Source organism: Rhipicephalus microplus, chromosome 3 (assembly GCF_043290135.1).
Source record: "Rhipicephalus microplus isolate Deutch F79 chromosome 3, USDA_Rmic, whole genome shotgun sequence".
Classification (NCBI taxonomy): domain Eukaryota; kingdom Metazoa; phylum Arthropoda; class Arachnida; order Ixodida; family Ixodidae; genus Rhipicephalus; species Rhipicephalus microplus.
Genome location: NC_134702.1, coordinates 24,170,708 through 24,313,405, shown reverse-complemented (window position 1 = coordinate 24,313,405; position 142,698 = coordinate 24,170,708). Strand labels below are relative to the sequence as shown.

Below are 142,698 nucleotides of genomic sequence, written 5' to 3'. Positions count from 1 at the left end.
CGTCCTGCTTCGTCGCAAAATGGGAAATCGAAGTCTGCGTCTCAACAACAACGAGACGCCACAGCGGGCCACCATTCCCCAGCCTTGCAAGGAACGCCGGCGCGCCATCCCTCCGGCGGTGTGCCTACCTCTGCTCCGTCCCATGACCTACTACACTCCTGACCTGTTCAGATAGCGGGGTTCCTATGGGAGCGCGTGTCCCCGCTCTCGTTCAATCGCTCGCCGTAGGTGGCGCTACCTATAACCTGTTCGTCTGCTACTGTGCGGCCGGCAGGAGGGCGACGGACTGATACCATGCGTCTGCTTCTGTGACAAACTGCCTATACGTGTGATTGTTTTTTGCTGAAAAGGCTAACGTGTGCTATGTGTTACATTTTAGTAGTTAGGCTATACTGGTTGATTGACTTCTAAAGCTGTATATTTGCGTAGAAATGTCTTGCTGCATGGTTGTTTTTGCCATTCCAGCCTAAAAAAACTTCAATTTAGTATTCATAAAGCTTTTGACTAATAATGTACTCATTGGTAATAGAATATCAAACTGATTTTAGGTTGTTTAGGACGCGTCAGGTGAAACGCAGTGCCCCTGTTGAGCACTTACCTTGGACACTCGCCCTGGACAGGTGTTACACTTGTAGTCAATTGATAGAAGAGAATAATGCACATACGCCCACGGACGCATATCAAGGAGAGACACAGGAATTGAAGCTTTAACTCTTACTGTGACCTACACAACAAAAATTGTGCGTCAAATTTCGCTACGGGAGTTTGTCTGCTGGAACGGGGAGCGCTGGCCGATGCGCGTTTCTATGATTTTATATGTCCGTGCGATGAGACGATATGGTAAAGGCAGTGATGTGCCTATCGAGGGCAACACATTGCGACCCCAATAAAGTTTTTATCGTCATCATTATCATCATCTTGTCGAGCATAGTTAATAATAATAATAATAATAATAATAATAATAATAATAATAATAATAATAATAATAATAATAATAATAATAATAATAATAATGTTTTATTTTTCATCAATAGTTTGATGAAGGACAGCGGCAGGTAAAAGCTGCTCTTCGAAAGAGGCAGCTTGACATAGGCCCACAGACGCCTTTAGCACGACAGCACTGGCAAACAGTTAGCAATGTTATCTAAGCAACAATTACAAAAATATCAAGTTCAAATTCTAAAAATAAAAATAGCAACCATGATAACAATGTAGCAACTGCAAAGAAATCTTGAAAACTATACATGTGTATATCGTGCAATTGAGTTCGGGTACAGAGTAAGAAATCTATGCCAGCTTTCACATATTTATCAATTAACGTAGAAACTGTGTAGAACAACCTATCTGTGGAGTAGTTTGTTCTCGAAGTTTTTATTTTCCATGTTTCTTTATGTCATGTTTCGAACAAATTATTTGGCTGCAGTTTCGAGAGGTCGTACAAATAATGTCGACTTTCTTGAAATTGACGCCTGACCACCAATGCTAACTTAAAATCGTAGAGACGATGTAGGGGTGGTATTCCAGCCTGTTGAAACAATTCACTTCTGCGAGCATCATACGACCAGTAAAAAATTATTCTAATATACGTCTTTTGCATCAGGTACAGTTTTTGTAAGCGCGTGTTAGTCGTAGTCCTTCATACCAAGAAACAATAAGCAAGATGCCAACAGAACAGTCATTTATAAAGTAAGAATTTTACCTTGTATAGTAGAACAGTTTTGCCACTGTACACCGTGCCCTCTACGCGAGATAACTGACCCAGCACACTGTAAATGCGATCGTTTCAAAGCATATTGCTCGAAAATGTAACTCCAAGAATTTTTATACAATTTACTAACTCAATAATAGTATCGCCATACTTGAAATGTATGTTTTCATTAACAGACTTATTTTTAGGGCGGAATAGTACCGCCTTTGTTGTACTAGTGGTTATGTTTGATTGATAGCGCCCAAGGGCGACACCCGCAGTTGGGGCGCGTACACATGCTGAAAATGTGCCATTATACTCGTTTGTCAATGAAAAGCAGATCCCTCAAAGTGATATCAAGGTTTCTGCTAAAAGAATTTGGCGAGTGTATGCGTGTGATTCGAGCAATGTTACAGCACTTCAAAATGAAACAAAACACATTTGTCGCTTTACTTATGCGTGCCACAATATGCCAGTTAAAGCTGATGTTTCAAACAAAGTTTCTGCACTTTCGAAGAATATCCTACTTGCTGGCACACAGTGACGGCTTGTGTCTGCAATAAAGAAAAACATATGTACGCGTACAGAGCTGCGTGCATTTGGGTCATAGTTCAATAAAATGTGCTAGCAAGGTTCTGGGCGCGTACATGATACAATGGAGGCATGCAACTAAACTTTTAAAATCTTGCGAGATTTTGGCTTTTCGGCTATTCTCTTTCTCTTTCCTTCTTTGGCTGTTTTGTCCCGCACGTAGTTTGAGAAGAAAGGACGGCTAAATTTTTGCAACACTAGCCGCGCCATGGCTTCTCGGTGCTCGCTAGTAGCGCCTTTATGGCTGAAAAGAGGGTTCAAGGCCACTGCAGGTAGCACAGTTTGCACAAAAAGTGCCATCGGCCTCTTTTTGGAAATGGCCAATGGCGCAAATGCTTCCGCGGCCCTTTCTAGAGTGCTCACAAAGGAAAGAAATGAGATCGTTGGGTATGAAAGCCCTCCCCTGTCTAAATTAAATATCACAGCAGTAGCTGGTCCAGATGAGCTGGGAGCCTTGATTTTGCCGATGCAGTCGTCGCAAGTAATGCAATCCTCAGCTGCTTTCACCAGGAAGCCCGCTATAAGGCCAAGCGTGCTGGCCCTTATGCCTGGCTGTGGGGCACCTGTGGGAAGGTAGAAATGAAAAGTGTGCAAGAATTTTATCAGTATATAGATAAGCATGCATGATTAAACCGACACGTGTCCGTATACAAAATATGAGAAATATATATATATATATATATATATATATATATATATATATATATATATATATATATATATATATATATATATATATATATATATATATATATATATATATATATATATATATATATATATATATGGATGTTAATGCGCTTTCAGATAACAACTGTTGCCCCACCGCGGTGGTCTAGTGGCTAAGGTACTCGGCTGCTGACCCGCAGGTCGCGGGACCGAATCCCGGCTTCGGCGGCTGCACTTTCGATGGAGGTGAAAATGCCGTAGGCCCGCGTTCTCAGATTTGGGCGCACGTTAAAGAACCCCAGGTGGTCGAAATTTCTGGAGCCCTTCACTACGGTGTCTCTCATAATAATATGGTGGTTTTGGAACGTTAAACCCCACATATCATCAAGATAACTGTTCATTCAGCCGACGTTTGCGTCGGGAGAGCCCCGTCTTTTTCAAGGTATAATAATATTTACACATTTTCCGCGTCGATTTATAGCTTGTCACGACAGGAGGGAAGAAGTCCGGAGAATAGTATAAACAACAACATAAAAAAAACTGAGGGAGAAACGTTTAAAAATAAAAAAAAATCTAGGAGAAGAAGCAAGAGAAAGACGACGGGATTAGGAAGGGACAGCATCTCAAGAGAGTAAGGCGAACGCAAACGAGCCATGCCATCATCTGTGTGCCAGTTATGACAGCGATTCAAAACCGCCGAAAATTTCTTCCCCGATTGCGGGAAAGGGACGTCGGTTAGTCGAGTTGTGTGGGCGCCTGGTGAAAGCATGTTATATTTTTAAATGTAAGCCATAGTACCTGCTTGTACCATGGACTTATCGTTACATACATACACAGTATAACTGATTGAGAAGCATGTTTTCATCTACATCGTGCACTGACGCAAACGCTGCCTCACGCGGCTTGCATGTAACACAGTAAGCAGCGCAGAGTTTATAATATATGCATAATATCGTATAGTGGGGAATTGTTGGACGGTGTGTAATAATTTTTAAATAATGTAAATCATTCCATTACACGGAATCAACGAGATATGAAAAGCGCACCACGGCAAGTCTGCAGGGCTTCTAGATGTGGCCGCATCGTCTGGGTTATAGTAGCAGATGTCGATGCCGCGCACTCGCCTGACGACCCTTGATTCTGGTTTACTAGCGAGTGCATTTCCAGAGGTTGTCCGGCTTGCTTTACTGCTGTGGAGCACGACGCCTGCCTTGCACTGGGCGATCCAAGAGGAGACGTTGTTTGCTCTGTACTGCCGCTTGGTGATGAGTGCATCATTCCCATCACGAGGACTTTCTGCAGTGATGAAAGCGCAGCACGGGCGTCTGTCTGATCGTTGCTTCCTTGAAGCTGTCTGATGGTGGAAAAAAGTGCTTCGACAGGGTCACTGGAGAATTTGGCAGTCAACACGTATAGGAAACCTGAACGGATGAGAAATTGTGTGCACTGTACTGTGGACATTGTGGTCAGTTGGAGAGCTTCGTATGTTTCAAGAGATATGAATGCCCTCTTATGTGGTGCCGCGGCTTTCCATGCTGCGAAAAAGGGCAGAAATTCCTGCTCCAGCCATATCAACCTGAAAATAAAGCAGTTTATTGTAGAAAATATGAAACCTAGCGGGATAAATGGAATGTACCTGTCATCATCTGGGGAACTGAACGGCATCCTGTTTTGGTCCCGGCTTACTACGTGGAAGGTTGTATTTCTTATGTTGTGTATGGTGAACCATTTAAATATCATTTCCATCAGCTCGATGGTTGGCAGGCAGTCTTCAAACCCGAAAATGCCAAATCTGCGGCCGTATTGTAAGAGGTATCGTAAGGCCGATGTCACCTAGAAACCAAGGAGACGCGACATATTAAAAATGATCGGAATTATTTAGAGAGAGGTTTCTAAGCTTGGACGTTCGTATACAGCAAGTGAGACGAGTTACAAGTGGCACTGCAGTCATCAATAACGTGCACTTTTAAGTGAGTTTGTGTTAGTGAACATATATTTATAGAAGCTCTAATGATACGTAATTATTGTGTGGTAAGCAATACGCGCAGGTACATTCGTTAAGAAAGGGAAATTGTATGTTCAGATAACCATGCGCTGTTAGCAGCAGCAGTAGCAGCAGCTCATGTGCATGTTTTTATGTGACCATACTGATAAATATGTTAGCAGTTATATACGTATTGAATTACATTTTCACCATTTGCTTCCGTTTGGGTTCTACAAACAAATAAACCAGAAACTAACATGAATATTCACGTATCGTTTGCGGTGAATTACTATTAAAAGGCAGTTTTTGTACTGCTTCATTTGAACGAAAAGCTGCAAAATTTTTTCTGCTTCTGCATGAACATTCACTTGACGTAATATGATGTAAAATGAGTTGTGGCGTAATATTAGCGCATAAAAGTTTGCCCGAGCGCGCCAAAGAATTTGAGAAGTATAAACGTCACTACTGATAGAAAACTGCGAGCATGATTCTAGCTCAATTAGATGTATTTTTTTGTGTAATACAGGTTGCAGGAAGCATACATAATTTACAGCTAACGAAAAGGCATTTCCTGCATGACCTGTGTGCGTCACGCATTGTGATGTCTACAAGGAATACAGAGAATCTGGGAGTGTGTGACACTAACGCTAAATGGGTTTACACCTTTTCTTATACATGCCTGTGGAGAGAACACTTCAACGGCCCTCTTCACGCTTAATTTCTCGAAGTTCGTCGGGTAAACGTGCTTCTGCGTAAGGTTCCGAACAAGCTTGAACGACGACTGTTTTTCTGTTATGTCCAGCAACTTTCTCAAATACGTGGGGCTGTAGTAATGCCCATTGTTGAACAGAACGCGTTTGGTGGACAACATCTGGTTGCGGAGATTTTTCAGGATGTGGCAGTGGTCAAAAGAAAGGAAGAGCCTCCGATTCATATCCATTGGATGTCTGCAACAACAACAAAAAAAAATGAATAAATAAATTGGAGAAAGGCGGCGTTTGCGGTGTGAATAATTAGTTGCATATACGGTTTTCTGTTTTTTACCAAAGTAATGTAAATGTTAGCCATTCGAAGGACGTGTGCGTTGTTAATTATTACCTTATTATAAAATTTCTCCACTCATGCCATGATCCTGCAGGTCTGTGTGTGTGTTTTATTGAGATTACCTACACCTTAAATCTTCCGAAACTTTAAGTATACTCACCCATTCATACAGTCGCATGCAGGTGCGCATACATTACGCAAACGCGTAACGTCAATTGATTTGTAAAGACGGGCTATTTACAGCGATTGTACTGTTGATAGCAATCTTGTTATGGACACGGCTTTCTTATATGGCAGCGCTGATTAAAAAAAAAGAAGGGGGGGGGGGGGGCTCTGATGCTGATACAGGCTTTTTTTTTTGTGCGACCAAGTCTTTTGTTTTTTTTTTCACTCAAACACGGCATGCATGCGCGTGCATACATTGATTGATAGATATGTGGGGTTTAACGTCCCAAAACCACCATATGATTTTGAGAGACGCCGTAGTGGAGGGCTCCGGAAATTTCGACCACCTGGGGTTCTTTAACGTGCACCCAAATCTGAGAACGCGGGCCTACAACATTTCCGCCTCCATCGGAAAAGCAGCAGCCGCAGCTGGGATTCGATCCATGCATACATTGAGGGCACACTGCGAATACATATAAAAAAATATTTACACTAGGCATTGCGCACAGCTTAATGCGAGCTGAGAGCAAAAATATATACTTAGCAACTTACGGCACAACTGGCATCATACGACCATTCCCTAACATGGTGAACATCTTTTTGTTCGAAGCGTGGTTGTCAGCTACAAGTCGGACCACTTGGAATCCTGCTTCTTCGATGGACTTAATTACTTCAAGTGTTAGTTGATGCAGGTGGTCTCCTTTTACTGACTGCGTGAAATAATATCCCACGGGTAGCCTGAAAAAGATAAAAATTAGCAGTATTCTGTAGCGTCGGTGTCAGCTGGGCTTAAAATCTCACTCCGTTGGAGAGAGGAGGAGAGCCAATTGCTCATCTCGAGTGCTTGTCAAATAAGTGCACAATGCTAAAGTTGACTTGCCGGGGGAAAGGGGGGGGGGGAGCCCTCCTTAAAAAATAGAAGACGACTCCCCCTGCCCCTCCCCAGACTTTCAGCCCTGGTCGCGGAATAGCACATCATTGGTTAATTAAAGACAACGTTTTCTTTTTATATCTATAGGTGGGGTTAGTCTTTCAGTCACAGCGAAACGTATAGTGATAGACAAAGTGATGATTCACTTACGTGTAGTGCGTTGATAAGCCTACAAATACAAAGGCGAGAAGGTGTGTGGCCAGCTCGTTCTGAATGCCCACTTCTTTTTCTAGGCCTCCCATTTCGACTAGGCCATGGACTTTGTCTCCTTTTTTTTCGTACGTCAGTGCTTGCTTTAAAGACATTTCATCCACAATCAAAGAGCCCATTTTTTCCTAACAAAAAAAATGGGGGGGGGGGGGGAATTCACTGTTAACAGACATGCGTTATATATCGGCGGAGACAGTTAATTATATAAATAACCTTCTTTGTTGTTCCGTACATGACCCATAATTTAACAGAAATGATTAGGGTTTAGAGCAAACATAGCGCACTGCCGTATACTCTTAAACAATACATCTTACGTTCGAGTAATCCTTGCCACAGGTCTGGTCCCTGTTTATTCACTTTAAATCACTTTTCATTCGGCTATACTAGCATGTATTTTGATCAGTCAAACACTGCCGCGTGCGCTGCTTCCTTCGTTATTCGCGTGCATATTGTAAATAATTCTGATCGAAGTAACGTACCCGTTCGGACAAGTGTGTGCTTTCCGTGTGCAGCCTTTGCTTCATTAGCGACGAAACAACTGCTCCAGTACAGTAGCCAATGTAACGCTTCAGTGTCATGCGACTTGGAAGGGTGAGGCACCCAGACCTCCGCAACATTTCGTACCCGCAGGGTGATTTAGCTTGCCACATTATGGCCTGCCTGATGGTCACCTCTTTCCAACGGTGATTTTTCTCACGCAGGCATTGCAATTGCTCCTTCAAAAATTCAGCCTTCTTGTCGTTCTCGTCCAGCATTTCCTGATGATGAAAGGGCAGTTGAAATGCGTAAATCACGCGCAAGATAACATACTGGAAGAAAGCGGAAGTGCAGGGGAGAATGGAAGCTTGACCCGCTGAAACATCGTAGAGCAGGGAATGCCGGCGCATCCAACAATTCGACATTTACGTACTGGACTTGCCCTTGTCAAGACAAGTTTAGATGTTGTGGGAGAGTGAGCAAACGTTCACACACACGCTACTAAAGGAGGCTGTTGCTGTCCTGACAAAGAATAGTGCACCTGATTGTCGAAACCTTGCATTTGGCATCATTCCTTATTCAACAATTCATAATCGCGAGAAAAGATATGCGTTTACTCTTAAGACAATAATAGATGTTTCATGTCACCACGTGGACATTCAATTGCAGCTATGCTACATTAATGAATTGCGCAACTTCAGACTTGCGTCATGTTCAGTAACCGGCCACCGACTCACACATACGGACTAGCGGAAACTGTTCACTTACACTTTCCAAACCATTCCTTCCTTTTTGAATGCAATGCTGCTCGCTCAAGTTTATAAGGCAGACATCACATGTGCGTCAAGCGTGGCTTCCTGTACGAGCATAAACCGATCGGCCCATAGCACCAACACAACACAGCTTGCAAATTACTGTCTTTCCAGTTGTCAGTCCAATGTCCCTAATTGTTTGCGACGACAGAAATTTGAACTCGTTGTTCGCAGGATAAAGGAATAAACTCGGGGTGCGCCAATCACGCAAGGGGGTACACACCGACCTTCGTATCTTAAACACTTGCTCATGTGCGCGCTTACCCACCAACCTTCTTTTATTCCGTGTCCTTATGTCAGGCCTACACCTTCGTATGACCAGAAAGATTGCCAGCATCGGCGTACACTAAAATGTCACGTAAATTTATATGAAGAAGAAAATCTATAAACAGAGTTTCTCTCGAGCAGACATCATGACAGCGGACTTGTCATCCTTAAGGCTATAATTGTATTTCAGTCTTTCAGAAAACAAGCCTGCTTGTCGAAACGCCGCCTCGAAACAACTTTGCTAAAACTACTGATTAAGCGAGTTGGTTCATGATTATTTTCAGTGTTTGTGTGTGTGTAAACAGCGATTAAAGAATGGGAACAACCCCTGTTCACAGGTTTTTTACTGCAAGCTTCCATCCTCCCCTTTCTGACGTTTCTTACAAAAAAGTATAGGGACACTAAGTTAATAGACTGATAAATGAGTACCTGATAATTCTCTATCGTTCCTGTTCCGATCATACGACTATTAGAACAGAAAAAATTAAGACTAGGTTTAATGTTCTGAGTTTGGCGAATAATCTTCGACACGTGCACGTCGCTTTATGTTGCGTCGCTCCTTGTGTACTTGGCCGCATTGGCTGAGAACATTTCTTTGAAACTTGCTACTTCAGACCTTGCATCTACTAACACAGCAGTCTTAGACATTACCTGAGGCCGTCAAAGTATGACGTCACTGCTAGCCGATGCGCGAGAACTTAAGGGTAGCATCGCCACCTTTACAATCTCTTATAGTTTCGAGAATTCCTTCGCTCACCGGACGTCCTCTCGTAGTACGGGTGATGTTGATAGAATTGACTTACTCCTAAATTGTTATTATGTTCAGAGTCATTTAAAATTAAGTGCGAATATAAAAGGATTAATATAACATTCGTCCACTGACGTAACTGCGTACCTGCAGCGTTAGAGCGCCATTCGCCTCGGCGAGGGCTTTCATCTCGAAAAAATCTTTCTTTAGCTTCTCTAGCTGTGAATGCAAATTACTGTTCATTTCTTTCAGCCTGCTGCACTTCCGCCGCAACGTCTTAGTTGCCGCGACCAGGGAGCGCATCTTCTTCAAACCGATCGACGTTTGCGACGTCATGGAGCGCCGCACTGGCCTCTTCTGGTGTTCCCCTTGTATAACTGAACTACAGTCCTCCATGTTGTCCTGACTTGATGGAAAATGCAACCACTCGGCCTCTTGTGCAGTTTCAATTGGGTTTTCAGAACTATATACTTCCCCAGGCTCCGCTGATGCTCGCTCTTCTTGAGAAGAATCTGCGTTGGACGTTCCCCTGTTAAGCCGAAAAAATAGCGAAGCATGACAGATATATTGTCCCGCTAAACGCATAAGGGAATACTGCTAACATTATTCTTATCCGTTGTTGTGTTAGACTTCAAGTTTTACTTACAGTATTTTTACTTGTATGGGTGCCAGCGTTGTTTCCCCCTGCGTTCGTTTTAGCCGCTTTTTCCGCGGCATTGGATCTTGCCCACGTGGATCAGGAGAAGCGGGAAATAAGGAAGGCACGGCTGTGGGCTTCAACATCTTCCTTTTCGTCACTGTTCTGTAATCTTCAGCGGTAAAATGCAGGCTGCATACCTTCGACCGGTCGCTGGGCTCCCAGCGATGCTTTCCTGAACCTTCATCAAAGGTAAAGGCGTATACGCATGGCTAGCAAGATTGCAAAATAACAGTCCATAACACCTTTTTTGTAATTAATTTTTCCAAAATGTAACAAGCCAAATGGGGAGGTTAAGAAAAAGCATAGCCACGATTTTATTCTGGGGAAGTACCTGTATACCCATTTAGTGCATTTTCATATTTTCTCGCAGCCTTTGTAAATGTCTTTTTAGATGACTACATTCGTCGATTGATGTTTAGTGATGGTACGTGGTCGAGTCCAGTGGCATACTTGAAGCCCTTTATTCGAAGAGCTCATTGGCTATACAAGGTTTCATAACAAAGCTGAATTTCCTAATGGCTGCTCAGTAACGAAGCGCGACCCAATACGACAGAGCCGAAACCGAGGCGCACTTGAGCGCCTTGGTCTTGGTTTAGAGCGCAAACCTCTAACCTGTACAATGACTCCGCCGTTGACGACGATGACTTCAGTGGTTTTTGTTCTTTTGCATTCTCCAAAACGAATCTTTGTCATGCATGATGTAATCTCAGATGCAGCACGCACATAAATAGAGTATCTGTCGCTGATTATTCCAGGTTCCTCATTTCGGTTTCACCGGCTGGGTCTCTTAACCCTCACAGAGCCGATGGGCTCATTGCACGAAGGACTTCAATTATGTCATTATACCCGACCGCCTGCCAGCCCTATATAGAGTGAACAGTTAATCGCCACATTTCGTTACCGGCGTAACGTTTCTAATTACCTTAAGTAAGCTTATACAGAAACGAACAAAGCTGTATGGGAAGATAGAGGTTTGAGATGAGAAATACATTTGACCAAATTCGGTCGCTAACTTCAGTGACACCCAGTGTTCAAGAGTTGTCCATCGCTAAACACACACACACACACACACACACACACACACACACACACACACACACACACACACACACACACACACACACACACACACACACACACAGAGAGACAAACTGTGGAGGCAGCACGTAAATATTTCATATCATTAATTTTTTTATGGATTTCGGCGGCATTTGTTGAGGCAGCCTTCGGGAAGGGTGCTCGAACCCCTCGCAACCCACCGCTACGCATTTTTACATAATTTACAGATTTCGTATATTTACTTTTTTCTTGTGTGCTATATTTAAATTTCTTGGCACTATTTGTGGAGCCTGCCATATTAGCCGCGGTACTTTAAAAAAGCTTTCATGTTTTTTAGCTCAGTGAATTAGCATAACACACGGAAATAAAGTTTACTAAAGCACCCTGGTGCTTCTTGCTAGCTTGCAACTCGTTCTGAATTGAAACGACTCTCAAAAACACAAGACTCACCTTTTCTTCCAATTGCCTCGATCCATTCTTCCCGTATGTCTGTGGCAGGAAACTCGTGAAAACTTACTTTACTTTGTTTGCCTTGTTCCGATTTGCAATATGGCACGCAGCAATACACCATACTTACATTTGAGGTGTCAGCTCATCTAAAAAAAAAAAACTGCACGCGGCCACTATTAGAGCTGACTACTGCAGCTATCTGCCGTCTGCAAGTTTCTGCACACGACCTACTGTGTTTCTGCGTATCTTCTGCAATTTGTGTATGCGTATCGTCTGGAACCATCGTGATTCAGTGTGAACAATGAATGCCTAACAATAGTTTTTTTATCTCGTTGGACTACGTTTTCATTCAAGAAATATTTTCATAATAAATTTTCCTTCATTTGTAGAAAAGTTCCCGTCTGCTTGCCACTGTGACCCTTTGTGTGCTTTTTTTACGGTTCTATTTCTGCTTCAAACGTCCACACGAATGCAGCCAACTCTGACGAGGAATCATATCGCTTTATTTGCCATATTTTACACATTCATACACAATTCATGCACAATAAGAACGATTTGCACTGCCACAGCGATGGCTGAAGCAGACGACAGCGAACAGGTGCTGCCTAGCGCCACGCCGCTCGTAGGTGACGGCCCTAGCGGCAGAAGGTATGAACTAGAACGTGGGCGCTGGAAGAGGTGCTCTCTGGGCAGGTCAGGAGTGTAGTAGGTCATGCTCCGTCCTCGCAGCCAGCGAAGCAACGCAAGTGGCGTCCGCGTCAAACTCCTCGCCTCTCTCGCGACGACTACATCGTAGTGCTGAAACCTCGCGTTCCCTGCGAGCTACGCACATTCGTCCCGGCCGATCGCGTGGGCGACGCCATCCGCAGCTACCTCGGCGACCGGACTACCACGCAAATTCAAGTGTGGCCGATCTGGGAACAAAACATCTTGGTCTGTAGCACCACCATTTTGCCTATGGCACAGCGACTCCTCGTGGGCTTCCAGCTGCAAGTGGGGGATCAGCAGCTGCCCGTTCGGGGCCACGCCAAGGCACCAGGGGATACATGCAAGGGCGTCATCACCATAAACCCTGCTGAAAGCCCGGAGAAGATAAAGTCAGAACTGCATTGGCCTCGAGGTACTATCCTCGCGGTCCGCTAACTCGGAGATTCCGCGGCGGCGGTGGTGACTTTGAGGGCACGAAGTTACCCCGCTTCCTCTTCTACCACTGCGTGGCGACGTATATCCGCGCCTACAAGAAGACGGTCCCTGTTTGCACCAAGTGCGGTACCATCGGTCATCGACCACCTCAGTGTCCTCACCCCGCTCCAACCCAGTGTGCCAAATGTGGAACCCCCGCACCTGCAGGTCTCAATACCCACGACTGCCATCCCAAGCGCCTCCTCTGCCACAGCGCCCATGAGACTGGGACCAGTGGCTGCACGTCAAAATATCGAAAATATTCGAAACGCAAGCAGCCCTCAACATCTCCTCGAGGGACCACCTCATGTTCGTCACAGCCAGACAGCAGCACCAACCTGCATCATTCGGCTCCAGCACTCCACGCCGACACTTAAGCATTCCCACCGCTCGAAGCACCAGCGGCGGTACCTCAGGTGAGCAGTTGGGCAGGGAATGCTGCTTCTAAGCCTCTCTTAAATAAGCGACTCTTAAATAAACTCTTAAATAAGCGACTTCAACCCCAACAACAGTGTATTGCAAGGCCATCCGATATTGCCTCCTCTGTCCAGGCGGCTACGCCAGCTACGTCCAAGCTTAGTCCTCGTGCTAAGTCCACTCCCATTAAACCGCCGGTTCAAGCAGCCATGTGTACTCCAGCACTCGGAACCGGTGCCGCATCTACTCCAGAAGCTCTTGAGGCTCCTGGGGCACCTCAGGTTCTCTTGCCCGCTAACCAAACTCTCCCTAGTGAAGAGCGCGCCCCGCGCATAGAGGAACGCCTCACGCGCGTCGAAGCTTCGATTAATCACCTCCTCACCAGCTTCTCGGTCCAATGCATAGTAGTAAAGGTTACCCAGGCTATTCAAGCCTGGGCAGTCACCTAGTTTCAACCCAAGGCATCGCGTTCCCGCTCCTGCTCGGTGAGCAGTGAGTGTACAGCTCCATGGCGTCGTCGTAAGGTGGCTACCACCACCCCGCCGTCGGACAATCCGGCCTCCGTGCCCCTCCCTGCCTCTGAGAATTTCGAGCGGGACATGGAGGACCAAATATAAAACCTAAGATAGTCACGATGGCTACCAATCGTACGTCCTGTTCAAACGTTGCGTCTAAATTCGAGATCATACAGTGGAACCCTGGAGGCTTCGAGAACAGGCGAAAGCGTTCACATCTTTCCCTTTTCCTCAGCTCACTTGGCTCTCAGCCGGCCGTCTTGGCACTCCAAGAATCTGGCCCTGCTCCATTCCTTTCTGGATACTGCTCCTATGTAGGCAGCACCACCACATGCCTCCTCGTATATAAAGCTTACACGGCGATACAGATTGACCTCGATCTGGATCTTCCTTACGACTACTGCATGATATCAGTGCTGTCTCAGCGGAGGGGCCAACCATCAATACATATCTTAAACGTGTACTGTCCCCCTCGCCTTGCGAGGGCTTCATTTGCGCATCTCTTCCATCGGGCGCTGCGTATAGCGGCCCTACAACCACTGGTGATTGTTGGGGACTTTAATGCCCCCAGCCCTCACTGGGGTTAGCACTACGAGAAGGCCCGGGGCAGAGAGCTCAAGGAGCTCATTTCTTCGCTGAGCCTGACGCTTCTTACCGATCCAGCACAACCCACACGTTCCGACAACTCGGTCACGCGAGACACATGCCACGACCTCTCCCTCACCCGTCACATCCGCGATGCTACATGGGAAAATATAGCCGAAACCCTAGGCAGCGATCACTTTTTACTCCGCATTTCGTTCACACTGCGGCAGAAAATGCGCCAACACTGGGGCCAAGCCTGTCTCACCGATTGGACTCAGTTCAGAATGCAACCATTCCCCGCCGTCCTCTCCTCGACCGAATATGCAGCGTGGGCATCATACGCCCTCCATATGAAACAAGCGAACACTCGCACCCTTGCAACCTCTAATTTGACTCCTGCAATCGATCCACACCTCCTACATCTTTGGCACGCTCGCAACGGGCTCGTAAGGCGCTGGAAACGCGACAAACTTAATCGGAAACTTCGTGCTCGCATTGAGGCGCTCACTGCAGAGGCGGCCGCATACTCTGCGCAACTTTCCAATGCTAACTGGGCAGACACCTGTTCGAAGGCTGCAAACCAGATGAGCTCTAAGAGTGTGTGGCGACTCTAGAAGCCTTCTCGATCCCTCCACCACCAGGGGAGAAACGCAACGCCAGCTCCACCGTGCTCTGCATGCCTTTCAGGGCACTACGGATGAACTCGCACGAGAACTTTGTGACCGCTACATCTGCCGCACAATTGATCCCGCAGGCCCAGCATATACGTATTCCGGCGCCCCTAACACCGACCTCGACGCCCCATACATGCTTTCCGATTTACGATTTGCACTCACGAAAATGCGACGGGGCACGGCCCCTGGACGCGACGGAATCACAGTATCGCTTCTGGCAAATCTTCCCGACCAAGCACACCTCTCGCTACTCCACCTTATAAATTCGATATGGGACGGCTCTCCGCTTCCAACGGAATGGACCACATCGGTCGTGACATTCATACCCAAATCGGCAAAGTCCGTTAGTATTGAGGCACTGAGACCCATCTCACTTACGTCTTGCGCAGGCAAACTCATGGAAACCATGGTTCGCGAACGCCTTTCCGCCTACTTGGAGGCCAGGAGTACCTTTGCCGACACGATGTTTGGCTTTCGCCCGCATCTGTCGGCGCAGGACGTCCTGCTCCAGCTTCAACACGATATCATAGAGCCGACTACTATGCGCCATGACGATAAAGTCGTGCTCGCTCTCGATCTCCGCAGGGCGTTCGACAACGTCAAACACAGCACTATACTCACTAACCTGTCTACCACAAACTGCGGGCAGAAGACTTTCAACTACATTCGCGCCTTTCTATCACATCGCACTGCCTTCATTCGCCTTAATTCTACCGCCGTACTTATTAGGCACGCGGGGTACACCTCAAAGGGCAATCCTGTCTCCTCTGCTTTTTAACCTGGTGATGATGAACCTCCCCTCTTTTCTAAGCGAGGTCGAGGGAATACAACACGCACTATATGCGGACGATATCACAATCTGGACCAACACCGGCTCTCTAGCGCAAATCAAAGAACGCCTTCAAAAGGCTGCCCTTCTGGTGGACACCTACGCTGGTTCATGCGGCCTCGAGTGCTCTCCAGCTAAATCGGCTCTTCTTTCAGTCTCTCCGCTACCGCAGCCTCAAATTTTTCTTCCGTCCGGGCCCGTCCCGTCAGTGCAAAATATTCGGGTTCTTGGCCTTCACCTCACATCGTCCTTGGATCCAAAGGAAGGGCACAATAGCAGGCCTCAGACGCACCAGCCGAACATGTGAGCCGCATGATACGGCGAGTTTCTACCAAGCGCGTCGGCCTCCGCGCTGAAGAGGTTGCCATAGCTTTGGCCGCCTCTCACCCTGCCTCACGCACCATCCTGACGCACTCGCGCTCGGCCTGTTCTCAGTACCTTCAGGGTTCCATTGCCCCGCTGGCGGCTAGCCTACTACAGGCAGCCTCTTGGCGCTTTAACCCTCATCCCATTCGTATAGTCTGGACCCCAGGCCACTCGGGCCTGCCCGGCAACGAGGCGGCAATTGCTGCTGCCCGCGCTTCTCCTGTCCGGGCCGTTGCCCCTCCATGTCCCGAGACGGAATCTGGCAATACCAACCTGACGCGCTTTCGCGAAATTTTGGCTTATTACCGGTCTTCGCGCCGCCTCTACCCGGACCCCGCACGCGGTTTGGAGAAAGCGGATGAACGACTGCTACGCCGCCTGCAGACGAACACCTTTATCAGTCCGGCGGTCGCCAGGCACTTTTTGCCGGAAATCAATGGCACCTGCTCGACCTGTCATGTCCTCGCCGACACATATCACGTCGTAGCATCGTGCCCAGTTAATCCCGTCCCTTTCTCATCCCCTTTTCCTATCCCAACTAGAGAGGCTTGGGAGGAGCACCTGCTCAGCTGCTCTACCTTGGCTGCACAACGCTTTTTGGTGGAGCGCGCACGGGCAGCTTCCAGCTCCACTGGCGTTCTGGAATAGGGTCTTGCCACTCTAGCACGCCGATGGGCCAAGTCGGCACTCTCTAGTAGACTTTTTCTGAAATAAATGTTTTTTATCACCACCACCGTAATACGCTTATTTCTACATTTAATAATTATCTGATGTGTATGAAGCTTGTAAATGCTTCTTAATTTTTTTATTGCTATTCACTTAATGCTCACTTGCAAGGTGCTGCGATCGACATCATCAAGTCAAATGTCATTCACTTTGGACGTGTAGCAGTACCGCCGAAAAAAATGTCATTCGGGAACTGAATGCCTTCGCCACCGAATGTCATTTTCTGTGCCCGTGTGGCATGGGTAATATATAAGAGGCCAAAAAACTGACCTATGTCCGCTCCTGTGACGTCAACCTCCTCCCCCTTTTGGAGTGCGTATCTTGCAGTTAGTTCACCACTGAACCAAGATACTCCGGAGAAATAAATTTGCTGAGCAGCATAAATGGGCTCATGTTTGCAAGCTCAGGAAATGCCTCTAGCAACAACTGAGGACTCTCGCTGGGAAGTGTTTTGTCAAACGTGGCATGGTGACCCCATACTGGTGTATGGGAGCGCTTTGGAGTATTTGTTTTCCGAGCGTTCATTGAAGCTTTGCATCCTTTTTGAGCAGTGAATTGCCGCCCCGCTGGTTTCTTTCGCCGTGGCTCAGGGCTCGAACATGCAGAAGGCGATTAAAGTCTTCATCGCTGCACTGCATAACTTCAACGTGCCCACAAACATCATCGGGAACATCTTCAGAAAAGTCGTTTTCGTTCACGTGCTCCTCGTCGGTAATATTGCCATCTTCAACAGGCGGCAATTGGCATGCAGACGCACCTTCGCGTTCGTCATCGGGAAGGTCAATTGCTGCCTCTAAAGTGAGGAAGCGTTGTGCCATGACCTACAAAGAAAGTTATTGTGGTGTGAAGCGCAGTACTACAACAATAAAACCAGCCGCAAGGTAGTTTTCTACTTACATTCACAGGGATTGATGCGGCTAGGCACTGTAGTTCAATGCTGCTCTTTCCACGTGTTTGGCAAACTCAAAATGACGCCCAGGAAAGCTTATGTTGGATGTATGGATGGATGAATGTGGCTGTACCCTTTAAATAGGGCGGCAGCTAACGCCAACTAGCCGTAATATTTAGTGAACTAACCATTAGATTTATCTTTTTTTTCCTTTAAAAAGTGAGGTTGAGCATTCGTACTTTGCAGTGAAGGGTTTAATTTTCACTCGTCCCTTGACTTTAGCCACCAATCAGATAACCTGCTTCTAGTTAAGTCTACCTGCTTAAAGTCTATTTTGCCCTCCCTGTCCCTAAACCCCAGTGCTTTGAAAAACTCTACGCCGTCATTTTGAACTATAGGGTGAAGCCCTTTACAGAACATTATCAAGTGTTCGGCAGTTTCTTCTTCCTCTCCACACGCACTGCATACTGTGCCTACCCCTTCGTATTTGGCTCGATATGTCTTGGTTCGCAGTACTCCCGTCCTTGCCTCAAACAGTAGAGAACTACCCCGAGTATTATCATAGATCCTTTCCTTGGCAATTTCCTGCTTAAAAGTTCGATAGATATATAGTGCGGACTTCTTAATCATGCCAATTCTCCACATGTCAGTCTCCGTTTCCTTCACTTTCTTCTTAACCGATAGTTCTTTTTGGTTTGGCCACGTGCTGTTTTCTAAGTATTTACCAGTCAATTTCCTGGTTCGCTTCCTCCATTTTGTATCGACATTCTTCATGTACAAGTAGCTGAAAGCCTTCCTAGCCCAATGCTCCTCCCCCATTTCTCTCAATCGCTTCTCAAATTTTATCTTGCTGCTAGCTTCCCTGCCCTCAAATGATGTCCATCCCATATCACCTTGTACTCCCTGATTTGGTGTATTCCCGTGAGCTCCTAAAGAAAACCTACCTATTCCACGTTGCTTAATTTCTAATCTTGCTTGAACTTCTGATCTCATGCACAAGACCGCATTGCCGAACGTCAGCCCAGGAACCATTACTCCTTTCCAGATTCCTCTCACAACATCATACCTGTTGTAATTCCACAGTGCCCTATTTTTCATCCCAGCTGCATTCCTGTTACATTTAGTTGTCACATATATTTCCTGTTCCCTTAGGTACTCGGTCCCATTGCTTATTCATACACCCAGATATTTGTATTTATCTGTTATCTTTAGCGTGATCTCCTGTATTCTAAGCTCACTACCTTCGTTATTATTAAAAATCATGACTGCTGATTTTTCCTTACTGAACCTAAAATCCAACCTATCTCCCTCATTACCGCAGATGTCCATCAATCTTTGCAAATCTTCCTTGTTGTCGGACATTAGCACTATATCATCTGCGTACATCAATTCTGGTAGTGCCTGATCAATATGTTTTCATTGTTTGACTAAAGAGAGGTTGAAGCCCAGCCCACTTCCCTCTAATTTTGCCTCTAATCCTTGTAGGTACATCATGAATAATAAGGGTGACAGGGGGCACCCCTGCCTAAGCCCCCGTTTTACCTCTGCAGGCTTGGATACCTGTTTTTCCCACTTTATAACTACCTTGTTACCTCTATAGATACCCTTTAAAAGATTAGTGACTACATGTTCCACGCCTAGTGTGTGCAGTATTCCCCACAATTCCTCTTGAACCACGCTATCGTACGCTCCCTTGATATCCAAGAATGCTAGCCACAGGGACCTGTGTTCCTTTTCTGCTATTTCGATGCACTGCGTCAGTGAGAACAGGTTGTCTTCCAACCTCCTGTGTTTCCGAAACCCATTCTGCAGTCCCCCCAGCAACCCCTCATCCTCTATCCATGCCTGCAGTCTTTCCTTTATAATCTGCATCGCCAGCCTGTAGACCACTGATGTCTCTGTTATATGACGGTAATTGTTTATGTCATCTTTGTCCCCCTTTCCTTTATAGATCATGCTCATCCTGCTAAGTTTCCATCCACCAGGGACTTCACCATCGATTATAGTTCTGCTCACTGCCTCTCTCAAAGTCTGTTTAGAGTTCTGACCCAATGTTTTTATCAGCATTATTGGAATGCCACCTGGGCCTGTTGATGTACTACTTGGAACCCTCTATTAAGAAGTCGAGACCAGGGACTGATGATGATGATGATGATGACGACGACGACGACGATGATGATGATGATGATGAATCTTCAGCTTTGTTGGCACTCGCCCACAAAGGGGGATCGGCCAAGGACCGGGCGGCAGGATCATCAAGTGTGCTAAGTCAGGCATTCAGGTAGTCTCGTAGCCATAAATAATAACAATAGATTAACAAAATAACCTCTTTGTTGCCATTATGTACTTGCACACAGCAGAGAAAACCTTTCTGTGGCTATAACCTAATGTAATCCCTCCGAAGGATAAAATTACTTCCACGTATATTTTTAAACCTAGCTTTTCAATTGGTTCGACCAGGTATCTTTTCCTTTGATAAGAATATCGTTGACAGGATAAAAAGAAATGATCTATTGATTCTGATTCCTTGCAAAAGAGACACAACGGAGATACTGTTAGTCCAGCTTTATGTAGGCAGTAATTCAGATGCGGAATTCTGCATCGTAATCTGGCGATAGTAATCTATAACTGCCGAGATACACTCCACTGTTTGTTCCAGCAACATCTTAGATGTACGAAGTCTCTGACTTTATCCAATGATAATTTTTCTATTTCTTTGTGCAAACAAGCATTTCTATCTGTGAGTGCTGTTACGTAGGCAAAATCAGGTAAAATAGGTAAGAGTGGTCCGCTTAAAGATGCTTTGGCTAACGAGTCTGCCATCTCATTTGGATAAATCCCGCAGTGGTCGGGTATCCATAGCAAGTGAAATTTTTCAGGTTTTCTGGTAATAAACTGCTAATCATACTCAATAATGTCAAATTTTTTGCTGTAGATAGTGCAGTGCGTACTGAGAGAGAATCGGTAAGTATGACCGCTTCTGATTCGCTTGCAGGAAGTTTACGAAGTGCTAGCAAATAATTCAGTGATAGTGATAGCAAATAATTCAGCGATGAATATAGGCGTGTAATCTGGTAATCGAACTGAGAAAGACCAACCGGGATAAGTACAAAAGATGCCTATTCCAGCCTTTTCGTTCAATACGGATGCATCCGTCGCAATAATGTTGTTTATGGACAGATGAGTCAAGTGATCTTTTAACCGAATATTTAAATATTGAAGGGGCAGTTGTTTCGCATTAGAGGGGAAAATATCATCAAATTTATTTTCAAGTTTTGAATTAGGTGTCTTCGTTATGCAAATCTGATAAATATTTACATTGAGAGGCTCTAGCGACGCTTGGACGAACCTAATCTGAGGGGAGTGTAGTCTAGACCATTGTGTTCCAACGAATGTGGTTGGTTCTTGAATAAAAACGTATGAAGCTTGTCACAGAGGCGAATTGTATATTTTTAAGAAAGTTTGAACGGTAAGTATTCTAAACAGAGTTAACAAAGGTGGAAGGCGCGCTTCCACATACAAAACATTATTTGCTACAAATTTTGGGAGTCCAAGACACAAGCACAAAGCTTTTCTTTCTAATAATATTAATTGTCTCATCTTGTAAGCCGCACTGCCTGAAAATAATACACACCCAAATTCCATAATAGGCCGCACATACATCTTGTAAATCATTATCAATGAACTCCTACGCAATCCTATTTTTCTGTTTCCCAATTTGCATAACCACCCCAAGGCACGTGACGCTTTACAACCAACCTCGTCTATATGGCTTTTCTAATTTAGCGTCCTATTATATACGATGCCTAGGTATTTCAGGAAATCGACCTGGGGAATGAGCTCGGTACGATACATCAGGGAAATGTTGACACGATCCTTAAAAGAGAATGGCAAAAGCGCACTTTTTCTGACGTTTAATGATATATGGATATTGTCAAGCCATCCTTCTAGCATGTTCATGTAATTCTGTAATGCCTGATAACATGAGTGCAGATAACTGTTTGTTGCAAAAAAAGCAGTATCATCTGCATACACGTAACTTTGGATATCCTGATGGGTTGGAATGGAACTTAGTAATATGTTGAATAACACCGGGGATAATACTGAGCCCTAGGGTACACCTCGTGTCTGCTTATATCTTTTAGAAGAGCATCCATCCAAGAAGCAATAAAATTCTCTGTCTTTCACAAACTCTGTAATCCATGCTGTTATATATTTTGGAAAGCAATAGTCTTGCATCTGCTGGATTAGGATAGGATACTCCACTTTGTCGTACGCTTTGGCTAAGTCTAGAGTGACTAGTGCACAGTATTTGCGGCAATGCCGGCGAGCCACCTGTATGCGACTTTCCAAATCAACATGTGCACACCAAATGGTGTATCCCGATCTAAAGCCGATTTGTCTGGGGTTTAATATTGTATGTTCATTGATATAGTTTATTATACGGGCATTTAAGACTCTTTCTACAAGCTTGACCAGGTTAGATGTCAATGAAATAGGCCTTATGTTATCCAGAGTAAACTCCATTCCCTGTTTTTTAAGTATCGAAATTATTTTGGAAAGCTTCCAATCTGCCGGAATCCAAGAATTTTTCAGTGAATAATTAACTATATTACGGATTTCATGTGGGGATATTTCATATAGCACTTTAATCATTGTAGAGGTCACCCCATCAGGTCCAGGAGCAGCGGGCGGTAAGCTCTTCACCACATCCGCCAGTTCAGCTAATGATACCTCCTGGAAATCACAATCCACCCTTAATTTCACCATGGACTTTGGCATAATTGTCATAAACTTGGTTTGCAAGCCTTTGACAATATTTTCTAAGAAATGAGAGAGTTCGCGAGGAGACATAATGGTGGAATGAATGCTTTCTGTCTGTGGAATCATTTTTCTCGCACGCAAAAACCTGAAAAGCATTTTCTTATGTTTAGACTTAAACAGATAATTAAATTTATTCATATGATAGTCTTCTTTTGCTTTGCGCACTAGACGCTTAAAATCAGCGGCCATGAACTTATAATCACTCCAATTTTTGGGGCATTGGTTAATTAACAGCCTTTTCCAAGCCACTTTTCGCTTTCTATACCCCCTGACACATTCTAGATTTCACCACGGGCTAAAAGATCCCGCTGTGTTCGAGTTTACAGTAAACGTTGAATTTTTTAATGATCGTTTCAACACCGCACATAGATTCATAGCCCTGAGGTCTTCCTGCATTTCCTCGTGAAAAGTTAACGTAGATTTTAAGTCTTTTTGTAATTTAGCATAATTTACGAATGAGCCAACTTTCCCTGCCAAACTAAACCTCGGGAACTTAATTTCAAAAGTAATGGGAAGGTGGTCACTGTTTGTAGCACAATCTAATATATTCCATTAGGATATACTTAAAGTGGAGCTGGAAAATGTTAAATCAATAGTGGATTTAGAGTTACCTCTTACAAATGTAGCAACGTGTGTGTTCAAGCAGGAAAAGTTATTATCAAGCGTCCATTCCCACAAACGTCTTCCGCATACATCAGATTTGGAGCCCCAAGACACATGGTGTGAATTGAAATCACCACACAGTACTATTTCTTTTTTGCATGAAGCTACCATAATATCGAGGCATCTCGTGTATTGAACTCCTGCAGAAAAGTATACATTTGCAAAAGAGAAAGGCGAGCAGTCTGGTAGTGTTATGTCTAACACCAGAATTTCGTAATTCGTATCCATACACTGATAAGATATCTTGGCTCTGTGACTAAATTTCGTTGATATTAAGAAAGCCAGACTGCCACCTCTACTCGGCCGATCCAGCCACATTAATCAATAATTTTTCATGTAAAATTTTTTACCGTTAGCAAGCCAGGTTTTCTGAATGGCAATTTGTCGGGAGAAATTTGGGAAGAAAGATATTGTAAATCTGTAGTTGCCGACCAAATAGACCGGCAGTTCCACTGCAAAATTTTTATGGAACCTATTTTGATGCTATACCGGCAGAAGAAACTGCCTGATCCAGAATATCTTTTTTCAAGAAATCATTTTTTGAAAGGTTCTCAAAGAAGTCTTTCTTTGACAAGTATTTCTTGGATTTCGGGTTCTGAGAAGACTTTTTAGAAGGGGGAGATCTGTTACGTTTCAAAGTTCTTAGAGATTCTGTGTCCATATCTGTAAAGCCTCCTGAATCATCTGTCACAGGTTCTCACTCAGCCTGAACTCTATTTTTTGAAGGTCCTGCTTTCGGAGAGATAGATCTATGATTGACTGTCTGATTTTCCTCCTCTGTACCCCTTGAAATCAACAGAGCGTGCGAATCCCGATTTTGCACAGAAACTGTACCAATTATTTGTGTCAGCTATTGTGTTAACATATCAGCCAAGGTTTCAAAAAGAGTAGCTGTCAGACGCTGCATTGCCTTTTCAGTGGACTTTTCAATAGTCTCAGTTATCGACTTTGCGAGTGATGCATCCATTGCCGCTGTATGCCGGGATGTTATGCCTGCGTAACCTTTCGATCATTCATGCATTTCTGCTACCGCCTCCCTCCTAGAGCAACGCCTGCATTCTATGGTTTTTAGAACACCAATTTCTCTTTCTTTTGCACCACATACAGCAGAGTCTGCAGGGTGCGCTCCATTACACAAGCAGCACTTCTGGTCATCGGATTTGCAATCGCAGCTGTCATGACTCTCTCCGCACAGATGACATCTAGCCTGTGATATGCATCATTTCATGCTGTGGCCGAATCGCCAACATTTTGAGCCCTGCAAAGGTTTCGGGGAAAGTGGTTTTACTTTGTAGATTAGTGGCCATGCCTTAATATCTGTTGGCCTAACTCTTCCCGCAAAAGTTACTATAACTGATTCAGTAGGCGATTTTGTTTTATCGGTCGTTCGGGTGCATCGATAGACTGAAACTGCCCCAGCTACAGCAAATAAGTCAAGAATTTCTTGAGGTGCCAGACTCATATCCACCCCACGGACTATGCCCGTCGTACATGCAAGATGAGCTGGAATAAACGGGATCACCGGCTGTGCAGCAAATTCAGAGCAATTCAGAAGCTCTCGGACGCAATCCTGGTCTGCAGAGCAGCACAGGATACCCCCTTGGCCGAACTGGCGGACCTCCATAATCTTCTGGAAAAGCGACGATGCTTTTTGAAGCTCCACTTGTATCACCTTCGGATTCTTCATTGGAATGGAACCCCCATTTGTAGGAACCAGAGCCACAGGGACGTAGCTATCTCCACTGCATAGCAAGGTATCGAGCGGCCAATCCTTGACCGGTAGTGAGGCCATCCAAGAGGAGTGCCCTTGGCGGGGTGATGAGAAAGACATCAGAATATTCTGACTTGCCTGACCTCCGAAGGGCTGCAACAACGTTTCAGTTGAGACAAACTAACAAGAAATACGAGGAATGAAAAGCAAACCAAATCTTAGCTACAAGGATCCTGCCGCTCGACGATGGCGACGTGTCCCGACGAGGGACTGCTTCGAACGAATACGGTTTATTAGAAGAAGTGAAGTAGCACGCGCTCGCTCCAGACAGCAGTCTTCTTTCTTCTTCTTCTGGCGTTTGATGATTATATTTTATAGGCTCCCGCCCGCCCAAGTTGAAATGTGATAAGCTCTCACGGGCTATTTGAAACCACCTTCCATAGGGTATATGTGGTTCACCGATCTTCTTAGAAGCTCTTTTTTGCATGTGCAAAGGAGACAAGCTCTTGTTATTCCGTCTCGCCCAGGGTAGAGTTTTTCAATCCGGCACATTTTCCAAAATGTTCTTGCAGCCTCGTCCTCAACCAACACAATGTCACCCTCCGAGAGTGGTTTTGCTTGCCGCGTCTTGGCTTTGACCGTAGTTCCTATTTCCTTGATGTATTCTTGATGCCATCTTTTCCACCAAGCGCGCACAAGTTTGCATCTCCTTCGCCATGCTTCTTCAATGTCACTGTTGTACAGTCTTGTTTGTCCGTCTTGAAGCTGTCGCTGTCTACCTATGATGTCTGCCGGCGTTAGTGGCATTGGCTTGTCAGGTTCTCCATATACGTAAGTCGATTGTTGAGTGTTCCTTCAACTTCTGCTACAATAGTGCGTAGCTCCTCTACCGAAGCTGTGCTTTTCGATATTATTTTTAGCGTCAACGTCTTCAAGCTTCTTATGAGGCGCTCGTAAAATCCTCCCCATCATGGCGCGCACTCGGCTATCGTTTTCCACTGAATTTGTTGGCCACTGCAGTAATTCTTTAAAACCTCGTTTTTAATTATTTCGAGCATTCTGTTGATTTCCTTTCCAGCTTTTATAAATGCTTTGGCGTTGTCCGAGTAGATTACTGCTGGCATTCCCCGTCGAGCTGTAAATCGTCAAAATGCTTGTAGAAAACTTGACGATGACAAATCGTTGGTAACTTCCAAGTGTACTCCTCTTGTTACCGCGCAGGTGAATATCAGTACATATTGCTTCACAATCTGGTACTTGTCCTTTGCGTAAAGAGGTCCTGTGAAGTCAACTCCCGTAACTTTGAATGGCTCTGCTTCAGTGACTCTGTCTGCCGGAAGTGGAGGTATGTCTTGAGTCGCCGGTCTTGAGTTATGCCTCTTGCAGACAACACATCTGTTCAGAACTCTTTTTACCTCTTGTCTATCCTGCAATATCGAGAACTTCGTTCGAAGTTGCGCTAGCGTCACTTGAACTCCTCTGTGTGATACCATTTTATGCACGTGACGTATTAGCAGTTCCGTGATATGCTCATCCTTTGGAATTACTATAACGTGCTTGTTGAATTCTTGGCTGCACTGCAATCGTCCCTTCTGTCTGATGATTCCATCGTTATCAAGGTAGACTTCGTGTCCATTAATTTCAAATGATTGAGTGTTTGAATATACCTAACCCTTTGTTCGTCTCAGTGATATTTGTGTCTGTCTTATCCAGTATTTCTCTGCATTTGTTACCTGTTTTCCTGTCAAAGGCCCTTTGTGATTTTCCGTTCTTGTGTTGTCTATGAATCTGAACACCCGTGCTGTCACTCTTATAAGCCGTCCGTATCATGAATACCTTTCGATTTCCAAGATTGGCTCGATTTCGGCTCTTCCCATGCATTACTGACTGTGTTTTATGCTGGTCTTCCACGTCTGTATTTGAGCCAATTATGCTTACTAAGTTCTTTTCCAGCGATGTTATCCATTCGGGACCGTTCCACCATAACTTTGACGTTACCAATGTATTTGCGCTTATTCCTCATGTATAGTATCCTGGTTCACGGCACCATTATTAAGACGATTGAGAACAGGGACTGCTTCGAACGAATACGGTTTATTAGAAGAAGTGAAGTCTTCTTTCTTCTTCTTCCGGCGTTTGATGATTATATTTTATATCCTCTTCTCAGCAATTTCCCACATCTCGTTGTGAAAATGGAGCAATTGTGCCACTTGATCCATCCCTGTCTATTGTGGTGCATAAGGCACTTCTTTGTTGAAATTTGTCTGTCGCCCTTGTTCTTATATATTCAATAGCTTCGTCCCCTTCTAGCCTAGCACCTTGAGCTGTAGTTATAAACATCTGCTCTAGGTTTGTTTCATTTCTTAGGGAGTTTAGATGGTTCCAAAATTTCGCAGCAGCCTTTCTGTCCTTTTTATGTACTTTTGCCAGCCACTGAGTACCCTTTCTTCTAATTTTTTCATTGATCAGGAGGGACGCTTTTCTTCTAGAGCTTAGAAAGATTTCCCATTTTCGTTCAACATCATCTGTCGGTTCACCCCGTTGCTTAGCATGTCTGTGTTCCCTAGAGGCTTCCTGACGCTTTGCTATGGCTCTCTTAACTTCCTCATCCTACCAACTCTTGGGCTTATGTCTTCTTTTCCGGGGTGACTTGTCACGTGCCTTAGCAAGCTCTAGCCCAAATAGTCTAATTAGATTTGTGTATGTCCACACAGTTTTATTATCCTCAGTGATTACTTTCTCAATTTGTTTAGTAGCGATTTCTATTTGCCTTTCTGAATGAAAATTTTTCTGTAGTTGCTCATCTTGTCTCCTTCCCACTTTCGCTTCTCTTCCAAAACTTAGCTTGATACGTTTGTAATCACTACCCAGACTCCTGGAGCCACCTTCATCTATGTGCATTCCCCTGAGCTTATCATACATCCTATGTGACATCAGTACGTAATCTATCGTTGACTGCAGCCTTTCTACCTCCCATGTTATTTGCCCTTCAGCCTTCTCGGTACTGTTGCAAATGATCAAATCATGCCTTTCACACATATCCTTGATCATTTTGCCTGTTGAGTCAGTATATCCATCTATATTTTCTATGTGCGCATTCATATCTCTTAGTATAATTATCTCGCACTCTCCTCATAATTCCTCAATGTCCTTTGATATACACTCCACCATTGCCTGGTTTTCCTCTTTGGCCTTTGCTCCCGTCCACAAGTACACCAAACCAAGGTGTGTCATCTGCCCAGCTACTTTCCCTCTTAACCATAAATGTTCCATGCAGCCCTGCTTGACTCTTTGCCAACTCATGCTCTTATGTATAAATGCACCAATTCCACCCCCCTTTTTGCTGCCTTCTGTTCTACTGCAATATTCCCATACATAGTCCGGATTGCAGGGTGGTTGCTCCATGTCCCGAAGATGTGTCTCCACAACCCCCTATACCATCAGCTCCTCCTGCCTCAACTGCTCTTCTATCTCTTCCCACTTTAACCTATTCCGGCCACCCTGCATGTTAATATAGCCTACGTCTGACTAAGCTCGGCCCTTCTGCTTACGTCGATTTCTTCTCCCACGGACTCCGTGTGACTTGAATATTTGTGCCCTTTTAGAACCGTCTTTGGCTACACTGTTGGCCTCAGGGCTCTGTATCCCCCTAAAAAAAGCTATGGCTTGGCGACCCATCCTGTTACCAACCCTCCTGCTTATCGCACCACTGTAGTGAATGCCATCCTGCGCAAAGGGGAGAGCGCCGGGCTCGTACACGTCTTGTTCATGTTTTTGCCAAGCGCCACACAGAGGGCGCTATCGACAAGCCAAAAGAAGAACGAGGCGAAACGCTCGCGCGCGTCTATGCTGCGTTTGACACTGTGAAACGCCAATGTTCAAAAAAAGGAACATCCGCACAAAACTCTCAAGCTGAAAACTAGATTGCCTTTGTTATTTTTTTATTGTTTTGCCGCGTAATCCTGAACTATTTGCCGATGTTTTAGTTTTGCTTTGCTCACTGCAACATTACTTTTTCCTGTGGAATAATGCAACAAACATCTGGTGGTCAAGGAGTGCAAAATATGCCTGTTTTTAAAAATTTATTAGGTTCATAATAGAAATTAAAATTGCTACGTTTTTCACAAGCGTCAATGAGTACGCATAAACAAAAAATTTTAATATGCAATATATTGGAGAGGAAACAAAAAATTAGGTTTCGTATGTTCCAATTTTGGAACATTGGCATGTAAAAGGAGAATGTCTGCGCTCGCTATAATGCTATTCATCAGGCATCTAGTAGAGGAGACGGATTTGGCCCGATGTTTTAGCATGTTCCTCTAGGCAGTGTGCCTTCTTGACCAATGAAAGTGAACGGCAGCACCGCTCTTGTACTTAAGCAATCACAGTGCTTCAATAATGCCCCTTAAAGGGACACTAAAGGTCAACGTTGATTGTTGAAATATCGGTCCAGGAACCTCGTAGTTTTACTTTTGTGCCAAGGAAGGGTCTATTTTGAAATAAAATCACGTTTTAGTAATCCGCATAGGGTTAGCGCACTTCAAATTACCCGTCTCAAGAAGCAGACTGACCAGACCAACTCGCGTCACTGTTGCCGTGAAAAACGTTGCCCTGCTTCACTGCCCTAGTAGCAGCAGACAGAAAGCAGCGGGAGCCACAGCAGCCACAACGGCCATCGATCAATTTGTTGCCATCAGCTCCAAAATTGCAGACGTTTTTTGGTTCAACTGCGCCCTGCTAGATAGCACCACCTGTTCTGTGTCTCTACACGAAAATTGAATTTTTGAACTACTCGCGTCATTCTCCATAGTAACGTCCGGCGGTTTTTCTTTCTATGATATAACAGAAACGAACAAGCAGCATTTTATTGCGTCTTTTGATGCACGGAAGGTTCTTTATTTAGTGCAGCTAGTTCGATTACTAGTCATTATTTGTACGCCGTCCATCTGATGTTATCGGGATCATTTTGAGAATGTCCTACTGCGGCGCATGTGTTTTTGTTTTCTTAATTTCTCAGTAAGCAGAGCACTGTTGTGATAATATTGCTGTTTTAGATATTGTCATACATCGAGCTTTCACTAATTGACGTAAATTGTTATTTGACTTTAGTGTCTCTTTAACAATCCTTGAGAGGGAAGTATGCGACTAGAATTTATACATCGTAGAGTTTGCTCCCACACTGTTTCAGCTAATGCTAATTGATAAATTGTCCTGCCGTCCATTTTTCAGATAATTCTATTGATAAACCTGTGTATGAAGGAACGAAACTGGTGCGGTATTTTTAGATTATCTTGGACTCCACTTAGATGTGTGATAATTGAAGGTGACTGTCTCGAGCACTCACCATCAAATCACCATCACCTGTCTCGAGCACTCACCATCAAATTAGTTGCCCCCATAAAACTTATTCTTTCAGCAGAGGTTGGAATCGCCTAACAGCTTTAAGCCAAGGCCTATTCAAGAACACCAGCCTAAAATATATTGTTGCGAAAAAAAAGATGATATACATTATAAAGTGTAGCAGGATATCACAACCGAATGAAACAACTCTCACTCAGTGCATTGTGAACTATTACTAATAAACTCCCAACGAAAACAATAACTCTCACAAAAATGTGGAACATACATGAAAAAAAAAAATGACAGCATATCCACGGGGTGAATGATGGAGAGTGGGGCGAAGCATCTGTCCATCCGTGCGTCCGCACGTCCATCCATGCGTCTGCCCCTGCGTTCGTCCATGCATTCGCCCCTGCGTCCATCCATCCGTGCGTCTGTCCATGCATCTGTCTGTGTGCCCGTTTGTCCATCTAGTCAACACTCCAAGTACCATCATCTCGCATCTTTTCATCATATATTCCGCATATAGAAGCACCGCCATCCAGCGAACATTCCAAGGACTAAACGAGAGGTGGCACACGCACACTTTCTTACGGCTTGCGCTTCGTGTCTACTTCCCACCTTTAGCCCCCTCGAGTTCATGGTATATACTAGTTCACTGTATTCATGGCACTGCGGCCCAACGCTCGCTAAACCTTTCTAAAACCAAGGAGGTTACGCCCAGCGAGTACAACGTAGCATCTCTTTCTTGTCAGATGGTGCTCAATGTACATGCTGATAGCTGCTGATGGTGAATGAGAGACAGGAGAATTCAGCTTTTAGTTAATGTGCACGCTGCGAATGTTTTATTGTTCAACAACGCACAGGAGAAATCTCCCACCGGCACCACCTTTCAGGTCAAAGCGTAAGACATGTTACGTGCTATGACTAGGGATGAATGGCTGCCACTTTAAGAAGCTTCGCCCCTAAAAAAAGCAATAAAAGCAGTCTCACTGCGAGAGATATATATATAGTATGTTCTTGCACTTCCGAATTCGCTAAAATTGTGTATAAACTGCTCTAGCCCAATAGACGCAATAAGAGGGCACTTTTTTGCCCGACACATCATAACTGACAGATGAAAATAAGAACATTGCATGACTTGACTGAATAAGTTTTGCACAAAGGACACAGCAAGCAAATCACAGAACTTCGTAGCTGCACAGTTCGGTCAGCTCCTCGTGATCCAGGACAAAGCTGTAGGCCAGGGGATCAGTGACGTAGCTCTGTTTGACCCACTCCGATATGACTATTCCAGTCTGCAAAGACAGAAATGACAAAGCGTGCCATTGCGGTCAGTTTTTGGCAAGTTTATGCATGAAGAAACTGGCAATGCTATCTCACCGACTGTGCAAGGAAAAGATCAACAATTTAAGATTGTGTTTTACAAGTAACAAAGCTCCAGCATAGTGGCGTATACAGTACCTGGGAGGGGATACTGCTTTTGTGAAATCATACAGTTGACGGTTAAAAAAAAAATCGCGGCATATCCACAAAGCGAATGATGATAAGGGAGCGAAGCAGTAGGATCGTTCGGTATTACTGTAAATCACCTGTCATATTTACCACTCACGCATGTAAAGTGCAGGAGTTTATGTGTGATAACCATAATACGATTATGAAGTAAGGCTAAACGGCAAACAGTGGACTAATTTGGATCACTTGTGGTTTTAGAACTTGCATTTAACATGCACTAATGTTTTGAATTTGGTTCCTAAAAACCTTATGTGAAATTGATGCCATCTGTTGGTAGCTTGATGAAGCTATCGATGCGGCGCCATGATGAAGACTTCTGTACGAGTCGTACCGCGGTCACTGCTGTAGCTGCTTGCTAGCAGTACTTTCTTTCTAAGAACAGCAAACAATAACAAGGTGTTAGCCATAAGCAGTAGCTGGAGCACGGGAATACTGAGCTCCTTATTGTCAGCATTGAGCAAATATAACATTGAGGTTACTTTCCTGCAAACTTTCTTTTTGTGCCCAGATTTTCGCTAGCTGTGCAACACATCGCACGAAAATGTCCTATCACTCCCCAAACAGCGATAAGTATGTTCCTTGCGGACACATGTGGAGCATGCTTAGCCTTCAACACGGCATAAATGTACAGAGCAGCCACCAGATCACGACATAATTTGTATAATGTCTTCTGAAATACAGCCACTATCACTCGGAATCAAACAGCATTGTACATAGTAATGCAACAGCTGTGGGATCTAGACGTGGCAAGCGCCACCACGCTCTTGGAGTGAACGGACACAGAAGGCGCGGTCGGTACAAACCAAACAACAACATACATTTATTTAACTAATTTTAGAACGACGATATCGTCAGCCAAATTATTACACAACCAATCATGATCAACACGCCAAGACGTCCTTACACAATATTAAACAACACGACAAAACATGACAAACACAATGACACACCTAAGGCTGTGTCGCCAACGCTTGACTTACCACGAGGGCCCCCAACGCGCAGCCCACGGTGCCACGCACCGGGGACCCACGCTAAAGACAACCGTTCGCGACAATCGCCACGCGCAAAAAAAACCAGCTTATTTCTCGCTCGCTGCTACCAAGGCTTTTCGCCGCCGCCGCTATACCACGACGATGATGATAGTGGTGATCAACGCTTGCGAACACAACGCCACTTACTACCACTCGGTAGTTGTACCCCGAAATGCTTTTGGGCGAGACACATGCACCATGCAACGCAAACAACTTTACAGGGGGGTGTCAGCACCCTACACAAGTTTAGCTGCTAAGTCACCAAGGCAAGTGTGTCCCGGCAGCTCACAACTTTGTAGTTTTCTTCAATGCCCTCGCCTGTGCAGCTTCATTTCGCTATGGAGGTGCATACCGTTTCTTTGCCACAACAAAGTCCAGCGATGATTCTTCTGGATAGCGGCCCAACTGCCGAGTCACAATCCGATTCAGTAAACGTCAGCCCGTTGTACAAGGCGTTACTATTTTAAAAATGTGCTATTAATTAGTCAGAATTAATCTCAAAAGCATGAACTGCAAGACGATGTTGACCGAATCACAAGTACCTTTTGTCCCCAGTGTTTCCACTCAACGCCACTTCGTGCACTTATTTTTTTTTTATGTCTGTCAACTACACAGAGTTTATTTAAACACACAATTTTTTAACAGTTTTATAGGCTTTCTTTTAGAATTTGTTTTGCTACTACTCACGAATAAACCACACGTGTGTAACAACACAAATTATTTTTTTTTGTCACGGCAAAAAATTTTAGACAGTCTTTTAGTCTTTTTCTTAAACGTGTTTGTCTGCAGAATTTAATTCAGTAATAAAAAAAAATGTGCCATTTTGAGATGTATTTTGCAAAAAAAGAAAAAAAAAAATCTGCCCTCAACTGGTTAAGTAAAACTGCTGCTTAAATAGAACATTTTTTTTTAATATGATTGGTTTCATGCTTGCATTCAGCACCCCTGTTTATCTCCCCGTAAACAGAACGCCTGTTAAATGGAGCATATTTATAGTATGGCGTTTCAGGTAAAGCCACGAAAGAGCAGAAATCGCTTTTAGTCATAGAAACTGCTTCCTAATGTTTTGCAAATGACCGTATGCACAGTTCTCAAGGATGCGGCAACCAACTGCTTAGAAGGCGACTATTGACAGAAAAGCTGCCGTACTAACAATACCAATCAGCAGTTACCAGTGATATGATCAGTATGGCAACGCGGCTATAAACACGGCAAGCTGGTTTTAAATTTCCGGCTAGGGTACGAGATGACTGCGAGGAGCCACCAGTGTTTCATGCAAAAACGCATTGTGATGTCTGGTGCACGCTGACCTGGAGATTCTTGAGAGAGTCCTCGAGGCTAGGAACGGTGACGAGGATGGCTCCCTTCTTGATGGTGCGCCTCAGAAACTGCCACAGGGCCACCTGTTCTTGCTCGGGCGTGAAGAACTCAAACACATTGTTGAGGATGACGACGTCTGAGCTGGCGACAAGGTCAGGTACGGCAAGCACGTTTGCATTGATGACCTGCATGGAAAAAACGGACGATGTAACCTGTGCACACTTAGTACAGCGAAAGCTCTTATGAAATCACAATGAGGGCTGCGTGCCCTGCAGTTGTCCGTAATCCCTATTGTGCTAATTACCTCTTTCGTTACCCCCACCTGTTCGAATCGATCGCGGGTCATCGACGCTTCTGGGTCATTGATTTTGGCATATTAAATTTTTTTCTCGTGCACCCAGAACTTTCTAGTAGTTAGTTCAGCCACTCAACTTTCAGAATTTTTTGAATTTGCCGACTTGGGTAACATAGATTTTACAGACTTTTGCACGAACCAATGTGCGTGTGTAGTTGGAAAAATGCACTAGGTTGGCGAATTTGACAGAAGTGCGTGCCCCTCATAATTATGCTACAGTAACATCGAAGTTCTGTAATGAAAAGCAACTTTGCAAGGCAAATATTGAATTGATGTGTTCGCTTCGAATTGAGCAGTAATAGTTGTCAGAAATTTATGCCAGCTAAATAATCAATAGAAAGCTGTCCGGGAAAATCAATCCTATAAAAAATATTTCCCAAGGTCCACCGCATGTATAAAGTGTGCAGGTGGCTCTCACGGCCAGTTTCCAGCCACTTTGGTTTTGCTTGTATCATTATATCATACATAGGGTCACATCCAGTGCCACTAGTCGCTCCTATTACGCAGTTGTCACGCGCGCATGCGTGCGCATCAGCGCTGCAAAACACATGCGCTGCTTGAAACTGTCGTGCGACTCCACCTGAATTGAGTGAGAACGAGCTGAGATTTTGTGGATGACAGCACCTCAGCATCAAGTTTTATGCAGATGATGTTTTGCGTCAGCCTGAGACACCCGTAGCCGTTCATGGGTTTGTTTTGTTTACATCCTCAAGTTATCTCATCCGCAGCAAGTGCATGTAGCTTCTGACCTTCGTGCATAATCTTATAGCTACATAGGTTACGTGCGTGGTCCACACTTCGCAAGGGTGCAGTGTGGTGGCGCTGGCTGCAGTATGCGCAAAGATGCAAAGATATGCTTAGATCCATATATTTGAATGCCAACCTATGCGGAGTCAGGCGACTCATTGAAAGAGGCAACGCTAGATGAAATAGCGAAGTTCATTGGACATCTTGTTTATAAAGGGATTGTTCACATCACTGGTATTCATAAATATTGGAATACCTCAAGACTGTTATCGCAAGGCAATAAAAGTTCAATGAGAAGAGTGTACGTGTACACTTGTGTCTCACCTCGGTTCTGATTTTCTTTGTCTATGTGAAGAGAACCATATTGTACATCATTAATTATTTTTACACTGTTGCTGCGTCATTTATGTACTAAATGTATATTCTGCATTTTCTTAGTTTTAAATATTTTTGCATATATAGTGTTTTTTTACTCCACTGTTTACCAGCTGGTTACGCCTCGCCGCGGTGGTCTAGTGGCTAAGGTACTCGGCTGCTGACCCGCAGTTCGCGAGATCAAATCCCAGCTGCGGGGACTGCATTTCCGATGGAGGTGGAAATGTCGTAGGCCCGTGTGCTCAGATTCGAGTGCACGTTAAGAACTCCAGGTGGTCGAAATTTCCGGAGCCCTCCATTACGGCGTCTCTCATAATCATATGGTGGTTTTGGGATGTTAAACTCCACATATAAATCAATACCAGCTGGTGACAAAAAATTTTACTTTCCACATTTTCATTCATTCTAAAATATTTTTGCTGCTATACAATCTATATTTTTTGAAAAGAGCATTTTATTCTACAAAGTTTGATATGCTGCAATGTGTGCTGGTGGCATTTTTAAAACTGGCAAAAACGATCTTCCCGAGACGTATGAAAAACAACCATTCTCATGCGATAATGAAAGAGTTAAGAAAAAAACTTAGTAAATAAAAAGCACCAAGGACACAACGAGATTCGAACCCGTGTCCCCTGCGTGCCAGCACAGTGTTCTACAACAAAGCCACACCAGTTCTTGAAACTTCATTGCAAACTGTCATTAGGCAGGCTTGACGTCGGGAAAGGAATCGCATTAATACGAGTAATAAAGTGTTTTAGAACAGCAAAGCAACAACCAGGCATCACACAATGTTAATTGCATAACGGGTGGGTCGACCACAACTCCCACCCCACTCCAAAAGCTTCAGGCATAATTTTTCGCCATCAGCCAGAGCATAAAAGAAATTGCACGGGGTACTACTCTTCTCCTAAGAATGACGAAGGATGGCATAGTGAATGCTTCCATACTACGCAAAAATTATGGCACAGTGGGTGCCCTGCAAGTGTGCCTGTAGCAGTTACCCTAAGAATGTTTAAAAAAGGTCACTCTTCAATCTTTCACTGTGACTATGCTGTGCATTCCACGCAGGCCAAGTGATTTTTTAGTCATCCAAATCATTAAAAAAAGAACAATTCTTAACATTATTTAGTGGAAGAATCAAAGATTAAGTGGCTCACTCATTACCACCATGCAAGCAAAAATGGAGTGTTGTCAAGCAAATAGTAAGTGAAGCCAATGATGTTATTTTAAATTGAAATGTAGAAATATTCACAGGAGGAGAATCAGTAAAATGAACAATAATATAATATGTGGGGTTCGCTATATCGAAACTGTGCGAGAGATCAGTTACGTAGGGCAGAGATGTGCTCAACCCTCCATTGCCTCCCCTATTTGAGAGAGGTTCGGAAGGATGGGGTGCATACCTCTACAGCCCCAATTACTGTCTGTAGTTGGTTAAAAACATGTAGTACACTGCTTTAATAAGCATTGTGAAAATTTTCATCACTACTGTGATTGACTTATATTGCATTAATGTGCAGTTAGTTTGACTGTTTGAGTAGGTACTATATGGCTTTCATAAGTGTTGTGCCTTTCTCTCACACACAAACACACACAGAACGAATACAGTAAAACAATTACATGGACTCGGTTTAGCTGACACTCGCCTTGATCCTGTCTTCCATGTGGAAATGCTTGATGGCAGTTTCCTGAATTTGGCACAGGTCAGGATTCATCTCGACACCAATAATCGGATTTGCTGGCGTGAATGCATGGGCCTGGAAGTACAGCACAGCACCAGTACGTGAATGTGCTCAAGTCGTAAGTGCAGCTGAACGTACAGGGTCTGTCAAAAGCTCCCAGGACACGCTGCAGAAATGCAAGGAATAGTAGCTTGGGAATTTTTCGCAGACTATGCACACGTATAAATGCATATACATGCACACCACTTACTCCCAAGACAAGAAATAAAGCTAGTTAGTAGGAACACCTTTACGAAAAGCACATATTTAAGTTGTGGAGAACCTACCAGAAGCATCTTGCAGAGAAACAGACGACACTTCACAAGTATCACGGTTTTGAAAGATTTGTAAGATATTTTGATTTGAAACCAATGTTAGTTTGCACATGTAAATTTGGTGTTATCATCTAAATGCGATATCACGGAGCAAAATTCAAATTTATGGAAAATATGATGACCATCCCCCCTCAACCTCGACAAATGAAGAAATAAAGAAAAACTGAAGTAAGGTTAATGTTTTTTCCACCTGCTGTTGCCTTTGGCAGCTGTAGCATAAATGAAGCTAGCCGTTGTGCGTATAAAAGTTTTAAAAAGCCTTTTCAGCAATAAAAGTGAGGTCATAGATTTCAAACTTCCTGTGCTTAGTTGTGAACATCTGTCGGCAATGTGGCATGACGGCAGCCGAGCAGGGTAGTGCGATGGCTGCTATAAATATGACGAGGAAGCATTGTAATACTGTTTGCAGACCTTTGCTACAGGTTGCGACAGAAAGCGATGAGGTATTTTTTAAAAAGAACATTGTTCTATTAATTTATTAACCGAACAGAGGCACCCCAAGCATTCCGAATTTCTTAAAATAGTATGAACTTTCTTCCCAGCTTGTCCTGCAAGTCTCGCATTTACATCACATATATTTTTTTTTCCTCTGGACATTCACAACAAGGACCTAGTACAAAGTTTGGACTCCCTATGCATCAACATTTTCTCCATGAGAAATAAGAACTTGGGCTTTATTATGGTGCTGTTAGGTTGTCACTATCACCAGTGAATGTTAAAGCAGATAGAGAAAAAAAGATATAAAATAAAGGTGCACAGAGTGAAATAGTACTGCAGTTCCACACGACACTTACAGCGTAGAGCATAACACCCAGCCTGGAGCCCACATCAAGTACAGATTTGTCCTTCAGGTAAGGCACCATCTCCCTGAAAATGAACTCCGCTCTGCGAGCCGACGCAGAGTGCGAAATAAACGCTGCAACAGACAAAAACAGGGCAATACATATGTTTTTCTACTTCACACTAACTTGCACTTTTACATAGACAGTCCCCTGATTAGCAGTCTACTTTAAAAAGTCCAGACTTTTGAAAAATCCATTAGATGGAAAAAAAAAGTGCCTCCATATCCACGAAGTGAATGATGATGAGTGGGCGAAGCTCTGGAGGTAAATCTGGCAAACCATGAATCCTCCGTACATTTTGCCTACTCGATTTTATTACAACGCTCCCCCTAGCGTACGTCGCCGCACTAAATCGAACGATTGCCTTCCACCAATGACACGCGCCATATGTGACATCATTCCTATTTTATAACATCTTGCATCTTTCATCATCAACTACAAATACCGCCGTCTAGTTTATAACATCTTGCATCTTTTCATCATCAGCTACAGGTACCGCCATATAATGAACACTGCAAGAACTAAACGAGATGTAGCTACATACAGGGGTCGCACAGCCCATGCCTTAAGGAGCTTCGCCCCTAAAAGACCACGCAGCATACATGGCCATACATCCATAGATGTGAGCACAGAGGGGGATGGGCAGGGCCCTCCCAACCATCTGAAAGAGGTGCCGATTCCATTCCATATATTTTCTCAGTCAGACTTCATGCCATTTTGCACAGGGTTATGACTATGCATGTTTTCAGACGGTAATAGTGTGACGATGACGACCAAGGACCCACGATGCTGCATTCAAGGAACTGTTCACTTCTTGCTTTTACCCTGGAAATCCGGCCACCAATGGCAGGCCTTTGTCAGATAAGCACATCGTCGCAATTTTTTCATACATTGTGGAGCTCATTTTTTGTTGTACTTGACCAACCAGGGCAGGAGGTGGGGGGATGCGGTTAAAGTTGCCCCCCCCCCCCCATAATGGAGAAGGCTGTGCATTCCTATGGTCTTCTGTATTACAATTGGAAGTTATTTTTGGTCCAGACTGCACAATCAATGCAGGTAAAAAACAAAAAGCACACAACATATGTGACCACGTATCGATTCATCACTCACTGTTACATCACTTACTCAGGGGGGCCGTGTCGTGAGAACCACAAGCTTTGCAGTAGCTCCGGCTCAGTCTTCCTTGCTCAACCAACTCGTCAATGGCTTCGTCATCGTAAAGGAATGCATCAACATGAACTGTCGTTGCTGGATCACAGTCTGCATTCTAGAAGATAAAAGATATGTGGTGCAAGTTGTGTAAAGTCGAAAGTTAGTTTTTTTGTGGGATTAACTCGAACTGCACTTGTGAACTCCCATATACAGCTTTCATTTCAATAGCCAATAGATTGTGAACACAACTTGGCAAGCCATAAAACACACAGTAATTAGAGATGAATAAAAACAGTGCTTTGAAACCATGGGATGTCATTTTGATAGCACCCCAACTTGAAAGCTCAACAAGAATAACAGAGAGAGGCATACAACACAAGTGCATAAATCTGTCCTTTTGGTTTTGTTTCTGTAATCTGTGTTGTTTATCTGAGTCATTATAATATTAAACATAGGCCACTTACTCGTGATGTCAGCATGTGTCATATGTCAGTGAAGTAAGTGTGCAGGAAAAAACACAGGTATTCATTTCCCATAAACGAAGACAATTTAATCTGACAGCCTCAGTGAAATTTTTCTTTCATAACTAAGAACTGGGGGCTCTTGAGAATAATTCAAATTCCGAGATACCACATCGAACACACATGGGCGGCACCAGGATTTTTGTTTTCTGGGGGGAGGGGGAGGGGGGGAGGCACTGATGAAAATTGCATACCTTCGTGGGGGCAGAGAGGCACCGAACTTATACGTTGTGTTTTAACTATGCTTGCTCTTGAGAGGGCAAGGGGGGGGGGGGCAAGCAATTCTGCGTGCAAAAGCTCCAGCCCACCAGTGCCCCCCTCCCCCCTTGGCGCCGCTCCTGAATAATACATTCGGCCATTTGGGAGGAAGAAAAGGGAAAAAAAAAGGAACAAGAATGAAAATATTTACATTTATGCGTCACAAGCGAAGAATAGAATTCAAGCATAAGAACTGCTACAGAATGCACCCTCATAATGTTTTTACCATATGACCACAGTTTCCTCCTGTGGTCGTATCATCATGTACTTTTTCTTCTCACAGGCTTTTCGGCACGCGTTTCATAACTTCAGATACTGGTATTCAATCTTGTCTTCATGTAATATTGCACCACATCAGAACAAACTCCGATGGGGGAAGTTCATGCCCGGTATTGTCACGCTTTACAAGTTTGCACAAGTGCCCTAGCAGCAAGAATCATGAAACGTCAACCTGGCTTCATCTACAGACCTTCCAAATTCCATTATGCTTGATACACCCACGTAACAGGTGGGGCTGAGCCAAGTGAAATTGATGGTGCTGCATATGAGAGGCCAAGATATGTGCATAATGCACATTCCACAAAAAAAGGAAAAAGAAATCATACATATTGCTTTACCTCTCCCTGCTTTGGCACAAGTATGCTTTCTGAAGGAAAAACTGCATTTACAGGCACCATGGGTCTGAGGTACTCGGCAATCTGTCTCATCTTGTGGTGGGCTTCGGCGACTTGGTGGCCTGCACAGTCTGTAAATCGAACAAGCAAAATTAACTTCCACAGAAACAAGCGAATCTGAACACATTAACAAGTACATCGAAAGAATACGGGTACGTAGGGTACGTTAGGCCCTTACGGTCGTGATACAGTTAATATAATGAAAACTGTGGAGGCTTGCAAGTTTGGCGCCGGCAGCAAACGCCACATTACTGCCAAAACCTTCAGCAGATTCCTTCATGAAATGTTAATTATCATCTGCAGCGCCTCCTAGATTAATACGAAGTGGGACCGATTGCTAAAGCACCGAGTGACGCCCGTGTACAACGCGCCTCTTTCACCTGTCTACAGCATAAAACATATGCTTGGCCGGCCTACCTATTACACAAAGCGAATTTTTAGAAATAGAAGCCAGCAAAAACAGTTTGCTCGGATGAAATTCGCGGCAGTACGCCGAACATTATGGGCGCAATAAGCGTGGAGCGCTCTAGTTATCCTGACAACACACACTTCAGTTCCACTTTCGTTAAGACATTAGCGTAACATTCCATTCTGACGACTCACTTGCCATCAGATACCTTCTCTGTATCCAAAGTATGAACTCTGCCGATTTCGCAGGGTCGATTTGCTGGAGCAGCTTCTCGAACTCGTCTTTCGCCTGCTCGATATCCATCTTGCCTGCCGGTCAAGGATGTCCCGCCCAACACGACACGAGTCGGTGAATAACAAATGGCAGGCAAGTCACGTTGGCTTATGTTTCCTGTGATCAACTATCTGTGCTGGTGATCTCAGATGGTACCGTAGCTCAATAAGCAAACACGATATTCACAAAAGTTCGACGGTGAGGCACGCGTTTTATGTACGGTTCGTTCTCTGACCTCGTTGCTAACTATAAATTACCGCTTCTCTATTACTAAATGGGCTGCCTGGATCAATGATTAATTTCAGCAGTAATGATAGTGTGGTAACATGCGCTAGGAAGCAAACAAAAACCGTTTGCATGTTTAACCTAGCGGAGATCAATGGCGTTACTAGCATCATAGCTCCACAACATGTAAGTTGTAGTCACGTGATACAGCCGGTGGTTCTGGTGGGTTTTAGTGATCGCTAGTAGCGGCTTGCATGTGGCGGGCTTCTGCTTTTTTCTTTATCGCGATTATAGTGTAGATTTGGGCCGCGCTGCCTGGATGCTGTGTATTCGGTGAAATGTTTCGACGCGTGGTCACAGGTGTGAGCATTTTCGGCGGTGGCGTGGCAGCTTTTGTGGTCTGCAGTGAGCAAGCGAAGAAGCGTACCGTGCAAGCATCGTGGACTACGAACTTCGAGCCCACCGTTCAGTGGGACAGTAACTGGGACAAGTAAGCGCGGCCTTGCCAAAGGCGGTGGTTCGCTTGAACTCTCACTTGCGCTTCATTGCGTTTCGTGCTTTGTTACATTTCTTATACTTTGCAAATGCCGTGGAAAAGTGATGTCTTGTGTAATCGAACGTAACCCTCGAAATGTTAATTTACCGCAGACGTGGGCCTATTGTTTAAATGGACTGATTGGCTGATCTACTTACGCGACAAGCTTGCCGTGCTACTGGAAGCATGGAGTTACACTGGAATGAATCTCTGCGCACGTCTATACTTGATTCAAGATTCGCTTGTAATTGTTTCTGCCCATTTTTGCGATGATGAAGTTTGTAGCGAACATTCATCGGCCAGCGCTGTCGGACAATCGACAATTACTCATGTGGAGACAAGCTGTCATCCTCCTTCATTCAAGTTTCGTCGACCATTGTTGAACGTGTAGCTGTTTTTCTTTTTTTCTTCTTCCCGCGCGAATGAGGCTGTCGCGCATGCGCGAGGGATATGTCAATCAAGAAGAAGCAACTCCAAGCCGTCAGTTGTGCATTACGTTTAGCAATTGGTGAAAACGGTTTGAAAGCGCCAAGTAACGATGCATGTACGCTGTTCATCGGTGAAAGTGACGGTCCACCCAAATGGTTGAGATGCGTGATTAACAGAACGAGGATCAACACACTTCATGTTTTTTTTACATGGCAAGGAATGACAAAATGAAGTTCGTACAAGTCGTGAATTGTTTTTCACGACAAACATGCTGCATGATGGAGAAATGACTATTTCTGTGGAGTACTGAACAGTAACACCATATTGACTTAGTTTTTTGTTTTTCTCTTTCCAGGAGGGAGCCCGAGTGTTGCACGAAACCTCCCAAAAATTCATCGGAGAAAGAGCAGAACCGCTACAACGAGGAACTGCAGAAAGCAAAGCCGACAGCAACACGATACCTTTACATAATTCGACATGGCCAATACAATATGCGAGGAGAGTCGGACAAAGACTTCACTTTGACAGAATTGGGTAAGTGACATTATTTTGGTGTTCTTGTCATGTTTTCGTAAACATTGAACGAGACAGATGTTTGAAAGAAACATTTCGTATGCAACATGAACTTGCATGGCTTGTCGATGAATTGTGAAAACTAGTTGCACAAAATGAGCACTACTGGGAAATAATGCGTGGGACGATAGCTAAGTTATACATGGTAAGGTAAGGTAAACACTGCTAAGAAAAGTATGTGTCGAAAGCCAAATCTTTACGTTGAAACCTGATTTCAGCTAGAGAGATTTTGATGGTCACCATTTTTTAACTTTAACCTCATGAAGCCACAATACGATGAAAACAGTGAACACCCTTCAGCACTTGACTTTACTTCAAAAGGAAATTCACATGTATGAAAAGGTTACTTGACTACAATGAAAGCCAAACCTACTCGTTAAGTATTACACACACAATTTTTTTAGCATTAAATTGCAGTGGCAGCCATTCTCCTCTTTGTGTATACCTTAAAAAAGCACTGCTTGTTAGCAGAGTTGATACATTGTTATTCTAAAAAGATAATGCCAGAAAAATTTAGAGATATGTGAAAAAAGAAGAGGCAGAAAATAGTGATACAGAGGTGGTTACAAAAAATGATGTTTAATATCGAAAACAGAAACAAAAAACCCTCCTCACAATTTCGTAACGAACATGCATATGTCCAAGTCTGTCCTTTGACTGAACAGCCGTGCTCATGCCTGTCACCATTGTTCAAGAAACTGACATTCTCTCTTGATGGAAAACACAGAAGGAGCATGCGTGAATCTGCTAGATTTAGCTCTAGGAATATTTTCCAGTGCCCCTCATGGCTTCATTGGTGGATGTGAAAATTTTTTTCAGGTTCCACATAGTACTATGTAAACTTGTACCTTCATTTTTTTCCTAACTTTCTTTTCCTTGACGCTCTGTTGCAGGCCGTAAGCAAGCAGATGCGACAGGTCAACGGTTGAAGGAGTTGGGAGTCCCTTTCTCGCGACTTGTTCACTCGACCATGACACGGGCTATCGAAACAGCCGAGATAATTCATAAGCACCTGCAACCTCTTCCGATTGACTCTTGCGAGCTGATTCGGGAAGGGGCACCTATTCCTCCCGAACCGCCTTACGGAACCTGGAGACCAGAAGCCAAGGTGGTTGCAGGTGTTCTCAGCATGCATTTGTATGAGCTTATTCAATGTGATGCAAATGGTTGTGCCCTAAATTGTTGATTAATTACTGTACAGTTATAAATGCTGACTTGAAGAAATATAGCCCCGCCGTGGTGGTCTAGTGGCTAAGGTACTCGGCTGCTGACCCGCAGGTCGCGGGTTCGAATCCCGGCTGCATTTCTGATGGAGGCGGAAATGTTGTAGGCCCGTGTGCTCAGATTTGGGTGCACGTTAAAGAACCCTAGGTGGTCGAAATTTCCGGAGCCCTCCACTACGGCGCCTCTCATAATCATATGGTGGTTTTGGGACATCAAACTCCACATATCAATCAAATCAATTGAAGAGATATAAACTTTCTACAGTATGGACTTTGCGAAAAGCTCCACTTTTATCAAATTTATTCGCAGTTCACTGTAACTGAAGGGACCATGGTGCGTGTTGGTCATGGCGCACTTTGTGTAGGGTATGTTTTTCTGCATTAGTGCAATCTTTTATCGCACCTCGACTTTACTTGGTGCCCTCGCCTCTTTTCAGCCCTGTCTGCCTCATCTATTTAGGTGCATGTTTCAGCAGAGGGAACTGACTAAGGGGCCGACCTGGGTCGCTAGTTTTTTACAGATGGCGCGAGGATAGAAGCCGGTTTTCGCAAGTACTTCTACCGTGCATCTCCTAGTCAAAAGGAAGACTCCCACGAGATCATCGTTTGCCATGCCAACGTCATTCGATACTGGATATGCAGGTGTGTATGTGTTCCCTTAGACGGCTAGTCTAACACACGGCGAGATGCGCCCTCCGAACGATGGAGACGGACCAGCTCATTTGCTCTCTGCTTGAGCAGCGCTTGTCGTCCTCGCTTGCCCGCTTTTACACATGGGTAGAACGTACGATGCGCGGGGATGGTATCAACTTAGACTTTGCATGAAACATGACGGTGATGGCAAAAACCCGCAGTGTGTGTCCTTGCAAATGCTATCTTAATAAAAATATTTTCCGTGCCATCGCCCAGTAACGGTGCGGCGGCGAGCACATTGCTGATCTATTTTCCTCGCGGTTCTCTTGTTGGCTGTGGTGCTTGCATGACTGGATCATAAGTTTTTAAAATTCATTTGTGTCGTGTCTTACTGGGTTTGAAATGGTCATTTTTGTTAGCTTTTTTCCAGTTTTCAGTTGCTGTTCATGTGAGATGCTATGCTTTGTTGACATTTTTAATATTTGAACATTTTAATAGCAATATCTTACATTCGTCTGAGGTCTAGTAACTATCCAAAGCACCGCCTATGTCTTGTTTCTTTGAGTTGCTGCACTTTCAGCTTTGATGTTTTAATGTTTAGTATGCACACATGCGCACGCATGCACGCGCGCACACACACACACACTATTTTGTGGTAAGTCAGGTCGCTTCGTTAGTATTGAATGTTTATTGAAAGCCACTGCAATTTTTTGTGAACAAGAAGGAAAAATATTTAGTGATGAATAACTCTTGAAATCTGTTCCAAAACTAACTGCATTGCTCCAAAATACACCTATTGATGCTTCAAAGCTGCTCCTAAACTTCCTTTTGTACCGCTCCAGAGCTGCTCTAAAATCGCATTGTTCCTGCTTCTTACGCTGCTCCAAAAAAAAAGGAAGCCCGCTTCCACTCCTGATGTAGTATATTGCGGTCTCGACATGTAAAGATCACAAAATCCAACACTCTTCTTTTGCACCAGTGCAAAGATCTGTGTGTCTTTGCTCCTGATTCCAGGGCTCTGCAGTTCCCACCCGAGGCTTGGTCTCGCATATCTCTGGCCAACTGCAGCATCTCTCTCGTGAGGATCCCTCCTTCGGGCCGAGTGTCCCTACGGTCACTTGGTGACACGGGCCACTTCCCCCAGGAAATGATTACGACCAGCTAGTCGTTTGACCAGTTAGGGCCAGAGTTGTTTTGCGCTTGTGTTTTGAGGTCCCTGTGGTGTTGCACTCGGTCTATGTATAACGAAGTGGACTCGTATAGTTTTTTCTTACATTCTCATTTTTGGACCACTAATGTGGTATTGAAATTTATATATATATATATCTTAGCAATGATGCTCGGCTGTATGTTTATACGTGGGAAACGTATTTTTCCATAATAAAGTAGAACTAAATGTGTACTCATGTATAGGCTTGTGCTTTTAATTACTCCAATCTGTCCTCAGTTTGTGCATTTATGTGCAAGTAGCACAGCAGTTGTTTAAGAAAGTCACCTGCTTATGATACTCGCTAATTGTCTCTTGAAAACAATGTTTTTTATGCAAGCACCGGTGAAAACTTCACCTAAATAAGTTTTCATGGCATGCAATCTGCATAATGTTCTCTCTCTCTTTTTTTTTTTTCTTTTAAGGGACTGTGCTGGACAATGTGTTCGAACAAGTGAGGGCGGCCTGAAACATTTAGTAAAATGCAGACTCTATGGGTTGCGTGCAATGCTAAGACTGATCATAAATTATGGCCAAGTCTTTTGGAATAGGTGGCCAGCTTTAAACCACTTATTTGTTTGTTTTTTTCCTAAGCAGTTTCAAGCCTTTCCAGTGTGGCTGTGTGATAGAACATTTGATTGCCATACAGAATTCTTAGGTCTGATCCAGCTTGGTCTCGGTCTCCAATATGGACCTATTATATATTCGTTTTTGATTATCGGATAATTTGGACACGTAGTAGTCCGATCAGAGAGCGCAGGAATGATATGGTGAATACGTATATGAAGGAGATAAAAAATGGTGTAATTACAGAGATAGGATCAATGTTTGGCAAAACCCTTATTATAATGTCAATTTGATTATTCAATTCTATTTGGCTATATTACAAGGAGAATACATGTACTCATAAGGTAAAGTGGTGGAATGTAGTTCATGTCAATAGCTGCAATAGAAAGGGGTTAGTCTAGGGATAAATTGTTAGTGTAAAGCAGTTTAAGGAATTTCAATCTCTACTCAGTTTCATTCTATATGCATATTTTATTGAGATTCTTCTCTAGAGGACAACGTCCTAAGAGATGGCTGATTGGGCACATTGAATACTTGAACATTACAGTATTCCTATTTGCTTAGACAAATGTAGGTCTTTCGAAGGATATGCATAATTAAACACATATAACCCTCCCGTTAAGCTGGTTGAATACAAAAATACGCATGCATATTGTAATTTAGTTCCAATTAAGGCGTTATAGCATAGCACTTCCACAGCAAATGGGGTTTTGGAATTATCACTAAGGGACACCAGTAAGGATGGGTGAATATTCTGGTGGGTTGAATATTTGAATGAACATTACAGCATTCGAAATGACGAAATATTTGCATAATTGAGCTGATATAACCCTCCTGTGAAGGTGGTTTTGCTGTAGTGCAGAGTTTGCTATGCTGTAAAACCACCCATCCAGCATAAATCTGCACCTACTTCTCAATCAAGTTTAAAAGTGTTATATGGGCTTATATGCACCAAGTTTGGTAATTAAAACTTAGTGTACCAGTTTTTACACACTACTAATTTGCATGCTACTGTTATACAGGCCTAAATGCACTAAGTGTGGTAATTTTTAAAACTTTGCTTGCTGCTTATTACAACAAAAATAAGACATTCACACAGGCTTGGTTCTAATTCTTGTAAAAATGCCCATTTTTAATATGCAATATATACTATTAAAAGGATCCAATACGAAATTGTTCAACTTGAATGTAAACATTTGATGGAAGTCTGTCTGGTTGGGTATGAAACTGGGAGATGTTTTAGACTCCAACCAAAAAGTTTTTGCTACCTAGTCCTCAATATGTCGGGTTTCCTCAAAACTTTTGGTTGGAGTCTAAATCATCTCCCAGAAATTGTTCAACGTATTGGCCTATCCATAGGCAGTAGCATTGACACTGCATATGAAATTTTTAAACCTTCCCATATTTGCTTCTTGAATTTAACCAAAGCCATATATGAGTGCCCTGAAAGAATGAGAGAGCAGTGTGGCTCAATAAAATGTTGAATGAAACACCCAACATGGGTAGAAACATCTGTTTAATAAGAAGGTTTTATCTCAAACTCTCAGTGATTGCTGTTGAACATATTTGCAGGTTTATGACGACTTTCAGTTCAAGTTGTGGAGACATGGCATTTCTATGCGCTCAACTGTACAGACTTAAACAATGGAGCCAATTTTGTTTAGTGTCATGTTCTGGCTTGTTCACTTTTATGAAAGAATAAGCAATACGAAATAATTTTATTCAACATTATCACAAACAATAAAAGTGAGGTACCAGCCCAAAAAAACACAAAAGCACGTAATTAACATTTTATATTCAATTTTGCGTGCTAAAAAAACACGCGAAAGGCAGGGAAGCCGTCTGGCAGTCGCTTGGCTCAGCAAGACGTCAGCTTCCAAGCAAGTGGGGCATTACCAGACGATGCACTTCTGCTCGGGGTTCATGATGGTGCCAACACGGCAGCCAAACGCCTCCGAGAACCGCTCGAAGTTCATCAGTGGTACGATGGTCCTGCAACACAATGCAATTAGTGCTCTCGGCAGCTGCTCCAAAGAAATGGGTCTTTGAAACCTCAGAGTACTCGGCAACTAGGCAGGACCGAATAATGTAGCGCAGGGGTTTTCAAACTTTCGGACCTTGGGGAACTCCAACGGCTTTGCCAGAGTGCCGTGCAACCATGAACTTTTTTTTTTGAGCATGAAGACAATAAAAAGCGAGGGGGGAGAAGAGAATTAGTAACACGTCGCTCTGTTCTCATTTTTTTTTTAATATCGAAGGTCATCGCAGTTGATGTAGAACTCCCGATGACATGACTTGCGATTTGCCCCTGCACCACCCCGTGAGTCGTGTAAAGCACCACTGACCACTCACTGCATGCTTCAGTTGGCTGAACCATGCCAACTATAAAGGACCTATAAAGGCCCATTTTATATTGTGCAAAATAAAGAAGGTATGGCAGTCGCATAGCGAAGCGACTGTCGACCGATACACCGGCCGTAAAGCTAAGCCTACTTGCCTGCGTAGCCTACGGCTCGCACGAAGGGCCATGTCGTACGCATATCAAACTGACAAAACGCAGCAGCATATCACTGTACATGAAAAAAACTGTGCCACGTGATCGTTTACGCGCCATGAGCCACGAATAAAGTGTCGAGATCTCGTTTGAACGCTCGCAAGCATACCAGCGCTCAGAGCGTTTTGCCACTGGTCTGGAAATTATGATGTTTAATAGCGTGCACTTGTTGTCGAACCTCTAGTGCTGCTTATACTAGGGTCCCAGACTACCCGCAGACACCTGACGTGACGACATGGCGTTCGATGGATTGTTAGGGGGGCCCTGCAATGCTGTTTCAAGTAGCCGTGGAATGGATTCAGTAAAGGAGCTTATTGCCATGCTCAAATCAGCCAGTTGCTGATACAATGGCTGTGAGGAATAGTATTTGAGCTTGTTCCATCATTTGTCGAGAGGAAAAAAAGCAATTTTTAGCCGACTTGGAGAACTTATTGTGAAATCCAGGCCACCACCGGTGATGTGCTGTAATTGCCGTGTTCTCGGAGCCTAGTCTGTCTGTTCGCAGCGTTTTCTGACCATGCTCAAAAAGTGTTGCAGGGCCCCTTCAATTGCAAAATGCAATGCAAATTTACTTCTCTGAATTAAAAAAAGTTGGCTGCTATAACACGGGTAAAATGGGAGCGGTTCACAATAGTTCTGGCCGCTGGGAATCAGTGGTCTCCGCAGAACCCAGTTTGAAAACCTATGATACGGCGGCCAGAAAATGAACATGAAGGTTCCGTCAGGTTTAGACAAAATGCGATGGCATGTTGATCATTCTTTCTTGCTCGCCAACACATGCACTATGCTAGATTTGTACCTTTGTGAAAGATAGCTGTACCACGACGTAATGGCAGTGTGACATTATGATATACTTCATTGGCCAACAGACGACACAGACATCTGCATTGAAGTATCCGACTGCTGCCTGCTGGATACCACCAAAAGCTTGGTACAACAACTTTCGCGAATTGGTGAACATAGAGCCCTAGTTTGAGGCTTTGGCATAGTTACAGTGGCATGATAGAAAGGCCGGATATAATTGCTGCAGTGCCATTATTGAGCGCCACTGTGTTGCATTTTTACTCGTCAGGCACTAAAAACTTCTTAGGGGTGCCCTGCAACACTTTCAGCATGGTCAATGTTGCCGACCGGTAGTTGAGACTCCTGAGAATTTGTGGGCCATAGTGTACGATGTGACCTGGAATTTACAATTTCATTGCTCCTCTTCACAAATGATGCCATGAACCCAAATGACGGCTCCATAAACCCAAAGCCCATGGCCAGTGGTCGATTTGAGCATGGTGAGCTGCATAGTTATCGTGGCCGCCTCAAGGTGCTGCCATGTGTCTGCATGCAAACAGACTGGTTGTAGGTTTTTGTTCCCTTGTCGTGCTCTTCTTCCCCCCCCCCCCTCCCGGTGTGTGGTTTTCAACGCACTGGCTGGTACGAAAGGAGGGAAAAAGTACTTAAAGCGTGCAGCAAATTCCTGTAGCTCCGTTTCTACTTGACGGTTTCTAAAAACTTTTGCGGCAGTTCATTCGTGGGGTAAAATGAAGCCATTCGACGGTAGCTTAAAAAGTGTTGCGGGGCCCCTATTAAAGATTGATTATTACTGCGAAAAATCGAGGTTCACCTTTCTGGGGCCGAGTGCTTGGAACCTTCGGAATGCTAATAAGTTTGCCAATAAACATCTTAGTAGAATTTTCAAGTTAGTGACCAAAACTTCATGTTGTCCCCCACCCCGTTATGCTTAAACTTCGGTGTTAGTTACAAACCCGGCTGACATGAATTTCGGTCTGATAGAAATTTGTAAGATTCCCCGTCCGAATTTCATTGTTTGCTATAGGCCAACACTTGGATGTTGCAAACACTTTTCCACCTCACTGTAGCTGACACGAAGTTTGCTACTAAAACCATCAAGTGACAGCCGAGAAGCGGGATTCGGAAGCTTCGGAAGTACATACGCAGCCAGCGCGCATGTGGTCAGGACTGTGGCTATCATTTAACGAAACCGCTGTAAACGAAACTGCATTCGCTGTCGATGCGATCAGGTATAATGACGACAAGAGTGCTTGTGTCCAACTCGTACAGAGTCCAAGCAACGCTGCTTTCCGGAACTGCTACGAATAAAAATGTGGTAGATGCGATCATAGATTGCAACGAGTTTTGAAGGTACATAGGGGGCCTATGCACTCAGATTGAAAATGGAACTACCGGTTGCCGTAGCAGCTGCGCAGGAAACTGCGTTCGCTATTCACACAATCACCAATAACGAACAAGTATCTCGAACGGTATACGGGGCTAATGCAGCGGTAGATTAAAGGCAACAAAATTGATCATAAAAGGGCACAAGGAGTTTGTGTTTTTGTCACTCCTTATGACTATGGCGGAGCGGTTTCGGGCACTTCGTTTTCAGTTGGCCTCAAACAAAGCTTTGACACATGCAGTTTGCAGCTGCCAGCGGCAACGCCCCTAGTTATATGTTTATGTGTGTACTACTAATAAGACTTGTGCAAGTTCCTTCTGTGGAAATAAATATTTTGTGTATATAGTGGCTTGAGAATGGGTTTTGCTAGTTTTATTGGCGACACAAATAGTTTTTGCCCCCCCCCCCCCCTTCACGTTATGTATCTCAGGAATCCTACTGTCTTTGGTCTTGTCAATCTTACCCTTATAAAAGAATTGTTGCTGCATAAACAAAATAATGATACAATTTAACTTCATATTGATTTTAAATGCAACTGCTTGTTCAACCTTTGTGGCAATCACCTGTAGCGGCTGGGTGTCGTTTCTCGCGGGTTGAGGTAAGAGTACATGGACCTCTTGCGGGCCACTTCACACCTCGACTGCAAAAAAAAAATAACAATTGTGTCATTATTCTTTCTACGCATCAAGAAGGTGATTGTCTGAAGTAATTGAGAGTGCCTTGGTGTTCTACTCTTTGCGTATGCCGTATGCATGGAAACAAAGTTACTTCACAGTATTTGGCAGATTACGGGGTACATGAATGACTTGGATGCATTCGCACTTGACAACAGTGTATCTGCACAAATTTCTACTTTTACTTTAGATATGCTCTAATTTCCTACATTAATGAGGTAGATATGATCTTGCTAATCTTACATCTAACTCTAATCTGATCCAGAAAAGGCCTAGCTAATCCAGCATTTTAGTCTTATCGACTCTGTAACTATTTCTAGTATTATTACTAAAACCTGAACACGTAAGCTAATGTAGGTTACTTAAATATCTTGAATGCAGGATGAAGTTTCACCTTGAAGCTTGCTGCATTTAACTTTTTCTTTAATATTCAGTTTAGTTTCTGAAGTTCTAATTCTTAAAGCTCAGACGCATTTTGTTTAAACATTCAAAATCATGTTTTGCGACAGATCCTATATAACAAGATACTGGAGGTTTACACTTACAAGCGCATAGGCGATGAAGAAAATTTGGTCCATTGTGTACGGCTCCGTACCGGGAATGGCGTACATGCCGTAAAGCTCCTCGTACTTGATCATGTACACGCGGTATGCCTGTTTTCAAACGCGCACAAGAAGGACAGTGAGCATGCAAATACTTTAGACCCAACGAACAAGCAGCAGTCATTGCCAAGAAAAAAAATAACATACATAGAACCGAGGCAAAGTGCAGTGACAGGCCAGCTGCTCTGTTATAATGCCATTTGTACTGGTGTAAGAGCAGCCATGCTTTGAGGAAACACAGTCTCATACTGACCGACATCAGAGGCCTGCAAGATGCTTCCCATTTGCTGTCAGCTAAAAATTGTATGTTATCGCTTATGTTATCCAACCACGATTGATAAGAAAACTGGTTGGTTGTTGCTGTTCTCACACTTCTATCGAAATGCAATTATGATACAGCTGGACTGGTATCAAGTAGGAGTTTTAGATGCATTAAGAGTGCAGACTTATCAAGATGTCATCACATTTTATGCCGTCGCTTATTATGCCTCGCCTTACCTTGAAGGCTTGCCTCAGTCCGGCATTGTCGGCAATGTTGATTTCGAGCGTGCCATTGATGCTCAACTATAGAAAAGAGTATACCATTTGAAATGAGTAGTGAAGCAGTCGCAAAGAATGAACAGCAGTTCTTTAGAGTGCATGATTTTTATTTTACATTACACTGTGGTGTAACATACATTTTCTACAATATATGTTCTTCATTTCGCTCTAAAGTAGAATAGCTAGCTGTGCCGAGAAATAAGAAATCAAATAAGCATATTTGAAAACCTGTTGGCAGTTGTAAAAATTGAAGCAAGAAGCCGTTGAGAAAACTAGAGACAGAAGTGTGGCCAACTGGGTATAAACATTTTTAACGGTGGATTCCTTCAGCTGTTGCACAGAAGTACAAAAGCCGAAGTCACAGCCTCATCAGTGCATTTGTGGGGGGACTTGCTTTTTAACAGTCCACAGAGGACTCTGGTGGTGCTTAAAGAGCCTTTGTTGCCAAAGTGCATACATTCAATAATGAATGCAGCGCTTGCTGCAATCGATAAGCTGGTGTGTGCAATTAACGTAATCTGTTCCTGTATGCTTGAATCGCAAATTTAGATTATGGCTGGTAATATGAGTGCACCCGGCATCGCCTCAAATTTATGCGCTTTTCTGCCTGTTTTAAATTTCAGAATTTCAAAAATTCTGAAATGTTAGCATCTGCATGCCTATCTGAGCTTTCACAGCTTACAAGAAAGAATTTGGTGGAGCTCGTTACTGTCCTCAATATCACCGCTGATTATTACCATGATGTCCATAATTGAGGAAACGCCTCAGTGATCACATTTGTTTTTAACACCATCACCTTGAGTGTGCGAGGGCGTGCTTACCTTCTTACCGGTGACCGGGTTGCTGAACAGGTCGTACTGCTCGAGCAGGCAGCGCGAACCCGTGATGAACTTGCGGTGCGTCTGCCGCGTCCACCACTCGACCAGTTTGCCTCGGTCGTCGTACATGGCGCCTGCGTTGGCATTGTTAAAGAGGTCATGAACAACCCTTCAGAAAATACTGCTGACAGCAGACACTGCTATGAACATCTCTGCCAAATCTTGCGGTCGTGCGCGTCTCAGAGAGTTTAGAAGCGGAGTGCGAAGTTGATACTTTTTCCTCAGACGCCGTCTTTATACAAAAGTCTGTTGTGCTCACTTTCTTCGGAGCTGCCATCACCTGTTTAACATCGAACAGCAAATATTATGCTATATGTCAATGGCCGACATAAAGGGCCATTTAGATCTGATGTGTTTCCTGCCACGAGGTGCTGGCGTCGTGCTCCATAGCCTGTTAACAGTACGTAGTGACCTACACGGGAATCCCTATCGTAGAGAGCGATCGCGTTTCATTACACGCTGTCAAAGTCATGTGCTGACGTAACTTGCTTCAACCGTGACATCTTTCCTTGTCAATAGCAACCAGCACTCCCGTCAGGACAAGAGACGAGCGAAGGTGCTTAAGGAATGTAACAAAACCCTGTAACTTCCCTCATAGCTGATGGATTCAAGAAGTTTTCCGGCAATTGATTCGTAATGCAATAAATTCCCATACAAAGGTCATTCAATGATTACTTAGTAAATCTTTTCATGACCGCTTTGAGAACAGCTGAAGAACTGTTACAATTAAAGAAGAAGCTGGTCGAGCAAATAGTTTTGATGACACAACGTGTAGAGTCACAAGCAGTGCTTCATTGGTTTAAAATTCAGTCGTAGGGCGTAAGTGTGCATGTTCCACCAGAGCAATATCTTGAAGCAATTCAACACTGTGTAGTTGTGCTGCAATGAACTTCCTTTTTCTTTTTCAATTTTTGTTCGTGCCATGGGATCCCTAAACTTTTGCTCGCTATAATACAATGCACAGTTGCAAATTATTATGGCCGACTTGCCATCAAGAATTTCAAGTTTTTATTCCAGTTATTAGTACAGAAAAGGGAACGTCGTACAAAGCAGATAGGCAGGAGGAGGTACGAAAGTGCAAGGCTGCAAGGGGACCTCCTGTTCAACATTGTATAACAAACCTTATTCAATCAGCCATAACAGTGAAAACAGGAAAATGAGTAAATTGATTTAACAAAATCAACACTAAGATACAAGTAAAGAGTGGCATAAACAATATTACAGGAAAAAAACATAAACCATTCATCGAGCATTGTTTGGATGTGAGATGGCAATGAATTCCATACTGATAATGCTGAGAAATGGGCAGCGTTGTAATCAAAATTAGTACAGATAGCAGGTAGTAAAAAATTTCTATTTGAAGCAAACCTAGTTTGGTTGAAGCTGTGCAGAGCATCAGGACAAAAGGCACTTGATGGTACAAGATGGTTCAGTGACTTGAAAAGCATGATAATAAAATATTTTACTAAACTAGCAGTAGGAAGTATCTCAAAGTTGTGAAGTAATGATGATGCACTAGTACAATATGAACTGAAAGTTATTAGTCTAATGGCTTGGTTTTGAGTGTGCTGAATGGGAGATAAGTAAGTTAGGTATTATTTCGCCATGTAGTGATGCTATAAATAATATGACTGAATAAAAGCATAATTCCTTTCACTTCATGCCTCAACAGTGCTCAAAAATTGGGCAACTATAAATGTACTTAACCATTGAAGTCACAATGTATGTGGATGATACACTTTTAAATCATGTGCTCTATAAGTTCAATTTAAGTACTGTCCGATCTAGTTGATGGCAACATGACCAGACAACACCAGTACGAGTTTTAAATATACATTACACTAATTTGCCCTTAGTTTTCCGATTTTGTAAACGAACTTGTAGAGTACGTTTATAGAAAGGATAGAAAGCTTTAATTTAGCACTTGTGCTCAGTGTATCCGTACCGTGTTCTCCGAAACCATGTGTGATTTCCTGCCCAATGATGGAGCCGAGAGCGCCGAAGTTGATGGGCCTGGGAGGAGGAATTGTAGCAGAATGGAAATGCATCATTACTAACATTTCTCAAGAGCTGAAGAATAATTGTAAAATGGGTGACTTACGGAGGCATGTCCAGTAGAAAGAATGGGTACTGGATGTAGTCAACCGGCAGAACTACCAATGGGAAAAGGGAAATTTGTGCATTGCTTAGTGAAGACACTAACAACAGTATGAAACCAGGTATCTCAAGTGTACAATATGACTGTGTTAAGCTGCACTTATGCAGAACACAAGCTGTACCTCCTGGAAGGTAGCATATGTGCAAAGTATAGGTTTGAGCATCGACGACAGAAAATGATGCAGTATTATGGACAAACTCAAGCTTAATCTTAATAGATATGCTGCTTATGTTCGCTAAGCGTATAGTGTGCAATAGCCCAGCCGATGCCAGCAGTCTTTATTAAATGAATCGTGTTTGTGACTTACGAACATAGTTGCCAAGATGGCTGTAGTAGGTCGAGCCGTCGACGCTGCCCGGGTACCATCTGGAAAATTTATTACAATAGCAAAACATGTCGTGGATATGTGTTCCATCAATCGATGCCTGAACAACAGTCATTGGCTCACTCCACGGGATTATGACTAGAGAGTTTTGAGAGATTAATTCTTTCCGCAAAAGCTTTCAGACGCTGGGGCTCTGCTACAAATGCTGCAAAAAGAGGGTAGTATGGCTCCTGCAGCCATCAGGAGCGACATTACTGCATAGCTTTTGGAACAAGATGGTACAGTGCTCTTGGTGTCGCTCTTTGCCTTCCGTTTCTTAATGTTAAGTCTTTCCTTCACTTTCGTGCTTGCACTGCAACCCTTTCCAATGTGCATCAACTGAAGACGAGACCTTGGACCTGTTCAAGAATTTTTTATCCCTATGCTTCTGTATTGTTTGGATTTCTGCTTAAATAGGGAGCACATACAGAAAAGCTACACCCATTCTTATAGATCCCATCATAATATGATCTAATATCTGGGGTTTCAAGTCCCAAAACAACAATATGAATATGAGAGATCAATCCTTGATCTCTCGTATTCCAATATATGAGAGATAAATTCTTGATCTCACATATATTAGATGGCGTACTGGAGGCCTTCTAAAATTTCTACCAACTGGTGTTTAAAAGGGGCCCTGAAACACTTTTTTGAGTAACCATGGAATTAATTCACTGAGAAAATGATTGACTCACAAATTCAGCACCTTGAAAAATTTTAAAAATCCTTCCAGTACGAGTGGAGTTACAAAGATTTGTCACGCGCTGCAATCGCATTCTCTCTTCTCTTGTCTCGACGAAAGCGCTGGAACCTAAGCAGGGAGGGATTAGGGCATCAACATTAAACCGGTTTTGCGGCAAACCCGATTATCCAGTTATTCGATTTGTCGGTTATTCAAATTCGAAAACCAGATAACCGGATTGACCGGGTATTCAGTTGGTTATTTGTTTAACAATACCGTGATATTCGAATAATCGAATAACTAGACTTTTATTTTGTAATGCTAGCATAAATATTCGTTTTTCTTGGATTCTCGTGTTTGTAGGAAACATTGCTACCATTTGTACAAGTCTGGTATGTGCTTATATTGACCTTCTCACATTGTTCATTTGTCTTAATGTGGGGACATTACCTGAGTCACTAGTGATTATGCTTCTTGAAAGGTAGCCAATAATTACCTATTTACAAACATTGCGTTAGTTATGAATATCCGCAGGGTGCGAAAGTGCATGCGCGGTTGAGAAACTGGAAGTCCTTGCATGGGCCATTAGTGGTTACGTAAGTAATGAATTAACAAGCTGTGCATGTTATGTCGGTGCATATCTAATAGCGCTCAAATTTTCAATAGGCTCTTAGAGAAACTAAATATTCGTTTCTGAATATTCGAATAACTGGGTGTACGTTCATTCAAACCGGATAAGCAGAATTCCCATTTCTTTAAGTCTGGATACCGGATAACACTTTCAAGGCCGGATTCACTTTTCTACGGTTTAACCAGATAGCCGGTTTGGCGGATACTTACAAGCCCTAGGAGGAATGGGAGGGGCAAACAAAAAATTTCACGCGCACCTCCTGACCGAACGCGCCATGTTCAAATCAGCCAATAGCTGATAGATGGGTAATTTACTATTTATTTATTTACAGAGTACCAACATCGCCATATAGGCATTACGCAGGGGGAGGGGAACAAAAAAAAAACAACAATCCGCACAAATGAATTTGTAGCAAAATACATAAACGCACATAAAAACACTGTATAGTGATTGATTCCTGTGTTAAAGTATATATCTGGTGCAACAGTGAAAGTAATATATCTGGTTCAACAGTTTCAGCCGTAGTTTCTGTCTACGTACACGTAGCAAATCCCATCCCAAAGTGGCCTTTATTTTATGAAACGCTGGCGTTGGGGCTATAATTGCCGCTTGATCCTGAAGTTTTTCTATTTTATTTATAAGATAGTCTTGGTGGAGGTTGCATACTACCCATGCATAATCAAGTATAAACCTGACCTGCAAGAAATATGAATTTTCCTTGATTTCGCGCATCGCCTGTTTGAAATTCCTTCGAATAAAGTATAATATCCTACTAGCTTTTGCTATGGTCATGTGTTTGTTCCGTGTAAATTATTTAGTAAAAATGAACACCAAGATACTTATAATCGCAGTGTGTGTTAATGAGTACGCCATGGATGTTATATTGATGAAATGATTTGGATATTTTCCTTGAGAAGCTCACATTGGAACACTTTTTAATGTTTAAATTCATTTCCCATTTTTTGCACCAGTCTGCTACGTGATCTAGGTCGGGTTGCAAAATGCGAGTATCAGATTCAGTCGTGATTTCAGTCGTGATTCAGTCGTGATTGACGTGTGATTTTCTGGCGGTCCATCGAAATGCAACCGTCGCGGCTGGGTCCGAACCCATGACCTTGTGGTAAGCAGCCGAGAACCACAAGCACTGTTCCGCCGCCTCGGTAAACTGTAGATTCCATCGCCCCGCCGCGGTGGTCTAGTGGCTAAGGTACCCGGCTGCTGACCCGCAGGGCGCGGGGTCGAATCCCGGCTGCATTTCCGATGGAGGCGGAAATGTTGTAGGCCCGTGTGCTCAGATTTGGGTGCACGTTAAAGAACCCCAGGTGGTCAAAATTTCCGGAGCCCTCCACTACGGCGTCTCTCATAATCATATAGTGGTTTGGGGACGTTAAACCCCACATATCAATCAATCAAACTGTAGATTTCATCGGCCACGCGCGGAAGTCGGTGAAACATGCATGCGACACAAGGAGACGTACCCGAAGTCCGGAGCCCGCCGCACGTTGCGCAGCTTTGCGAACGAGATGCGGCTGTGGATCTGCAGCGCCTTGAGGAGGCTCACGAAGAACTCCTCCTTGCGGAGGTCGGGCAGCTGCGATGCGACACGGGGTAGATGCATGTGCATTAACAGGATACGGGTGGGCAGAGGATGATTGCGAGCACCTTTGCATATATAATCGCTGATAAGAAAATACACTTGGATTCTTAAGCTAAGGTAGATGACATAGAGACTTCATGAAGCCATCGCTGTTTAAACCGCACGAAATACTTCCATGTGACGGATCGAGAAGCTCAGAAGGCGCAGTGCATGGTTTAATTGCATAGCTACAGCTGTCGTACGTTTTTGTGTCATGAAACTTTGCTTAAGAATATCATTTTATCTCTGGCAACACTTTGTTGGACAAAAGGTGGGTTTGCGGCGTCCGTATACCACACAACAATAATTGTCATCTATCTCGCGTGCTTTCCTGCGTTATCGGCATGCGCTTGGTATACTTCCCTATCAAGAACAACGTACGTGTCGCTTTCGGCGTGATATAGCGCTCTTGATAGGAATGTAGATAGCGCATGCACTTTTCCTGAAATGAAACATGAAACGCAAAAATGCTAGGTTATTGTGTGGCAGAAAGTACTCCCGTTACCTTGACTGCAAACGAAGAAAAGGGCTTAAAAATGCTAGGTTATTGTGTGGCAGAAAGTACTCCCGTTACCTTGAGTGCAAACGAAGGAAAGGGCTTAAAAATGCTAGGTTATTGTGTGACAGAAAGTACTCCCATTACCTTGAGCGCAAACGTAGAAAATGGCTTACTAAGGTAAGCCATTTTCTCTCTCTCTCTCTCTCTCTCTCTCTCTCTCTCTCTCTCTCTCTCTCTCACACACACACACACACACACACACACACACACACACACACACACACACACACACACACACACACACACACACACACACACACACACACTCACACACACACACACACACACACACACACACACACACACACACACACACACGTTTGGATTTGAACATAATGTTGAAATCCAGCTGGCGCATATGCATGCGGACACGTTCTTAAAGTAGCGGGAATTAAAAGTGTACATCGATTTCATTAAATGCTGTACGACGTCCAATTTCACTGCATGAAATCGTCAAAAAGATGCAATTATAGTGCTTGGTGGCGTAAAAATGCATAAGCTGTGTGCTCAAGGTGCGAAAATAGAAGCAACGAAATCACCGATTTACTCATTTGCAAAGTGATATATCTCAGGGGCGTAAGCCAGACACGTTCTTTGGGAAGGAGCACCACCTTGTTTTCAAAAGGGGCACCTTTTGAAAATGGTCATTTCCCGCTCTCCATGCTATGGCGAAAAAAAAAAAAAGTCGGAGGGGGAAGGGGGGGGGGGGGGGCACGTGCCTGGTGTGCCACGCACTGGCTACGCCCCTGATATAGCTAATCGTTCTCGGCTACCGTTCCGCAGGTCGCGGGATCGAATCCCGGCTGCGGCGGCTGTATTTACGATGGAAGCAGAAATTTTGTAGGCCCGTGTGCTCAGATTTGGGTGCACGTTAAAGAACCTCAGGAGGCCGAAATTTCCGGAGTCCTCCACTACGACGTCCCTCATAATCATATGGTAGTTTTGGGACGTTAAACTTCACATATCAATCATTAGCTAATCGTTCATAATGCGGCGCACTTACGTCCTTGTAGTACTCGTCCAAATCTCGGTCGCTCCGGATCCACGGAGGGTAGCCGATGTTGAGCTGCAGGTGGTGGAGCTGCGGCAGATGTGTAATTGCAACTGACGAGCCAAGTAAAGACGAGGGTGCAACGTACACTTGGATATACACTGGCTACGGAAGAAGCTTGCGAGTTAGGTTAGTTACGAGTTTCGCTTGTCTCGATCGGTAGGTGCCCTACCTTGGTTGCCACTCGAGTTTAGCTAATCCTTGTACGTACATTATCTTGTAAATGTGCTATGCGTGGTTATTGCGTTGATATAGTTAAAAATTGCAAATCTGCAAATAGCTCGTGTTGGAGTAGTGTTCATCTTTAGTTGAGTGCTTGTAAGAAAACGCTCCTTTAAGGTGTTAGGGCTAAGGAAAGTGATATAATAAGAAAAATCATTCAACATACGGCTGGCATATAACGTACGTGTTTATCGTGCTTTGGACATGCTGGCCCCGCCGCCGTGGTCTAGTGGCTATGGCGCTCGACTGCTAACCCGAAGTCGTGGGATCGAATCCCGGCTACGGTGGCTGCATTTTCGATGGACGTGAAAATGCTCGTGGCCCGTGTGCTCAGATTTCGGAGCACGTTAAAGAATCCCAGGTGGACGGAATTTCTGGAGCCTCCACTACGGCGTCTCTCATAATGATATCGTAGTGTTGGGAAGTTAAACACCAAATATCATATTACACGCGTAAGATAATTCTGTGCCTCGCCCAGCGAAGCGCATTCCTCTGCCGGTGCGAGCAGCCATGTTCACAGATAAGAGTACCTTCTGCCGGGCCCTGTCCTTGGTCTCGGTGTCCATCCAGGTGTTCAGGTCGATAAGGACGGCGAACGCGTCTCGCACTTCTTCCGCAAGGTCGTACACCTGTAAGCGGACAGAGAATCGATGCTACAACAATAATAATGTTCACATATGCGCACAAACCGATCGAGGGTCTCCACGACGCCCTTTGGGGAGTGTTTTTGCCCAGCTACAGCAAGTAGACTATCTTGGCTTGCTAGATAAGTGGTGAGCGCCGAGAGAGAGAGAATAAGAGAGAATAAACATTTATTAATAACAAATGCACACTGAGCCTTCTTTGGGTGGGGCCCTCAGTCCAGGGCTCCATTGCCTTGCGCGACCCTGCGAGCCCGCTGGACCAGCTGCTGCTGTTCCTGCCGGCGTAAGCTGAGCAGTGCAGACTCCCAAGAGGAAGGGGTGGGATTGGGAATGGGAGGAACACTCTGCGGGGCAGCGCATTCCCACGTGGAGTGGTATACCTTCGGTACGGATCCACAGAAGGGGCAGTAGGAGGGGTAGAGAGTCGGATGAAAGCGATTTAGCATATAAAGGCAAGGAAATGAATTGGTCTGTAGTTGCCGCCAAGTGACAGCATCTGCTCTGTTAAGTGAAAGATGAGGGGGAGGATACGTATAACGGCTCTGTCGATAGTACTGCAGCGTAGCGTTGTAGTTTAGTGGTGAGCGCCGAGTTTTCGAAGAAAATTAAACGCAAGCAAGCCAGACTTCCGTTATTGTTGTTGGACAAAGACTCCCTAAGAATTCAAATTTTTTCTACTAACACTTGCACAGTTACAGTTCAGGCACAAAAGGAGCGAACTTGCTCTATATGTTGAAAAAGTATTGGCGCAGGACAGACTTCTCAAAGGGTGCATACTGTTTTTAGACCAATTATTGTTAACCTGCACTTTTACACGCTAGGTACAAGACTGTTGAACAGAAAACTCCTCAAACGGTCCAAACTGTTTTTAAGAGTGCAATAATCGTGCATTTGCACATTTACATTCTAGGTACAAGAAAAGTTAAGTTACTCTAGTCGGTGAACTTGCACACTCCGAGTGCAAGAAGACAAAAACGGGTAGAGTTAATTGTTTTTCGGACGAAACACTCGGTAGACGGAATGTGAACAGAGTAACCATTTTCTTTCAGTTTTTGCAGGTATAGTACAACAAATGGTGTTACATTACACCGCTAAAAGTACTTTGGCCAGAATAGAATGGACAGAGTAAACGTGCTTTATCTACTAAACCCTCTATAAATGTGTTTACGGGGTATGCGTAAAATGGAGTAGAATACGTGGTCTTAGTCGGGCTTCCAATGAGGCCTATTCCTGTAACCGCACTCTGTTACCTCACCGAGGTAAGACCTCATTTGAGGTTATCGAAGCCATGGTTTACCTTGCATGAAGAAGGACTAGCCGACCTGCTCTCACTCGATCTTTCGATAATAACGAAAAGAGGGGCGGGTGCGTATGGTATACCTTGCGGTACCGCTCGGCCGGCTTGCTTATGTGCCGGTCGAAGTAGAGCCTGCCCACGGCGAAATACAAGAGTTGCGTGGTGAGGCGCACGCATTCGCGCGGCAGTTCGATGATGTCCTGCACCAGGTAGCGGTAGCGGTCGAACCGGAAGCGAGACCGCCGAAACCGATCCATGGTGTGGATGCCCATCGTCTGCACGATGCGCCAGCCGATGTAGTTGGCCACCGTAGAGCTGCAAGGGGGGGGGGGGGGGGGGGAGAATAACGCACTTAATAGCTCGAATGCTTACTCTGTAGGATCGTTATACGCCAACAGACCTATAGTCTTTCTAGCGACCATCTCAAAAGTGGCACCCAAACCCACTAAGTTATTCGAAGGTTGTGGGCAAATAATACCCCATGTCCAGAATGTGGCACACCAAGCACGTTCCTCCCCCCCCCCCCACCTACTTTCACTCGAATTATTTCATCATGCATATAGAGAGCAGAAAATGACACTCGACTAATTTGCCGGCCCGGCAAATGTAGTCCAAGTGGCGTCACCCCTCCCCCTGAGAAAAAAATCTGCCTACGCCACTGCCTATACGCCTTACTTAACTTGTCTCTTGAATTAAATTGGTTTGCAGTAATGTACTATCTCAGTAGGTCGGCTGAGAGAATGTGTACATAGCATGTGCGCATTGGTGAATGGGTAATTCTCTTTAAATGTGATTCTACGGCGTCTCTCATAATGATGATATGGTGGTTTTGGGACGTTAAACCCCACATATAGATCGACATTTCCAATTCGTGCTTCTCATATCATCAATTCCCACTGTACGTGGAATCTGCCACATTTATTTTCAGGGACTTTAGCCGCCGCGCGCTCACTGCGCCATCTCGCTGATAATGCTAAAAACACGATAGCCCCCCCCCCCCCCCCCCGAGATGCCTGTTAACAGCGGTAAGTGGTAGATATTTATAGCTTGCCGTTTGAACGTTGAAAGAGGTACCACTCGTTGGCTCAGTGGATAACGCCTCGCGTTCATGACGCGGAGATCCCACGTTCTATGCCGTGCTCCGAAGTCTTTTAAAGACGATAGTCTTTCTTGGGGACTTTCGACGCAAAACTTTTGGTCTCTGTCTGTACATTTGTCTGTTTGTCCGCCCTTAACGGTACCTTAAATGGCATTCAAGTGGCCAAATGGTACTCCAAACGGCCGACCCCATCCGCAGCGCCCACGAATATTGCTCAAGATTCAGCGTTCATACTTGTGCGATTGTCAATTAAAAATCAAATATTCCATATATCTGCGCGTACCATAACAACACGTCAATATCTGTATGTGTGTCTCTTACTAGAGAAGGCATAAATAAGTAATTCTAAGGACCGTAGCGTTTATCACGTTGCGCTGACCATGCAGCACTTGCACGAAAAGGCAAGTGTTTCCAACGCTTCGCTAAGACGACACGGTGGTGGCACCTACCGTCGCCTTGCGTTCTACACCTTATCACCTTCGAGACAGGCGCGCAAGGCGCGCGCGCTTCGTTTTCCAAGATAACTGCCAGATAGCGCTCACGTGTGACGTGACTTGATGCGCTCGTGCGGCCCCCGCTGCACGCTCGAGGCACTCTAACGCAACGCCTCCAGAATACCATTCACTGATTTTCTTGCGCAGAAACTCAAATAACCGTTTTGTTCACTCTCTCCAGACGCAAGACAATTGTCTTTGCAATTTACTAAGTCAGCTTCTGGTTGCTTTGAAATACCTTTCTGCCCAACCAAAGCATCTTTACAATCGACGACATTTTCGGTGTAACATGCAGATATGGGGCCGATTTTTCGTCTAGAATTTTTTGTCTTTCTTGCGTTTTCATATATATAGATACGTATACATATATGGTGCATGACATCGACGTTGATGGCGAAATGCAGCCGAGCGTGTCCATATAATTGCTATCACAATAAAATGTAATGAAATCAGGTTATCACGAAAATATTCGTGGTTAGAGATGGATGCGATGTGATGTGGAAGGCTGTTCAAATGTGCTATGGCGCTAGATAACGGTGATGAGTTAAATGCCAGTGTGTGACCGCGAATGCGCATGAAACTGCGTGCGTTGTGAATGCGCCGAGATGTGCGCAAAGGGACATGAGGTGGTCAACAGCACATTACTACACATGAATCCATACATTAGTAAACATGCAACTTTTTGTAAAGCTGGTTTCACTGCAGGGGATAGGTGTTAAGCCGCGGAAACTCTTCTTCAAGGGAAGTACGCACTGCCGCGAAGCTTCACTTCCAGGCTAAATAAACACAATATCCTGACATCAATTGATCTTTGTTAGACGCGAAGCAGCTCTTTGACTAGCCTGCGTAACGCTGTCCTTCCGTACACCCCCCCACTGCGCATGTTCGCATCTCGCGTTTTGTGCCGGCCCAGGAAGACGCCCTCAAAACTGTCGCTCCCCTCCCCTCTCTGGCCTCGCAAGGTCAACGCAGGCAGCGTCTGCTAGTAAAAATCCGACTGCTCGCGCTGTACAACCGTTCACTCACTGGATAGCGCGTTTGGAATTCAGTCAAGAGAGTCTTCACTTGGCTTTAACTTGATGAGCGCTCGAGAGTGCCTCGAGCGTGTAAGCCAGTGTAAGCGTTAGCTTCTACACATGGTTCCCTTTAGCAGGAGATGGTCCATTTCCGTCTCGAGATTTAGGGGCGAAGCTCCTTATAGCGGCACCCGTTCGTCCCGCGTCCCGTCGTAGTATGTAACCAGTCTTACGCTTTGACCTGCAAACATTTTGACCTCCAAGGTGGGGCCGGTGAGAGATTCCTCCTGTGCGTTGTTGAACAACAAAAAATAGTCCTCAATGTACATGCCAATAGCTGATGATGGGGTATGAGAGACAGGAGCATTCGGCTTTTAGTTAACGTGCACGCTGCGATCCCCATTAGCAGCCATTGCATGTACATTGAGCACCATCTGACAAGAAAGGGTTGCTACGTTATACTCGCTGGGCGTAACCTCCTTGGTTTCAGAAAGGTTTAGCGAGTGTTCGGCCGCAGTGCCATGAATACAGTGAACTAGTATATACCATGAACTCGAGGTGGTTAAAGGTGGGAAGTAGACCCGAAGCGCAAGCTGTTAGAAAGTGTGCGTGTGCAACCTCTCGTTTAGTCCTTGGAATGTCCGCTGGATGGCGGTGTTTCTATATGGGGAATATATGATGAAAAGATGCGAGAGGGTGGTACTTGGAGTGTTGAATAGATGGACGAACGGACACACAGACAGATGCATGAATGGACGCATGAACGGACGCAGGGGCGGATGCATGGACGAACGCAGGAACGGACGCACGCACGGACGGGCGGATGGACGCATGGACGGTCGCACAGACGGAAGGAAGCAAGAACGAATGGACGGACGAATGCTTCGCCCCACTCTCCATCATTCACTCCGTGGATATGCTGCCAATTTTTTTGCTTTTTTTTAATCTTTAGAGGCTTGTTATGTTAGCTTACATGTTTTAACTCTAGTGAATTTTGAAACGTAAAATATTTTACACGTTGTCACTTGCATGCTACCAGAAGTCAAACACTGCTAGTCCTATTCAGAGTTGAGAAAGGGAAAATATAAAACTGGCAGGTGACACGAAACCACAAGTTCGTACCGATATCTCAGAAAGGAAAGCTTCTGAGTTGCCGAAACATTCGTCCTAGTTCGGGGATCGAACCCGGGATCAACGCCTTTTCGGGGTAGTCGCTCTACCAATTGAGCTAGCCAGGAAGCCAGCGATCGGCAGTGTGCGCGCCAATTCATCGACAACTTGAAGCAAGTGGACACAAGAGATGCAAATGCCACAAAATCTATTCTTTGTACAGCGCTCTCTTTCTATCCTCTGCTGTTTTCTTATATTCACGTGTTGTGTTATTCGCAGTCATGGACCAAAACCAATTTCCCAAGATTCTACTATTGCACAATACGGCAAGCATCTGAGGAACCTAAGTATTTGTAACAGCTCATACGCAACAAGCTTTGACTTCTTCTCTTTAATGGTCACCGTGAGTGATTGTTATTCAAGTACATTGTAATCATAGAAGTGCGGTGACATCGCAACGCAGAAAGTATTCGCATGGAAGCATTATGTAGTGACCTTCCGACACTATCTCCAGTTCAAATGTTGATGATTCATTTGATATGTGGTGTTTAACGTCCCGAAACCACCGTATTATTATGAGAGACGCCGTAGTGGACGGCTCCGGAAATTTCGACCACCTGGGGTTCTTTAACGTGCACCCAAATCTGAGCACACGGGCCTGCAGCGATTTCGCCTCCATCCAAAACGCAGCCGCCGCAGCCGAGAACCGATCCCGCGACCTGCGGGTCAGCAGCCGAGTACCTTAGCCACTGGACCACCGCGGCGGGGCCCAGTTCGAATGTTGATCTGCTGTATTTCTATGCAAATGTTACCGATGACTCGCCTCGACACTTCCTTGAGGAGTCGAGAGAGCCGCTTCAGGTAGAGCGGGTGCATCACCACCACGTGGTCGTCCAAGTCGAGCGACACGCCGACGTCCCGCAGCACGATGTTTAAGAAGTACACCCAGCGGATCTGCAGCACGTCGTGTAAAGGACATTTCTCATACTTTTTTTTCATGATAAGTACAAGATCGGTGTTTATGCTTTTCAGGAATCCGTAGCTTAGTGTCATACAGAAGTGCTGAAGTATGATCCCTCTGCTAACGCCTCTCAGAAATATAAGTGATAGCTCCTCCTTGCGTTCCTCGCAAGACTTTTTCTTTGTTAGCAATGATGTCCTCAAAGGAAGCTGTTCAGTTTTCTTTCATTGCGATAACAACTATACGGAAAGTCGAGGTGATTTTTGCCATCGCCGTCATGTTCTGTCTAAAGTCCAAGTATATAACATCGTCGCAACCGTCGTATATGTTCTACGAGCCAGCGAAAGTTTGCGAAGGCTGCAGAAGGATGGGGCTCAATCCGAGATGACTTAAGCCGGCCGGAGAACTGTGCTGCTCGGGCTAAATTAGGAACGTCGATCTAGAGGGCGTGGTCACGCGGGCTATCTCGACAGACTTCAGTACAGACAGTTCCTGCCGTCGCACGTATATAACTGTGCTATATCTGCTCGATTCGCGCTGAGGCGACATACTACGCGAAAACTGTCTCGCTCCGTGGAGTGGCGGTAGAACTTTTGCAGAGTCACGCAAGATCGAATCCTAACGAAACACTTCTTTCTGTCTAAGCGGCGTCTCGCTTAGTCTTTGTTGAGAAACTACTGTAAAGACATAGAAAGGAGCTCGAACTAGTGACGCACTGACCTCTGGTATGGCGCCTTCGAGCATCTTGAGTGACATCAGGTTGTACACGCTCTGTGGATTGCGTATTTCGGTCGGCGGCTCCGAGATCTAAAGGAGGATAGAAAAACATGTATAACCGACAGCCGGGGGCATTGGCTGAGGGGGTGCAGCAAGAGAAACACTCACGTAGGCGAGCTTCGCCTCAAAGGTGACGATGTCATTGACGATGTCGGCGGCGGCAACGTTGGCGCCGAGCAGCAGAGCGCATCGATAGATATACAGCTTGTAACGGTGCAGTATGCGGAAGAAGGGACTCCGGTAACGACCTCGCAGCACCAGGGTCTCCACACCGAACGAGGGTTGTCCAATCTGTGCACAGTGCGATATACGTTGTCTGTGTGTCTCGCCACCTTCTCGGCTTTTGCAAGATTCAGAGACGTGAGAGCCAACGTGTATATATGAATCCAAGGGTGAATGAACAGAACTGTTTTGCAAGAGCGTTTCCAGTTTTGTCACACGGATTCTGTCATGAAGCGTTCTGCATCGTGATTGGCGCAAATATTCGTTTACAGAAATTTTTAGCGCGGCCCGCTTTCGTCCATACGGGCACTGATATATGCATGCGGAAGCTTGCTTTCGGCCTTTTTCACCTCTACCTGGCCAGTGAACGCAAGTTACCTGGCGAGACGAACTTTAGTTGAACTGGTGACTATACATACGATGAAACCTGCGTCCCTCAATGATTGGGACGCAACTTACAGCAGGGGTCTCAAGCTCACCTGCCAGACACGTAAATTAGTCTCCAAAAATGAATGGAGAAGGGAAAAAGATGGAGAGGTAAAGTGATGGAGATTTTAAAGGAGCAATTTGCGTAAATGACTGGAGACATAGGGAGGGACACGCACTCACAGCGCTGTGTGTGTCCCTCCCTATAGTTGTCTCGTCTTTATGCGTTGGGAAATACGTCTTAATCAGGAACCAACTCGCCCAAACAGCAGTTAGAGCTAAGTTAATTTCCCTCAAATCTCGCATATGGGCAGTCTGCGGGGTGTTTGACTTCAGAATGCGAAAAAAAAAACATGTCAATACTGACAGACAGAATGGCGGAAATGGAAGCGCCCATTCTGAAATATAGACATTTTGTCCCGCGGCAAGTTTCGATTGAATAATATGTGAGATTTAACGTCCCAAAACCACCATATGATAATGAGAGACGCCGTAGTGGAGGGCTCCAGAAATTTCTACCATCTGGGGTTCTTTAACGTATACCCAAATCTGTGCACACGGGCCTACAACATTTCCGCCTCCATCGGAAATGCAGCTGCCACAGCCGGTACTCGATCCCACGACCTGCGAATCAGCAGCCGAGTACCTTAGCCACGGCGGGGCTAAGGTGAGTTTCAACAACACCTGGCGACTGTATGGGGTGCCGCAAAAAAAAAAAAAAGAAGAAGCTTGAAACCAGCAACTTGTCTAATTCATGAACATGCACAGCCATCCACAGGCCGGGCCGTGTGTTAGGGAGCCCTGACTTGTGATAGTTTCAACATTGTGTTTAACGCTTACGTTAGCGTTAGCGTGTGGGACAATGCTAACGCAAGAGGGGGCGCACCGCGTGAGATAATCTAATCGAGATAATTGCATACGCGAGACTTGGTGTTTGTGTTTCTTGTCATTACGCATGCGTCGCACGCTATTTTTTCGCGGTCCCACGATAAGTCACTAAAATAGCGGGTGAAATCGACCAATGCGAACATTGCGTACGCTCTTCTAAAACTGCTTAGTGTTTTAGTTTAGCGGTAATGTTCTGCGCATGCGCAGTGTGGAGCACGCAACGCTATAGTACTAAGTTCTTGCGTTTGCTCCTTTGAAGTACATCATCTATAGTTGGGCGAGCTGGTACATCTGCATCTTTACAATAAGGGCGACATGAGATACTGAAGCTTGTGCTGCTTTGGGCCTCTATAATGTTCGCGGTATATGGTAGTAGGTTGGCGCTCACGTAAAGGATGTAGCGTTCGCTGTTGTGGTAGTCGAGGTGCGCAGTGACCGAGATGAGTGCGTCCAGACGCAGCTCCCGGATGGCGTTGCCCAGCAGGTAGAAGGTGCGGAACTGCTGCGTCCGGTTCACTATGGGCCAGTGCGCTAGCTCGTACCGCGCCAGCAAGTCCTCCAGGGGCTTGGTACCTTTGCTGTTGCGCAGGTCTGCGCTCAGTGAAGAAAGGCGCGCGAGGAAGATGCATGAAGATGTTTTATTAAGGTCAAATATCGTGAGGATAGCCGATTATGGCTAGCCATTTGTTCCTTCAGGATTTGGTACAAACGTTGAATCGATGCAAAGGTATGCCATAAGAAGGACATAGCTTTGTCCAAGCGCATTCCTAAACTAGGGAGTTGTACCGTTGCGATGCAACACGGTCGAGTTAGTTTTTATGGTGGCTTAAACGATGCACATCGACGACCCGTTCTATTTGTCCGAGACAAAAGTTTAGCCTCGGGTTCTTCGAGCGTGGCAGAAATAATTAAGGCAAGATGAATATAGCTCCTGTTGAACATATGTAACAAGTGGTTTGCCACCTTGCTGGGTTAATGAAATGTGGGAGAGAGTACGCACTTTGCTGCTGGAAAACCAATGCGACAGCGAAATGAGCGCTATATCGGCCTGATATGCGACTTGGGGGAATGATGCTAACGTACCGATGTTGATGCAGCCTTGGTAGAGCGCAGCAGCCTTCTGGGCAGCCGTCTGGTCTCGGTACGATATCACGGTATTGTTCAGTATCTCTGAAAGCATTCAACATGTTCGAAATGAGCGTAGTATGGTACGGAAGTTGGCGAATACTTAATTTGCCTTATCTCTTCTATAACACAATGATTCGTAACCATCTAGGTGCGGGATGCGCACCGGAGATCTGGTCCTCTACGGTTCGTCGCATGTCCCTGGCGACGCTCTTGAAGACTTCGTCCGGAGCCACCTTGGCCGTGCGAATCCAGCCGCCGCAGACGTGCTCGTAGAAATCCTCGCAGGCCTCCTGGAAGTCCAGCTTGGAGGCCCGCATCGTCAACGCTGCACAAGTTGTCCAATGGGTTAACCAGGGAAAGCACATCAAACATTCGTAAGTTAACTTCCACGTACCATGACTTATTCTGGATAACATGCACATACATATGCACATACATATGCACATACATATGCACGAACATATATAACATACATATACACGCATATAATATACACGCACAATTAAAGTGTAAACAGACGCATGCACATACGTATTAGGAGGCCGAACTCCTCCCGAAACACAATACAGGCTAAGAGCTTGATGCCGAGCCTGTTCTGGTAAGTACGTGTAACGCGATAACTACTGCAATGAAAAACATTACTCTGCAATCATTCATGGAAATAATACGCTAGTGAGTGAGTATGAGAGTTTCGTTACGAACGCTCACCGTATGCCTTGCATTCGTCGCTTTCGCAAGACAGGGAAGTGTTCATGTCGCCGTAGGCAGTTATCGTCCTGTTACCTGAAAAGTGATCACAAACGAAGGCACAGCATTGCAAGGTGTGTGGCTATCCTTACGACACTGATGTGGCTGCCCGACCACGTGCGAGACACTTATTTATGGAATCAGTGATCACTCACAGACTTCTTGGATGCTGAAGCACTTGAGCAGGATGAATCCCATGACGATTAGCGTGACCACGATGAGCACGGCCACAATGGTGACGCACGTGTTGAGGAAGTTGTCCGCCTTGGTGGGAGGCCTGAGAGATAAAGCACACGACGCGAAGGACTCATTTGCGCATGCTGCGATTTTTGAGGGTGTGCGGTTTTTTGTTTTTGTTTTTTTAATGACCTGGCGCACTGATTGGCCTACCCTGATCATATAGCTGTGAATTATATTCTGTACACTGTGAGAAAAGGAAAAGAAAAGCTACCAGTTGTTCCGCGTACACCGATGAGCGAAGCTCCTTAGTAATGGGGCGCTCAGGACTATGTACCTGATCTCGCAGCTGCCTTTCATGAAGGCCGTAGGGTGAGTAGCCGGTGGGGGAGAGCGTTTGCTGCGCTCGGTAGCGGGAAAATTTGAATGGGTGTGCAACGCGCGCGGCGCCGCGCGAGGCACTGCGCCGTGCTCCTGGCCGGGATGCAGAAATTAGGTGCCTTTTCTCACCTTCTAACCACTACCACCACCACCATATGCCGCTGCTGCTGCGCTTGCCCGGCGCAGGAGCTTCGATGGCAGCGATGGCGACAGTGGAGTGCGGGCCTAAGAAGCTTCACTTCTAAAAAAAAAAAGAAAAAAAAAGAATCCGTCAGTTAACCTCTACTGAAGTTTCCTTCGCTGTATGCAACCCCCACTTTCTTGCTCTTTTTAAGTATGTTGTAGTAAAAATATAACCTGTAATGCCCTCGAGCCCTGAGGGTACTGAAATAAATAAATTATTTAATCAAATAAATAAACGAATGAATACCTTGTGGAGAGTAAATTTGCCTGAATTTTCCTTGTGTTAATTCAGTGGTTATCTGCTGTTCTTTCGTGTAATATTTTATTTAATATTGTGTTCTTTTCAGCGATTATCTTATTTGTTTTACAATTAAATATTTTGTATTCTGTGGCCTTATTTGTACTTTTTTCTATATTATTTTACTGCTCCGAGCGTGGTGCGTCCCGGCACTGTCGTTTCGCTGTCATTTGACGGGATCTGACAGACCTAAACTGACGGAATAGTTCTTCGGCGTCGCTGGCGTTCACAGGCAGGCGTGCGCTGGCGTTTCATTTCTGCTGTCAACTCGGCTTAAAAAAACACTGAAGGCAAATAGCAATCTACGTCAGAGTGAGAGATCAATGCCCGAGAACGTTTAGAACCTCAATATCAACAGCAGTGCTCTGCTCATCAAGAAATTAAGGTACGACACAATGTGCGCCTCCCGTAAGGCACTTTGGAATGATCCCGATGACGTGAAATTCCCAATAATTCACTAGTAATCAAACCAGTTGCAATAAAAAAAAAGAACCTTTCGTGCAATACAACACGTAATAAAATAATACTTGGGCGTTTTCGGTTGATTAGCGGTAAAAAAAAAAAAACAGCTTTGCGTTACTCTGGAGAAAGGCTCGAGTGGTTCGAAAGTTCTGTTTTCGCCAAGCTGCGTTTTGCCCACGCGCCGCACCTGTGTGGTTGTTCCTGTATCGCATACCACTGCGCGTGCTTTGCACGCTCACGTAAGTCACTGTGACGGAAAGAAAGAAAAAATGTCGCGGCATCCGATGTTGCCAAATGACTGAGTGGTGTACGCCGCTAGAGCTGCAGCAGTGAAATCGACGTGACTTTGCACAGGGTGCCGCAAAACAAACCCCTACGCTCGAAGCGGCCGAGTGCCGCGCCTCTGCGCTATAGCGTGCAAGGTAACTAAAAATCTGCGCGTGTGCTCGCTGCACTGTCGCGCTTAAAATCACGAGATCAACCGCCACTCGGGCAAGACATGCAAGATGTTCAACCGCGATTCGGGCAAGACTTGCAAGATGTCTTTACGAGCAATGTTCTGCTGCTACACGCGTCGGATTTCGCGCAGGAAAGGCAGGCAGCATGGGGCAAGACAACTGCTACAGCTACGTCTGAAAGCCCGTTCAGGTGAATTATCTGAAGTGTGCTAACGCCGTGCGAACCACTCAAACGCGATTTTATTTCGCATTAAGCATTTACTTGTCACTAAAGTAGCACCACGTGCGAAGTTTCTGGACCACTATTTCAGCAATCAACGTTGACTTGATGTTCGCCTTAGGGTCCTCTTAAGCCCTAACCAAACGTGCGTGTTACAACGCGTCGGCGTCTCTCATAATCATATGGTGGTTTCGGGACGTTAAACCCCACAAATCAATCAATCGTGTTACAACGCGTCAGCGTGCGGCGTGTCTTCACTTACATGTCCTCTAACAGGGACGCAACGAGGAGTCTATGCGCCAAGCGCAGACTCATTTTAACGCGCACGTACGGAATAAAAAATGACGCCAACTGCGACGCGCCAACGCAAAACATGAGACGACGACATCGTGGTCCTTTAAAACTGTTTCGCAGTTCAAAGCTGATCGACATGGCTTGCCGATTGGTTTACCATTATCGATCGTAGCGGAAGAGATCCCGACATATCCCTTATTCTAACTGCCGGACAGACTGTTCACGACGTGCCACGCACAAAATGTAGAGAGTGCATATGATAATATCTGGGGTTTTTCGTCCCCAATTCAAGATATGTCTATGATAGGGCCGTGGTGGAGGGCTCTAGAAATTTTGAACATCCAGTGTTCTTTAAAATGCACTGACCTCGCACAGCGCACGGGCTTCAAGTATTTAGCCTCCACCGAAATTTATACCGCCGAAGCTAGGATAAAACCCACGAGCGACGGGTCAGCAGCAGAGCACCGTATACCTACTAATCCACCGCGGCGGACAAGTAGAGAAAGCAAGCTTACGGCGCCTCTGTTTGGCGAGATCCGAATTCATGTGGTGCAGGGGGTGCAGGTTGTCCAGGGTGCCCAGGATGTTCAGGCTGTCCGGGATATCCAGGGTGTCCGGGATGTCCAGGTTGTCCGGGTGGCCCGGGGTAGCCAGGGTGTCCAGGTTGTCCAGGGTATCCAGGGGGTGGCATCGCTGGTTTCCTGCAATATTTCAACCTGCTCACTTGAGTTGGTTGCTATCGATACTGGGAACCACCCAGAAAACAGTGTACAGCACTGTGGCAGACGGACATGGTCGAATATTAACGGAGTGACTGGTGGGATCATGGACAGGAACGTCCATGTCGTGAACAGTGGGAGGTCACCCCGCGTGTATTATTACAACAATTACATAGATATTATAGACACTCCAGGTGCATTTACGCCATCGCCGTCATGTTACCTATCAACTACACAGGTGACAAAAATCGCCCCGCGAGTCACGCGTTCAATGTGCGACTAAGCTCGTTCTAGTTGCAGCCTAAGATCGCAGTTTAAGTGGAAAGTCCGTCGACTTTCGTTGGTTTGGCGCATGCGGGGTATCTGAAGAGACGGAGTTGCTTCTGCATAAGCTGCGCGATTCAAGCAGCGGGGTGCATTGCGCGGTTCCAATCTTGACAGAGATCAGCAGACGGCTCATACGTTAAAACGTGCTCCGTTCTCGCTTCTTACTCTGCATTGAAGATACAGACAGCATGAAGGTAACTTCGCTGGTTGTAGTGCATTACGTCACCGTTTTGTTGAGTTGCGATATGTCGGATGCCGAAGGAGTTCCCTGCTAGCCCTACTTCGTAAAACATTCTAATTCGTTTCTATCGCATTGATCGGTTCGACTTTGCGAAATAATCATAACCTACTTCATCCTGTGCATATACTCCACCGTATACGAGAATACCGTCGAGTGATCGTTCTCGACAAGTCTTGCAGTAGGCCTAAGTCTATAGCCTAACGCGAAGCCAACTGGATACGTCCTAACGGGGCTTTCGGAATGATTACGAGCGCCCGCGGTCGATTAACTGTAATCCCAATTCGGGGACGCAGGCTTTCCTGCAAATCAGCGTGCGGCAGAAACGTGGCCGCCGTGGCTGGCAACTGAAACGACTGGTAAGTACTTAGTAGCGCAATGCCGACAGGCTCCTCTTGCGGGTCTTGTAGCAACACGTGTATGTGCTACGAAGACGTACCTCTTGCAAACGTTACGGCAGGAGGAATCTCGGTGGCTAAGATGGCGAGGTTCAGAGCACTGACGCTGGCCGGCAGAGAGCGAGCTTGCTACTGCGTCGATGCCAGGAGACTTCCGCGCACGAACACCGCGAGGCTTGTGAAGCGCGTGCACCGAGTGCACCACGGGCTAGAACGGACGTTCCAGGCAGTGGCAGAAGCCCACTACAGGGAATTAACCGTAGAATCTGGCTGCACAAGAAATATACGTGATTTTGAAAATACGAGCATTCTTGAGGTGGAGCCACCTGGGTGTAATAGCGGGACCTCCTGCCCAGTCCAGGTTCTGCCACTTTTGAACCCCAATAAAGTCGGTCGGTCGGTCGGTCGGTAACTCACTCACTCACTCACTCACTCACTCACTCACTCACTCACTCACTCACTCACTCACTCACTCACCCACTCACTCACTCACCTGAGGTTGAGTCTTCAGGGTTTTACACTCACCACAATACAACAACAACAACAACAACAACAACAACAACAACAACAACAACAACAACAACAACAACAACAACAACAACAACAACAACAACAACAACAACAACAACAACAGTGTGATCTACTGAGTAAGTACGTCTTATGTAACATAAATTATGTTTTCCGGTAAGCATAAACGAAGTAATAAATTAAATAGTAGAGTTACAGGGCATTTATTTTACTTTGGATGCCACCCAGAGGGCTTTTACACTAGCGGGGGCGACTATTTGTTTCAACAGTTGTTTCTTGTTTCAGAAACTGGCTCTTACGGGGCATTGGACACACTGGTTGATAAAAGACGTGCGTGTGCAAAGCAATGAAGCAGAAAAATTAACCATTAAAATAAAATTTTAATGTTATTCAACGGAATTGTACGAGCTGTCATATATAAGACTTCGTCAGAAAGAAACAGATAACGTAGTGCCTCTGATTAGTTTCTTTCTCTTCTTTTTTCTTAATTTTTCTTGTCTGTGTGTTTATCTTGTACATTACTGTCTTGATGTTGAGATTGCCGGCTCTAACGTAGCCAACTTTCCCATATTCTGCCAAATATAAATAAAAAAGAACTTTTTGTCCCTCATAATTGTTTATTATAAAACCTCCTTACTCTGAGTACATCGTAATCCTATGTCCTATGGTTGGTCCATAGTTCTTTGTAGATGCGTGCTTAAAATATGGATTAGCATAATCATCATGACGAACATAACTAGTGTCAAAGGGACATGATAACCCAAACTTGGAAAAAAAATATTCGAGAAAAAAGTAGCAGAGAGCAGAAGGGTTAGCGCCCGACCTTTCTGCTTCCTCCTACTCTTTTTCTCGAATCATTATTTTCCAAGTTTGCGCTATCGTGTACCCCTTCGATGTTAACCAACTCGCGCCCGACAATAAGCCTTACTCATACCCTAATGTGTTTAGTCACGTTTTCAGGATCAAACCAACCGTGCAGTCATTTACTGAGGGGTCAACCTATCTTTATTGTTATATCAACTACTCATTATTTAGCTTCTGTTTATACACCATAGGCGGCCGACCCGCCATGGCTCTCTAGTAGTCCAACTGCTGCCACGAAGGTCCCGGGATCGAATCCTGACCACGGCTACCATATTTCAAGGCTTGTGTGCTTAGATTTAGGTACACACGTAAAAGCCAAAAGATGGCCAGAATTTCTGGAGCCGTTCTCTACGGCGCGCCTCATAGCCAAACTGTTGGTTTTCGCATGTTTTCGGAGTCTAAACTTGGCAAAGGCGAGGTCTGGGCATGTTTCCCTGGTGGTTTTTGATTGTTTCCAGTCATACGAAATGCATTTATAGCATGTCGAGACGTCATCTACTGCACAAACCAGCCGTTGTCCGGGACCGCCATTGTCATTATCATCATCGTTATCATCATTGTCTCATGACGTATAGTGGGTACCTTGCATGATTTCTGTGCCGTGATGGTCTAGAACAGCCTTCTACTTTATCGCCATCGTCGGCTACGGCGCTGAACGCCAACGAACAAGCCTAAAACTCTTGCCCTTATTTTGTCACGTGCTCGTGAGGTTGGACGAAGGCAGCAACCGATGTGTCCAAGATGGAACTGTTGATTTGATGACACTTGCGGCTGGCTAACTGAAAGTCAAACTACAGCGCCACACGTGGTACACTGATAGCGGCGAACAGAGCGTCGGCCGTCGATAAACTGATCTGAAGTGAGGTGCGGCGGCATTTATACGGGCGGCATGGAACATTCAAGCCTCATCGCTGGTGCTCGCGCGAACTCTCGAATGAGCTCGTCTATTCGCGTCCTGCGCATAAACTTAAAAGAATGATCTTCAACAATCGCAAAGCTGCTCGAACGTGGCTAACAGCCTTTGTGGGTGTAACCCGAGCACATCAAAACAAAAAGGTTGAATACGCGTGGCAGTATTAACCGCCGGTTTCACGGCAGTTCGCTCGAAGTGGGTAGGAGCCAGGAATAAAAAAAAAAAAAACGGGTGAGCAAGCTTGTCGCCTAAACCAGCCCCCCGTAGTGGGTTGAGCCATTCCCCTTGGGACCATCCAGCCATCTAGCGCTCGCAGTGTTACATCAGTCAGTCGTCTGTTGGGCGCCATTGCCGCATCTCGTCAGGTCGAACAATGTTCGTTCGGATCCTCGCCGGCGCTGGACTTCTGGGTGGTAGCTGCTGCGCCGCTACCTTTGCGTCCGTTAGGGAAGAGCCGAAAGAGAACAGGTCGCCGTACAGATCCTGGAGCACCGTCTACCAGCGTTCCACTTACTGGGACAGCAACTGGGACAGGTGAGGGATGTGCTGGGCTATTTCGTATGCAAGAATAGTGCGCCGGAATAGGGGAGGACTCACGACCCGGGTTGGAGGTGACCACAGTTATAATCGGATCTTGGGTGTGGCTACGGGCGTGCACACATGAGGGCTAAAGAAGGTGCAGTCGCCCCCTGTAATCAGCTAAGGGTCGTTTCAAATCTGCCCCCACACGTTTGGTCATTCTAACATATCCCAGTAACCCTGCCGCGGTGGTCTAGTGGCTAAGGTACTCGGCTGCTGACCCGCAGGGCGCGGGTTCGAATCCCGGCTGCGGTGGCTGCATTTCCGATGGAGGCCGAAATGTTGTAGGCCCGTGTGCTCAGATTTGGGTGCACGTTAAAGAACCCCAGGTGGTCTAAATTTCCGGAGCCCTCCACTACGGCGTCTCTCATAATCATATAGTCGTTTTGGGACGTTAAACCCCACATATCAATCAGCATATCCCAGTAATTTCTGAAGTTCAGGGTTACCCTCATGCAGGTTTTTAGGGATAATGACGACCGAGTGCTCGCGATATTGCATTCTGAGAATCGTCTATTTCCCACCCCCAAGCACGTCGTCGTTTCGTTTGCGTACCTCTTGCGAATATTCTTTGATTTCGTACTTGACCGGAAGGGGGAGAGGGGATCAAATACGATGTGGCACTGCGTTTGTGCGACCTGCGCGTGTAAGACTCGCCGTCTTTGAAAGACGACGTCGTAAAGCTATTTGGCTACATGCTAGAACTTGTCCGTTCGTACGTCCGATCCGTGGGTGTACAGTAAAATCGGCCATTATTATTATTTCTGCGTCGACGTAGGCGCGACCCCATGTTCTGCGTGAAGCCACCGGAGGACGACTCGCCGGCGGAGATGCTTCGTTTCGAGGAAGAACTGAACAAAGCCAAGCCGAAGCGAAATCGGTATCTCTACTTGGTTCGCCATGGGCAATTCAATGTGAAAGGAACCACGGACAAGGAGTGCGCGCTTACAGAACTCGGTAAGTTAGCGTACGCGGCTTTCGTAATGCCGTGTCATTAACCGTTCACATCTTAGTTTTATAACTTGACCATGACATCGCTTGTATGTACATCGGGGCCATCGCTTGTACATCTGATTACCCAGGCGTCAAGATTCTCTTTAGAGCGATAGCCCCTCCCATTACAAACCCGGTAATCTACTTGTTGTGTGAATATGACCTTGATGTGACCTTCAAGGTCAACGCCGGCGCAAAGGCTTCATTGAAACACTAGTGTGGCGCGTACGCGAAAACGGACAGCGGCCCAAGATGAATATTTCGTGCAGTTATCGCCAGAGGCGCTAGCTACAAGGGTTACCTGTATGCAGCAAGAACAAAAAGATTTTTTCCTTTTTCGAAATACGCGCGGCGCAGGTCACCGCTCCGTTATGAAGCGAACGCTCATAGAATCCTTCACTGCGCATTCGCCACGACTGCTCCGAAAGGAGTCGGTGTGTTGTCGTGTAGAGAAACACGTGGGATATTCCTTCAGAGCCATGTAGTCGCAGCTATAGACGTTTCGTAGTACTCGCCTAAATTAAACCATACTTAATGGTCACTTAATATTTAAATCTCTGAAAACCAACGGGGTCGTTCTAATTCCCAAAGCAAATGCGAAACCAAGCTATCTCTCGATAAACTTGCCTTAGCCGCGACCAATCAATGATAGAAGCAAAGACAGAACGATCCGGCGCAATAATTACACTGGGCGAATGTGCCGCTCGCTTCCATCTTCTATTCCCCATTCTCGCAAGACGTTGCGCCATAGATTGCAGGAATTATCGCCTTTCCTAACGTCAAAGCATTACTGCTCTACCTTTTCGATATGCAATGAGCTGATACAACTGACAGTTCCTCTTTTTTTTTCTTACAAAGACTGCGCAATCTTAATGCTTGCTCATTTCTGCGGCTGGCAGTGATCACAAGACAATTTGCAACTGGCGATAGGCCGCAAATTTCCGTGACCGATTTTGCGAGCCTAATGCGAAATCTACAGCCCTCGTCACATATAATTATATTTGTTGATGTTCAACGTCCCAAAACCACGATATATGATGAGAGACGCCGTCGTGGAGGGATTCGGAAATTTAAACCACCTAGGGTTCTTTAACGCGCACTTGAATCTAGGTACACGATCATCAAGCATACCGCCATGGCTGGTATTTGATCCCCCATGTGCGGGCTAGCACTGCAATCGTTATGCAGAGCACACGTCTGCCTGTGTTGATATTGCCCCGTAGCCCCGCCGCGGTGGTCTAGTAGCTAAGGTACTCGGCTGCTGACCCGCAGGTCGCGGGATCGAATCCCGGATGCGGCGGCTACATTTCCGATGTAGGCGGAAATGTTGTAGGCCCGTGTGCTCAGATTCGGGTGCACGTTGAAGAACTCCAGGTAGTCGAAATTTCTGGAGTCCTCCACTACGGCGTCTCTCGTAATGGTGGTTTTGGGACGTTAAACCCCACACACGCGCGCACACACACGCATTCGAAGAACGAAAGAGACAGAAGGGCTGAAGGTTTCGAGGCGCGAGTGGCGTACTTTCGTTCCCCGTGCCATCCCTCTCGGCTTAGCTTCCAGCGAAGAAAGAATGCGAGCCCCGCCGCGGTGGTCTAGTGGCTAAGGTACTCGGCTGCTGACCCGCAGGGCGCGGGTTCAAATCCCGGCTGCGGCGGCTGCATTTCCGATGGAGGCGGAAATGTTGTAGGCCCATGTGCTCAGATTTGGGTGCACGTTAAAGAACCCCAGGTGGTCGAAATTTCTGGAGTCCTCCACTACGGCGTCTCTCGTAATGGTGGTTTTGGGACGTTAAACCCCACACACGCGCGCACACACACGCATTCGAAGAACGAAAGAGACAGAAGGGCTGAAGGTTTCGAGGCGCGAGTGGCGTACTTTCGTTCCCCGTGCCATCCCTCTCGGCTTAGCTTCCAGCGAAGAAAGAATGCGAGCCCCGCCGCGGTGGTCTAGTGGCTAAGGTACTCGGCTGCTGACCCGCAGGGCGCGGGTTCAAATCCCGGCTGCGGCGGCTACATTTCCGATGTAGGCGGAAATGTTGTAGGCCCGTGTGCTCAGATTCGGGTGCACGTTGAAGAACTCCAGGTAGTCGAAATTTCTGGAGTCCTCCACTACGGCGTCTCTCGTAATGGTGGTTTTGGGACGTTAAACCCCACACACGCGCGCACACACACGCATTCGAAGAACGAAAGAGACAGAAGGGCTGAAGGTTTCGAGGCGCGAGTGGCGTACTTTTTTTTTATTTGAGATTTATTCATTTTTCTGTACGTGCAACAGAAAAAACGAAGCAAAAGCAAAAGGCTACATAGCCTGACGGAGGCTTTTGCTCCGAAATACAGTCTGGCAAAATAAAATAAAAACTAAAATTAACATGTCATACACAACTTAGCCGAATTAGAGAACATCATTATATACAGATACAATTTGCAAATTATGATCACACATGTAACCATTACAAATATAAAGAAAGAACAGGACAGTAAATAGTAATGAAATACCTAAAAAACATCGCAATATATACAATAGGTGAGGTAAGGAAAGCATCAGGAGACACATACATTCCTAAAAAACAACAACAAAAGGACACAAATAGTGTACTCTAAGCAATTGGGACACAGAAAGTAATAAATAATCCAAATTTCTGTATTAAGCGTATTCAATACAATTATAAAGAAGAAATTCCTTGAACTTATTTTTGGAAGTTTTCTTATTTAGGTCAAGTACGTCACCCAGTTTGTTGAGGAGACTCGGTATTTGGTAATCAATATGTTGTTGACCATAGGTTGTTCTAGTTTTCGGTGTTCTTATACTATGTGTACGGAGATAGTACTCAGCACATCGAGAAGAATCGTACATGGGGTATAGTTTATTATTTTGGATATACAATAATAACTTATAATAATATATTTGGTTTGCTTGTAATATGAGATATTTAGGGAATAACGGACGTGCGCTAAGACCTTGTGGCATACCGTAATATCCCTCGAATAGTCTTAGTACCCTCTTTTGTAGTGTAAGTAATGTTTTATAGTTTTGAGCCGTCGTTGTTCCCCAACATAAGACACAATAACTTAGCCTGGAATATATCAGTGTATAATATAACGCTTTCTTTAGCCAAAGTGGTAATAACGGACATAGTTTGTACATACATCCAACGCTTCTACTTAGATCTGCTGCCAATTTATTTATATGTTCATTCCAGGAAAGGTCTTCCTGGAACCACACACCCAAGAATTTCTGTACCTTGACTTGTTCTAAAGTCTGACCCTCAAAGGAGATACTTAGACTTATATTCCGTGGCTTATTAATGGGTGCAAACAATATATATTTAGTTTTACTCGCGTTTAGCCGCAACTTATTTAGTTTAATCCAGGAAGACAACTTATTTAGATATGTGTTTACAGACTTTTCAAGTTGAGAGATCGATGAACCAGCAAAAAATATATTAGTGTCGTCCGCATACATGATTAACTTAGGAGAATCCGGAATGCTACACAAGTTATTTACATAGACTATAAACAACAGAGGACCAAGTATCGATCCTTGTGGGACACCTTTGTTGACCCTCGCACGGGGAGATGTCTCTTGATTAATAGCGACATACTGATAGCGGTCTGTTAGGTAATTTTGAATTAACCTATTGGCAACGCCACGGACACCATAGTTATTAAGTTTTTCTAGAAGAACACTGTGATTCACGGTGTCGAATGCTTTGCGGAAGTCAACAAAAAGACCAAGAGTATATAGCTTTTTCTCAAAATTGGTTAGTATCTCGTTTTTAATATTGAGTAATGCAAGCTCGGTGGATTTACATTTTTGAAAGCCAAATTGGGCATCACTTATTACATTGTACTTCGCAAAAAACTTTTGTAATCTAATATTAATAGCGCTTTCAAAAACTTTTGACAGAATCGGAAGTACCGATATCGGTCGGTAGTTTCCAATCTCTTGGTCATTACCACCCTTGAAAACCGGACATACGCGAGCTATTTTTAATTCATCGGGAAATACGCCGGTAACAAGAGTTAAATTAATAATATGTGACAACGCAGGTGATATAACATCAGCGACGTATTTTATTGGTACAGCTTTAATATCATCGTAACCTGCTGCACAATGGTTTTTTATCTTTGTTATTAATTCTTCGGTTTCATGACATGAGATAGTGTGCAGAACTATAGAGTTAGATAAGCGACGGTCATTTACAGGCAGTTGTGTATCCTCGTCATACCCCGCATCATCGAAATCACAACTTTTTATGAAGTAATTATTCATTGCCGTTGCCACCTCTCGGTTACCAAGGCCACTAGAGTTTTCCAAAACCCTAGGAATGTGGCTTTGTTTTATTTGACCAGAAAGATTTCTAACCTCGCTCCAAATTTTGCTAGGATTATCACTTATTCTACTAAATAAATTCTCATAATACCTGAATTTAGCACGCCTTATTTCACCATTTAGATGGTTTCTGTATTTTTTGAACTCGCTGAGTAATTTGATATCTCGTGTCTTTATAAACGCATGGTACATGTTGTTCTTCTTTGTAATTTTTTTAAATAGCGCATTACTTATCCAAGGTTTTCTAATTTTCTGGCGTTTTGCGTTCTTCACAGACACCGGGAAAGCTTCATCATAACATTTCATGAGTTTATTAATGAATAGCTTGTATGCCAAGTTAGCATCCCTTTCTTGTAACACGTGGTTCCAGTCTGTTGCAATAACACGATACCGGAAGATTCCAAGCGTGTCAGCGTTGATCTGACGAGACCGTACTTTTTTATTGCTTTTGCAAGTACCATTGGAAGAAGGAATGGTGCAAAAGATCGGTAGATGATCGCTTATATCTACTGCCAGCGATCCAGCAACGCAAGACGTTGGGAGTGTGTTCGTCAAACATATATCAAGAAGTGTCGCAGTCTCTGCAGTTAGGCGGGTTGCCTTAGAAATTACGTTATTACAGGCAAAAGAATTTGCCAGCGCTATTAACTGCCGTGAAGTTGCATCCTGAGAGAGCATATCGATGTTTACATCGCCCATTATCACAAATGGAAAACCAGTAGGACATAAGTACTCAAAAACGTCTTCAATGAATGAAATGAACTTTGTTTTACACCCCGAGGGTGGTCTGTAAACGATCACAGCGAATGCTTTTTCTAAGCGAACCATGAGGCACTCTACAACTTCATTAACCAGGGAAAATTGGGGGACAACTTCATGCTTTAATGATTGTTTGACGTAAATAGCCACTCCACCACCTCTACCAACGGGACGCACCATGCCATTGTAAGTGTAGTTCTCGAAATATGGTGGATCTTCGCCTACAGTTAGCCAGGTTTCAGAGAACAGCAACAAGTCAAAGCTAAATGTAAGGGAGCTAAATATACTGAGGATCTTATCTGTCTTGTGGCGTATGCTGCGTGTGTTTAAATGAAAAACCTTTATGCACCTGCGCGCAGCCCCAAGAAGACCATTCGCAGAACTGCTATCATGATAGCCATCACTAGGTATTGCTGTATCGGTGCTCATCTTAAACGAACGTATATCAGTTTGTGCAAAAAAAAAAATGTTCACTCTGTGGCAGTTCCGCCCCCTTCCATGGTCATCTTGGCAAGATCATCTGCGTTTCTTATCTTTAGTATAGGCGAGGTTTCGTTTCTACGAGCAAATATCTTGCCCCCCGATGTCCAGACAAATTTCCAACGCAGTTCCTTCTTTCTCTGAATAGCTGATCCAAGAAGCTGTTTTCCGTGTTTCGTCAAGTGCTCATTGACATATACTGCAGAAGACGTCTGGCTGCCCAGGTCCTTGCTGTCAATTCTAATTTTCTTTGACTTGCTTAGAATGGCAAGCTTCTTTGTCCTACGCACAAATCGGACTACTATATTAGTTTGGTCATGACGAGCAGTCGGTACTCTGTGACAGATATCGACGTCATCTGAAGTTATTTCTTCTTGAATGGCACCACAGATTTTCTTAACCGCATCAAGGGGTTCAACATCAGATGGGACACCCTTAATTTCCAGATTATTTGAGCGCTGGTAAGTTTCGACCTCCTCTATTCTACGATGTAGTCTGTCATTTTCAGCTTTGAGCTCTTGGTTTTCTTTTATTACAGATTGAATATCTGCTCTGAGTTCTTTCACTTCGTTCAAAGCATCTTTTATATCTCGAAGTTCCTTTCTTAGTTCTCGTCGTAAGTCTTCGATTGCTTTAGCAGTATCGCGTGCATCCTTCGACATGGTTAGCCAACACAAATGCGTTCACTTGCAAACGATGACACAGGAACAGTACGTCCGGCAGCAGTGCACAAATCGCAAAAAAATAAATGCTGTTGAATACAACAGACAAATTCTCACCTGAAACAGGCGTTTCGTTCCCCGTGCCATCCCTCTCGGCTTAGCTTCCAGCGAAGAAAGAATGCGAGCCCCGCCGCGGTGGTCTAGTGGCTAAGGTACTCGGCTGCTGACCCGCAGGGCGCGGGTTCAAATCCCGGCTGCGGCGGCTACATTTCCGATGTAGGCGGAAATGTTGTAGGCCCGTGTGCTCAGATTCGGGTGCACGTTAAAGAACCCCAGGTGGTCGAAATTTCTGGAGTCCTCCACTACGGCGTCTCTCGTAATGGTGGTTTTGGGACGTTAAACCCCACACACGCGCGCACACACACGCATTCGAAGAACGAAAGAGACAGAAGGGCTGAAGGTTTCGAGGCGCGAGTGGCGTACTTTCGTTCCCCGTGCCATCCCTCTCGGCTTAGCTTCCAGCGAAGAAAGAATGCGAGCCCCGCCGCGGTGGTCTAGTGGCTAAGGTACTCGGCTGCTGACCCGCAGGGCGCGGGTTCAAATCCCGGCTGCGGCGGCTACATTTCCGATGTAGGCGGAAATGTTGTAGGCCCGTGTGCTCAGATTCGGGTGCACGTTGAAGAACTCCAGGTAGTCGAAATTTCTGGAGTCCTCCACTACGGCGTCTCTCGTAATGGTGGTTTTGGGACGTTAAACCCCACACACGCGCGCACACACACGCATTCGAAGAACGAAAGAGACAGAAGGGCTGAAGGTTTCGAGGCGCGAGTGGCGTACTTTCGTTCCCCGTGCCATCCCTCTCGGCTTAGCTTCCAGCGAAGAAAGAATGCGAGCCCCGCCGCGGTGGTCTAGTGGCTAAGGTACTCGGCTGCTGACCCGCAGGGCGCGGGTTCAAATCCCGGCTGCGGCGGCTGCATTTCCGATGGAGGCGGAAATGTTGTAGGCCCGTGTGCTCAGATTCGGGTGCACGTTGAAGAACTCCAGGTAGTCGAAATTTCTGGAGTCCTCCACTATGGCGTCTCTCGTAATGGTGGTTTTGGGACGTTAAACCCCACACACGCGCGCACACACACGCATTCGAAGAACGAAAGAGACAGAAGGGCTGAAGGTTTCGAGGCGCGAGTGGCGTACTTTCGTTCCCCGTGCCATCCCTCTCGGCTTAGCTTCCAGCGAAGAAAGAATGCGAGCCCCGCCGCGGTGGTCTAGTGGCTAAGGTACTCGGCTGCTGACCCGCAGGGCGCGGGTTCAAATCCCGGCTGCGGCGGCTACATTTCCGATGTAGGCGGAAATGTTGTAGGCCCGTGTGCTCAGATTCGGGTGCACGTTGAAGAACTCCAGGTAGTCAAAATTTCTGGAGTCCTCCACTACGGCGTCTCTCGTAATGGTGGTTTTGGGACGTTAAACCCCACACACGCGCGCACACACACGCATTCGAAGAACGAAAGAGACAGAAGGGCTGAAGGTTTCGAGGCGCGAGTGGCGTACTTTCGTTCCCCGTGCCATCCCTCTCGGCTTAGCTTCCAGTGAAGAAAGAATGCGAGCCCCGCCGCGGTGGTCTAGTGGCTAAGGTACTCGGCTGCTGACCCGCAGGGCGCGGGCTCAAATCCCGGCTGCGGCGGCTGCATTTCCGATGGAGGCGGAAATGTTGTAGGCCCATGTGCTCAGATTCGGGTGCACGTTGAAGAACTCCAGGTAGTCGAAATTTCTGGAGTCCTCCACTACGGCGTCTCTCGTAATGGTGGTTTTGGGACGTTAAACCCCACACACGCGCGCACACACACGCATTCGAAGAACGAAAGAGACAGAAGGGCTGAAGGTTTCGAGGCGCGAGTGGCGTACTTTCGTTCCCCGTGCCATCCCTCTCGGCTTAGCTTCCAGCGAAGAAAGAATGCGAGCCCCGCCGCGGTGGTCTAGTGGCTGAGGTACTCGGCTGCTGACCCGCAGGGCGCGGGTTCAAATCCCGGCTGCGGCGGCTGCATTTCCGATGGAGGCGGAAATGTTGTAGGCCCATGTGCTCAGATTCGGGTGCACGTTGAAGAACTCCAGGTAGTCGAAATTTCTGGAGTCCTCCACTACGGCGTCTCTCGTAATGGTGGTTTTGGGACGTTAAACCCCACACACGCGCGCACACACACGCATTCGAAGAACGAAAGAGACAGAAGGGCTGAAGGTTTCGAGGCGCGAGTGGCGTACTTTCGTTCCCCGTGCCATCCCTCTCGGCTTAGCTTCCAGCGAAGAAAGAATGCGAGCCCCGCCGCGGTGGTCTAGTGGCTAAGGTACTCGGCTGCTGACCCGCAGGGCGCGGGTTCAAATCCCGGCTGCGGCGGCTACATTTCCGATGTAGGCGGAAATGTTGTAGGCCCGTGTGCTCAGATTCGGGTGCACGTTGAAGAACTCCAGGTAGTCGAAATTTCTGGAGTCCTCCACTACGGCGTCTCTCGTAATGGTGGTTTTGGGACGTTAAACCCCACACACGCGCGCACACACACGCATTCGAAGAACGAAAGAGACAGAAGGGCTGAAGGTTTCGAGGCGCGAGTGGCGTACTTTCGTTCCCCGTGCCATCCCTCTCGGCTTAGCTTCCAGCGAAGAAAGAATGCGAGCCCCGCCGCGGTGGTCTAGTGGCTAAGGTACTCGGCTGCTGACCCGCAGGGCGCGGGTTCAAATCCCGGCTGCGGCGGCTACATTTCCGATGTAGGCGGAAATGTTGTAGGCCCGTGTGCTCAGATTCGGGTGCACGTTGAAGAACTCCAGGTAGTCAAAATTTCTGGAGTCCTCCACTACGGCGTCTCTCGTAATGGTGGTTTTGGGACGTTAAACCCCACACACGCGCGCACACACACGCATTCGAAGAACGAAAGAGACAGAAGGGCTGAAGGTTTCGAGGCGCGAGTGGCGTACTTTCGTTCCCCGTGCCATCCCTCTCGGCTTAGCTTCCAGTGAAGAAAGAATGCGAGCCCCGCCGCGGTGGTCTAGTGGCTAAGGTACTCGGCTGCTGACCCGCAGGGCGCGGGCTCAAATCCCGGCTGCGGCGGCTGCATTTCCGATGGAGGCGGAAATGTTGTAGGCCCATGTGCTCAGATTCGGGTGCACGTTGAAGAACTCCAGGTAGTCGAAATTTCTGGAGTCCTCCACTACGGCGTCTCTCGTAATGGTGGTTTTGGGACGTTAAACCCCACACACGCGCGCACACACACGCATTCGAAGAACGAAAGAGACAGAAGGGCTGAAGGTTTCGAGGCGCGAGTGGCGTACTTTCGTTCCCCGTGCCATCCCTCTCGGCTTAGCTTCCAGCGAAGAAAGAATGCGAGCCCCGCCGCGGTGGTCTAGTGGCTGAGGTACTCGGCTGCTGACCCGCAGGGCGCGGGTTCAAATCCCGGCTGCGGCGGCTGCATTTCCGATGGAGGCGGAAATGTTGTAGGCCCATGTGCTCAGATTCGGGTGCACGTTGAAGAACTCCAGGTAGTCGAAATTTCTGGAGTCCTCCACTACGGCGTCTCTCGTAATGGTGGTTTTGGGACGTTAAACCCCACACACGCGCGCACACACACGCATTCGAAGAACGAAAGAGACAGAAGGGCTGAAGGTTTCGAGGCGCGAGTGGCGTACTTTCGTTCCCCGTGCCATCCCTCTCGGCTTAGCTTCCAGCGAAGAAAGAATGCGAGCCCCGCCGCGGTGGTCTAGTGGCTAAGGTACTCGGCTGCTGACCCGCAGGGCGCGGGTTCAAATCCCGGCTGCGGCGGCTACATTTCCGATGTAGGCGGAAATGTTGTAGGCCCGTGTGCTCAGATTCGGGTGCACGTTGAAGAACTCCAGGTAGTCGAAATTTCTGGAGTCCTCCACTACGGCGTCTCTCGTAATGGTGGTTTTGGGACGTTAAACCCCACACACGCGCGCACACACACGCATTCGAAGAACGAAAGAGACAGAAGGGCTGAAGGTTTCGAGGCGCGAGTGGCGTACTTTCGTTCCCCGTGCCATCCCTCTCGGCTTAGCTTCCAGCGAAGAAAGAATGCGAGCCCCGCCGCGGTGGTCTAGTGGCTAAGGTACTCGGCTGCTGACCCGCAGGGCGCGGGTTCAAATCCCGGCTGCGGCGGCTGCATTTCCGATGGAGGCGGAAATGTTGTAGGCCCATGTGCTCAGATTCGGGTGCACGTTGAAGAACTCCAGGTAGTCGAAATTTCTGGAGTCCTCCACTACGGCGTCTCTCGTAATGGTGGTTTTGGGACGTTAAACCCCACACACGCGCGCACACACACGCATTCGAAGAACGAAAGAGACAGAAGGGCTGAAGGTTTCGAGGCGCGAGTGGCGTACTTTCGTTCCCCGTGCCATCCCTCTCGGCTTAGCTTCCAGCGAAGAAAGAATGCGAGCCCCGCCGCGGTGGTCTAGTGGCTAAGGTACTCGGCTGCTGACCCGCAGGGCGCGGGTTCAAATCCAGGCTGCGGCGGCTACATTTCCGATGTAGGCGGAAATGTTGTAGGCCCGTGTGCTCAGATTCGGGTGCACGTTGAAGAACTCCAGGTAGTCGAAATTTCTGGAGTCCTCCACTACGGCGTCTCTCGTAATGGTGGTTTTGGGACGTTAAACCCCACACACGCGCGCACACACACGCATTCGAAGAACGAAAGAGACAGAAGGGCTGAAGGTTTCGAAGCGCGAGTGGCGTACTTTCGTTCCCCGTGCCATCCCTCTCGGCTTAGCTTCCAGCGAAGAAAGAATGCGAGCCCCGCCGCGGTGGTCTAGTGGCTAAGGTACTCGGCTGCTGACCCGCAGGGCGCGGGTTCAAATCCCGGCTGCGGCGGCTGCATTTCCGATGGAGGCGGAAATGTTGTAGGCCCATGTGCTCAGATTCGGGTGCACGTTGAAGAACTCCAGGTAGTCGAAATTTCTGGAGTCCTCCACTACGGCGTCTCTCGTAATGGTGGTTTTGGGACGTTAAACCCCACACACGCGCGCACACACACGCATTCGAAGAACGAAAGAGACAGAAGGGCTGAAGGTTTCGAGGCGCGAGTGGCGTACTTTCGTTCCCCGTGCCATCCCTCTCGGCTTAGCTTCCAGCGAAGAAAGAATGCGAGCCCCGCCGCGGTGGTCTAGTGGCTAAGGTACTCGGCTGCTGACCCGCAGGGCGCGGGTTCAAATCCCGGCTGCGGCGGCTGCATTTCCGATGGAGGCGGAAATGTTGTAGGCCCATGTGCTCAGATTCGGGTGCACGTTGAAGAACTCCAGGTAGTCGAAATTTCTGGAGTCCTCCACTACGGCGTCTCTCGTAATGGTGGTTTTGGGACGTTAAACCCCACACACGCGCGCACACACACGCATTCGAAGAACGAAAGAGACAGAAGGGCTGAAGGTTTCGAGGCGCGAGTGGCGTACTTTCGTTCCCCGTGCCATCCCTCTCGGCTTAGCTTCCAGCGAAGAAAGAATGCGAGCCCCGCCGCGGTGGTCTAGTGGCTAAGGTACTCGGCTGCTGACCCGCAGGGCGCGGGTTCAAATCCAGGCTGCGGCGGCTACATTTCCGATGTAGGCGGAAATGTTGTAGGCCCATGTGCTCAGATTCGGGTGCACGTTGAAGAACTCCAGGTAGTCGAAATTTCTGGAGTCCTCCACTACGGCGTCTCTCGTAATGGTGGTTTTGGGACGTTAAACCCCACACACGCGCGCACACACACGCATTCGAAGAACGAAAGAGACAGAAGGGCTGAAGGTTTCGAGGCGCGAGTGGCGTACTTTCGTTCCCCGTGCCATCCCTCTCGGCTTAGCTTCCAGCGAAGAAAGAATGCGAGCCCCGCCGCGGTGGTCTAGTGGCTAAGGTACTCGGCTGCTGACCCGCAGGGCGCGGGTTCAAATCCTGGCTGCGGCGGCTGCATTTCCGATGGAGGCGGAAATGTTGTAGGCCCATGTGCTCAGATTCGGGTGCACGTTGAAGAACTCCAGGTAGTCGAAATTTCTGGAGTCCTCCACTACGGCGTCTCTCGTAATGGTGGTTTTGGGACGTTAAACCCCACACACGCGCGCACACACACGCATTCGAAGAACGAAAGAGACAGAAGGGCTGAAGGTTTCGAGGCGCGAGTGGCGTACTTTCGTTCCCCGTGCCATCCCTCTCGGCTTAGCTTCCAGCGAAGAAAGAATGCGAGCCCCGCCGCGGTGGTCTAGTGGCTAAGGTACTCGGCTGCTGACCCGCAGGGCGCGGGTTCGAATCCCGGCTGCGGCGGCTGCATTTCCGATGGAGGCGGAAATGTTGTAGGCCCATGTGCTCAGATTTGGGTGCACGTTAAAGAACCCCAGGTGGTCGAAATTTCCGGAGCCCTCCACTACGGCGTCTCTGATAATCATATAGTGGTTTTGGGACGTTAAACCCCACATATCAATCAATCAAGAAAGAATGCGATTGCAGCCTGCGACAAATCTTTGTAACTCCACTCTTACTAGGCATATTTTGAAATATTTTTGCGGTGGTGAATTCGTGAGGCGATCAGCTTCCTTATTGAATGCATTCCACGGCTACTTTGAAAAATGTTTCAGGGCTCCATTGAAGTACGCCTAAACAACGTCGAGGTCAAAGAGGAGAGTTTTTTTTTTTTTCGCCTTCACTCAAGTTCCTTCGGGCGATATGTCCTGCTCGCGTCTTATCTCTTCATAACACACGTGGAATGTCGCCAGCACCGAGTGTTGAGGCAGTCGGAATTTCGCGTTTTTTTGTTTGTTTACACGCTGTTATTTGCCCTTGCGCAGTCGCAAACGCAGAAAATAAAGCGAAATCAGTTTATCGCACATGTCAGTCATACGAGACAAGGCAGGCGGGCATGTGACTGCATGGCCATATATATATATATTGTCACGTACCAAGAGCCGTAGAGAAGGGACAGGAACAGCGGGGCAGAAAGACACGAGCGTGTATCTTCGAAACGAGGCGCTAACCACACTTCTTCTTCGTTCTCCTTGCCCTTTTCGGCTCGCTAGGGCTTGCCGGCTCACAACTCTAGGTGGCATTATTCCCCCTCCCATTAGAGCATCGACCCGATGCTCATACACAAGGGGACAGCAGGGTCGGTAAGGGAAAAAAAAAAGAGAAACGGTAGCTATAGCACACAGGGCATATGCAGGTGCAAAAAAAAATTGTCTGAGGTAGGTCATAAGAGAAAAAAAAAACCATTAACAGAGTTCACAGTTCGTTCGAGACCCAACGGGCAATGTAAAAAAAAACGAAAATGTTTGCTGCCTGGGCATAATAAGACGAGTATCACCGCGTAATATAAGGTTTTAGGCGGACGACATGCACAATCTCTGTTCGTGGTGAGTGGCGCTGTGTCGTTGCCGAGCCTCCGTCTGGAATAACTTCATAGTTGACCTCGTTCAACCGCCGTAATACTTTGTAGGGTCCGAAGTACTTGCTCAGGAGTTTTTCGCTGAGACCTCGCCGTCTAACAGGAGTCCAAACCCACACTTGGTCGCCAGGTTGGTAGGAGACTTGTCGGTGGTGGATATTGTACCTTCGGGCGTCTTCACATTGCTGCGATCTTATGTGCACGCGAGCTAATTGACGTGCTTCCTCTGCACGCTGAATGTAATCGTCGACATCGGGAGCTAGTAGCTCGTGCTGGTCGATGTCACAAGGAATCATAGCGTCTAGCATGGTTTGCACGTCTCTACCGTAAACGAGGCGGAAGGGTGCGAACCTTGTCGTTTCCTGGGTTGCGGTGTTGTACGCAAACGTTACGTATGGCAGGATTTCGTCCCACGTTTTATGCTGCACATCCACGTACATAGAAATCATGTCCGCCAGCGTTTTGTTCAGCCTTTCTGTTAAGCCGTTACTCTGGGGGTGGTATGCGGTTGTCTTGCGGTGGTTCGTGTAACTGAGCTTGAAGATGTCGTCCAACAGTTTTGCCGTAAACGCTGTCCCTCGGTCAGTGATGATGAATGACGGGGCACCATGACGAAGCACAATGTGGTGCATGAAAAACTGGGCGACTTCAGATGCTGTACCGCGTGGCAATGGCTTCGTTTCAGCATAACGCGTCAAGTAATCAGTTGCGACGATGATCCACTTGTTTCCGGAGTGAGACATAGGAAACGGTCCAAGAAGGTCCATCCCAACTTGGTCAAACGGCGTACGCGGTGGATCGATGGGTTGTAAGAGGCCTGCAGGCTTCACAGGTGGTGACTTGCGACGCTGACATTCGCGGCATCCTTTCACGTAGCGTTTGACACAAGCTGCGAGTTTTGGCCAGAAATATAGCTTTCGAACCCGGTCGAGTGTCCGTGAGTATCCCAGGTGGCCGGATGTCGGCTCATCGTGGCAGGCTAATAGGATGTCATCACGAAGGTCATGAGGGACGACTAAAAGATAAGATCTGCTGCCAACACCAGTGTTTTTCTTGTATAATATGTCGTGTCGTAAGCAAAATGACGGCAACGTACGTGAAAGGGGACGAGGAACAGACGCGGTGCTGCCTTCTAAATGATCGATGATGGGTCTTAACTCGGGGTCCGCTCGTTGCTTACTGAGGAGGTCCGCCCCACTGAGAGTCCCCAGGAAGGTGCTGTCGTCTTCTACAGCTGTATGGTCGGACTCCAGAGGTGCTCGTGATAGCGTGTCGGCGTCTTCATGCTTTCTACCCGACTTGTATACAATGGTGATATCGAACTCCTGAAGTCGCAGACTCCATCGTGCTAATCGCCCAGAGGGGTCTCGGAGGTTAGCCAACCAACATAAAGCGTGGTGATCACTCACAACTTTGAATGGGCGCCCATATAGATAAGGCCTGAACTTTGTAATCGCCCATATTACCGCGAGACATTCCTTCTCTGACGTTGAATAGTTGGTTTCGGCACGTGATAGAGTGCGGCTCGCGTAGGCAATCACACGTTCAATCCCATCTTGTGTTTGCAGCAGGATAGCTCCGAGACCAATGTTGCTTGCGTCAGTGCGCACCTCTGTGTCAGCGTCCTCATCGAAATGACCGAGTAAAGGAGGGGAACACAATCGATGTTGCAGTTCCGCAAAGGCAGTCGCTTGTTCGTCAGTCCACTGAAATGGGGTGTCGTCACGCGTAAGTCTGATGAGAGGCTCCGCAACCTTAGAGAAGTTTTCAATAAAACGGCGATAGTAGGCGCAGAGCCCCAGAAATCGCCGAAGACTTTTTTTGTCTGTCGGAGCTGGAAAAGAGGCCACAGCGGCAGTCTTCTCGGGATCGGGCCGAACGCCTGCAGCGCTCACAACGTGACCGAGGAACTTCAGTTCATTGTAGCCGAAATGGCACTTCTCTGGCTTGAGGGTAAGGTCAGCGGATCGTATGGCTTCAAAAACACTCCGAAGGCGATGAAGGTGCTCGTCAAACGTTTTTGAAAAGACAACGACATCATCTAGATAGACGAGGCAACTTTTCCACTTGAGGTCAGCGAGAACGGTATCCATCATTCGTTGGAATGTGGCCGGAGCGGAACAGAGGCCGAATGGGAGCACTCGGAACTCATACAGGCCGTCAGGTGTTACAAAAGCCGTTTTTTCGCGGTCACGTTCATCGACTTCAATTTGCCAATAACCACTTTTGAGGTCGATTGAGGAAAAGTACTTTGCTCGCCTCAGCCTGTCAAGAGAATCGTCCACTCGAGGCAACGGGTACACGTCTTTCTTTGTGACGTTATTCAGCTTCCTATAATCGACACAAAAGCGAAGTGTACCATCCTTCTTCTTTACAAGGACCACTGGCGATGACCAAGGGCTACTTGATGGCTGTATTACACCGTCTTGAAGCATTTCCTTCACTTGCTTTTGAATCGCGCGTCGTTCGGTTGGTGAAACGCGGTAAGGCTGTTGCCGTATAGGGTGCGCATCGCCGTAGGTGATAATACGGTGTTTGGTAATCGATGTTTGGCGGATTCTCGATGAACGTGCAAAACAGGCGTGGAATTCTATCAACAGGTCGTTAAGCCTTCGTTTGTTTTCGTCAGAAAGCGCTGGATTTATGTCGACGCCCCGGAGAGGTGCTTCGGTATTATCGGTTGCCTCGGAAGCAAAACACTCAGTCACATTAGTTACTGGGTAGGCATAGGCGATGACAGTACCAGGGAAAAGGTGTCGGCGCTCGTAGCTGAAGTTCGTAACAAGTACCTCGCAATGGCCATCGTGAAGGTCTACTAGGCTTCGTGCTACGCAGACACTTTGGGAAAAGAGCAGGGATCGATTGCTCTCCGCCACCATTTCACCGTGTGCTGATTTGTTACCAGCCACTTGAACCATAACACTTGAGCGCGGTGGTATCGTCACAGCATCGTCAATTACCCGCAGACATACTCGATCGTGGTCGGGATTATGCTCTGGTGTGGCGCTTTTTGTTGAGAACGTGACGAGGCGTTGTCGAGGAGAACGAAGAGGTAGGGGGCTGCGAGGGCACTGACAGCTTCTGGAGTTCTTCGCGGATGACTGAACGTATGAGCTCTCGGAAAAAATCCATTTGGCCACCGAAAGCTCCAAAGTAGTCCGTAGTTGAAGCATTGACGTGCCGCTCGTATGACGGGGCCCGGTGCCTAAGGGTGCTTTCGATGGTGACAGCTTCCGTGAGAAATTCTGACACAGTCTTGGGTGGACTGCGTACAAGCCCACCGAAAAGTTGCTCTTTCACACCGCGCATGAGGTACCGTACCTTCTTTTCTTCTGGCATGCCGGGGTCAGCTCGGTGGAAGAGGCGCGTCATTTCCTCGACATACATCGCAACCCCTTCATTTGGTAGTTGTATGCGGGACTGCAGATCGCGCTCAGCTCTCTCCCGACGGTCAGGGCTTGCATATGTCGCAAGAAGTCGGCGTTTGAAGTCTTCCCATGATGTAAGAATACCTGCCCGGTTCTCGTACCAGACACGTGCGCCGTCCAAAAGACTGAAATAGACGTGCCGCAGCTTGTCTGCGTCGTCCCACTGGTTGTGCACGGCAACGAACTCGTAATGGACAAGCCAATCTTCCACATCCTCAAGTGCAGTGCCATGAAAAGGATTTGGCATTCGCGGTGTGAGTAATGTGCAATGGAGCGGCGTTGTGCCGTTCGTACCGGTTGGGTTGGTGTCGGCATGGCTGGTCGGAGCTGCCATGTCGTTTGCGAGCAGTCCAAACTCAGGGGATTGCCCTCGGATCCTTCTGCTGGCGCGGTGCACAGGAGTGACCACCGGTACGACGCTTGTGTTCCTGGTATGTGGAGGGGTACGGTGCATAGATTACCCAGCACCTCCACCAGTTTGTCACGTACCAAGAGCCGTAGAGAAGGGACAGGAACAGCGGGGCAGAAAGACACGAGCGTGTATCTTCGAAACGAGGCGCTAACCACACTTCTTCTTCGTTCTCCTTGCCCTTTTCGGCTCGCTAGGGCTTGCCGGCTCACAACTCTAGGTGGCATTATATATATATATATATATATTATGGTAAGAGACAGTATTTCATCCTGACTTCACGTGAGCAAACAGGTGGCGTCACGAATTGTGCCGCAAGGACGGACTTTCTAAGGTTGTCCTTCGCTGACGTTGATCCACTTTAGTGGGCTCCCGTTTTTTTTTCTTTTTTTGCAGGTCGCAAGCAGGCGGACATGACTGGTGAGCGGTTGAAGCAGATGGGCATTCCTTTCACGAGGATTATCCACTCGACGATGTGTCGAGCCACCGAGACGGCCGAAATCATCCACCAACACCTTCCGTCGCTTTCTAAGGAGCCCTGCGAGCTCATCTGCGAGGGGGCGCCAGTGCCACCCGAGCCGCCCTTTCGGTACACTGGTTGGAATCCGAGTGACAGAAATGTAAGCTTTTTTTCTTTTATTATTATAGCACTGTAACGTCGTGGAGTATGCATACAAAAGATGGCGCTGCATCACAGATGGCGCGCCATCTGGTGGAAGGCTGTTGCGATAGGGACTGACAGGACAGACACGGCACTTATATAGTGCAAAATGACTTATGTGACAAGTGTGTGCCCCGCTGTCTCTTCCGAGACTTTATCTCTTGCCTTCTTCTTTCTTCTTTTTTTCTTTTCTTACCGGCTAGGTCACACTATCTGTGACCACCCGATTCAAAGGGAACAGCCACCTATCATCATCATCATCATCATCATCATCATCATCATCATCATCATCATCATCATCATCATCATCCACGTACCAGCCACGTGTAGAAGCATAAATGGAATGGCAGTGCGTGGTATACCATGTCATTCGTTGCCATTCCTCTTTTCAATAAAAAAAAATAAAAAAATAAACATGAGCTTCAAGATCGCATGGTATATAGCTGTAAACGAGAATGATTCGCCGGGATTTGGAAAACACCGAAGGGATTCGAAGTTCCTGGGTGGTGTCCAACATCTTTTAGAAAAAAATTCTTTCCTAAGAAATTCTTTGGTATGAAAAACGGAGCATGTTATACCGCCTTACGATGAACTGCACTTCTCATTTCGTTTCTAAACGAATAGTTGAGTATTAGTTGAAGAATCGTACCGTGTTTCCACGACGTTAGGCTAGGATGTCCTGCAACAGTCGCACTTGTCGCTTCCTCCATTTTAGTCATTTTCTATTAAAGCACTCTTGTCGATAGTATTGACGATTTAGTCGTTTAGAGGTACGTAATATTTATTTATTTATTTATTTTTTATTTATTGTACCACCAAGGCTTTACAGCATTATAGAGAGGAGGGGCGAAAAACAACAACAAATAGAAGATAACATTCCAACTGAGACATCTGTAATACATCAATATAGGAAATAAGTAAAATAAAAATACAAGAAGGCATATTGAACAGAAAAGCCCAGTGTATACATGAGAAATAAGAAACAGATAAGAGGTCACAGCATGAAGTAAGCTTGTAGTGAAGTCAAAGTGATCAATTTAATGACATCGCGGAATGTGTCAGAGTTAGTAATACCGACGAATGATGTGGACAGGTGATTCCAGTCACAAGTTTTCGGAAGAAACGAACCGAAGTACGTCAACGTGTTGCCGCGAGAAATGTACACTTTGAGGTTGTGATCTAAACGAGACAATATAAAAATAGCAGGCTGTATTAAACGCGATTTTAAAATGTGATTGTGATAATATATTTTGCTAAATATATAGAGGCGTGCTAGCTTTCTGCGCCTGGCAAGTGATGTAAGGTTAAGGGCGGCATTCATGGCAGTTACACTGGATGTTCGATGATAATTTGATAAGATGTACCCTTCTGAGCGATTCTGAACAGCCTCTAGCTTAATTTTTCACTATTACCTTAACGGCTATTTTGAAGTTCGAAGTTCATTTTGGAGTTTTGACAATACATAAGACGTGTACTGTCATGGTGCCGCAGCAAAATGCGTTTGTATACGCACATGACCGGGTACCGTAATTTGCAGTTAGTAACGCTTAAAGGGCAAAGTGTTTCAAATTTTGTTACAGAAATACTGCATATGCGATACAGTGCGTGTTTTCGTTTTGTATTTTGTAGGAACTGTGCCTCGTGTAGATAGCATTCGGCGAATATTTTATTCGATATTCTATTCATTTATCTATGCTCGAATACAGTCTCACCTCTACATAAGGTATAGCAGCATAGGGACCATAAATTGGTTCTTTACGTGTGATCTTCGTAACAGTACACCTAATTATGAGATAGTGCTTACCTGTACCCTTGTGTTATTTCAACCCATATGTAGAAATCGGGACATGAAAGAGTGATATTACAACAGAACAAAGCTCGTTTCACAAAACAGACTTGCGTTCATGCTTATTTCAACGAGGATATTATCTTCGTCTGCTGGCTTTTCACAGCACTGCACATTGCATTAAAAAAAATTGGGGTTGCGGATTGTTTTCTACAATTTAGCTTCCGTGTCATGCTGATTTTGGAGTTTTGGGCCTCGCACGAAGAAAATGTTTCAGTTTGGTCAGCTGTCGGGCCAGTTGGTTCGGCATCTTGTATAGGGGAGCGCGCATTTGGTTGGGAAAAGAATACACGACGTAAAGGACGCTCACTTGCAATTGAATTTATTCGAAAAAGCTTCACGCCAGGAAAGCTTAAGCGCTTGCACACTGCAAACAGACACTGACACAAACATATCCAAATAGACGATAAATTCATTCGCAAGTGAGGGCCGCTTCGGTCGTGTGCTCTTTTCCTAACCGAATCCGCGCTCCCCTAAGCAAGAACAAGTTGTGTTTAATTACAAGCGACATCGTGTAGGCTCTCGCTTTTTTGGCTCCTTTCTGAAAATAAGTAATCTCACTAATACGAGCAGCAGCCAACCAAAGTTTGGGTTAAGTTCCGTATATTCGATAATTCGCTATAGCAGTGTTTGTTATAACGAGGTTTAACGGTATACCGCGTAGACTTGAAGTTCGAATGATAAATATTTGCCTCGTGCCTTTGATGGGACACTGCAGCTGAGAGTTGTGTTTCCCTGCTTAGTTTTTCGTAGAGGGCGCCCGCATCGAAGCTGGCTTCCGCAAGTACTTCCACCGGGCTCTTCCCACTCAGAAGGACGACTCGCACGAGATCATCGTGTGCCACACGAACGTGATTCGCTACTGGGTGTGCAGGTATAGTTATGCATCGCCTGACCTGAGTGAACGTATACCTGATTGTGACGTATAGTTTCGGAGTCCGACGTGATCTCGAACCATATAGTCACTGCAAGGCAAGGGTCAGACTTGCAAGTCTAAGGAGACGCAGTAAAACCCAAGAAATGAATGGCCAAAAAGCAGCCAAAAGGAAGAACAAATGTTTAAGGGGCTCTGCAAGACGTTTTTGAGTTATAACGCAATTATCTCACTATTATCGCATGCCGCTTCTCGAATCACATACCGCAAAAATTTTCCGAATTCAATGAATATGATCGCAGTTGGAGATTTATATGTCACACGCATGAAACGCTTTCTCTCTCCTCTCGTATCGGCTAGCGTGCTGAAAGCTACACAGGCGCGGGGATCACAACGGGGAAAGCCCATGCGTCCCTCGTAACCTCGAGCACTTTTTAGGGGCGAAGCTCCTTAAAGCGGCACCCGTTCCTCCCTCGTAGTCGTAGTGTGTAACAAGTGTTACATTTTGACCTGCAAGGCGGTGCTAGTGGGAGATTTCCCCTGTGCTTTGTAGAACAATAAAAAGTTCGCGGCGTGCGCGTTAACTAAAAGCCGAATGCTCCTGTGTCTTATTCCCCATTAGCAGCAATTGGCATGTTCCAGTAGGAAACGTTAGTAGAAGTGTTAAAAGCCGACTTCTGCTGTCTCTCATTCCCAGTAGCAGCCATTGTTTACCTCCAAGGTAGTGCTTGGTGAGATTTCTCCTGTGCGTGATTAAACAATAAAATTTTTTGTTCAAAACGCCGTTGATTGGTGAAATAAACCAACGAAAGACGCCAGATGTTTTCTAAAAGCAAAACGAAAAAGACGCCAGATGTTTCTAAAGCAAAACAAAAAGAAGACGCCAGCTGCTTAACGAAAGACGCCAGGTGTTTTGGATTGGATTGGATAAACTTTTATTTGGTCCTCCAAAACACAGATCACTGTGTTGCGGGCAGCTCCCACGTGGGGACTGAGATGCCAAGCTCCTCAGCCGCCTCGCGGGCTTGGTGGACAGCCCAGAGCTGATCTGCCAAGGACGAGCTGCGGATTGCCGCCTCCCATCTGGCAGAGGTGATGTTCGATAAATGAGCGAATTTGGTGCACTGCCAGAGCATGTGTTCTAATGAAGCTATTTCCCCACAATGTGGACAAAGATTACTTGGGTATAGGTCAGGGTACATGATGTGTAACATTTTCAAAGTAGGGTACATCCGCGTTTGCGAAAGCCTTAATGTAAGTGCTTGGGGCCGGGTTAGATTTTTGTGAGGTGGAGGGAAAATTTTTCTAGACAGGTAGAAATGTTTAGTGAGCTCGTTATATGTTGTAAGAATTTCCCGGTTATCCCCTTCACCGGTAGAACGCATCCCCGGGGAGGCGCGGTTGGAGAGTTCTTGCGCCGCCTCGTGTGCTGCTTCATTGAGATTGGGAGGGGAATCGTTGATTTGCCCAAGGTGAGCTGGGAACCAACTCAGAAGATGATGCGTTATGTTCTTGCCTTGCAGTATTCTCAGCGTTTGTTCAGAGACCACCCCCTTGGCGAACGCCCGTAGTGCTGCCATGGAATCACTGTAGACGACTTCAATGTTATCCATCTTGAGTGCTAAGGCGATGGCCACCTGTTCCGCAATGATTGGGTCTTTCGTCCTGACCGTCGCTGAGTTGACGACATGGCCAGCCCCATCGACCACCACTGCCACAAACGCTTTCCCTTTGGCGTAGGAAGCCGCGTCAACAAATACGACCCCTCGTTCCTCGTTTGAGACTTGACGAAGTATAGTCCTGGCCCTCGCTACTCTTCTTCCGACGTTGTGTTCTGGATGCATGTTTCTTGGTATAGGAGACACCGTGATATTCTCCCTGATGTTGTCGGGGATATCATTGTAATTGCGTCTGATTGCCATTGGGTGTTGGCCCAGCTCCTGCAGGATCATTCTCTCCGACCTTGTTGTAGATAACCTTGCAAACTGTGCTCTCTCTTGGGCTTCTGCTATTTCTTCGAGCGTGTTGTGAATGCCAAGCTCAAGCAGACGCTCGGTGCTGGTATGTATGGGTAGGCCCAGGACCTTCTTGATAACTTTCCTGAGGAGCACATTTAGTGTCTCGGACTCTGCTCTTGACCAGTTGTGCATTGCTGCCTCGTACGTGAAGTGACTTAGAACAAACGCATGCATCAACCTGATGAGGTTGTCTTCCTTGATCCCATTTCTTTTGTTGGCCACTCTGCGTATGAGGTGCACCGCACTGTCTGTTTTCCAAGTTAACTTGGCTATAGATTTGCTGTTGGCGCCGGTAGACTCTATCAGCATGCCCAGGACTTTGATGGAGTCGACCCTCTAGATGGCATCCCCTTGATTTCTACGGAGGTGGATGTCTATCTGGTTTAACGGCTTCCATCGCCTGGGCTTCGGTCCCCGGCGTGCAGTCCGATACAGCAAAAGTTCTGACTTACTCGAGGAGCACTTGAGCCCGGAAGGACGAAGGTACTCTTCTACGGTGTCAATCGCCTCTTGCAGAGCGCTCTCAATCTGCCCCTCGCTTCCACCTGTGCACCAGATGGTAATGTCATCTGCGTAGATGCTGTGCTTCAATCTTTCAATGCTCGATAATTTCTTTGACAGTCCAATCATGGCAATGTTGAACAGCATTGGCGAAATCACTGCCCCTTGCGGCGTGCCCCTTGCTTCTAGTTCGATTGCTGCTGTCTCGATATCTGCAATCTTCATCACGGCTTTCCGATCTGTAAGAAAGGACCATACGTAGTCATAGAAGGCTTCCCCCGACCAAGCTTGGAAATTGCTTCGAGTATGAATGAGTGGTGGATGTTGTCAAACGCTTTTTCTAGATCTAGGCACAGAATGGCTCTCACGTCTCTGGTTTCATTGTCGATGACCTGGTGTTTGATAAGCTTCAATGCATCTTGTGTGGATAGCCCTGCCCTGAATCCAACCATATTGTGTGTATATATGTCGTTATCTTCCAAGTACTTGTTTATCCTGTGCAGTATGGCATGTTCTGCAACCTTGCCGATACATGATGTCAAGGATATTGGCTTCAAGTTGTCCAAGTTAGGGGGCTTTCCTGGCTTAGGAATAAGGATCGTGCTGGCCAGCTTCCACTGCTCTGGCACCCTGCCTTCTTTCCATGCTGCATTGATCATATCCTTCAGGGTTTCAATTGAATCGTCATCAAGGTTACGAAGTGCCTTGTTTGATATACCGTCCGGGCCAGGGGCCGACCTGCCGTTGAGATCATGCAAGGCTCTTCTGATCTCCTCGATGTTAAAGTCGCCCTCAAGACCTGAATTGGGCCTGCCCTGGTACTGTCTACTTGGTGGTGCCAATCCTCTATTGATTGGGAGGTACTTATGCACGAGCCGCTGCACAACTTGCTGTTCTGTAGTGCGCCCTATCTCTTTATGCAAAATTCGAGCGATAACATGCTTTTGATCTGTTTTGGTGGTGTTTTCGTTGAGGAGATGCTTTAACATATTCCATGTCTTGCCATTGCGCATCTGACCATCGACGGAGTTGCAGATTTCGTCCCATTTCTGCCTGGATAGTGCGTGACAATGTTCCTCGACTGATCTGTTTACCTCAGCTATCTTCTTCCTCAGTCTTCGGTTCAGGCGCTGACCCTTCCAACGGTTCAGTAGTGCTTGCTTTGCCTCAAGAAGATGAGCGAGCCGGCTATCCATTCTTTCAACCGGAAAATCTGTGGTAATGGTGGAAGAGACGGATTTGATGTCATCTTTAATCTGTTTGACCCACTGCTCCAAGCCTTGTCTGTGGCTATCTTGTTCCCTTTCCATCCTTATCTTCCTGAACTTATCCCAGTCTGTGAAGTGAAATTCTCTCTGCTTTTTACGCTCCACAGAGAAGGTAGTGGCAAGAATACAGTGGTCACTCCCTAGGTCTACAGCAAGGTTCATCCACTGGGGCTTCTTGATGTTCCTTACAAATGTAAGGTCCGGGGTAGAATCCCTGCAGCAAGATGTACCAAGCCTTGTTGGTATGCTGGGGTCTGTGATTAGGGTGAGGTCAAGTTCACTGGCACTTTGCCAAAGTCGATTTCCTTTCCCAGTGTTGTACTTGTAACCCCATGTATGATGAGGGGCGTTGAAATCACCTGCTATGACGAGTGGACATTCCCCGGCGATATTAACAGCTTTCTTTAGAACCGTCTTGAACCCTTGCTTTTGTTCCTTTGGACTGCTGTATATATATTAAGAATGAAAATGCTCTGACGTTTGCTGGTACCTGGCACGATCTCTACCATAGCGTGTTCCAACCGGCCTGCTTCTATCTTGAGGTCGTGGGTTACGTGCGTTAGTTTGTTGCATACGAAGGTGCAAACTCCCCTCCCTTCAGTATCCCCTATTACAGGCCGGAATCCAGGCAACGTTGCTTGTGGTGAAAGGGTCTCTTGTAATAATATAATATGAGGCTTTTCTTGGCTGCTCCTGATATACTGCTGTAGGGTTGCCTTCTTTTTAAGGTAACCTCTACAGTTCCATTGCCAGATACGAAATGCTTCACGTAGCGCTTCCATCATGGTTATTACATGGGCGGCCAGAGCCTGATGCTGCACCTGTCGACAGGTTTGGTACCACTAGTATTGGTGGCCGAAGGGGTGAGTTTGGTGCATGAGGAGGCCTTGCTGTGTTGTGCAGATATGCTTCGACCTTTGTAATGCGCAAAGTCATATGCTCTTCCAGTGCCGCCACGCTTGATTGTAGCCTACCCATCTGCTCGCTAAGATTAGCTACTACTTTGCTGAGCGTGTCAAAGACCTCTTTCATATCTGACATGGTCGTTTGGTTGGCTTCCACGTGTTCTGCCATGACTGCCCTCTTTTTTGTGGTTCTCGAGTCCCCCACGTTTTCAGCCACAGGGACATCAACTGGCTGAGGCATTGGCTGTGAAGACTGCGCGCTGGTTAGCTTAGTGAGAAGAATTTTTATTTCCTTCAACTCAGCTGATAGCCTCTCATTCTATTTTGTAAGTCTCGCGTTTTCTTGCTCTAGCTGTGCAATTCTGTCATGCTCTGGCAGCTTACCTGTCATCACGTCTGCCGCGCCGTTGCGCACTCGCTCAGCCCAGCTGCCTTTCGATGTAACCGCAGGCGCCCTCCCCGGGTGTGAAGCCGTGATCTCGAACTGAACGCCAGGCAGCTGGCCATTCGGGTGCCGGCCAGGCTGATCCCTACCCTGATGGTGACCTTGAGAACTCGAGCGCCCCCGTGATTGGGAGCGGGCCTTGCGTCTAGAACCTCTTCTGGAACGCGACCTCCCCCTGGAGTGGGGCCGCCTTTCCTGTTCTTGTGTAGTCTGGATGCTCTGGGTCCCGTAGGCTGGAGTAAGCTGCTTGTCGTTGATGTCTGGACTCGATGTGATTGATGCATCCCGGGCTTCTGCGGCTGCTCGCGATCTTTCCCAACGTCTGCGTCTGACGACGTATGGCACTAAGAACCTGTTCTTGCACTCCTTGTCTGCCGTGGGATGGTGACCGTCGCACAGCCTGCATCTTGGATTGCACTGGTGCAGGCTATCTGGGTTCTTGATCTCGCAGCCTCTGCAGATGGTTTCAGCTGGGTTCGGACAGACGTCAGACTGATGTCCCAGCTTTCCACAGACGTAACAAATATCGATGTTCTTGCGGTAAAGGGAGCACTGCAAAAGTGAAGGTCCATATCTCACGAATCTGGGCACCTTGTGTCCTTCGAACGCTATGATGATTGTCCCGGTGTCCTTGATTCTCTTGGCCTGCAGCGCGAGCGGGTTGTTCGCGTTCACAATCTTTCGGGTCAAAATGTCCTGAGTATCGCTTACGGGGATCCCGCGAATCACTCCTTTACAAGTATCGTGGGGTGCCGTGGCGTACGCGCTAACCTCGAAAACTTTGCCTCCAATGTCGATTTGCTTGACCTTGAGGTATCTTGAAGTTCTGTCTTGGTCCGGAGTGCTTGCCACCATAATGTTCTGCTGCAAGTTGGAACAGATGATGTCCTGCATAGCCTCCTCCTCTTTGATGCCGGCCGCCAGTACTATCGCGTCTGCCACGGCTCCAGTGCCAATTATCGAGATATTTAATCCTCCACGTGGTCGTAGCACAATTTTGCTGAAGTCCTTGGGTAGTGGCGGCATGCGTCCAGCTCGCACGATTGTATGCTTGGTATCATACCTACTACGACTGGCTCGAGCGTCTCCCGCAACGCCAGCCTTGGTCGAACCCTTCGCAGCAGGAACGCTAACCGCGGCTTGCTTATTCCTTGAGCGTCTCGTTTCGGCTTCCTTCCAACCCATGTCTTCCGTGCAATCCTCTGGAGAGATGTTCTCTCCATCTACTTGGTATTCCAATCTCAGTTGCAGGTCCTGGAACGCGCAGAGCGTTGAGTCACGTTGGCGCCGGGTCGGCGCATCGGCGACAATCGCCTGCTTGGTTAGGCTTAAATCCCCCGGTGGCGTTGCCGTGTAAAAATGTCCCAAAAACGGTTTAAAAGTCCACTCACCAGCACAAAGGTGGTATCTGCTGATTTCTTGAGAACTTAGGCACACGATGGGACTGAAAACTCGGCGACAAATTCGTGAATACCACAGGAAAACATTCTTGAAAGCAGGAGCCGATCTTCGCGCGTCCGCACTGGTCGGCACCTAGAGCGTCTCTCGCCAGAGAGTAAAACTTTATTGAAGGGGAAAGGGAGAGGGGCGTTTTAGAGCCTTTATGGTTGGGGCCCTACGTCCAGGGCTCCACTGGCCTTAGCCGCCCGCCGGACTTGATCCAGTAGTGCGAGCTGCACTCCTGGGTCCGAGCTAGCGAGGTGTGCCTCCCACTGCTCCATACTAGGTGTTAAAGGTTCGCCGAGAAAATTGGTTATGTCGCTTGGTTTACGATCGCACCCCCACGATATGTGGTAGAGAGTCGGTCTTCCGCCGCACCACGGACATACAGCCGGGTAAAGAGTTGGATGTATCGCGTGTAACTTCAGTAGGTGCGGAAATACATCCGTTTGAATTTTTCTAAGGTCAGTGGCCTCTTCCCCATTAAGGGATCTGTGAGGTGTTCCACATTTTTGACGCGTGAAGCGCTGGTGAGCTAGAATCTCCCTAGGTAAAATTGGCATGGTCAATGAAAGAGATGGATTCTCCGCTCGGTTACAAAACGCACGAGCTAGAGCGTCCGCCCTTTCATTGCCTTCGAGACCTGCGTGTCCCGGGCACCAGATCAAGCGATGGTGGTGAGTGAGTTTGGATCCTAGCAGCCTCAGCCCCATTGCTGGAAGGCGGCCCCTTAAAAAGAGCCGGCAGGCTTCCTGGGAGTCGGATAAAATAACTGATGGCTCCCCTCTACGCTCCTGAAACCTTAAGGCTAAGGCTATGGCCATCGTCTCCGCCTTTGTAGCCGAGGTCGTGCGTACGGAGGCACTCGTTAGCAGCGTCATGTTGTTGTCGACAACAGTAATTATGTGTCTCTGCCAATCGAAACTGGCCGCATCGACGTACGCGACATTTGAAGCTGAGCCGAATTGCTTTCGAAGCCAGTTTACCCTCGCAGTACGTCGCTCAGCGTGAAAGTCGTGATGCATATTTTTGGGCACCGGTGCGATTGAGATTCGCCTGCGGACCTCTTGGGCTACGTCGACCAGCTCCTCATCAATGTGCTGTGGGTGGGGCGAAATTCCTATTCTAGTGAGTATCGCCCTGCCTGCTGAAGTTTCACTTAGACGATTCCTCTGAGACATGAGGACTGCGGCACTGAGCTCAGCATAAGTGTTATGTATACCGAGAGCTAGGAGCCGCTCGGTCGGTGTGCTGGTGGGTAGACCAAGTGCTGCCTTAAAAGCGCTTCTAATGAGCACATCCACCTGGCTCTCCTCACTTCTGTCGAGTGAGTGGTACGGTAGGCCATACGTCACTCTGCTCAAAACTAAGGCCTGGACAAGCCGGAGAGTATCCTTTTCTTTCATGCCTTTTTTATGATAAGTGATGCGACGGATCATTCTAGCTATCTGTTTAACCGTAGTCTTTAAGGTGGTTATCGTGTGACTGGCTTTGCCATTGCTTTGGACCCAGAAGCCAAGTATACGGGCCTGAGTAACCTCGGCTATGGCATGGCCGTCTACCTGTAAGTTTATGTCACCGTTACTTTTGTAATACTTACTGTGTATTCTTATGAGTTCAGATTTTTCAGGCGCACAGCTCAGCCCACTTTTTCTTGCGAACTCTGCCACAGCTGTCGCAGCAGCCTGGAGGGTCTGCTCTTTCAGCGCCAGTGAACCCTTCGTAGCCCAGAGTGTGATGTCGTCCGCATACAATGTATATCCAAGGTGCGGGATTGCTTCGAGCTCGTGAGCAAGTCTGCGCATAGCTATGTTAAAGAGCAAGGGGGAGATGACTGCCCCTTGCGGTGTGCCTTTATTTGGCATCGAGAACGGCACCGACCTCGTGTCGCCTATCCCAATAGTTGCCGTCCGCCCAGAGAGGAAGGATTTAATGTAGTTAAATGTACGCTTTCCGCAGCCGATTGTGTTGAGTTCAGAGAGAATGGCCTCGTGCGAAACATTATCAAAGGCCCCTTTGAGGTCGAGGGCCAAGACCAAATGTTCGCCTCCCCTGGGTACGCAACTCATGACCTCTTCTTTTAAAAGGAGGAAGGCATCCTGGGTTGAGAGTCCGGAGCGAAAACCAATCATGGTAGCGGGAAACAGATTTTCTTTTTCAATGTAATTTTGAAGCCGTGTCTGTACTACTCGCTCGTAGAGCTTGCCCATGCACGAAGTAAGCGAAATGGGCCGCAGGGCTCCGAGCGATGGTGCTTTACCGGGCTTTGGTATAGTTATTATTTTGGCTTCCTTCCACTCCGGAGGAACGTGACCTTGGGACCAGCAGTGGTCGTTAAGAAATTGCGTTATCTGCTCAAGAACCTCAGTGCTGAGGTTTCTTATCATAGCGTTTGTTATACCATCCGACCCCGGCGCAGAGTTCCGATTGGCTGCCTGGGCTGCCGCGAAAACCTCTTCTTTCGTGATTGCGGCGTCTAATGTGGCATTCTCGCTGCCGATGTACTCTAATGTACATGGCGGAACCACATCAGTACCGATATAACGGTCTTTAAGCGCCTGGATCAACTCTCGCCAGGTGTTTTTTATCGGGCGAATTAGTGGAAGAAAATTTCACGGTATTACTTCCAGGAGCTTCGCCCAATCTCATCATCATTCACCTCGTGGATCTGCTGTCAATTTTTTTTTCTTCGATCGCGAGCGCGTGCGAGACGTGCTGTGCACGCTTCCTCCCCGATAGTGTATATGACGCAGTAATTTGGGCATATGACATCACTCGTAGAGAGAAGAGGGAGCGATTTATAGCAGACTTCGAGAATAAATTGTAGGTTGCAGGCCGTGTGCCGCGCTGTAATATCTGGATTGCGTGTTCTCGGAAGCCTGGACTATACCGATCGTCATCGTTTTCTGACCATGCTCAAGAGGTGTTGCCGAGCCCCTTAGATCTGCGCATGCTCGATAAAAGGCTGAACAGAGGCTGCATTCGGGGCGCTTTTCTGTGCTCTTACCATTGGTCTGCCGACTTCTTTGTTATCTCTACTGCGTTAGGAATATTTTATTTTTATTTCTTCATTTGTGCAACAATACAAGATTGTCATGGTGCTGATGGCAAAAGTCGACGTTATAAGAAACGTCACCTGACTAACTCCGTTTCATACATCATGTGCAACGCTGTCAAAGGTAGCGCTCTTGTTTGCGCTGTGTACTGCCGCGACCAAAAAGTAGTGCGTCGCTTGGGGTGTACGAGAATCAATAAATGCTTCTCGGGAAACTTCTAAGCATACATATTTGTCATCAGGTTAAAAAACAAACGCCTGTGTTGTCGGATAAACAATCCAAATATGCGAGTTGGTAATTTATGTTTGTCGCTTTCGTATCGTAACGGCGGCGCGGGTCGCGCGGAGAGCGAAAACCTGATACGAAAGCGACAAACATAAATTACCAACTCGCATATTTGGATTGTTTATCCGACAACACAGGCGTTTGTTTTTTAACCTGATGACAAATATGTATGCTTAGAAGTTTCCCGAGAAGCATTTATTGATTCTCGTACACCCCAAGCGACGCACCACTTTTTGGTCGCGGCAGTACACAGCGCAAACAAGAGCGCTAGCTTTGACAGCGTTGTACATGATGTATGAAACTGAGTATAGGCCTCCAGTATTATAACGCCCTCTTATGCAAGGTTCTCTCGTACGAAACAATTCTTTTTCGTAAGAGACTTTTTTTGAACACAAGCTGGGACCCGCAAATCACGTGGATGCCGCAAAGACCAAGTGAAGGCGCAGCTAGTGCGTTTCGACGCACGAAGTGCGTAGGTGGTTGTACGCTTTCGGGCCGACGCAGGCTTTTCCGCTGAAAGTTACGTTCCCTTGAGCACCGCACACTGACCAGAGGGAGCTGCGTTGCTCGCACTGCCTCGTCCCGAATTCGTTGACGTTAATTGTGAGGGGCACGCCGGACACGGACGGGTGCACGCGTCCCCCGTGATGCCCGGCCACAACCCACCCGCTCATGCAGCGAAGGAAACGCGCGCATGGCATTCCACTTTGACCGACCCCATCTCATTACTGAGCTTCAATTTACCAAGTCCCGGATCACTCACTGGCGCCCCGCGGACGCCTCGTCTCACAGGCGGCTACGTCACGTACACGTGATCTAAAAGTCCCGAGCCAAACCAGAGCGGCCTCGGGCCATCTGCGCGCCTGTTGCTGACTGCATCCGTTGTGGCGTCTGCTATGCCAGGCTATGCCGTTTGCTCCCTCCATAGCTGTGACACAGGCCACAACGCTGACCCATTTGCAACCTAAACAGCAGTTAGGTAGTGAATTATACCTATTTCTGTTGTGATGCAACTTACTGTAAGTGAACTACTCGAGCGCGTGCGCATCGTAGACCGGCGCGGTCGTTCGACCGCTGTTTCTCCTAGCGAGTATAACGCGTGTTTGCCCGACCTTCGGGAATGCGCACATGCTCGACGTGGCTCGGAACACTGATGACAAGAACTGGGTGCGCAAACAATGCGAAATCCAGAAACATGCGAGAAGCGGACAGAAAAGCAGAGAGAGAGCAAATTTCCCGCGTCTAACTTAAGATGGCCGCACAGCATGCGCACCGCGCTGTCGTCTGCCAGCTGCCCGAAAGAAATTGTTCGGGCGGTCCCGGGCCGCCCGCAGGCCACCAGGCACGCGAAAGACGAACATTCGTCTGAGTGATCCCGGACCAGTGGGCCGAGCTTCCAGTTGGTCCCCGAGAAAAACGAATCTGGTGCCGGCGTCCGGAGCCGTATGGAGCCGTCTGGGACGTGTAAATCGATGAAGCTCACTGTATGGTGCCTATAGTGTCCACCAGAGGATTGTAAATTCATATATAATCAGGGATGTTAGGATATACTGGTACAGAATAGAAATAAAACAGCCATCCCAATGAACGAGTATTGTAGTTGTTTCTCTCTCTACAATGGCGCAGTCGACAGGACTCGAACCTTAGCGGGGAAATTTCCATGGATTTAAGTGTGATGGTCGGAAATCGCGATATTCAAGCTTATAAGCTGATAAGGAATCTCAATAAGGAAGCGAACTGCTCTTTTCATGCTTACCTATTGGTCTCTGACGTCTATGGTCGAGAGAGATAAGATGGAAAGTCTATATAATGGCGTCGTGCGTTTGCGCAGGGCACTGCAACTTCCACCCGAAGCCTGGTTGCGCCTGTCTTTGCCCCACTGCAGCACGTCGGTCGTGAAAATCACGCCGATAGGGGACGTTTCTCTGCAGGCACTCGGGTGCGTCGGACACATGCCCATGGAGATGATCACAAAGTGACGCTTCGCCGAGGCTCGCAAAAAATCGCAATAAAAAAGCCATTGTTGCGTCACATTCCTGCGTGGCAGCAACGCGTTTCGCGATACTTGTTCTCGAGCGTGCATGTGCATCCGACATACAGTAAATTAGGTGAAGAAAAGGTTATACAATAATTGCCCTTAACTGTATACATATAGTTTAAACTAAGTATGACGTAGGTGGAAACGAATTAAAGTGAATGAAAAATCACTCCGTCGTCGGGATTTGAACCCTCAACTTTCTTATTACTCCTTCGAAGTACGCGCAGTTGTCTATTGGATACATTTGGCTGTGTCTGACCAATGGAAGGAGGCTTCGTAAAAAATCCCCTCTACATTCGATTCTCAACACCCGTCTACATCTCCCGAATTAAACTATATATGTGTGTTACTATACTGTTTAACAAACTTTTATATTCGGCACAACTTTTGGAGCCATTAAAATGCAAAACAGGACATTGACAAGTAACAAGAAATTGCCCACGTATTTTTATTAAATGCGGCTATTGACATGTGGCCATTTTGCCACGTCAACTCGTAATAAAATTACACCCAAACACCAATAGCGAGTGGTAACGATAATTGATATAGCAAACAACGTCCAGATTGTGTACATGGTTCGGAATGTCGTGCGTTCACTTCTTGTCCGAGCCGGTGTACCCGGAGCTCGCGGTGGGGAGGTCGCTTGACCTCGCTGGACGGTCGCCATCGGCTTCAATGGACAGCTCGTCGGAGTAGTCGTCTCCAGAGTGTTCTCGGTGACCAGTCGATGTCTGGGCTTGAGCGTGCACTTCATCGGATGCAACCGCTGCCTCCCTCTCCTTTCTCATGTAAAATCCCTGCTGGTAGACAATCAAGGGGCTCACGAACGCCACCTGCACACGTGAAAACGCATTAGGTGACGCATTTGGAGGTGACTCAAAATAGAGTTCACTTGCATAGACGGATGAGGATGGAGATGCTGATGCTGTTAGCAACTCGTCATGGAATAGCCGTTCGAGGACACTCCATGTACCAGACTGGTGCCACTGGAAGGAGTTAACCTTGTCTTATCCGAAAAACTGGGTGCGCTACTACGGACACAATGAGGAAGTCAGCGCTGCCCTGTCAAAAGAACTTCATCAGGTGTGAGGCCTGATCAGGTGTGAGTACAATACCTAGTGCCACTGCTAGTACTCTAAATCGTTACCCACTTTTTTCTAAAAGTGAAGAAAGACGAAAGCGAACTTGCGCATGCCTGTGCATTATGTGAAACCATCAATCCGGAATGCGTGGGTGTCTATGCGAAAGATAAATGTTAATGTATTGGAGCTTTTCCTAGTGCAACTTAATCAACAGTTCGCTCACGAATGCGCAAACACTACTATAGGAATGCCGGTCGGTTACCAATCTCTTAAGCTCCAATGATCTCTGGTTAATGTGCTGTAGGTGAGCGTTTAGCGATAGGCGTGTATTTCGCAGACTAGCGGAAATAAGCTGTAGATACCGCGTCATTATATTGTGTCAAAACACAATATTAATAACGTGGTATGTTTCTGTCACCAAAAGGTAATAATGTATATTTAGTGCGACGTTCATTTTCTTACCATCGCGTAATAGGTGCTTCTGGTTCTGAAACAGCGTGCGAATTATGGCATAGCATTCTTGAGAGAAGTGACTGAGACCTTGCTTTTTAGAGAAAGCAGAGTACATGAACGTGGGTAAAGGAAACCAGCAGATCAATTATAACTGTTAGACAACACCCCAAAAATAGAGGAAACTTTTTATCGCGCGGCTCTCCGTTACATGAGCTCAGTCTTCGTCTTGGCAGCTATCGCAATCCTGGAGTAGATCCGCATCTTTTTCTTATGCCACGCCGCATGCGCCTTTCATCACTAGCGAAAAACTCGTGAAATGCCCTTCAATGCCGGAAACTTTTGTTTTGACTGTATTGTTTGATCCGGCTGCTGTACCAAGACACCAGGGCGCAGCACAGGAAAATAAAGAAAAGGGTGGATAGAGATTAAGAAGTGAGTCTCACCTCAATGACGGCAGTGAGGAATATGAACATCCCTACGTTTCCCAGGATCAACTGCGTCGTGGAACAAGAAAAACGAGTGTATAGTGCGTGCGTGAGCACTCGAATGCTGATCCGAAGGTCGCTGGAATAAATCCCTGCGGCAGCAGCCGCATTTCGAAGAGACAAAATTCTACAGTCTCTCGCGTGCTTACATTTGGGCGCACGTCAATTGAAGAAACCCAGGTAGCCGAAGTTTCCGGAGCCCTCTGACTACAGCGTCTCTAATAATCATATCGTGGTCTTGGGATGTAAAACCCTAAAATATGATCGCGCACTGGCTTTGGCGATACCGTAACAATGTCAATGTAGACATGCGCGCAAGCCAGAACCCACGAGAGCTACAGGTAAGAAAGATGTACTTGTGCCCTTATCGATCGACGTGTAGAATATTAAGGATGCAGTTAATACACGGAGAAAGACTGAGCTGTGTGTTTTGACAACTTCTTGCAGATTGACATTGATATTACGTATAATAAAGCCCTGAAGAGATTAGGTTACTTACAGCGCGTTCTCCGTGTAGCACCAAAAGAAACCAAGCTCTTAACATTTAAAACGTTAGTACGGCCATTACTCGAATACGGTTGTGTCGTGTGGAATCCACACAAAGCGTCCGACATTGCAAAACTAGATTCCATACAAAAAAAAAGCCGTCCGTTTTATCTGCCGAAGATATGACTGGGATTTTTCGCCTACGTCCAACTTAGCACCTTTGGATTTAACTCCTTTATCTGCCAGGCGCCATTTAGAATGCTTAAAGCTCCTGTACACCTTGATTAATTCGCCGCGCTTGCCCTCGCTCCACAGGTATCTGCAGTTTGCCACACCACCCTCTGTTCACACCAGGAGTCAACATGCGCTAAATATTACGCCACTTCACCCCAAAACTGATTTGTTTAAGTATAGTTTTTTTCCCTTCACTATTGAGCTCTGGAACTTGCTACCCGGCGATACCCGCGGGCTCCCTTTGGAGCAGTTTCTGAGTGCAATATCACATGCGTGTTAAGTAGATATTTCCATGTTCTTTTGCTTTCTGTGCTCTTGCTCTGTTCATTCTGTATCTTGTGTAGTACTATGAACCACAAATTTGTGCCATATGCTCATGTTTTTGTTTCTGCTTGTTATCACCTGATCATTTGTATGTCCACTCCTGCAATAGCCCTAATAGGGGCTGCAGTATGTATAAATAAATAAATAAATAAATAAATAAATAAATAAATAAATAAATAAATAAATAAATAAATAAATAAATAAATATTTGTTATTCTGTAGCCAGAATTAATCGGACAGAGTTTATTAGAAATTAGAGTATTGCTAAATTAGGTTTCCGCCTCACAGTGGCACATCCAGGGTGTGACACACCACACCAGTACTCCCCCTCCTCCGAGATTTTTCGGCAATAGCACACACAGCAAGAAATGACACTCAGCCATAACTGCCTGCACGCCCCCCCCCCCCCCCCCACTACAGATCAAAAAGCACCGCCCTCCTTTGTACCCCCAAAAAAATGTTTCTGCACGTGAGGCCCTTAAATTACATGGGTGTCGTTACATGCAGCCGCTGGTGAGGGGGTATTGAAACCACGATCCCGAGATTAGCAAAGCAGAAGCGAGTTATATAGGAACAAAAAGATAGCGCTGGGTGACGGGACGCTATTACCAGACGACGTAATATCGAGCCAAATGAAACAGACCATGCAGGTAGGCGCATTTCGTACGCACCTCTTCAGGATGCAGAGCAATGAGCTGGTACGCGTCCGCCTTGAACGATGCCTTCGAAGAAAGAGGTAGAAAAAAAAAAAGATACAAAGCAGAATCTCACTACTGCGAAAACTTAGACTGTGCGTAATCATACTATTTCAAATTTTAGTTATTTAACGCATGGAAGCCCTAACGGACCTTAGCTACAACTTAGCGAGACTTGTTAATCGGCAGTGACATACTTGTAAAAGTTATCAAGGCACCGCTTTTCAACATTGATAATTATTTATCCACCGTTAGCGTGCCAACACTAGCTGGGTTTAGACTTATACTGGACAACACTAGCCAATACTCGGTAACTCTTATCTTCTCATGGCTATTATGAAAAGTGGTTTAATATTGAGTGCAAAACGGATTATTGCAGGGATAGATTATTGAGATGTTTTTTTTATTACTACAATAGCAGTTATACAGACACACTAGCCACATTTCTGCCGTTGTCGTCAGTTTTTTTTTTGTATAAAGCGCAAATAGCTAATACCACCCCGCACGTCGTATGTTCTGTGTTCGAGTGAAAGCTTCCGGAAGCTGCAGACGGAGTAGGCTCAAGCAGAAATGAAATGTGCCGGCGGGTTCCGTCGGGTAAAGGAGCATGAATGGGTCACCGGTGAGGGGCTGCGTCGCTCAGGTAGCAACTGCGATCATTGATCAAAAATTGCGTGGTCGCGCGCGCTTTTTCTTGTTGGTAGTGAACGGCTCCTACCGTTGTACGTTCTGTGCTCCCAAGACTTCACATTGAGATGACGGACAGCATGCAAACTGTGTCGCCCTCTGGAGCGGCCTTAATCCCCTAGGCCAATAATTTGTAGCCTGTACGTGAGATCAGCTACTAAGAGAGCTTGCTACATCTATACTTCGTAGACGGCTCGAATTGGTTATTATCTCGTTCTTTGCTTCAGCCTTACCATGAAACTATGTTTTCTTTCTACTCACGCTGTACAGGTCTATTGATCCTGGCGTAAAGGCGTGCAAGATTGTAGCCGTGAGGCGTCCTAGAATGGCCGTCGAGCTGAATATCATGAGTCTCAAGTTGTCCTGGTATAGGAGACAGATAAGGCCGTTGAGATTGAGTTGTATCTACAATATGATCAATACTTTGTAAGCAGGTATTCTCAATTACACGACTGAGTCTAATTGTCATTGTTAGGTTCGATATAACTAGGATAATGTTTGTTCATGGATCTACAAAAAAGGCAATATTTTATGCACATGTCGCGCGTTATCGATGTAATTTTACTTTAGCGCAGCAGGATTAAAGACAATTAGAGAAAGATATAAACATTGCGAATAATTCCGCGGAATACAGAGAAGATAACGTTACTTTTCCAAAAGCATTGCTCTTAGGCAATTCCTATAGACGCGACTGAAATATTTGGTTCAGTAAGTGTGAGTGCGTAAAAAGCGAAAGTTGGGCTATTTTGTGGTTCACACTTGGATGTCGAAACAGCGCAAATATGCAGACACAGACGGAAGACCAGACGTCAAGGCGCCGAAGGTGCGTAAGTTTTGTTAGTTTTAGCGCCAAGGTATGTAAGGTGCACCGCTCCTTATCGGAAAGCCTTCGCTCAACTTCCACATCGTGCCACCGCGATGATTTATTTTAAGTCACTTGTTTCACTTCTCAACGTTGGAATCTGCATATCGTATATTAGCGATGCTGAGGCTGAGTATTGTATCTATGCCTGCAATCAACCAAACTCACTATGATAAGGCCTGTCTCGTGTAGCTATGTGTTTAATAAAGGAAGAATAAAGAAACTCTCATGGTATCTGCACCTGAGAAGCGGAGATGATCCACAAGACGACGAATCCCAGGTTCATAGTCCTTAGAAAGCACGTGAATCCGTGGGTCAGCCAGATGTACGGGCGCCCTAGCGGACGAAGTCGTGTTAAATCAGGACAGCTAATAATTTATGATACACGCTTATACTTCACCGTCTGAGATAATAGAGCTTTGAGGCGAGACACGAAATGGAGAGGGAAAAAAAAAACATGCAAGTGAGATATCGCAAAAGGGACATAGTTCATTTCGTCGGTATTCATTATCAACGCAGTTTACCCACCACAGTGAGAAAACGCGTACGAAAATATTTTACTTTGATTTTGAAGTTTTCGTCCCTGAGCGTCTCCGAGCCAGCCTGACCGCAATGGACATTACCTGACAAGTCAACACAGTTTCGCCGAGTTTGAGAATCGTTCGTGCTGCAGGCAGCCTGAATCTCGGAAGTCATTGCGGGGCTCACTGGACGACAATTCACGAGCAGACGACAGATCTTCTGCTAAGTACGTCACGGGTTGACGTCTCCCCGTGACGTCAGCAGCAATGACACTTCAATGAAGCCGCCCGCTCGATATCGAAACCGCAGGTCCTTTTTTGTGGTAGCGGTGTGAAAAATACATTTGATGAATTTCCTGCCACCGTAGTGTTTTTAGGTCCCGACACTCGTGTTTTTGTTTGGAGCAACAACCTGAAAATGTTTAAAATTAGTGTGAGTACTTCTTTAAGTGTTAATTTTCGTTTACTCACTGTTCTCTTCGCACATCATAGCGGACTGGAGCATAAACCCCACATCTGTAGACAGGAGGCCAACATTGACTTGCTGCAAGGAAGCCGCAAAGCGCAGGTAAACATATTTTGTCGCCGCAGATGTTTGTCGTCGCTTGCATAATCGATTTCGCCTTTCACCATGAAACCACTTCTTACAATGCGTACCATTCGAAAGGCCCATTGCGTTGTTTTTGTGGAGGTACGGGAACAGGGTGACACTTTTGTGTTTATTCCATCACCTAATTTCAGTTGCGCACTTATTCCGGTTTAAAGAATATTCGTAAAAAGTCTTCTAAAAAACTGACTCGAAAGCGATGGTTCTGGTTAATTATGACAGTTATACTGGGCAGATAAGACACTAAAGCACACGCGACAAAATACACAGTAATACCTCGATGCTATAAAGCTCGCGGGGGTCACCAAAAGTATTCGTATCCCCAGAAAACATGAAAACGTTACAACAAAGCTGGTGTGCCATTAAAATTTCCTGTCTCTTGGGGTCTCAGTATCTTACTAGCACTCGTAAATATATGCCGCTAGTAAATAATGAACCAGACAGGCTGGGATCCGTAACAGGTAGTGGCCCCTTCCAAATCTTAGTACGCTTTTTTTTTTGCGCGACGCCAAAGTATACGTCGGCAAAAACTGCACTAGGAGCGCTTTGCACGCGTGATAGATGAAAGTTGTAAATTTCACGACCGGTGTCTTTTGTTTATTGTTTTATTATTATTTTGTCGCTGTGATGTTGGGGATGTTCTTCGGAACAATTGCGGCTATGTCCGCAAAAATGAGACGTTTTCTCTAAATTAGGAAGCCTCCCGTGCTAATCGGAGAGCTAACAGACTTGTTTTCCTCAAAGCAGTTGCTTTCCTGAACAAAAGACTAGACTGCTTGTCGGAACGATGGAGTTTCTGAATAAGCACAGGGACTCGTTTCTTTTGGTATACACAAGAGCCACCGATGCATTTCGCTTTCTGGTTCCCGACTGCTAAAGGTATACCGACTGCACATCCGGCTTGGACTCGGTTATTCTAGCTCGTTGCAAGAGTAGACCATGCATATGGCCGAAATTTCAGAGCCTAGCTATCGCCTAAAAATAAATAAATGAATAAATAAAGAAAACGAAAGCTTCCGCTATAGGCGCCCACATGCTCCGCTGTCACCCAACCTTCCGGACACAATGCGAACTGTGCTATTTTTTTTTTTTTTCATTTTAGTCAGAGCAGCAGTTGTTAGGCCTACAGCCGCTATGTCAGAATGATAACGCTTGCGTAATCCTGTGTTGAGGCTAGACCGTTGTAAATTGGTCTAATGCATTGTAGTCAGTATCAATTCTTCGGCCATCTAGAGAAACAATGATTTTACTAAGCAATACACGCGTACTAGGGCCAAAGACAGCTCGTCAACAGCGTTTCTCGCTAATTGGCCCTGCGGATTGCCGTAAACTTGCTGTAGAGATTGGATTTAAATATAACCATCGGCGAAAAAGAGCGGACAACGTCGTCTGTCTGTGAAGGCGTACTTACCACGTATGCAAGTGCACATATCCGCGCAGTTTCCCTGCTCTTGCATGATGCGCATACCATGATGATGAGGGACGATTGCCCTGAAAAAAACAGGGCGCGTGCCTCCGTCCTGGGAATTGGTGTAACACAAGAGTCAAACGATATATTCGCAGAAATAGTGCTTATTGTTTGGTAATACGTGAGAGCCTGTGCGATTTCTGTTGACGTTTGGCAGCACCGTTTGATCGAGAATGCATACACATGGTCGTCTGTAGTGGCACATCTCCATCACCACTACTAATGCCCATGATGATAATTTAACCTTTGGGAGAGCTAAAGGTGTCAACATATACCTGCACACAGCGTATCGTGAATCCCGGGTAATGAATCATTACTACTAAATGCCTAGTTTTCAAATTGCTTTATTGTTTGTTCAAATTATCTACTTCATTTTCTATATCCATAGTTTATATTGGTCGATTTCTAATATTTAATTTTTGTCTTCACCACTTTCATCATTTTAACAGGCGTGAGCTAACAAAATTGAAGTATTTTTTAGAACTGCCATATAAAGTTTTGCGCCCACCTGCCCACCTGCTTTTTTTGTTGTCTAATTACGCAGTGGGGATGTTTTCAAATTTTAGGTTCTATTCTGCTCTATGTACTATGCATAATAGTGAGTGAGAATTTATTAGAAGGCAGAGAGGTCGGCCTGAGCTAGTTCGCTCTAGCCTGCTACTCTACACAGGGGATAAGGGAAAGGGGAAAGAAAGAGGGATGAAGGGTGATGATGGGGACAAGAAGAGGTGGTGCGTATGTACAGTAGCCACTTAGTATAGTACCCTACAGTTTAGTATTCTAGTCCAGTACTTTTTATAAAGTCTAGAACAGCCTTTGTAGCAGTTTTTGACATTGTTTGGTCGTTCATTGCTGACAATATGTGGCTTTCACTTAATGGTGTTCGTCCAATGCTTGCCAACGTTGCAGTTAGCATTTCTCTTTGTGCGATGTATAATGCACAGTCACAAAATATGTGAGCTATCGTTTCGCGCACTGGCAGCGTTCACAGTTTGGGCTGTCCGCGCGGCCGATTAGGTGGGTGTAGTGGCGAGTGAAGGCGACGCCCAGGGGAATTCGGTGCAGTATATTAGCTTGTCTTCGGCTGATTTTATCTGGAAGACGAAAAGTCATACTGGGGTCTGTTTCCCGCAGGCGCTTGTTCCGGTGATCTGGTAGCAACCAGTAAGTGGCAGCGCATTCGCGCATGAGTGATCTCAACAATGTGTTGACGTCACCTCGCGAGTAGGGTACTTTGACGTACATAGGAGCGTTGTATATTGCCGCTCTTGCTTCGCTATCGGCTGTTTCGTTGCCAACCAGGCCGCAGTGTCCAGGAATCCATCGGAGTGTAATCAAGTGACCACCCCTGTGTGTTAGGTCAAATGCTTGGACGATTCCTAACGTTAACTCGTAAAATTGGCCTCTTCTTAAGCAGGAATGGATAGCTTGAAGCGCTGATTTTGCATCAGACAGAATCGTCCATTTACGCGGTGCTTGGTCGTTCACAAATTTTATGGCTTCTTGTATAGCAACAAGTTCTGCAGCTGTCGAAGATGACCTATGATCTAATTTGTACTGTCGGGAAATACCGAGTTGAGAAATCACGAAGGCTGCAGCTGAGGCGGATGAAGTTACGGATCCATCGGTGTAAATGTGCACAGAGTCGCTGTATCGGTCATCTAAATGTGCCAAGGTGAGTTGCTTGAGGGCAATATAAGAAACATGCGACTTATACGAAATTCCACGTATGTGAAGGCACACCAGCGGTTTAGTCAATGTCCATGGAGGCACTGCAGGGATTACGGCAGGTGCAAAGCCTGACGGGATCATGTGCCTATGCGTATCGAGGCATCGCGAATAGGTACAGCCTGGTCAGTCCACTTGTTGCGAAGATAACGGGTGCTGTGCATGTCGGGTCAGCAGACGAAGGTGCACTCGAAGAGGCTCACAGGACGTGTAAACCTGTATAGGGTAGGTGCGTGACTCCTCTATAGTGCCAGAGGTAGATGTGCACCGTGGCAGGCCAAGGCATATTCTCAGTGCTCGTGCCTGAAGGCTCTCTATGCATAATAAACAATTGTACACGGCATGCACTTCAAAGAGTCGTCAATTATGTCAAAAAACGGCCCGTTGTGCACTCCTGAGTAATATGCTAACGAGAGCCTCATCGAGAATTGTAGCTAGATAACATTAGCACAAGTTTATCTGCTGAGAGAACCCCAAGTTAAAGAACCCTAGGTGGTTGATACTTTCTGAGCACTCCACTTCGGCCTTCCTCATAATCATATCGCGGTTTTGGCACGTTAAACTGCAGCAATCATTATTATACGTTTGTCAGCGGCACGATTTTAATATTTATCTATTGCTCTTTATTACGCGAACATTCTACAGTTGTTACACGTTGCGTTTTCGATCGCCATCGAGCCACATTGGAGTGAAATCCTCCGGCAAGTGCAGCCGTTTGCACCAAAGGGCGAATCTCTATCCAAACACACGGTCCGGTGGGCCCAGGTTACGATAGGTAATGCAGTGTGTGCCAACCGGCCGTATTACTTTGGTGATTTGAATGCACAGACACACACGTACCCAAACCTTGCCACGCTTCACGTTTATTATCCTCATGCATACCCCAGCGAGCGACACATGCCCAGCATGTGGACACACAGCGACACTCGCACGCATGCTCTGGGAGTGTACAACTCCTCCCGACTCCAGCTCAAGCAAGTGGGAGAGGTCCCTCAGGAGCTCACTTCTCGCCGACCAGCAATGGGCCGTCCAGCAGGCCCACGAAGCGGCCGCCAGGTACTCCCTGTCGGTCCCTACGTGGGAGACGCCCGCTACGCGATAAGCGCGTCCTGCAGGACTGAAATAAAGTTTTTTCATTCTATTCCATTTGAATGCACTAACATGCTGTTAGCGGCGCCCTACTGTGGTCAAGATGGCAACCTTAAGCTGTCTAAGCGTGAGACAGACATGGACGAAGCAGAGATACACAAAGGACAATCACTTCTGAGTGTACATGCTTCGTCCTCATGTTTTTTTTTCCACGATTCATAAGCATGCCAGATAGCTTTGTTAGCAATTTTATGCCATAGTGAAAACACCATTTACGATTCCATTGCTAAGCAGTACGACACTTCGCTGCTGTCAAATTGTGCATCAATACTTGAGGCCCGCGTACTTAAATTTAGGTTCACGTTGAAAAGCCTCATGGAGGATGTCATAATTTCAGGAGTCCTCCTCTACGCGGTGTCCTTCATAATCATATCGTGGTTTTCGACCGTCACGGTAACGCATACAAATGTGGGTGAATGGCAGAGTTTCGTAGCCGGCAACGGTATCGCCTGTATATAACGAAGCATTAAGTAGGCACAGCGGAAGGGCCCAATATATAGGTATTTTCTATAAGCGGGGAACCCCGTGAGTTTGAAATAACACACAATAATATCAGGTGGCAGCGGTACCACGCTCTTGTAGAGTGCCTCGATGCTCGCTCCTGTGCTCAGAGTGAAGACATCTGCGTCGTCTGCTACGGCGGCCGCCATTATCGCTCCCGCTGTATGCCGGTTTCGCTGTGGCGGGAAGTGGTTCACTATCTTGACGTGAATGGTTGTTGCACTTAGGAGCGCCACATACAGGCATGCCAGGCCAAAAAAAGTGGCACGTGAGCCCTACAGCTTGGCGAAGACGCTTCAGGCACTACAATAGTGGAGTAAACAGTAGAAAAGGTGGCAGCACCTCTGAGCGGGGGCGCGCGCATCGAGGCACCCTAGCTCTTGCTAAGCAGGGTGACGGTGACAGCGAAAGCTCACGCCCGACTCGCGTTGCAATGCGGGGCAGTTCAAAGTACCATATCGCCGATGGAAGCGTAAATTTGAGGGCTTCTTTTCTTTGTTAGGCACAATAATGTCACGTGGCAGGAATTCACTGGAGCCACAAAGACGAGGAGGAAGAATTAAGGGGGCGCGTGGAGCGAGCAGTCGTGGGGCTGACCGTCCTGTCCTTTGCGCTGGACAACGCATCTCTAATGAGAATCAACAGACAGTGATGCCATGAAAAGTATGGGTAATGCTATTAGAAGTAATTGTGATGTAAACGGCAAGAAAGCAAAGTGGACGAAAAGATAAGTTGCCACTGTCAGCGTTCGAACCTGTGACCTTTGAATGACCCTACCGGTGGCAAGTTACGGCAAGTTGGGATACGTCTTGTGAAGTAGTGTTAAACCGGAAACTTTCAAGTTAAACAAGAAGGTAGTTTAATCAAATTTTCATGGCTGGCATGCTCGCAGTTCTGTGATAAACACATATGATAAAGAGAACGGGGTCATTGAGGCCTAGTTCATGAAAATGTACAACTTTACCATAACTGCGGCGCTACACGGCTGCATAACATATTCTGGTTTAGAGCGCGTTAGTGTCCTGTAAAGCTGCACTTTCAAGCCTTGTGTAGCAGTAGAAAAGTTACGTCGTAAGTAATCAAGCATCCAATCAGCACTAATAATAATTAATTCCATATGCAGTGACCAGTTTACATTAGCCATGATGTGAACTACAAGATACTTGTAAGGACATCTTAGAAAAATTACAAAGATGACATGCTGCGGCGCAGCATTAGAAAGTGCGTACAACGTTGACCGAAACAAATTAAATCGCCCATCATGTCGAAATTTCCAAGTACTGATTTGAGTAAAAGACACTGAATTAAGTGTATTGATTTGGGTAAGTTGGTCGCCTGAAGACGCATCCGACCTGACTGGCAAAGTAGCTGGAGACGGAAATGATCCATGGTTTCCTGGACTGAGCAGTCTGCTCGCATTGGGCGAAAAGCACTTTTGCGTTTTCTCTATAAATTTTATTTTGGTGTCTCCAATTTCAGTTAGTTGCAGGATTATCACAGACATCTAAGTGCGCAGGCTTTTATAGATACATCAAATATGCAACTTGGCGATAACAGACATGGTTGTCATGCGGGGATTCAGTATTAATACTGTTAAAATAATTCATTAATTAATGACAAGATACTGCAGGCCAACATCGTCGACCATGCAGACAAAATGGATAAAAATGAAAGTTATGCAATACTGAACGAATAAAAAATGTACACATTGCACATGATTCGCTCATTAAGTGTTTTTTTTTTAATTTTGACAAATCTAGTTGACTGAGAGGTGGTCTCGGGGACACAGTTTTAGTCAGAAAAAGACCTGCGGGACAACAAGTGCGTTTCAAAGTTTCCGTATTTTATTATTACATATATTTCTTCGAAATGACTGAAAAAAAGAAAAGATGGTGCCACGATGATGGCAGTGCTTTGGTGCCCACGATGTCACTTCGCAGGCGCGTAAGCGACCGTCGGGCTACCCACGCGACTAGGCGCTACCGAGCCGGCAGCGCGGGTCGCGGGAGTGTAACCTCGCGTGGGACTACCCACACGACTGGGCGCTACCCACTCCGAAGGTCGAGCCTTGACGCCTTTAGGCGGAGACGTTACGACGGCTGGGCTGGCAGCCCTGCTGACGTCGCCGCCGGACCGAAGCCGTGGTGTAGTCGGACTGGGGACCGCGGGGCTGATAACCCTGGACGCCTGTGTGGTGAAGACGCAGAGTAGGAGAAGTCACAGGGCTGGCCACTATGAGCTGGGGTACAGGCTGTAGTCTGTGAAAGAGCCTATTAAGTCGTCGTCGTCATCATAACCATAAACCTGACTGTGCCGACTGCACGGCTCGGGCCTCTCCCATATTTTGCCAATCGAGCCTACCAAAGCCCTACCGAAACCCTACCCAAACCCCAATAAAATGGCCTAGGGCATTACAGGAAAAATGATAAAGGTGCATGACTTTCAAATAAACAAGGAATTGTGTGGTAGGTTCGAGTTCCCGTGAAGTTAGTGGCTGCCAACACAATATAATGTGTTATAACGGCCGCTAAATTTTCTTGAACTACGTGAAATGACTAGTATAGAAGAGTAGGAATCACGTTTCTGTGCGCGTTGGTGCTCCTTCAATTTCCTTCGTTCTTCCTCTCTGTTGCTCCGAGCGAATGACGCGTATGCGTCCCTCCTGCTAGCACAAAGAGCGCAGCCGGCCACCGGAGTTACAGCTCCGGACAGCGGGTTAGACCAGAGGGGTCACCGAAGCATAGAAGTGTCCGGCCATCTATAACGGCCCGAGGGCCCATCGTCGTCCTGTTTCCACTGCCCCCGCCCCACCTCAGTCACTTAAAATATTCTTTCATGAATCAACAAAGTTGTTTAGCTAGCTACCTATACTCAAGTCACGAGGCAAAGGGTTACAATGATTGGTGGAATGTTCTGCCGCCTAGTGTCGCAGCGACACTTATGAAAGAGGCATCTTTGATGGCGAGGGGCCGATGTGTGTACTGCGCCAAAAATTGTTGTTCGACGCGTCTTTGGTCTACGGACGTGATTAGCCCGACCATAGCCCTGTATGCAGCTCCAATGTTTTACAAGCTCTCCCCCCCCCCCACAAAACAAGAAGTTGCATATATGTTGATGTTTAAAACAAATGACAGACTATTTAGAGTACAAAAATAGCTCGTTAATTAGAAGCGCGTCAATTCGAAAAATATGATTAATATGACGTGTTCTCTGGTGCCGACCAGCTTTGTTCAGTGGCATCAAACTCTCCCTAATTTGGCAATATTTGCCTGCGACCCGGTTAAGCGCGACGAGTGTGGAGATCCACAAATGTTCTATGCAAAAAAATGAGAACGGCGTCCGCGGACTTTGGGAAAGGCGAGGTCGCCATCTACATTCACGTTGTTGGTACGTAATACAGGCATGAATTCTGACACGTTCAAAGCACGTTTTGGATAATTAAGAGACGGGAATTTCGAGCCGCGTTCACACTGTGAACGAAGTCACGAATTGCGAAATAGTTGCGGCTTTTGCGTTGCTCCGATGAAGAGCAATTGCTGGGTTTACGCGTATTTCTCGAGAAAATGAATTGGTTTATAAAACAATTATTAATTGTTTTCATGACCCTCTCGGTGATTCGGCATCCGGGTAATTGACACAGTTTTTCTGGTCCCGCGCAATGCGAATGAACGAGCTTTTACTGCGGCATTCTGCAATGGGAGGGCGATGCGCTGCGGGGATAAGCTATGAATGTTACGAAAGAATCCACAGACTGTACTTCGCAGTGCTCGCAGAAGTCGGCTGCTTGCTGCATTGCGTAGTACTAGGGACGGCATACTGCTCTCCCATAGTTGAGTACCAAGTACTCAAAATCGTTAAGCCTTTTTTTTCTAAACACACAGTGCCTAAAAAAATAGATTGACGATTCAGGGCATGCGTGGTCTGCTGTTTAGAACAGAAAAAGTTCGTTCACACAATATACAAAAACTTCATCACATTTCGGTAATCACGAGTGAGTACACATCAGCCCAGCTATGGGCACGACAAAAATTATCTTGTAGTGACACATGATTACTCTTGTATGCATGACTTTGTGTTTAAAATAAATGATGAATGCTATTAAGTGTTGAGCACAAACTATCAACGATATAGGGCCCTATTAGGAACTTAACTCTGGGACAACAGTGCACTGCCCTGACGATTGAATTTTTTTAAATTGAAGGTTCTTGTGTTAAGAAAAAATGGTTAGTGATTTAGAGTACAGGGTACTCTACTAAGAGAGAGCATTAAGCCGTCCCGTGAGCCTCGATCACACTTGAGTCAAAGCAACCAAGCTAAGCCGGTCGAGATTTGTGTGTTAAGAAAAAGTGGCTAAAGATTGAACACTTGGTACTCTGTTGGGGGGAGCATACATGTTTAAAAAAATATCTAACGATTTTGAGTACTTGGTACTCAACTATGGGAGGGCAGTAAGCCATCCCTTGTGAATGTGTGTACAAAAAAAGTGATGAACGATTTAGAGTACTGGGTACTCTACTATGGGAGAGCACAAGGCCGTCCCTTGGGCCATCACATCATCGGGCCGTAATACATGTACATTTAATTTTGGTTAGAAAAAATGTTTAACGATATCGAGTACTTCGTACTCAACTATGGGAGGCAGGAGCAGAAGTGTTTGTTATTGTGTTTGGAAAAAAAAATGTTTAACGATTTCGAGTACTTCGTACTCAACTATGGGAGAGCACTGAGCCGTCCCATGAGGAGCAGTAATATTTATTAATGTGTGTTTAGAAAAAGTGGGTAATGATTTAGAGTACTAGGTACTCTACTATGGGAGAGCGTAAAGCCGTCCCGTAACGTAACCGCTGTGAATTCTAGGAAAGACATCGCTGGATGGTATTGCGATTAACGTAAACCACACCGCTGTATTGTTTGACTTTACCGTACAACGTGTCGCTGGTTTTACGTCGGGAACTACAGCTTCTTGTAGAATCGCATAAGAGATTTTCATATCGTTTGTCAACTAAATATAGTGTTTAAGAGAGGAACAACAAACTTTTAATTGTTTATGTTCACAGAATTCACATTAGCGGAAGAAAATTAGTTATGACTTGAATGAATATCACCTAGCGCGCAACAGTTTTTCCTGAGACCTTCCCGTCGAGTTGGCTCGCGATGTTTGAGCGTAGCGATGTCAGACGCTTGCAACAACGCGGCGCTGCCATATGGCGCTACATGCGGCGTCAACGTGATGATTCCGGGAACGCGTTCGGCGGGGCAAACGCCGTTTTCGGTGGGATTTTCTCCATCGGCACATTGGCTTAGTCTGCGACGTGTGTGACTGCCTGTGGTTCGAGAACGCCACCCACTGTGATTAACGCATTGCGAAACGCATTAAACCGCGAGTACTCGCTCTCTGCATTTCGTGCCGACCAGTTGTGCCCCCGTGATCTCCGACGACAGCGCCGCAGCTCTGGCCGACTGGCTCACCTATACGACATCTCCTGCCGCCGACAAGAGCTCTCGCCGAGTGGTGCCCCGTCCTCGGAATCCTGCGACCGTGTTCATCTTTCCCGTCTCCTCCTCACTTCCGTCGTTTTCTGTCGTTCGCTGTCCCGGCGCCTCGCTCTCTCCTTCCTCTCGCTATCTATATACCTTTTAATCATATTCTTTTAATCCCTCCTTACCCACACCCGTCGTGAGCTACTGTTGAGGTGTCGCACTGTGATGCAGAGTTACGGGGCTCAAATTTTTCTCCTTTTCTTCTTTAAGAATCACATAAGGCATTAAACCACCCATGACATTCCTCCATGACTGTGATCATGCGAGACACAATGTGCGGCATGTGAAACAACCACTGCGGTATACCCGAGCGAAAGGTGTGTCCAATATCATTAAGTAGCACGAACCAGTAATTGTGAAACGTTTCAGTGTCACGTTGGATTGAACCCACTGCTAAACACCGGGGCCGCACGGGGTGCTTGGGTGGTGATCTTTCTTATACTTTTTTGACTTGTGGCCCACAGTGGCGCATCACGCGCGGGCTCGTAATTATCTGGCACGAACGTTTTACAACGATGAAAGCAAAGCGCGAGCCGCACATATTCGCACATTTTGCTGACCGAACTTCTTGCGTAGCTGCCATAACGTTGCACCTGATGTATGAAACGGGGTATATAGCCAACTGCCAGTACTTTGATGTAAAACAATAGTCACTCGTGTTTTTTGGTACACAAGGAAATAAATTTGTAAAGCGAATTATATTTTCTTGGGGATGCTGTATTTCAGCGCAGACCCGGACGCTTTGAAGGCATGTGTCTTAACCACTCGGCTACATGCCCAAACTTCTATATTGTGAATGTATTTTATCCGAATGACTGCGTTGTACAGGGGTGCAAAACGAGTGAGAAAGGAGTATACTGTTCAAGTGGGAATATCGCGGTGTTCGAATGAAAGCCCTCGCTGGGACAATGTGTAGAGCTGGCGTAGAGGAGGGTACTCATAAAAAAAGGACTTGCGATTTTTTAAATTTCAAGTGAAACACACGTTTCGGGACTAGTGAAAAGCCCATGGAACGGGCATCTCGCGAGCACGGCGAGACCTCCTTGTCCATCTTGTCCCAGACAAAGTCTTCAAACCTTATTGGTTCCAGACGCGAAAAGACGCTACATTAAGAGGAAAGATGTCGCCGGAAACAACCTGGCAGAGAAGGCCGCAACCTGCAATGCGTACGCTCAGCTACCCGGGCATGCAATGCGTAGATTCTTTTCTTACGTCGCAACCGACGTATAGCTCAGGCAGTTCCAGCTTACGGTTCAGTGAACAAAAGTAGGGTAATTTTATTGAGCGGATTGTATTCGGAGGTTGTGGGTGTGTATCCCGCTGACAGAAAGCGTGTACTGTCATCGCTCTCATTCGAAGTGACGTCATAATTACTGCCCTAAAGCTTAATAGAAATGTTGATGTCCCATGTTCTTTCCTTGGCCTGTCTATTGCATTCATTTAGTTGTGCCTGACAAGTTAGGCGGAGAGATAAGATTAAGAAGTCTGCGCTGATAACGTGGCCACAGCACACGGAGGACTTGGTTAATTGGGGGTGGAATAATATTGCAAGACGAGCTAGTTGGTATGAGTGCATCGTAACTTATTTTTAGTAGACACTGACACGTGTGCGCTAAAGCGCTGATGTAGTTCCCTCTCTTTGTCAAGTTACGATGGAAATGGAACACATAAAAGAGGCCCTCATCCTGCATTCGGCGTATTCAGTGTTTTGACGATGATGATGATGATGACGACGACGATGATGATAGTGGCTAAATGGACAAACCATACGCACCTTCGGGGACTGCAGTTTCTGGATGGTGGGAGACAGGGGGCTAGTGGGAGACGGTGCGTAGCTGGGGCTCAGCGCTTGAGTGCTCAACGAGCGCGAATGTTTCGCGCTCGTCGCAGAACCTTTCGGGACGCCGTGCATCTCGTACTGATTCATGCGGTCCAGCATCAAGCACTGCGTGCAGAGAGGTTTACGAGCTGCGTAGCTTCATAGTAGAGTTTAGCCAGAAAAACAAAAGAACCGATGAAGAAAGAACCCACATGAGCTCAAGTACGATGCGGAACTGGTAAGCTACTCTTCGGTTGTTTGTTGACAATTGTTAAAGGACAGTTAGTGGCGCTTGGTGTTGTGTGTGTCTCCTTCTGTCTTCCCGTTCGTTAAGCTTCATTTCACCAAGTGTGCAACTCCAACTGGCCCAAGCCTGTATACTCTTCCGAAATATACACCACTTCGAAGACACCATCGTCCAAGAACACTCCAAAGCACATCCTGTAACGCGCGTATTACTTCCTGCGATTTCTCCTGCAGCTTCAAGGGAGTGGGACTTACATCGAGATGCAGGACTTGCTCTGAGAGTATGGAGTGATAATGCTTCTACGCTATACGCCGCAAGCTATAGGACGTTTCACAACGAAGCTGCTTTGTGGACCCTGCCTCGTCCGGGTTTCGCTAAATCAGGTCGCGTGGCCGGGGGGAAAGGGAGATGTGCAGTGAGTGAAGCTTCCGAAACGGTGAGTGAATAACAACAACAACAACAACAACAACAACAACAACAACAACAACAACAACAACAACAACAACAACAACAACAACAACAACAACAACAACAACAACAACAACAACAACAACAACAACAACAACAATAATAATAATAATAATAATAATAATAATAATAATAATAATAATAATAATAATAATAATAAAGAATAAGCTTCCTTGACTCGGCGGGGTTTGATCACGGGCCCTCACAATCCGATGAAGAGCGTAATAAGTTAACAACGCCTCGGCTTCACTTACGCACTGCCTTGCCAGACTTACTTCGAGAACTGTCCAGGCTAGGACACTCAAGAGAGCAGCGTCCTTCGGAATCTACAAAGAAAAAAAAAAGATTGACATATGTTTGCAGATGCAATGTACACGCTGGAACAAAGGTGAAGCGAGTTTTAGTGGTATCGATTCAATGCTATCAATAACTACCGGCTCACGTACGAGCCTGTATATTTTAACCACATACAGCGTGTTTTCTCATCCAGTGCTTACGTTTTAGCATGCGAAGCTTCGGTTTAAGACTATCCTACCTGTCAGCTGTCCACGCACACATGAAGTGTTTATTTTTTTCAAATCTCAGATGTGATATACGTGTTTTGATTTTTACTCTTTTCCCCCATTCATTTTTTACCTCGCATGCCACTATATCCCATAGAGTGAAGACGTTTCAAACGGAGAGAAAGCGCGCCTTTTTTCTGGGCTGTGGCACGGGAGTACAAAGGGTGACGAATGTTGACGTCACATTTTTTTTTCTAAGAGAAGAAAGGAAGGTCACGCATGTTTACCACATCTCAGAGGAGATTATGATGGCACCCGGGCAGCAGTCATTGAAAAGGTGTACAGCGGCTCCGAAACTACGGTATAGGCCGACACTCTCCGAAATGATGGATGGATGAAAAAACTTTATTAAAAAAAAGAAACCCTGCAGGGTTACCGGCCCGGGCTCAGGCCACCCCGACGTTTTGTGCGGTGAGGCGTAGCCTTTCCACCGCTGTCCGGGCCCGCTGGATTGCCCACAGTTGGTCGTGCAGATCTGAGCTAGTCAGCGCACTTAGCCAACGCTCCTCGAGAAGGTCCGGTTTTATATTGTCCTCTCGGTATATTACTGTGACCTGTATGCATTGCCATAGAATATGTGCCATATCTGCGTGTTCGTGCTTACAGAGGGTACAGCTTGTTTGTGGGTATTGTCTGGAATTTACTCTGTTCAGGTGTACTGGATTTGCAATCTTGGCCAATCTGTTTCTTGAGATCTGTCTATAGCTGTTTGTGTGGCGGCGGATATTCTTGTTGTCGCTTATAATGTGTCAATATGTCATGATACGTGACCAGTCTGTCTCTGTCGTCTTGTATCGCGTATTCATTATTGTCATCACCTCCATCGTCCCCATCACCTCCACCGGAGTCACCCCCCCCCCCCTTCTGTGGTCGGTGCGGGGGGCCGGGCCGTCACTGTCCGAGCCGTGGTGGGTTAGTTCTCGCACGGTTCGGTGGGCCTTCTCGTTGAGGTTTTGAGGGATGGTCGTGTCTTCGATGTTTAATTCCCCATGTGCGCCGGGATCCACTTGATGTATTTGGGTACAATTTTGCCGTTCCGGAAGTCTTCTGCTCTGCGGTTCAGGATTTTGGCTTCTTCGGTGGAGATCCATCCTTTTGTGAAATTCCTAATGGCCATCTTGGAGTCACTGATTATTAATCTGTCGTGTTTTCGACCATTGACTACGGCCAGTGCAATGACCATTTCTTCCGCTGCCTCCGACGATCTGGTCCTTACGGAGCCCGTGGTCAAGGTCTTCCCTTGTGTGTCCATGACCATCATTGCGAAGGAGGAGCCATGCACAACCCTATTACTGATATTATTATTTCGGGAATACCGGGTGGCGTCTACCAAAGCACACCCTCCCGCGTGCCATGGTTTTTAAGGACCATTTTCGTGCGGCATTTTCGTCTCTCAACGTTGTGTGCAGGGTGCATATTCTAATCCACACGTTGACTTTGTCCTTCTCGTCTTTGTTCCAGTGCACGGACGCTGCTACGTACGCGATATGGCTGATCGCGAAGGCCTGGACGAGTCGTACAACGTTTCTTTCTTTAATGCCCCTTCTTTTATTGGATACTCTTTGTATTAGCCTAACGGCTGCCATGACTTTCTTTTCCAGGCGCGTTATAGTTTCCCCATTGGTTCCCCCGGCTTGGATCCAGAGACCCAGGACTCTGATCTTCTGAACCAAGGGTAACACCGTGCCAATTCAAGTGGTTATAGTGATTCTTTTGCGTAATTCTGCTACGTTTCTGTAAGACGTTGCCTAGTCTTTTGGGGTGGTATAGTAGCAGTTCTGATTTGCCCGGTGAGCATTTCAATTCGGTGCCATCCAGATGACTCTCGGCTGCATCCACCGCCTCTTAAAGTCTACTTTCCATCTCGCCTTCACTGGTGTCCTGCGTGGTCCAAATCGTAATGTCGTCTGCATAACTTGTGTGATTGATCCCTTTGATTCGCTCTAATTTTTCTGATAATCCAATCATGACGAGGTTAAACAGCGTCGGTGACACGATGGAGCCTTGCGGTGTGCCAGCGCTGCCCATGTCCGCTTGGATGCTTTCCTCCTCGTCCAGTCTATCCGTGGCAGTTCTTCCCGTAAGAAAATTTCTGATGTACGTGCGCTCGCCTAGACCGAGTTGCGCAATTCGTTTTAGAATGGCTGCGTGCTCGACCATGTCGAAGGCTTTCCTGAGATCTAGCCCGATTATTGCCCTCACGCCTCGTCCGATGGGGTCTATGACTTCCTCCTTTAGTTTTATCATGGCATCTTGTGTAAAGAGCTCTCTTCTGAAGCCGATCATGTTGCTGCGGTATACGTTGCTAGACTCAAGGTAGGCGTTAACCCTGTTCAGGCAAGCATGCTCCATTACTTTACCGACGCAAGAAGTGAGGGAGATGGGCCGTATGTTCTGAATTTCTAGGGCTTTGCCCGTTTTAGGAATGGGGATCACGTCGGATTTCTTCCATTTGTCGGGTATCTCCCCGTTTCTCCTGCACTCGTTGATGAAGTCTGTCAAACGGCTCGTTCTCTGGTCGTCCAGGTTCCGGAGCATCTTGTTGGACACTTTGTCGGGACCTGGAGCTGACTTGGTCTTGATAGTCTGAAAGCCTGCCCTGATTTCTTGCTGTGAAAAGTCTCGGTCAAGATCTTCGTCGGGAGAGCCCGAGTATTCCTGGTGTTCGACGGCCGGGGGTCTGTCGAGGTAGAGCTTGACGACTTCATCACCCATCTGATGGTTGTTCCCTTTATACCTGTGCCTTATCTTGGTCATTTCCGCTTTCACCTCTGTTTTGGTGGCCGATGGGTCCAGCAGGTGCTTGAGGATTTTGCATGACTTGCCTGTGTTTATGTTGCCGTCCATAGCGTCGCACACTTATTATTAGTTGATGTCCAGCTCCACGAGCGAGATTATACTTTCGTTTTCAATATCCAGTCAAGCAAATCTTTCAGGAGCCATAGAAGTGTGCGACGAATTATTTCTCATGTGCCACTGTAATTAATTTATACCGCATCCATGTCTAACGGTAATGCTGGCAACGAAGCATGGATTTGACAACTACAATGAAAGTAGCAAGAACCATTGGCGTGCGAACGGGGCGTTTATGGGGGAGCGGATATGTTGAACCCCCAACTCTCACATCAACCGGTAGTGGTAAAAAACACTTATTTACAAGTAACAGAGATAGGGGCGCCCTTAAGACCCGACCCTGTATAAACTCTAACAGGGGTCCTAGTTCGGGACCCCTGTGGCTTCCGCGGCGGCACGCACCCTGGCCACGAGGGCTTTTTGACCCTCCAAGGCCGCGCAGCCGAGCAGGGCAGCCTCCCAGCTCTCGACCGAGACGGGCGCACACTTCCGCCAAGTTAGGCGCATATCTTTACGTTTTGACCTTTCCCACTATCGTTCAGTTCAGGGGAAGGAGGGGGGCAACCCCGCCGCCTCCATTAATGAAGAACAATGCGCAAACCTATGTGAAGAACATGCGACGTAGTGAGCTCATGCAGTTACAACATGCGTCTCTCACTGCGCTGCCGGCACTTACCATATCTGGGTGAATTATCATGCGGTATCGCCTCGACAGTGTGTCCGGCTGTGGACGAAGCAGAAATGAGTCAATCAAACTTAAACACATTTATGAGAAATCACGACGACGGTTAGCAGTACCCCGCGCTTTGGTTAAGCTTTTTCGATTATCCCTCTGTAACAGTCGTGGACTCCGCCGGGTGGTGCGGTCAGTCAATGGGTGTTGCGCATGCATTGTTCCGGGTAGGTTGGGGGAGTGTTACGGAAGGAATACCTTAAGACGTCTTCTCACGAGATCGCTCGAGCTGCGCGTTCACTTCGCCTTCACGACACTCCAGTAAGAAGAAACATAAAAAAACATTCGCTTACTGTATAGTGCCCAATAAGATATCCACACGAGTTGGCTTTCACCTTCGAAGTCCTCTTAGGCGAATGCGCCGGGAATGTGAGTTTTTCAGCCGAATGAAGGCCTTAGACTCCTGAATGCGAAACTCGGCCGTCGGCGGCGTCCCCTGGGCGTCACCACCAGCACGAGTGACGCAAAATATCGTCACTTGATAACGTCCCCCATGTGACGCCGTCGTGACGTCACACATCAATAAAAGTCGTGACGTCATTATGACAGCGCTACAGCGTCGTATAACGTGATGTCACGTGATATTGATGGGCAAAAGGTGGTTACCGATCACGGATGCAAGGCAAAACCAGGCGGGAAGCAAAAAAAAGTTACAATGCCTCCAATCTTGGAGGCAAGGCTAAGCAACGTCGGGGGAAAATAGCTTTTGGGGGGATGCGAGGAAGGGTCAGTGCGTCGACTGAGAAGAAATACAAAATGAAGGCGCTTTACGCCTTCTAGTCATTTTGTGCGAATGAATAAAACTGTATGATGTCTTTTTTGTTGTTATTTTATTATGATGATTCCAGCACGTAGGACGTAAGTCACACGAATGTCGACAGCCCTTCCCCCCACCCCCGTTTGCCAAAATGCGCTTCGCATATCAAGATATGCAGATCGAATAAGACAAACTTATGTAGAGAAACGGTAGATTTCTGCGGGTGAAACTAATGCATCAGCTAGCACAACGTTGATATGAATACGTACAATTAGGAAGATATCAGTCGCAAAGTAAGCCACGTTGTAGACCAGGTTTCCGATGACGCGAACGAAGACGATGTTGAAGGCCATTCGCATCCCCCGAATGTTGGTCTGGAGAGAAATGGTAAGACAGAAATCAATGCTTAGATATACATTCATACCTGCGTTGAATAGGCGGCGACATTTGATACGCATAAGTAATTCAATAGCAAGCAATTGTAACATGCTAGCGCACGTTGCTTCGAGCAATGCGAAGCTCAAAGGCACAGTGGTGACACTTCTAGTTCAAAAACGTGAGGGTGGTTTCTTTCTCGCCTTCACTAGATACCTAAGCGCTACCTCCTATTCACCACTTATTACTTCATAAAATCACGAGGAAAGTGTCAGCAGTAAGTGTAGAGCCTATCACGATTTGGCGCTTTTCGGCTACTTGCCGGTATCTCCCTTAAAGCAGTCGAAAGCGCTCAAAGCGAAGTGAAATCAGTTGATTGTGCACGGCAGTCACGCAAGACAAGGTAGGACAGGCTTGTGGCTGGTGCTAAAGCAAGGTAGGTCACAATCAAGAACTATTGTACCTCTTGTGTACCTATCGAAAGCTTACTTCCCCATGGCGTCAAGTGAAGAGACTGCTTGCGTCACGAATTGTGCTCGACGACGAGAAAATAACGCGCATGTGCTTTGGCATTTTCGGAGACTGTTAGGGACTCCTGTAACATGAACAGCTACCTCTGTCTCTCCGACCAGTTTTCGTGAACGGTTTTTGGCAGGACCCTGGCCCATTTCGAACATTCGATTAGGCTGCGTATGATCCTGATCTATCACCTTCCGACGTTTTACGCGTAAAAAAAAAAAGAAAAAAATTGGCAGATCCCACGTACAGTGGGAATCGATGATATTCGAAGCCCGCATGACAAAGGTTGATATGTCACTTTAAAGTCAGCACAACGTTACGAGGTGAAGGTAAATCTAGAGCTTTATTAATCTGCGGTGGCTTCATTTTCAGTGGAGGCGAAAATGCTGTAAGCCCGTGTGCTCAGAATTGGGTGCACGTTAAAGAACCTTAAATGGTCGAAATTTCGGGAGCCCTCCACTAGGGCGTTTCCCATAATTATATGGTGGTTTTCGGGCTTTAAATCCCACATATTTATCTGTGTTTTATGTTTCGTTTGTATAAGTGCAAGTTACATATGCAATAAAATTTAGGCTACATTGTCGTGAACGCGTTAATGGCGTAATTTTTGTTCACACAGCCTCGAGTGTGAGGCCCACGGGACGGCTTAATGCTCTGCCATAGTAGAGTACCAAGTGCTCTAACATGTAATTACGTATGTGCAGCGATAAAGTACAAAGTGCCGTAATCGTTAAGCAGTTTTTCTAAACACGTCTAAACTCTATACGTCTCGTAGAACATCGCTTTTGGGCTAGTTGGTGCATGTCTGAAATAAAATAGTCAGTTTTGTGCCAAAATCGCCAGAATTGCATCCGGTTGCTGATTGCCTTTTACAGAAGGTCAAGAAAAGTCCGGCTGAAGCACGAAAGAATAAAGGTGGCACCTTGTATATATAAGGTTACACACAACCTTAAGGAGGTGGTGAGTCGTGAAGTCGTACCGCTGGTGTTCACCGCCTTACGCCCCAAGGACGCCTTTATGGATTATTAGTTTCACAACATAAAATTTAGACAGGTCAGCGCTTTGGTTGTCTTTCTTTGCCGACGTACTTACTCGGCTTAATACTGGGAGTGCTTAGGCCCTCCAATGGTAGAGTACTAAGTACTCTAAATCTTTACACACTTTTTTTAAAACTCCTGCGTCCCAAAATACAGCATGTTTCCATAGCAAGGTACATAATATTTCTGGAATGTTCTATGTACCATATATAGTACCTTGTCCAGTGCCGAGAACACTTCGAAAGCAAGTCGTAATTTTAGTGCTTTGCTGTCATAGGTAAAGTACCTTAATATTCTGCCACTGCAGCTGTATACCACACGGCAGGCTTGTCATGTGGTCTTTGCTGAGATCTGGGACTACTTACGTTGGTAGCGGCCACGATCCAGTACACGATGACTATGAGCGTAAGAAAACGCAGCGACGTGTAGGTGGCGCCCATGATCCAGACGTACGGACGTCCTGCATTACGGATATAAGGAACAGCGTCGCGTTATGCGAGCGTCTCGTAAGGGACGGTCGTTTCACGACCGCACCACAGCCAAGGTAAAGTGACACATTCATGTCGATATTGTGCCCGTGTCATCCTTCCCGCTTCCCACAGCTTGACTCGCGTGAGATGAAACATCCCTGGACACCGTGTGTCACTTGAGCCAAATTTTCAAAAAGTGATCTTTTATTTTCGAAGGTGGCTAATGCCAGCAATGCCACCTTACGTCAGCCATCATCTGCGTCAGTGCAAGCGAGGGACATTTTTCCTACAATACTGATTGTTGGCCTAGTTGGTACTTGCTTACTGACATGCTTTGGCCGCAAATAACACACACACAAAGTAAACAAACATTCAACACTCAAGCCGCCTGTGCTTGTCGTTGAGTGTTTCTTTACTTTGTGTGTGTTTTATTTGCAGCCAAAGCATTTTCCCCACAGTTACGGTTGCTGGCGCCGCCGTCCCCACTGATGATGCTGAGTGCTCTGACTGAAAGCGCCATCTTTAAAGACGACACCAAATTGCAATAGGTTCAACGCGATCATACATAACCACCGTTCTGTCACTTCTAGTTCACCAACTGATTTTCGGTGTGGACCTCCAGTATTACGTTCACCTTCTGTATCTCACGTTCACTACAGGAATAGGTGTATCTACCTGGTGGGACAAAATGGGCTCGTTTGTATATAGTATGTATGTTTGTGTAAACGGACTCTGCTTAAAGCTTTGTCGGGCTCGCGTAGGTATCGCGTTTTGTCAGCATCAAAGTTCGCCAATGCGACTTTTTTGCCTCCTGTCGCATGATATGAATTGTGCCGTAAACTAAGACATAACAGAGGGCACATGAACGATGCAGGTGTCTGCGCGTCTTGATACACTTACGGTGGTAGTCCGTGTTCTTGGCTGTAACGACAGTCGACGTCGCCTCCGCCACCATCGCCAGGAAGGTGACGAACTGCAAAACGAGAGACAAATTCCTGGACGATGGGAACACTTTCTTGGAAATTCCCGTGCGCATTTGTTAACTGATCATATACGCGTGCGCTTATTTTGTTCATTATTATCAGCGAAGTATCTTCTCAGTCGAAGCTTCTCAGGCCGTTGATGACGTAGCGCTGATCACGTGGAATCGCAGTAGGGCAAAGTGTGAGGGTTGGTAAGAATGGAAAGGATGGATATTCCGTGCGCACCTATTCCTCGAGTCAATGGGCGAGGATGAGACTTAATAGAAAGGGAGTTCCAATGAGAGGCAGACAGGGTCGAGTGTGAGGCTCAGTGAAAGAATCCAGCCGTTCTGCGTGAAGCAAGTGAGTGAGTGTCTCGGTGGAGCGACGAGGGAGGACACTGTTTCTCCAGGAGTTGAAGCAGCGGGAGTAGAAACTTTCACAACGGCCACGAGAGCTCAGAATAACAGAGAGCGCAGCTAATTTCGGTATATGTCTTCATTCTAGAGACAGGTCGTGCAAAAACGGACACAAGTCACCAAGGCATTTGTTGTACCCTGACTTCCTTCTTGCGACCCTATTTGCACGCCTACTCTCAAGAAAGCTCGTACTCCCGAAGAAGCCGCCAGAGCAGAGATGACGCGGAATTGGGTACGTCGTCGCCGATGCAGCCCACATGTTCGTGCAAGAGATTCCGTAGCTAAGCACCAACGGAGGGAAGTCTTGTGAAACGTAGAAATACGACAGCCTAACTCAGGGGTCACAACGGCTTCGCTGATTCGTCAGTGCTTGTGAAGTGGAGCTAGCAGGAATTTCCTCGGTTTCACACTGCGTAAATATAAGTGTCTAGTGGAACGGCATCCCGGTATCGAAACTTGGGCGAGTCGGCGTTGTTATATTTCCGGCATTACTTGAAGAGGGAAGTCTTAGAAATGAAATGCAATGCATTCTTTGATTATACATTCCAGTCGCCGCTCAACATGACTCCAAAGGCCATTATACTGCACCGAAATGAAATCGGAAAATCGCCAGGAAATCACGAATTGAGGCTCCTTTGTATTCTTGATAGGGTATGGTTCTATTGTCGTTACCGTGTCATGAGCCCATGGGTAAAATGAACGAGGGTGCCATATATAAATTAAACTTCGTGGTGGCCGGTTCTAGCGTAGCAGGTCAATAGAGTATTCGGTGAGAAGGAGGCGATTGATTGATATCAGGGGTTTAACGTCTCAAAACCAGCATATGATTAAGAAAGA

The 142,698-nt window shown here is 46.3% G+C and overlaps 7 protein-coding genes across 8 annotated transcripts; 2 read left to right on the top strand and 5 right to left on the bottom strand.

Moving 5' to 3' along the window:
* Positions 1-31,331: 31,331 nt before the first annotated feature.
* On the bottom strand, positions 31,332-42,318 carry LOC119180394 (uncharacterized). The gene is made up of 7 exons (XM_037431587.2): positions 41,965-42,318; positions 41,305-41,432; positions 39,882-40,023; positions 38,709-38,830; positions 37,505-37,615; positions 34,372-34,566; positions 31,332-31,813 (listed from the first exon to the last, which is right to left on the bottom strand). Exons 1-7 carry the CDS (start codon positions 42,071-42,073, stop codon positions 31,697-31,699), a joined length of 924 nt encoding a protein of 307 aa, XP_037287484.2. The 5' UTR covers positions 42,074-42,318; the 3' UTR covers positions 31,332-31,696.
* Positions 42,319-42,478: 160 nt separating this feature from the next.
* LOC142803638 (serine/threonine-protein phosphatase Pgam5, mitochondrial-like) lies at positions 42,479-47,063 on the top strand. 2 transcript variants are annotated; one of them, XM_075889100.1, is made up of 5 exons: positions 42,479-42,758; positions 43,588-43,766; positions 44,699-44,913; positions 45,540-45,670; positions 46,676-47,063. In XM_075889100.1, the coding sequence occupies exons 1-5, from the start codon at positions 42,607-42,609 to the stop codon at positions 46,824-46,826; spliced, it is 828 nt and encodes a 275-aa protein (XP_075745215.1). In that variant the 5' UTR covers positions 42,479-42,606; the 3' UTR covers positions 46,827-47,063. The 2 variants fall into 2 exon arrangements, with proteins under 2 accessions (XP_075745215.1, XP_075745214.1); XM_075889099.1 differs by having other exon boundaries at positions 42,480-42,758; positions 44,699-44,916.
* A 2,150-nt stretch (positions 47,064-49,213) lies between these two features.
* Positions 49,214-60,852, bottom strand: LOC119163359 (neprilysin-1-like). The gene is made up of 9 exons (XM_075889101.1): positions 60,185-60,852; positions 57,337-57,395; positions 56,973-57,024; positions 56,817-56,884; positions 54,815-54,945; positions 53,952-54,017; positions 53,397-53,504; positions 52,741-52,817; positions 49,214-49,427 (listed from the first exon to the last, which is right to left on the bottom strand). The coding sequence occupies exons 1-9, from the start codon at positions 60,328-60,330 to the stop codon at positions 49,328-49,330; spliced, it is 807 nt and encodes a 268-aa protein (XP_075745216.1). The 5' UTR covers positions 60,331-60,852; the 3' UTR covers positions 49,214-49,327.
* LOC142802763 (neprilysin-1-like) lies at positions 60,844-64,419 on the bottom strand. Its single transcript, XM_075887793.1, has 4 exons — positions 64,199-64,419; positions 62,705-62,803; positions 61,905-61,982; positions 60,844-60,852 (listed from the first exon to the last, which is right to left on the bottom strand). The coding sequence occupies exons 1-4, from the start codon at positions 64,385-64,387 to the stop codon at positions 60,844-60,846; spliced, it is 375 nt and encodes a 124-aa protein (XP_075743908.1). The 5' UTR covers positions 64,388-64,419.
* A 3,357-nt stretch (positions 64,420-67,776) lies between these two features.
* On the bottom strand, positions 67,777-72,404 carry LOC142802762 (neprilysin-1-like). Its single transcript, XM_075887792.1, has 6 exons — positions 72,192-72,404; positions 71,497-71,699; positions 69,681-69,863; positions 69,516-69,602; positions 68,576-68,788; positions 67,777-67,782 (listed from the first exon to the last, which is right to left on the bottom strand). The coding sequence occupies exons 1-6, from the start codon at positions 72,286-72,288 to the stop codon at positions 67,777-67,779; spliced, it is 789 nt and encodes a 262-aa protein (XP_075743907.1). The 5' UTR covers positions 72,289-72,404.
* Positions 72,252-76,147, bottom strand: LOC142802702 (uncharacterized). The gene is made up of 4 exons (XM_075887677.1): positions 75,972-76,147; positions 73,139-73,260; positions 72,945-73,019; positions 72,252-72,561 (listed from the first exon to the last, which is right to left on the bottom strand). The coding sequence occupies exons 1-4, from the start codon at positions 76,145-76,147 to the stop codon at positions 72,356-72,358; spliced, it is 579 nt and encodes a 192-aa protein (XP_075743792.1). The 3' UTR covers positions 72,252-72,355.
* Positions 76,148-79,403: 3,256 nt separating this feature from the next.
* LOC142761636 (serine/threonine-protein phosphatase PGAM5, mitochondrial-like) lies at positions 79,404-113,985 on the top strand. The gene is made up of 5 exons (XM_075889098.1): positions 79,404-79,977; positions 80,801-80,979; positions 98,876-99,099; positions 101,730-101,860; positions 113,610-113,985. The coding sequence occupies exons 1-5, from the start codon at positions 79,817-79,819 to the stop codon at positions 113,755-113,757; spliced, it is 843 nt and encodes a 280-aa protein (XP_075745213.1). The 5' UTR covers positions 79,404-79,816; the 3' UTR covers positions 113,758-113,985.
* Positions 113,986-142,698: the final 28,713 nt, after the last annotated feature.

What these genes read in the sequence shown, in the direction of transcription:
- LOC119180394 (XM_037431587.2), bottom strand. Translation starts at nt 42,073, where the DNA reads ATGGATATCGAGCAGGCGAAAGACGAGTTCGAGAAGCTGCTCCAGCAA. An exon ending in TGGGTGTTATGCTCTACGCT is followed by an intron (nt 37,616 to 38,708) that starts GTAAGTGTCGTG and finishes CTGTACTTCCAG; the next exon opens with GCCCATGCATTCACGCCAGC. An exon ending in ACTCTCTCAAGAATCTCCAG is followed by an intron (nt 31,814 to 34,371) that starts GTCAGCGTGCAC and finishes CTGTCTTTGCAG; the next exon opens with ACTGGAATAGTCATATCGGA.
- LOC142803638 (XM_075889099.1), top strand. Translation starts at nt 42,607, where the DNA reads ATGTTTCGACGCGTGGTCACAGGTGTGAGCATTTTCGGCGGTGGCGTG. An exon ending in TGGGACAGTAACTGGGACAA is followed by an intron (nt 42,759 to 43,587) that starts GTAAGCGCGGCC and finishes TTCTCTTTCCAG; the next exon opens with GAGGGAGCCCGAGTGTTGCA. An exon ending in CTTCACTTTGACAGAATTGG is followed by an intron (nt 43,767 to 44,698) that starts GTAAGTGACATT and finishes GCTCTGTTGCAG; the next exon opens with GCCGTAAGCAAGCAGATGCG.
- LOC119163359 (XM_075889101.1), bottom strand. Translation starts at nt 60,330, where the DNA reads ATGCACATGCATCTACCCCGTGTCGCATCGCAGCTGCCCGACCTCCGC. An exon ending in ACATGGTTTCGGAGAACACG is followed by an intron (nt 54,946 to 56,816) that starts GTACGGATACAC and finishes ATGCCAACGCAG; the next exon opens with GCGCCATGTACGACGACCGA. An exon ending in ACGACACCCAGCCGCTACAG is followed by an intron (nt 49,428 to 52,740) that starts GTGATTGCCACA and finishes ATTGTGTTGCAG; the next exon opens with GACCATCGTACCACTGATGA.
- LOC142802763 (XM_075887793.1), bottom strand. Translation starts at nt 64,387, where the DNA reads ATGGGCATCCACACCATGGATCGGTTTCGGCGGTCTCGCTTCCGGTTC. An exon ending in CGGCCGAGCGGTACCGCAAG is followed by an intron (nt 62,804 to 64,198) that starts GTATACCATACG and finishes GTCCGCTTACAG; the next exon opens with GTGTACGACCTTGCGGAAGA. An exon ending in AGGACAGGGCCCGGCAGAAG is followed by an intron (nt 61,983 to 62,704) that starts GTACTCTTATCT and finishes CATCTGCCGCAG; the next exon opens with CTCCACCACCTGCAGCTCAA.
- LOC142802762 (XM_075887792.1), bottom strand. Translation starts at nt 72,288, where the DNA reads ATGCTTTCAGAGATACTGAACAATACCGTGATATCGTACCGAGACCAG. An exon ending in CCAAGGCTGCATCAACATCG is followed by an intron (nt 71,700 to 72,191) that starts GTACGTTAGCAT and finishes CACTGAGCGCAG; the next exon opens with ACCTGCGCAACAGCAAAGGT. An exon ending in TCGAAGGCGCCATACCAGAG is followed by an intron (nt 68,789 to 69,515) that starts GTCAGTGCGTCA and finishes GACGTGCTGCAG; the next exon opens with ATCCGCTGGGTGTACTTCTT.
- LOC142802702 (XM_075887677.1), bottom strand. Translation starts at nt 76,147, where the DNA reads ATGCCACCCCCTGGATACCCTGGACAACCTGGACACCCTGGCTACCCC. An exon ending in TCTCGCCAAACAGAGGCGCC is followed by an intron (nt 73,261 to 75,971) that starts GTAAGCTTGCTT and finishes TTTATCTCTCAG; the next exon opens with GCCTCCCACCAAGGCGGACA. An exon ending in CTTCAGCATCCAAGAAGTCT is followed by an intron (nt 73,020 to 73,138) that starts GTGAGTGATCAC and finishes ATCACTTTTCAG; the next exon opens with GTAACAGGACGATAACTGCC.
- LOC142761636 (XM_075889098.1), top strand. Translation starts at nt 79,817, where the DNA reads ATGTTCGTTCGGATCCTCGCCGGCGCTGGACTTCTGGGTGGTAGCTGC. An exon ending in GTGCGCGCTTACAGAACTCG is followed by an intron (nt 80,980 to 98,875) that starts GTAAGTTAGCGT and finishes CTTTTTTTGCAG; the next exon opens with GTCGCAAGCAGGCGGACATG. An exon ending in ATTCGCTACTGGGTGTGCAG is followed by an intron (nt 101,861 to 113,609) that starts GTATAGTTATGC and finishes GCGTTTGCGCAG; the next exon opens with GGCACTGCAACTTCCACCCG.